The sequence below is a fragment of the Xiphias gladius genome, chromosome 15, assembly GCF_016859285.1.
Source record: "Xiphias gladius isolate SHS-SW01 ecotype Sanya breed wild chromosome 15, ASM1685928v1, whole genome shotgun sequence".
Lineage (NCBI taxonomy): Eukaryota > Metazoa > Chordata > Actinopteri > Istiophoriformes > Xiphiidae > Xiphias > Xiphias gladius.
In genome coordinates, this window is record NC_053414.1 from 10,986,351 (window position 1) to 11,130,529 (window position 144,179).

The 144,179-nt window shown below is 39.1% G+C and overlaps 6 protein-coding genes and 2 long non-coding RNA genes across 19 annotated transcripts in view; 5 read left to right on the forward strand and 3 right to left on the reverse strand.

Annotated features, from left to right (window-relative positions):
- The first annotated feature begins 972 nt into the window (after positions 1–972).
- On the forward strand, positions 973–35,461 carry LOC120800511 (LIM and calponin homology domains-containing protein 1-like). Its single transcript, XM_040146662.1, has 23 exons — positions 973–1,089; positions 12,440–12,510; positions 12,622–12,691; positions 12,794–12,900; positions 12,988–13,018; positions 13,127–13,237; positions 14,018–14,145; positions 14,354–14,424; positions 15,730–15,931; positions 24,310–24,348; positions 25,732–25,861; positions 26,011–26,168; positions 26,342–26,993; positions 27,852–28,181; positions 29,344–29,446; positions 29,611–29,636; positions 30,188–30,280; positions 30,386–30,587; positions 30,723–30,822; positions 31,455–31,529; positions 31,680–31,788; positions 32,122–32,224; positions 34,031–35,461. The coding sequence occupies exons 1-23, from the start codon at positions 973–975 to the stop codon at positions 34,054–34,056; spliced, it is 3,054 nt and encodes a 1,017-aa protein (XP_040002596.1). The 3' UTR covers positions 34,057–35,461.
- Positions 35,462–36,707: 1,246 nt separating this feature from the next.
- tmem192 (transmembrane protein 192) lies at positions 36,708–49,414 on the forward strand. Of its 3 annotated transcripts, none has more exons than XM_040145041.1 (6): positions 36,708–36,881; positions 38,510–38,665; positions 39,488–39,749; positions 39,852–39,974; positions 47,868–47,973; positions 48,648–49,414. In XM_040145041.1, exons 1-6 carry the CDS (start codon positions 36,852–36,854, stop codon positions 48,760–48,762), a joined length of 792 nt encoding a protein of 263 aa, XP_040000975.1. In that variant the 5' UTR covers positions 36,708–36,851; the 3' UTR covers positions 48,763–49,414. The 3 variants fall into 3 exon arrangements, with proteins under 3 accessions (XP_040000975.1, XP_040000976.1, XP_040000977.1); XM_040145042.1 differs by having other exon boundaries at positions 38,513–38,665; XM_040145043.1 differs by having other exon boundaries at positions 36,724–36,770; positions 38,513–38,665.
- Positions 49,415–60,501: 11,087 nt separating this feature from the next.
- On the reverse strand, positions 60,502–61,002 carry LOC120799955. Its single transcript, XR_005708917.1, has 2 exons — positions 60,898–61,002; positions 60,502–60,814 (listed from the first exon to the last, which is right to left on the reverse strand). It is a non-coding gene; the product is annotated as an uncharacterized LOC120799955 (long non-coding RNA).
- On the forward strand, positions 60,674–86,822 carry march1 (membrane-associated ring finger (C3HC4) 1). 8 transcript variants are annotated; one of them, XM_040145561.1, is made up of 10 exons: positions 60,674–60,753; positions 60,884–60,962; positions 70,491–70,919; positions 79,417–79,467; positions 80,298–80,371; positions 81,872–82,696; positions 82,853–83,033; positions 83,153–83,297; positions 85,523–85,567; positions 85,666–86,822. In XM_040145561.1, the coding sequence occupies exons 3-10, from the start codon at positions 70,833–70,835 to the stop codon at positions 85,986–85,988; spliced, it is 1,731 nt and encodes a 576-aa protein (XP_040001495.1). In that variant the 5' UTR covers positions 60,674–60,753; positions 60,884–60,962; positions 70,491–70,832; the 3' UTR covers positions 85,989–86,822. The 8 variants fall into 8 exon arrangements, with proteins under 8 accessions (XP_040001495.1, XP_040001494.1, XP_040001496.1 ...); XM_040145560.1 differs by having other exon boundaries at positions 60,679–60,773; XM_040145565.1 differs by lacking the exons at positions 60,674–60,753; positions 60,884–60,962 and adding an exon at positions 69,231–69,337 and having other exon boundaries at positions 70,491–70,620; positions 70,720–70,919.
- Positions 63,244–69,272, reverse strand: LOC120799954. 2 transcript variants are annotated; one of them, XR_005708916.1, is made up of 5 exons: positions 69,158–69,272; positions 67,774–67,859; positions 67,040–67,178; positions 63,567–63,618; positions 63,244–63,303 (listed from the first exon to the last, which is right to left on the reverse strand). It is a non-coding gene; the product is annotated as an uncharacterized LOC120799954 (long non-coding RNA). The 2 variants fall into 2 exon arrangements; XR_005708915.1 differs by lacking the exon at positions 63,244–63,303 and having other exon boundaries at positions 63,315–63,618.
- A 12-nt stretch (positions 86,823–86,834) lies between the features above and the next one.
- tma16 (translation machinery associated 16 homolog) lies at positions 86,835–91,168 on the reverse strand. Its single transcript, XM_040145567.1, has 7 exons — positions 91,058–91,168; positions 90,795–90,898; positions 90,018–90,055; positions 89,479–89,563; positions 88,750–88,898; positions 88,604–88,646; positions 86,835–88,235 (listed from the first exon to the last, which is right to left on the reverse strand). Exons 1-7 carry the CDS (start codon positions 91,058–91,060, stop codon positions 88,049–88,051), a joined length of 609 nt encoding a protein of 202 aa, XP_040001501.1. The 5' UTR covers positions 91,061–91,168; the 3' UTR covers positions 86,835–88,048.
- A 4,200-nt stretch (positions 91,169–95,368) lies between these two features.
- Positions 95,369–107,745, forward strand: tmem154 (transmembrane protein 154). Of its 2 annotated transcripts, none has more exons than XM_040147513.1 (8): positions 95,369–95,701; positions 96,545–96,610; positions 97,304–97,366; positions 98,723–98,785; positions 100,706–100,888; positions 101,467–101,521; positions 102,865–102,941; positions 106,477–107,745. In XM_040147513.1, exons 1-8 carry the CDS (start codon positions 95,611–95,613, stop codon positions 106,479–106,481), a joined length of 603 nt encoding a protein of 200 aa, XP_040003447.1. In that variant the 5' UTR covers positions 95,369–95,610; the 3' UTR covers positions 106,482–107,745. The 2 variants fall into 2 exon arrangements, with proteins under 2 accessions (XP_040003447.1, XP_040003448.1); XM_040147514.1 differs by having other exon boundaries at positions 97,343–97,366.
- An 8,527-nt stretch (positions 107,746–116,272) lies between these two features.
- Positions 116,273–144,179, forward strand: part of fbxw7 (F-box and WD repeat domain containing 7) — a 124,219-nt gene continuing 96,312 nt past the window's right edge. Inside the window, 3 exon segments of the mRNA XM_040145988.1 lie at positions 116,273–116,744; positions 130,092–130,241; positions 138,806–138,882. The gene's annotated coding sequence lies outside the window, so the exon portion shown is untranslated.

A 144,179-nucleotide genomic window follows, 5' to 3' on the forward strand; every position in this document is an offset into this window, starting at 1 on the left:
CAGGATAGTAAACTCAACGTCTTTGGACAAAGCAAGCAATTTGAAAATGTTAATATGTTGTTTTTCACTATTTTCTGACATTTTATACACTCAACAATCAGTTGATTCATAAAGGAAATATCTGTCAGGCATGTTTATAATAAAAATAATTGTTGGTCGACGGATTTGTACTACCTTTCCACAGTTTTCCCTGTGTGATAATTATCTGACACACAGGAAAAAAATGGGAAAAAAATGTATTAATATTTAGACTCAAATGATATTTAGTGAGCCTGGGATTTACGGGGACCCTGGCCGGTTGACTACGTTGCCCGGTTGGTAATCCAGTCCTGATCTCAATCTGTCTTTCATTGACTCCAACAGAGCAATGTCGCCCCCCCCCCCATATGCTTGTGCTTTGCTCTCCATTTTAAAGCCAGTAGACTTTCTATGGCTCAGGCAAGCATGAAGCACATCTCCACAAGCAGTCACTCACTTTACGCATGGGACCTGTAAAATAACTGGACATCTCTTGACCCCCCCCCCCCCTCTCTCTTTCTCTCTCTCCTATCTCTATCTATCTATCTCGACCTCCCCCGCATAGATTCCTGCCTGCGCGTTCACGTCTCCTGCCGAAATGCGCGGCGGCAGCGGTGGCTGGAGACAGCAGCAGCGTCAGCCTCACGCAGTTCGGTGGCGCACGAGAAAATCTTATATTTAGCGCCTGGTTCGCGTTGCAGCGCCGGGGGTGTCGCGGCGGGCTTTTTTTTTTTTTTTTTCCTCTTCTCCTCCATCTCCGTGCCACAGCTTGAGCAGGACCCGCGGGGAGTGCGAGAGGTCCGACTGAGCGTGAAGCTGCGGGGCAGTTGACGGCGAAAAGCCAGGAGGGGGGATAACGGACTGACAGAGCGGGGAGGGGAGCTTTATCACACAACACGTATCGCCGTATCACCACCGTCCGACTCTGGTCCACGTCCGGCGGCCCGCCCGGAGATGGCTAGCTCCGCAGCAGGTCGAGATGTCCCCAACGCTCCGGCGCGAGGCGAGCCGGAGCCGTTGGAGCCGACCCATCCCGAGCCGGCCTGTCGCGAGGCACAGAAATGGATAGAGGTGAGTGGAGTGACCGGACACGGAGGCTCCGGGGCCTGCTGCTACAGCACGGTGGGGACAGAAATGGGTCATATTGCCACATACTGTGACCAGGGATAAAAATACATAGTCCTACAGCACCACCGGTGTATCATCACCTGTTGGGGGGGCGATGCAGTGTCGTGTTACCGCTGTGGGACAACGGCTCCGCTGCACGCGTGAACAACCGTGTGTATTAAAAGTTTTCACACATGCCTGACTCTTCATGGAACTGGGCACCGAAGACCAGAACTGTGAGGACTTTCAACACCGTTAGAGACGGAGAATAAACGACGGAACATAACGTAAATCCCGCAAAGTATCCGTTTATTTTCCGTTTGTTGAGTAAAGATGAGGATCCCGTTTGTCTACTTGCTAGCAGAGGGAACGCCTCCCTTTTTTTTTTTTTTTTTTCGGGCGCGTGGGGGTTCCGGTTGCCATGGTTAGGAAACCGGGCCGGCATTCACGCACGAGACGGTGTACGGTACCAACAGTTGATGGGATGAGATTGTCATCCGTGGCCTCCCGCCGCATCGCCTCAGCCATCATCCGGCTAAAAACGCCCCTCGCCCTAAGCCTGAGTGGTGAATCATGATTTGCCCGTAGAGCTGCGTTATGACCTATTTTTTCTTTAATCGTGGCTCAGTCTGCCTCAGCGGAGCTACCTGCCAACCACAATCTCAGAGTGGCGAGCTAAACGTGTGGAAGTACGCCGAAAATGAATTTTAATGTAGAAGTTTTGGTTTTAACTCCACACCGTGGCTGCTTTTTTTTTCCCACACGGCTCCCACGATCTGTGCGACTTGCCCTGCACTCAAACCAGTTTACTGCTGGCTTCGGTAGATAGAGAGGAAGATGGATGGATAGATGTTATTTGACATATCACCGCCACCACCACCATAGATAGATTTACTTGACACATTACCATAAAGGCATTTTGATAGAATTGCCTATCAAGCCTATTGGGCCATCCACTGTAGTTTAACCCGAGCAGATGCAATGTAGATACATTATATATATCGATATATAAGGGATGCAGACCTCCAAATGTGTCTTATCTGATGTATTGTATCTGAGTCTTTTGAGTTTTCCAGTATTCTGTGTTGCACACACACAAAATATTAAGCTGCAGGATACATACAGCTGATAACTCATGAAATCGAGAAGTGTTTTTACTTAACTTACTGTGTTGATGCTACATGTGTATTTTTTACAGTGAATAAGCTAAACTATACCATTTCATATATATATATATATATATATATATATATGTTGTATCATAACAGTAGCAGAAATAAGGAATAACTTCGAGATGATAGAGGTACATTTACATTTACATTTACTCATTTGGCAGATGCATTTATCCAAAGGATTTACAAGTGAGGAACAACACTAAAGATTCAGTACAGTGGGAGACCTTGAAGCAAGTACCAAGTGCTAGATCTATTCAAAAGACATAGTGCAAAGAGTTCAGGTACAGACGTGCACTGATGGTGTGCAGTAAGTGCAAGTTAGGCATGTCGGGGTATTTAGTATTCAGCTCAATCGACGTGCAGAACAATTATTGGCACTAACAAGCATCAAAAGTTGTGTAAATTAACAAAACTGCAGCAGTGTGAGTCTCTCCAAAGTCAGCGGGAAAGAGGCATTAGGGGTAATATCCCAAGTCTAACAAGCCCCTCTGACTCTGGTACATGAATGAATCTGGCAAGTGCTGACGCTCCCAAGCAGTCTGATCGGCATTCTTAGTTAGTTCGGTAAAGTATACATGGCGAGTAGGCATCAGAAGGTCAACGCCTTTGTCAATGTGGGCAAACAGCTATTCCGTGGAGGCAGTACATACCAGTGCAAACTCAAAGTGTCAAATTCGCAACAATGCCAGCAGAAATGATGATTTTGTTCATTTTGGGCGGCACTAGTGAGGACAGGATTCAAGGACACTTTAAAGGTGCACTGGGTCAGGGAGAGGTTTGAAAAGTCACTGAGAACTAGCAACAATGTGTAATACTATTGGAGCTAGATAAGCTGGGATGATGGCTGGACCTCTAAATTTGCCATGGCATGAACCTTTTACCTGTGGGACGCTTTGGCCGTGGTAGCGATGCTTTGTTTGTTTTGGCCTGTACTGGACTCAATCTTCACTCAACCTTGACAAATTATATATTGTTCCAAAGCTTTAAGTCTCCTGATTCTATCTGCGAAAAGCATTTTAAGATCCCCATACCACTGAAACAGCTGTTGACACCGAATTGGTTCAGACTTGTGGCGATGGCTCCAGAGTGTTTTCCACAGAAAGGGTACTACTACAGGCCTCATATTCCCTTTTTAATTCCAAAACCCCCCAAACAATAGGTGGGGCAAAAAAACTTACATTTCTTACGTTTGTGCCTCTGTACCTTTGGTTTAGTATTTCTTACACTCATTCTGACTTTTTGCTTGTAAATTGAAATAGTTACCTTTCAGAGGAGGCCAGCCTAATGACTGTAATCAAGTTAAAGAACAGTAACATTTTTCTTTTGTGTACATTATTTTCAGGCTCATGCACAAAAAATGGGAGTGTCTAGTAACAGGTTAAGATGATACTGCCTATCAAGCCCATGGGGCCAGCCATGGCAGTGTAGTCTAAACAGACACAATGTAGATATAAGGGTGGCTAAAGCTGCCGAATTTCTGCTCTTTGCTTGGGTGAGTGTAGGAGTTAAAGGTAAGTCAGGCCAGGGCCAGTCTTGGGGCCCAGTGAATTTTAGCACATCCAGATATCCACTGTAAGGCCTAATGAAAGGTTAAAACATCATTTAATATGAATACTAGGCTTCCATTAGAATATTCTCTTAACTTTTGGCACGTTTTACTGTGCGTTGATACTAGAAACAAACACCAAGTCCTGACATACAATTAGAATTGTTGTGGATAAGTATCCAGTAAAGATAAAGGTTTATTTTCATTGCAGTCCTTGTTAGAGAAGGAGTAAGATGACAGGTTTAAGCAGACAAGACAGGTTAAAAACATACAAAACAGAATAAACAAACCTACAAAACAGACTTAAGACTGTTTAAATAACAACCATTTCTTTTCCAAGGATAAGTTGGCTTTCATAATGTTTTATAGCCAAGAACTCACCGAAATAATAAAAGTGCCCTGACTTGGTCCATTCTGATGAGACTGAAATCGAATCTGAGATTGAACATGCAATCCAAACAGTTTTGTAAATCCATTGTTTAACAGAGTGGTTCCTAACCTTTTGGTTAAGACCCCCACAAAGTTCACAAAATAAATCACAGGGGCTGCATAAGGATTAACAGGATAGGAAAGTAAAACAAAAATCACTTGTGGATTTTAATAATTTTACCTCTTCAGGCTTCTAAAAGTTTACTAAAATCATGTTTTGGTTGAACTTGTCCACACCAGTAGACATAGACAGCCACTGGTGAGGTGTCACGAATAAAGATTGCTTTATTTTAAGGGGTCTCAATTCAAAAAGGGTTGGAATCCACTGGTTTAACGTGAGCTGAGAAAGTTGCATTTTCAAAAGGGGAGAGATTGCCCCAAACTTGTCCAAAGACTTGTTAAATGGTAAAACTGCCAACAACATTAAAGCTAATTGGTTTTAATGTAACCTTGGTCCCTCTTCCATATACATTTTTAGCTTTTATTATTCAATCAATCATTCAGTTTATCTATCTAAGGTAAATGGTTCGCCTGGGGCCATATCTTTCCATCGTGATTGCTTTTAAAATTTCAGAGGCCACAGAAGTGGATCATTCATCTCCCATCCACCCAGTTCAGATCTGCCAGTGTCCAACATACAGTAGAAGAAAAACAAAGTAGTCAGTATCAGCACTTATAAAATACCTATTTCTGTTCAGAATAATGACCTTTTTATGTGGCTTTAAGAATATTAATATGAAAAGATCATTTTCCACCAAACTTGCACAGTTATCCCTTCAGTGAATGATGTTGAGGTTGGATGTCACTTATCCTCTCAAGTCATCCTTGTGCCCTACTCAAATCACAAAAAAGGATTACAAAAGATGACATATCTGCTTCTGGTTTGAGGAATTGAGTTATCAGCTAGGCTTTTAATAATTGTCACATCTCAAATAAATGTGATCATCTTCCTACGACCGATAAAGCTTAAAGCAGGAGTGTGAATTGTTTTATTGAGCGTACTTTTTCGCTCATTGATGGTTAACTGGATATCATTTGAAAATGGTATACAGGCACGCCAGTGACGATGTGATACTTAAGTTTAGTGTCAACACGAATATAATACTTTGTTCAATACTATGGGGTATACAGGGTTATAAACATATGCTCACAAAACCCTTTTAACAAGATATGTCAGAATTCTCAATATCTCACTGAATGTTTTAACACAAGCATCCATACAAGAAGTCTGAAATGAGCAAAGTCATGATTTAAATCTGGAATTATCTGATCATATCTGACCAAGCATTAATTGACATTTTTTGAGACTTGTCTTCAAAATTAAACACTTTGCACAACTCCTCTTCAACATACCATGCTTTCTTTCTCAAAAGTTTTTTTGGTTAACTCGCCTTCATCATGGCGGTCTCAGTGTTGGAGCCTGCTTCTGTTTTATTTATGTGCAAGCCATCAGTCATGTGACGTACACCATCACTACAAACACCAGATAAATAGCATTACACATTACAACCTTTTTCAAAATAGTTTTCATAGAATTCAGTTTTTCCTGCCAATTGATAAAAATATTTATAGCAGTATATTTGGCTGTAACTGAGAATTATTTTCATCATTGATTAATCTGCCAGTTATTTTTTTGATTAATCCAATATTTGTTTTGTCTATAAAATGTCAGAATATAGCGAAAAACACCTGTTAGAATTTCCCACAACTCAAGGTGACGTCTTCAGATGTCTTGTTTTGTCCGACCAACATTCCAAAACCCAAAGATATTCAGTTTACCATCTTGTATGACAAAGAAAAGCATAAATCTTGGCATTTACGAAGCTGGAACCAGTGAATATTTTTCGTTTTGCTTTAAAAATAACTAAAACGATTATTTGATTACCAAAAGTAGTTTTCTGTCAATTGATTAATTGACTTATCGTTAATAATATCACATACAATATTTCATCGGTGGACAAATAGGTTGACTCTTAATTTTTCAGTAAAAATACCACATGCTATTATTTCAACCTCATTTTTCAGAATAAAAATATACTCAAAGCTCTACTTTTACACTTGATTAACTCTAAGTAATTTTCTAAGTCAGTACAGCTGACCTCAATATATCCTTATTTAACTGAGGTTCATCTCGCTCTTAAAACATCCTGTTTTTTTGGGGGGAACTACCGTAATCCACTTAACTCTTAATTAATGGCTTCAAAACTTTAAATCATTGACAGATTTTGGATGCTTGATTGACACATTATGGTCAACACTTACAAAGCACCAATGGTAGCTCTGCTACATAAATAGTGAGCACAAACAGTCTAGTCTAGGTTAATGCTGGCCTCTAAATCTTAATCTCTCCTGCAATGTCTTTGCTCTGTGCTCCTCGTGCTTTGTCGTCTTCCTGCCTCCTAATTCTCCAGTTATTTTCAGAGTGGTCAGGCTGACTCTATTTCTAGTTGTGTGTTTATACGCTCTCACAGGTGGGGGTTAACCATGCCACCCTATGCTCCATGCAACATTTTCAGGCTGTGTGTGTGCGCGTGTGTGTGTGTGTCAGAGTATGCAAAGCGTATGCACACACACACATACCGATCAGCTATGCATGATACTGCTCACACACTCCCCAGACACGCCCTGGTTGGGTGACACTGGTCGCTATGGGAACATAACACGGGCAGGCTCTCAGGTGTCACTGTTTCCAGGGGGGCAGTAGAGCAGTAGGCCACATGACCCGAGCAGGAAATTAGATTGGCACAGACAAGGCCTTTCTGTCTGTTTATAGATGACACAAGGCTGGATTAGACTGTCTCAAAGGTGACACACAATGTCAAGGTGCGTTAAACCTGTTCGATGGGACACTGAGGAGGTTCAAGTTGTAAAGGCTCAGAGAAACACAAAATTAACTTTAGTGACAGCAGTTAACCTCTGCTGTCACTGACATACAATACATAGCAAGGGTTAGGGTCGGACGCAGAGGGAGTAAATAAAGGAGTGTGTGTGTGCGTGCGTGTGTCTTTGTGTGTGTGTGTGTGTTTGTTTGTGTGTGTGTGTGTCTTTGTGTGTGTGTGTGTGTGTGTGTGTGTGTGTGTGTGTGTGTGTGTGTGTGTGTGTGTGTGTGTGTGTGTGTGTGTGTGTGTGCGCCAGATGTCACAGCTGTCCTGGGCAGATTAACTCCAGTGGTCTCAGACATCCAGCTGTGTCTGCATGAGAGAGAGTGTTCGAGTTGGACTTTCGATGCATCAAATGCTTTTTGGAAGAGTGTGAAATACTGTTGACACAGTATTGCTTCTGGCCAAAATGTCTATCTCAGTGCACAGTCATTTATAACAGTGTATGATTTGAAATGTACATGCATTGAATTAATGCAATGAAATGTACATACAAACAGACTCTTAGTGAGTATACCTATTTTTTTAACTTATATATGAATTACACAAATGTTCACTGTTTGAACCTTAGTTAAGATACAACATCTTTTGTTTATACTCAAGAACTGTGGCTACATTTTAAAGTACAGTGTAGAGTGAAATGTAAATGTATATATTAAAAATGTCCTTTCAGACTACCATATTTTTCCATGTTTTGTTTGTTTTAATTGAAGTAAAAATATAAAACTATCATGCAGTGATTACGCTATTATGGTGCCTAATCATGCATAACTATAAACTCAATTTTAATGTACTACTAATGTATTTTACTGTGCTGAATAAGCATATTACCAATACATTTTCAATAAGTGTTCTGGAATTACACCAAGGAAGTGGTCCTGTTCCTTGTATTGAACTGATGTCAACTGTCAGCAGCTGAAGGGTCTGGTGCTGTCTGGTGTCGACTCACTATGGTTAATTACTCTGATCCAGATTAAGCTCATCCTCAAATCTGTAATGCATCTTGAGTATAACTTTATCTCTCTGTCTCTCTCTCTTCCAACCCTCTGTTTTTTCTCTTTGTCTTCCTTTCTTCTTCTTGTAGCACACGGAATTAGTGTGCAAAGTGCCTGCAGCACATTATAACATTAAAACAAGGCAAATGCTTAGGAAAAACCACAAATTAAAACACCAGACTCTCAGTGACCACTACGTCGCAGTGGGGCTCAAATACTCCTCATCTCCATCTCTTACTGCAGGATGATGCATTTAATTTCAGGACTGGCTTTACTGGAAGCATACAGGCATAAAGGTTTAGCATGGTTCAAGATAGCCCCAGTTTGAGCTTCTCATGTATTACTCTGCAACTGACTATCATTTTCATTATCGCTTATTCTGGAGATTGTTTTTTCAATAAGAAAGTTTGTGTTTAGTTGATAAAATGTCAAAAAGTGAAAAAATAAATTTGCTGTCCAAACAAATATCGAAATAGTTGTTGTTGATTAATTCTCTGTGAAACTAATCGTTTCAGCTCTGTATTGTAACATTACATTTGAGTCACAGAGCTAAGCATCTGGTTCCCAGAAAAATACTGGGAAATCTCTGAAAATGGCACAAGGTCATGTACTAACACTGCCCGCTGTTCTTAAGGTATTAGCAAAATCCTCAAAGACTGTTGGGATGAAAACAATTATCCACTGCACGGTAAAAAAAAAGATTTCTAACCCATTTTCCAATTTGCAACACCCAATAAAAACAAAAATGATAAACAGTAATGACTTATGCTCTTGCTCAATCAGCACTACATAAAAATCAAAAAGTTTTGTTTTCAATTGTATTTTTTCAAATTTGATGTTTTTCATTATGTTTTAATACAAATAATGTGCTGTGCCGAGAATCTGGTCAAAAATATTTTTATTCTGTAGTGGCAGAATGTTTTTTAATCCAGGTGGTTCGAGGAGTTCCAGGGGATTAAACATAAAATAAAAAGGGCCTAAAATGTTGGTAAATGAACCTCTGGGTTTTTACAACATTGATAGGATGTTACATGAACTGGGGCTCAATCCAGGAAACTGCCTGCCTGTCCCATGCTAAAAATAAAAAAAACTATTTGAGTAAATTGCAGCATCATGGCCCTAAACATACTCTTCATCACTTGGTTTGGGACTTCAAAATCCTGGCTATTGTCATTTCTGTGCATTACAGCACATGATGTGCTTACCAGAAATAACACCACTGTGTTAACGATGTACTATATCACTGTCTTTTCCTCTTCTCTCTCTGATTTTTCAAGACTCACATTCTTTACATCTTTTTAGAGTTGTTAAAATAAAAGCAAAGGGTACTTTGGCCTACTTCTGCCCCCCCCTGCACACACTCCCACCTCAGGGTTTAAATTGTAGCTGCTGCTGCCATTCACCCAGACTGAGCAGAGCAATCCACCATGAGGGATGAGAGGGAGCAAGAGAGGGTCGAATTACAGTTGCTGGGGCTGAAATACCCCCAAGGCCTTTGGCTTGGTTTTTTTTGCAGACATGAGTACTCACTTAACACACATGTGCACACTCTGTCTCTCTTTTTTTAACACATACAAATATCATGACAATTCCCTTTCCTCTGTTTAGCTTTTCATGTGTTTTGTATCCAAAATGTGTACGCTCACATCAGTCACTATGTCTAATTGCTGTACTACAGTTTCAGCAAATTTATGCACAGCCATTCGTTAGCCAGCCCACCCCCGCAACCCGCCGTCTGTGTCCTGCCACCTCCACACACACACTACCCACACAAAACACAAAAACAGAAGTCTTGCTCTCCCTCAATACAGTGCCTTCCTTGGTGAGTAAATTATGCATGACCATGGTGTAAATGTTTCAAAGGCCTGGAGCCGAACCTTAATAAACATGACCAGCGTGCCAGCGTGTTTGTGTGTGTGTGTGTGTGTGTGATAGAATAATGATGAAAGACAAGAAAAGAAGGGGATGCCAATGGGAAACATCTGGTCACCACTTATATAATGAAAAACAATAGACTTATTTTCATAGCTGTGTGTGTGTGTGTGTGTGTGTGTGTGTGTGTGTGTATTTCCTCCACCAGTAAGAGAGGACAGAAACAGAATAAGAAAGTCGAGGACTCAAATATTTTTCAAGTTTAAATGCCGTCGAAGTATTTAAACCCTCAGATGATTAGGTGTTTGTGATCAATTGCCCATAAAAACTGACACATTGGCTGAGACTAAGTGTGTTTGTTTGTAGAGGCATGTATAGGAGCATACATATGAGCAGCAGAGACGGAGAGAGTGTGTGCCTGCAGTTAACGGTTTGGGTGCTAACTGTAATCTGTGCTAATCTGGATTAGACATCAGAACAGCGTCCGTCAAACCCATCTTCTTTTCCATTCATCTTTGGCTACTGGTTAGACAGCAGCTCCAGAAAGCAGTTTATATGAGTGGGTTGGCGTTGTGGTAGTATGTCATTGTTGGCCTCCTGATTCCCTCCTCCTCTCCTGTCAGTCCAGGACAGACAGCAAATTGCAGGTCAAATTAGAGGACTGAGGTTACCGTTGCAGCCTTGTCAAGATACTACTGCATGCATCTAAATCAGGGATGGGCATGTGGGCGCGTTTTGGGAAAATGGAATGAGGACAGAGAGCAGTGTGTCATTGGCCTGGCGTCTGAAGGCCTACTGAAGCAAAATGTTGGGGGAAGGGTGAACCATGCAGCAGCAGGTTCCTCTGTCAGGGACATTGAGGTGCAATCCCGGGACTGAAATATAAAATATTTGTCTACAAATGACTGTGATCATATTGGGGCTATAAGTACTGTTTACAACTAACGTTGAAAAGCTAGTGACAAATGCCACAAGTAGTGACAAATGACATCAGAGGTTCCGGGAGCCCAAAGTGAAATCTTCACGTCGTTGAATCCATCTAATATTGCAAAAAGTAAAAGATATTAAATTTATAATGTTAATAAAGAGAGAAAAGCTCCAATTCTTCACATTTGAGGAGCTGGGACCAGAAAATGTTTGGCTTTTTTTTTATACGTAAATTACTTAAGTGATTAATTGATTTTCAGTGATTATTCATTTTTTCTTATACTTTATTCTCATCTGTTTCATGACACATATGAGAAGAGCAGCATGGCCAAATCAGAGGATATTGCTGTCATTTTTGAGTGAAGCACTTGCTTAGAGAACAGTGGACTTCAGGGTTAGTTAATGAGTTAGTTGGTTAAACTTTATTTATGGAGGAGTTTTCATTCAAGATCTTTTTTGCAAATGAGACCTGAAAAGAAATTCCATGTCTCCAAAATCACAGCAAGATCCTGCATTATTCCTGGGTAGACATCAGTGTATTTATACATAATGGAATATAAAATGTTGCCTGAATCCATCAGGATCAGTCTTTTCTACGCTCCATGTCTGTCTTTGTGCTTTATGCCATCTTTAATTCCCTCAACTTTGATTTTTCATCCACTCTGCCATATATTTCATTACGTTTTATGAAAATTTCAAGTGTTGAATCCGTCAATAACTAATGAAAGAAGTAGGGATTTACCGATCCACGTTTTCCTCTCTTGGCTCCAATGCCAATACCTCAACTCCGAGTACTGCTGAGTACAGATTGGATACCCCTTTTTTGATCCGTTTTTGCCCCCCAAATTTAAAATCTGTGTGGAAATCATTTTTATCTCAGGTTACACGAGGACAAAGATTCTTGTGAGTCGGTAGCCCAATTTGACTGATTGAATGCAGCAGATTAATTCCATTGCATTTTCAGAGACACTATACTGATACCTGTTCTGCTGAATAAGGCACCAATCAGGTATCAGGTATTGGATCGGTGCATCCTTAGAAAGAAGGATGTAAAAGAGTACTATTTGGGCTTATTAGTTAGTAAAGTTAGTTAATTCGTTAGTAAAAGTAAGTAAGTAAATAATCTAAGTAACGTTAGTTGCAGTTGCAGTTAGTCATCTGACAGAAAATGAATCACCAGCGATTACGATCATCAATTAATTGTCATTTATCAAAGGGAAATATCAAACATTTGCTGGTTCCACCTTCTCAAATGTGAGGATTTGCTGCTTTTCCCTGTTTTATTCTAAACTGAATATCTCTTTGTTCTGGACTATTGGACTGTCGGTTTGATAAAATGAGCAATTTGAAGACATCACCTTGGACATTTTTCAATATTATCTGATATTTTATAGACTTAACGGACGACGAACAAACAAAAAATAAGCAAGCTGCAGTCCGGGTTCCAGTCCACCTCCTTTACATCTGTCTCTTCCTGTCCCCCTTCCAAAGGCAGTAACAGGGAAGAGCTTTGGAGACAAGGACTTCCGCAGAGCACTGGAGAACGGCATCCTGTTATGCGAGTAAGCCTGTGACATTGCTCCACTTCAGGTTTTGATGTCTGAAGTAGCAACAACATACATAAACTCCCCCAAGACTCAATAAATCTCTGCTTCTCCCCCTTCTCCATACAGGCTGCTGAGTGCAATCAAACCAGGGCTGGTCAAGAAGATCAACAGACTGCCCACCCCCATTGCTGGGCTGGTAAGAGGACACTCTCCAGTGTGACATTCAGCCCTCTAAACCACCCTGTTCATCAAAGTGATAAACTCTCGACTGTCTGTGGTCCCCTGCTGTTTCCTTTAGGACAACCTGTCAGTCTTCCTGCGGGGCTGTGAGGAGTTGGGCCTGAAGGGCTCCCAGCTGTTTGACCCTGGGGACTTGCAGGACACTTCTATACGAGCTAACCTCAAGTAAATAGGCGTGTTGGTGGCTTCACTTCCTGTACATGTCCATTTTAATTTAGTACAAACGACAGTAACACACTTTTCTCTCATCAGGGACTCCGACTGCAACCGCAAACTAAAAAATGTGAGTTGTAATTACTACAGTCATTACTATTACTACATGCATTAACTTCAATGCTAGTGTGATTAGCATTTATGAAATACACCAACCCCCCGTATCCATGTCTCCCAGGTGCTGAACACAGTGTTCTGGCTGGGGAAGGCTGCCAGTGGCTGCGCCTCCTACAGCGGTCCTACTCTCAACCTCAAAGAGTTTGAAGGGCTTCTTGCTCAAATGAAGATGGTGAGTGAAGACAGTGATGAGGTCAGAGAAGGGAGGAGGAGGAGGGAGACAGACAGACTGATAAGAGCATGAAAGGTGGTGCGGGGGATGGATTTGTTAGTTTCCTGTCTTTGTTGGGGTGCAGGAGAAAGGAGAAAACACCTCCTTGTTTTTCTTACACCACAGCTACTCCTATTTTGGGGGCATATGAGTTAAGAAAGAAGCTTGTCTCTGTAAATTTGATCTTTTGGATCAATTAGGGTCGATGCAAATTAGTTGATCTTTGCAGTTTAAATTTCTTTTACAAGATACAATGAGCAAACCTGTATTTTCTTGTTTTCATTTTTCTTTCATTTGTCTGTAAGTTTCTCTTCCTTCACCTCTTATGTGTCTTCTCTCCAATCAATTTCTCTTTTCACTTCTGTCGTCTAAAGTTAGTTTCTTTATGCATATTTGCTACTTTATGCAGTTGTTCATATATTTTACTGATGTGGTAAATGGTATGCGGGACATTATATCGCCATGCTGGATTCAGTGACTGTTACAGTACTGAATCATTCATGTGAACCAGATAACTCAAGAATGATACATAACATAGTAGAAACTTCATACTTACACCACAGGTACTCCCTACTGAGTAGATAAATTTGCATATTAATAGGATAAAACAGATTTTTTTTTTTTTTTTTTAACTTACAAAATAATAGTACTGTTAGCATATATTTTCCTTTGTTGTGGAGATCATGGTGGGATATAAAGCCAGCTAAGTGCCTCTTTTTGTGCTCATGTGTGTTTTGGTAGGAGAGTGAGGAAGTAGGCGACAGTCCACAGAAGCGCAGTGTTAGAGACAGCGGCTACGACTGCTGGGACTCTGAGAGGAGTGAGTCTCTTTCTCCACCACGACACACTCGCGATAACTCCCTTGACAGGTGAGAGACATCTGTCAACACACACACATAACCCAAATATGTGAACGCACACACTAGGGGTTTTTCAGATCAATCATGAGAAGTTCAGCACAAGTGGCGACATAAAGACTACATTGCATTCAAATAAATGTCCCATGTTTGAATCGAGCTGCAATGTGAAACTGTTATATGTTTTCTTGTCTGTTTTTTTTTTTTTTTTTTTGGATAGTCTGGACTCTTTTGGCTCCCGCTCACAGCACAGTCCTTCTCCTGATGTGGTGAATCGAGGAAACATTGACGGTTGGTTCTGATAAATGTCTCTCAAGTAGGAAAAGTAAACATTTTTGGGTTTATAAGAGAGCCTGGCCAGCTTTTTTCCCTTTTCCCTCTCTTTATTTTTAATGCACAAACATGAGAGTGGTATCGATCTTTTCATATAATTCCCAAAAAGACAGCAAAGAAGCGTAGCTTCCAAAATGTTGTATTATTCATTTAAAGTAGCAATACAAAGCCCATCATCCATAAATAGTCTAACTGCTGTTCTTTGACATGTGTGACTGGCCATAACACTGGTATGTTATGGGCAGTCAAACCGGCTGTGGACAACAGCTGAACATCTCAGCCTGCATGTGCATGTGTGTGTGTGTGTGTGTGTGCCCCAGATGCAGCAGCTGTTGGTCTAAGTAGCAATCACTAGAGATTTGGACCTGGGAAACACAGACTGAGGTCAACATCCTGCCTGTCATATGTCAGTCTGTGTGTGTGTGTGTGTGTGTGTGTGTGTGTGTGTGTGTGTGTGTGTGTGTGTGTGTGTGTGTGTGTGTGTGTGTGTGAACATAAAACACAGGCATCCTGTCTTTTATGTTGACAGTATAACACGTGCAGCAGGGTGACAAGAAAAACACTATTCCAGAGCTGGGAATAGACAGAGATAGTGTGCTGCCCTACAAAGTAATATTTATAACCCAGCAAGAAAGATGGGCAGGGGGTATAGTTTTTACTACTCTGTCTGTATGTCTTTTTGGATAATACTTCGTAGATTTATGCATAAACAGGTGGTCAAAGGGTTGGCAAGAATAGAAGTGATCGATGTGTCTTTCTGACCACACTCACCAGGTCAGATGAACACACAGGATGCAAACAAGCACGGAAAATAAGACCGTGGTTGTAATAATGCAAACATGTCCTTTAGTTTCCAAAGGGATTCGCATAAGACCCTCAGATTTTGTTTGCATATTAGACATCTCTAAAAAAAGGGGCAATACTGCTGGTGTTGACCGGTGTTACACTGGTGTTGTGTGATGTTACAATAAATGGCTAAAATGCCTAAAAGTGTCTAGAATTTAAAAAAGCATGTATGCCTCATTTAAGGCAACATCATAACAGTATTTGCTTTTACAAACATAGAGTAAGCTGGTAATGGCATAGAAGAAATTATGAACTTTTGGTGACAAAAACATGGAGCCATATATCTTGACAACTGTATAGTGTTTGCAGAGGTTATTATGCAAGGACCAATTAATAGTAGTTCCCTAAAGTCCTGACATACTTTCTAACCTTACTCTCTCCTTTCTCTTTTATGCTTCATCTCTCTTTGTTGCCTAGGGCGAGGCAGCGACTCCGAGGCCGATGCCTCCAGCAGGAAGCCAGATGTGCGAAAGGATGACATGTTGGCCAGGCGGACTGCCAGCAGTGAATCAAGAAGCTCCATCCCCTTCAACCAGTTTCTTCCTAATCGAACCAATGCCAGCTCCTACATCCCCACTACGCGACGAAAACCACATGCAGAGGAGGGAGAGCAGCGGAGGTAACAGCCAACGCATTAATAAAATAGATAATTCTGATGCAAATGAAATGTATGGTATTAAGAGTTGCAAAAGAAAATGCAAAAAAACTGAGCAGATAGATGTAAATCACACACGGATCTAAAGACACACAAACTTTCATCATCCCTAATTTTCCCTTGCCAATACACACTGTTCCCCAGTCGTCCTCAAGCCACTTCAGAGCAGGGCAAAAGAACTGGACTGCACCAAAAAATTCCCAAGACCGTCACTTGGGCCCTAGAGAACAATGGGGGAAAACTAAAACAGGAAGAGGAGAAGGTGGCCCAGGAGGTGTTGGAGCAGAGGAGGCTGCAGAAGTTGGAGAAGGCAGGAATTAAGGTTCTGCCTGCTGCTGTTCGCTACAGCAGGTCAGAGAGGACCCGCTGCTGTTGCTGTGGTTCAAAAATTTTGGTCAGGGTCACTAACGAAAAGTTGTGATGGTAATTTTGCCTGTGGTTTGCTCTGACACCAGTGCTGTGTCTATCTGGTTTCAGCAGTCTATCTACTTTATGATGAGTTTTGTGTGATAGCATACTGGTTTGTGGAGTGACTGATAACTAACTGCTTGCTTATTATTGGTTTTATGGAAGAGAGATGCATGGGAGAGGTTGATTTAAACCATGTCACTTGCTTAAAATGGAATAAAGGTTTCAGCGGATGGGATTTGCTACCTGATTGAGCGACTGCTTTTGGGTTGACGTGTCAAAAATCCTTATTCTATGAAGCACCTTTTTTTATATTTGACTGCAAACCTGAACTAATCAACAGCAGCTGCTAACTGTATTTGTGGGAACACACTGAGTCCGAATGTTGCATGTCACTACCTTTGCTCACAATGTGGCAGGATGGATTTTTAATCATCTCTGAAATGACCATGCTACGTCCCCCCCGTCTCCAACTCCAGCCCTCCCACAATTGAGGAACAGGAAGTGAGGTCACCGCCCCCGAACATCATCCTTCGTCGTGATAACGACTTTTTGAACTCTCAGAAATCTGTCTGGGATTCCTCCTCTGATGGGGAGGAGGAAGCAGAGGTGCGGAAAGTTCCAGATGTCCGTAGAGACGATCTGGCATCCAGACGAGCTCATCGTGGCCCCGTTGCTCCTAAGGTGCACCAGTTTGTCCCACCACCTGTATGTAGCAACACAGACCGAAAGCGCTGGGAGGGCATTAGACGGGCCTCACAGCAAGCACTACAGGAGAAGCAGATCAGGTTAGCTGTGTGTGTTTGCGTGTCTGAATTTACCCCTTTTTCTTCCATTTCCTCTAACTCGATTCTAAATATTCTTTCCCGTTTTCCTGCTCTTTCTTTCTTTGGGTGTTGTGGTCACTTGTGGTTTGATGTGTGGGCTCCACTTTAATGTGTAACACGTGCTGTATGATGCCACTCTACTGGCCTTGTGATTGGACAGTGAGAAGGAAGCATTCCCTGACATCATTACACGCAGACACAACCCCTTCCTAAACTCTACCCCTCGCCACAAGGAAGAGGAGGATGAGGAGGAAGAGGGAGAAGAGGGAAGGGTTATGGCGATGCCTAACAAGCAGAAGGATGACCTGGCTCGTAGGCGGGCTCAGAGTAGGCCCCTCCCTCACAGGGAAGGACCAATGAGCTTTGTTTCTGCCTCCATGAGCCAGGCAGATATGAAGAAGTGGGAGAAACTCAAGATGACTGAACCCAGGTGCCCAACACACACTCTCTGTTTCAGCACAATGTGCAGTACAAAGCAATTAAATGCTGCTGTATGTCAAGTGTGTTACTGCTGAATGACTGTGTGTATCAAAGCTGATGAGAGAATGTACAGTATGTGTGTGTGTGTGTGTGTGTGCATTGGCTTCGAGTTGCTGTTCCAGTCTTGGGCAGATCATTGCAGGCAGAAGAGTGCCATAATTCTGCAGATATGTAATCAAGCAAACTAAATATTTCTGAAACTTTAACAAAGAGCAGCTTGAATATGAGCGAGGGGTTTAATACCTTAATTTGGATGGCATCCGACTGAATCCTCACTAAACCGCACGAAATACACATTGTTTGAAAGCTGAAAGTCTAGTGACTATCTCTGTCAACCATTTTAAAATTCAAACATCTTTGCAACATTTCCTGTTTTTCTTAGTGGTTCAAGATAGAACAGTAAAAGAAAAAAACAGGTGTAGGAAAGAACAGTGAAATATTTTTAAAAAGATATGTTTTACTGTTCACTTATGGTTGAATTACGCTTCTCTGACCTATGCAGACAAAGGCATTATGGGTAACCGTAAGTCGTTGTAACTCATTGAGGAGCCGGCGTCCACACATCCCAAATCTTGACAACACGTCGTGCGGACCAGCGAATCAAGCAAACTGATTGGTTGATTCAAATCCTGACAGGACACAGGTACCAAATGGAAATGAAAACAAACGTAAAGCTACTACGTCCAAGTATAAAAGAAACCTGCATGTAAACGTATCGGAAGTACCCCTGTGCATACTCGCCTATGTGCAGCCCGGAGAAGTATAATTCCGGTTTAAGACTAATTCTGACAATTTGACAGTTAAACTCAGAAGAGTCACATTTCAGGAAGGGATCATGACTGTAGTCAAAAGGGTTCAAGAATTCTAAATATTTTATTTTCAAGCTGGAGAACAAAAAGGGGGATGCTGTTAGGGAGTTATAAGGAAACAGGTGAATACTCAAATAATTTGATTAATCTGAATTTTCCGAAATCACAAATGAATATAGCTGAAATGCTAAATATATCTGAAATAATTAATGTAAAAACAAAGGACGTTTCTGGGCCTAGTCACGAAATAGTCTGGCACGTTTTACCCTGTAAAACAGCAAATTTTTGTTTATAAATTTGGGATTAAGGAAACAAGATTTAATTATTAATTAGTTAAAGTTTTAATTTTTGGGCTTAGAGGTGCTGGTCAGCAGATTTTGTCCCCCATGGACAGAGTCTAAAAAGCTGTCTCCCCTAGTTGCAGTCTTTCTGCTAAGCTAAGCTAACCATCTGCTTGCTGTAACTTCATTTTTTCTGTAGAGACATGACAATGGTATCGATCCTCTCATCTAACTGTCACCAAGGGAGCAAATTGGCGTATATCTCAATTGCAAAACAGTGACTTTGAGTTATTTATAAAGCAAAAATGCCAAACATTCATCTGTTACAGCTTCCCAAATGTGAGACTTTGAATTTAAAAAAAAAAAAACTCCAAAAAGTAGTAGATATTTCCATCCATAGATATTTTCCATCTACTACACTTTCATCTTTCTTAAGTCTCTTGTATCCTGTTGTAAGCAGCTTTATATCTGCCTAGACTTAGTTTCCCTTCTCTCCTTGTCTCTGTTCTTCCCCATGTTCTAATCTGCCTTTTTATTTGCCTCATTATTGTGCACTTCAGTCCTCTTCAGTCTTCTTTGACAGGCATTGAGCAGAGTAGGGAACTGGCCAGTGTGTATGAGACTCTTGTGTGTTGGACCAAAAGAGGAGAGAGGCGAATGTTGGCTGTGAGCACTGCTTCGGCTTTGTTTTTCTCTCTCTGTGCTGATGTCATTAGATAGGATAAAGATTTTTTTGTGTTCTCAGAGGAGCAGCAGTGAGCGGGAAAATGTGGCTACCTAGAGCAGAAAAAAAGCTTGGCATGTACTGTATATGCGAATGTACATGTGTGTTGAATTGATTTAAGTACACATCCCCATGTTTTTGTCCTCTTCTATCCGTCCACACTTCCTGTCTGATTCATCATTTCCACCTCATCCTTCCTTTGTCTTCACAGTCTGATCCTTTGTCTCCAGATGCTCATGATTTCCTTTCCACTCTTCTTCTTCTCCCCCTGCTCTTTTGCTGGCTGTTGTTGTGTGTGCGTGGGTGTATTTGTGTGTGGCTACATTTGTGAGGTTGTTACATCTACAGTGAGGCTAGCCCGGCACCTGTGTGTCAGGCTTGTCTGGAGAAAAATTATGGAAGTCCTCTCAGCGGATCAGCAAAGGCTGGACGAGGTCACAGCAAAGTTGTGACCTTTGGGGGCGTGACTGAGATCGAGCAGCCAATAGACACAGTCACATCAAATGAAGGGGAGGAGACGGAGTTGCTAAGACGACTCCTTTCCAAGGCAACTGTAGCCATGCCTACCATTGGCCTGGGCTCCCAGCTTTCAGAGCGGGAACGCAGGTATGGACAAGGCCAAATACAAGACAACTTAGGCTACAGTGGCTCAAATCTCAAAGTCACTTGCATTATTATGGACTGCTTTGAGGAATAAATAGCTAATTTTTTTGTTGCATTACTTATTAATTGGTTTAATTTAATTGCTTGCCAGTGACATTTTGGGAAATATCATACATTTCAAGTCTGTTTGGATTAGTAAATTAGTTAGTTTGGATCCACCGCTCAGCGTTGTGCTGATTTGCTTGTAGTTTTAATGAGAAACAAAGGCACACACAGACACAGAGACATGCTTGTGTACCTTGCTGTGATTAGCTATATAGGCCGATACTGGATTTTTTTAGGCAAATATATTGATGTTTAAGAGTTTAAAAAAAAATCAAATGACAGTATATCAGGATCTCTGGAATTAGTTTTTTTGTTTTTGTTTTTTTGAAAAAGAAGCTTGTCAGTGCTCTCTGGTTGACAAATATTGTTATAGAGACACTGTAGAAACTACCTCAGACATCTCTGTGGCATTTCTGTACTGCAATTTCTTGTTACTTATCGACCAACAAATATGCTGATACTAATATATATGTGATAAGCTAATATTGGCCAGTCAGTCAGTGGTTGGTCAGTCAATTTATGAGTCTAGCTCTGATAAGTAAATGCAAAAATCGTGCATCTCTGTAGTGTATTTACTAAATGTTTTTCTGGTAAAACAATACACATTCTGTTTACTTCTTAGATTTGCACTTGAGCGTGTACAAACTTTGCCTTAAAATTGTGGCATATGCGCATTTTAAATTTCTACATATATTTACATTTTTTAAATCTTGAATTTTTATCCTTTACATTTATTTTTTTCTATTGCTTTTTTCACACCAGTCTTCTAGCACAGCATGCCACATTGCATTTCACTACACATATTGCTTGTGGATGTGTGAAATAAACCAGTGACTCCTTCAACCCCTCTAATGTATGTTTTTGATATTTTTTAAGTGAATTACTGGTCAGAGCAAAAGCGCTCCACTTTATAGATGGAGGTTGTTACAAGACTCTGATGGTCAAAGTGTCTGATGTGGCTCAAAATCTTATCGTAGATTTTTCTGTTTTTTGTTTTTTAGTAGATTTGCAATGCTTTTGCATGTTCTCTTTTCTAACATCTCTAAAGAGATTCTCTCTTTAAACGGAATTTTTTGTTTTTCTGATCTCACTGAAAATACAATCTGGACTCTGAACTCAAAGTGAACGCACCTGGCCTGCTTTTCTGCATGTACATGCGTGGATTTTAAGGCTATAGTAGCAAGTTTGGGTATAAATTATCCATCTTTGTTGCTGCAGTTAGAGCTTTATGCATTGCTCTCACAGCCAGGTTGGCGGAGCTGACCTCAGTCAAACTACCCCTACTTCTGCTGACCTCCCAACCTGGACCCCCGAGGTTGCTCTGACTCCTGCCGAGCTGGATGCTCGTTTGGCTCAGTATGAAAGGAGAACAGAGGAGGAGGATGAGGAGGAACCAGAGAGGATCCCAGATCTTCAGAAAGACGATATGATGGCAAGGAGGACAGGAGTTTTTCATAAACAAAGCACCGCTACAGTGACTTACAACCGTTTCCTGCCCCTGCCCAGCTCCAAACGCTGCACACAAGGGGAGGACACTGCTGATGCTGCTCCGCGGAACAAAAAGGAAGTGCAGACAGACAGAAGCAAGAAACTGAACGCCAGGTGGGCTGAGATTTGTGCTGGACTTGGTCTAACAGTGTGTGGAGGGCACTAACAAGCTTGGTGTGATTTGAATCCTCAAAGAGATTCTCCAACTTGATGTTAAGTTATTACAATTATAGGAGTTTCTCTAATAGGGTGGAGCCGCAGCAACCCAGAGTTCACGTGGAAACCGCACCTCAACCGCACCCTGACATGATGACGATCCAATCAACGTCTCACAGTGAACGTGAATATGAGGATGATGAGGATGGGTATGATGAAAATGAGCCTGTGCCTGACCTGGAGAAGGATGATATGATGGCACGGAGGACTGGATCTTTCCAAAAACCGGTTGCAGCCAGAACAAATCAGTCCTTTAACCAGTTCCTGCCTATACCTGGATCAGTCAAATATAACATCAGCCCAGTGTCTATAATGAAGAAACTGCAGAGCAGACCTAAGCTAGCAGAGAAGATGGCAAGTGAAAGGTATTTACTGTGTCGGAATGATGAAGAGATTGGGGTGTTTGTCAACTACTGCAGCTAACAAAGCATAATTCCCTGGCAAAGACTAAGGTTTAATCATGTTTGCAAGTTTTATGGCATGCAGTACTTAACATTAATAAGCCCTGTGGATGATTTAGAGTTGATCCTGACTTGGTGGTGTTGTATGGTTCCAGCATGTTTGAGTGCCTGCAGCTGCATGTCTGACGTGGTTTCATTTGTGTTATCTGTATATCAAAGGACTGGTGGATTTGATTTGTTGTTGTGGTCGAATTCTTGCAGCTCTGTTTTTCACATGGCTTGGCTCGGTTTGTGCTTGGTTTGGACTCATCTGGCTTTTTCTTTTGTTGGTGAGGTCTAATGTTGGCTTTGTTTGGCATCACTTTGATTTTTCAGTTTCCGCTGAGTGTGGAAAAATCGTCTGTTATCTTTGTATTGCAAGTGTAAATCACTGCTGAATCACATAGGGACGAAAACTGTCGCTGCAGTAGTGTTTGAAACTCTTAAAGGGTTGGTTCACACAAATTACAGAAAAAAACAACCCTTAAACAGGTCTGTAATTACGTCATAATTGCCTCATAATTTTTGTGGAAAGAACCACATCATTTGATTCAATTTACAGAGACAGTAAACATTTATTTGATAGAACTGCTCTGCTTATTATTCATTCATTACTGGACTCTTTATTCTCCACATATGTTAACTTGCCTGAAGACATATTTCACATTGTGCATGTTCAGCTGACCTGCTGTGTACTGAACAAAAGTGTAACAGTGTAACAATTGAACACTGTCTCTTTTCTTCCTATTATTATTACCAAATAGTACTTTCCAGGAAACCTCCTAGGAAATTATGGACCTGTAAAATTACCTGAAAAAACGTATTTTTTTTAGCTCACATCTAACGTTATCTAGCCACACAGATAGTTTTAGTTTTATTTTCCCAGATTTTGAGATACAAATCTTTTAAAGTTTGCGAGAGACCGGGAATCACGTAGATAGCAGGTCAATCGGTCAATTAATCAATGTATCACTCAGCAGAAAACAGTCCATGCAACTTGCTGTTTTCATAGGGACCATTTCTTCAATAAAAAGCAATTCCAACGCAAATTGATTACAGTGAGTTCAGTGGTTTATTTTTCAATGGTATGAGCACCATAAACAACCTTTATTGTGGTGGAGGCAGAAATCTTAGATGTGAGCGAGAAACCTTTTTTTGTAATTTGGGTGAAATGACTGAAGCCTTTTCCGGCCACTCCTCACTCAGTTATCTGACAGCAGGTTTCAATCAGCTACTGGCTTCTGTTGTCTGTGATGCCATCTTGATTTACCCGATAAGATGTGTTGTTTTTTTTTTTGGTAATTTCGGCCTTGTCACTGGATTTTAGCAGCATCGTTACCGTAGCAGCAGAACCTCAGGCCCCGCCCCCCGCACTCCCAACCAGCCCAAAGTGTGCAGTGCTGAGGGAAAGGCAGGAGGAGGAGGACGGAAAGAAAGAGGGAGACATGACAGCCCCTAACACCTCTGTCACAGATGTGCTTGAACCCCTCCCTTCTCCATCACTAACCCCTCCACCCAGTCCTGCTGCTGCCCAGGTCTGTAAAGTGGAGGCAGAGTTGGAAGAGCAGATTGTGGAGGAGAAAGTTGAGGAAAGAGAGGAAGAGACAAAAAGGGATGTGAATGAGCAACCAGGGAAGAAACCATTCTGGCTGGAGGACGATGATCTACCTCCCATGATGTGAGATGCCCGTTGAAGCTTTTTGCATATGTCTTCACTTCCATTTTCAGATTTGTTACCATCAGACCGGTCTGTTTTTATTTCACATATTTACTAGATCTGTGAATAGAAGTGAACGAGAGTTAAACTATTACTACCAACTAGTGTTATTTCTGCACTGCTGGCAAATGTTTAATTGAAGTCTTCCTTTGAGATGTGACTATAGCAGTCCTACATGACACCATGCTCCCCTTTCCCTCACCTGTTCTTTCCTCTCATTCATTTTATTCTTTTATTGTTTTAGGATGAGCCAGCGAGTTTCTTTTATGTCTGAGGACACAGAGTAAGTCTTAAAGCGTGAACCTGGTAGAGCTTCTGCATGGTAGCAACATGTACACGCTGTGCATGTTAGATTGCAAGATAATACGAATATACAAAACAGTAACACTGTAGTTATTACTTATCACTAACATTCAGATTTTATGGTCATATTTTTCTTTTAAGTTGTATTTTTAATTTAATTCTGTCAGTGGTGGAAGAAGTGCTCAGATCTTTACCTAATTAAAAGTAGCAATACCACAATGTAGAAATACTGTGTTACAAGTAGAAGACGTACATTCAAAATTTGACTTAAGAAAAAATACAGTAGTATTAGCATCAAATTATACTTAGTACCAAAAAGGACCATTACTCATCATGAAAAATAGACCATTTCAGGGTTGTAATTATTGATGCAATAATGTGTTCATCACTTTAATGTTGCATCTGGTAAAGGTGGAACTGATTTTAATTACTTTATATACTGCTAGGAAGTTTGTGAATTTCCCCAGAGGATCAATAAAGTCTGAACTTGATACATCATAGTTTATTTTTTTAATTGTATTTGGTTTTATTAACCTGAATCTACAAAGTAACGGAAGTTATCAAATAAATGTAGTGGAGAAGAAAGTAGAAGAAAAAAGTAGTATAAAATGGAAATACACAAGTACCTAAACGTTTTACATTTACTGTTGGTGCGCTACAGTGAATGCACGTAGTAGCTTTCCACCACTGAATTCTGTTATGTAGTTTTGTTTTTTTGCTTGTTTGTCTAAATTAGTTAAAGCTGCATACGCTAATACAAACTGCTCAACTAACACATTATTGTTCAGTTGAATGACTGCGTTTGGCTTGACAATTATAGTTTATTAATTTGCTCAGCTGCTTGTTTAATTGCCTTGTGATTAGTTTATCGACAAGTAAAACTTTTTTTTTTACTGTGCGGAGGTGTGGGTCAACACATATGCAACTAATATAAATCCACAATATACAGAAAAGAACATTAAGAATGATAATGCAATTTTTATGATTAGTGGACTGTTATTGGTTGTGTATGTCTTGTTGTGTAGTCATAGCTTGTAGAAGAAAGGTTGAAATTACCAGCAGACAATCTTTGACTGTGTCATTCATTTATTTTGACAAGCGGGCAGATTTTTTTTCTTTTCTTTTTTTTTTTCCCTCCCTGCTGGTTTTGATCTTTGAATGTGTGCTGTTTTTTTTAGGTTGCAGTGCATATATTTTGCGAAATTTTGTGTTTGAAATAGACACCGATGTTCACCAAAGTAAACAATGTCTGAAACAAATTTAAATATTTGTTGTTTTCCATAGCCAAGTTTGACAGAGTGAGCATGTTGGCTCAAGTGATTAAGTAATCTATACAAGATTATCCTGTCTCTGTCCCGTCTAGGAGTGTTAGTATGAGTGACATGCTTAATGAGGAAGAGATGGGACATTTACCCCCACTGAGCCAATCACGATATGAGCGCATGCAAGAGCAGTACAACAGCCTTCGGGAAGAGGAGGACCACTGGCAAGATGTAAGAAACTTATGACATTAAGATAGAGTAAGAACAGCTGTTTTCTTTGAAATAATAGAGGGGAAAATATTATGTTCTCAAGCATATTCAAATAAAAGCAATATCCTGGATTAACTCTACCGTTATTTGACTCTGTGAACCCGTGACAGGACTTGGCTCGCTGGAAGAATCGCCGTCGCAGTGCGTCACAGGAGCTGATCAAGAAAGAGGAAGAGAGGAAGAGGATGGAGAAGAGGATGAAGGAGGAGGGAGTTGATGGCAGCAAGAGGAAAAGCATTAAGACCTACAAAGAGATCCTGGAGGAGAAGTAAGTATGATATTGAGGCACTTTTTAGTGTTGCAAATGGCCCTTAACATGAGATAAACTCATTAAATTAGCCAAGTTTAAACCTCGATCCTTGAATAAATTAACATACAATATCAAAAACACTGCCTAGACACCAAATTTTTTGTGTCTCTCTGCTTACTCCTCCTTTCTAGGGAGCGCAGAGAGGCAGAGTTGTGTGAGGCCTACAGGAATGCAGCGACTCCAGAAGAGGCAGCCATGGTTTTGCAGCGTTACGCTCTCCGCTTCACCATCAGCGACGCAACATTGGACAGCCTAAAACTGCCCAGATCCACCTCGAAACCCAAAGTGCACCTAAGTCAGGTGGACAAAGAGCACAAGCCCTCATCACCTAATAATGACTCTGAAACATCAGAACCTCTGCGAAAACCAGAACCAGCTGTCGTAACAGAACCAAGGCACACAAAACCTGAAGAAATGGAGTCAGAAGCAACTGTTCAACACGAGACATCAGTTTCTGTCTCCACCAGCTCCCCAACACCTAACAGTCCCCTCGCCACAGACATAAACTTACAAAATATACCACCTCAGTCATTAGAACTTAATGAACCTCAATCCAAACCGACAGAGTCTCCAACCATACAGCAGAAACATCCGACTACAGGAGATGAACAGCCTCAGACCGAGCACACACCGCCTCAGATCGCACAAGTGCAGCCTCACACCACACAGCCGGTACACACACTCCCCTCCCCACCATCTGTGCCCTCCAGACCTGTCCCCCTCCTGGCAGCCAAACCCTACTGCCAGCCCGGAAACATGCCGTCTGGACATAAACCTGTCAAGGTGAGAGCGTGATATCAGTCAGTCATACCAGTAAGCATCATCTGATACTTCATCACTGAGACTTTAGCATTTCACCCAAGTGCCTGCCCTCACGCTTAGATTAAAGGAGTTGTTTGTAGCTTTTAGGAAGTTTTGCCATTTTGACTTCTTACCCAGTGACATGGATGCAGTCTTTATTTCTGTGCATGCAGTTTGAAGGTGCGTTGAATAATAAGTCTGTTTAGCTCTGTCAGTAGCAACAAGTATCAGCTTCTCAAAAAGCAGAAATGCTTCTTTGAGCTTCTCCAAGGAGGAGTGCTCACCTTTCTGAACAACATGTTGTGATTCGGATATTTATGATAATCATTTCTCTATGGATGGGAAATAATTTAAGGTCAGTCCTCTGATCCGCAACCTTTTTACATATTGGATGAATACAAATATGTATACTTATATACTTGCATAGATCTTCTGGTTGCTGCTCAGGTCGCAGAACACGCTCGCTCATTTATTCATGGTTTTATTTAATTTTATTTACATATATTCTGTAATTAGCATTGCTTTGCAATGTAATTTCCATAATAGTTTGTGATTTTTTTTTTTTTTTAAAGACGTTTGTTGAGAAAACTTTAACAATAGGCAAAAAAGTAAAATAATGAATCTAAGGGGTTTGGAGAAGATGTGTTTCAACAGGAGCTGCCTGATCCCAAAACACCCACTGAGCTAAGCAAGTTTACCATATCTTCAAACTGCTCACATACACCTAAAAATGGAATCCATGAGTTTGTGTGACTCTCACTAAGTAAGAAAATCGAGCAGTGAACTTTCCACGATCAAACTATCCTCACCATCCCGATCTTTTGTGTGTGTCCCACTCAGATGGACGGGTTGGTCCGCGTGAATGGCGAGGCAACGGAGGATTTATCTGTGTCCACCCGACCTGCCTCCCCTCAGCACTCGCTACAGGAGATTAAAGACGATGCCTCCAACCAGACAGAGAAAGATGTTCCCCCTGAGGAGACTGTGAAAAGTCGGGAGACAGCAGAGCAGCTGCCACCTCCGGAGACAGAGAAGTCAACCACCTCTACAGGCTCTGCCATCAGCTCTTTGGTTGGAGGCCGAAACCGTATCATCACAACAACTATTGTTACAGAGCTCACGCAGACTCTCGTGGAGCCTCATCACCTGGATATCCAAATCAATGGACAGGTAATACCTCAGGTGACGTGTTAAATACCTGTGTTTCTTGTGGTTTAACCCATTTACTATGAATCTTGCATACTTTACGTTCCTACTGACCATTTTCAAAAGGATACCATTGGATTTTAGACTGTTGAATATGTTTTTAAGGCGGACTATTGTTTCAGTTCTGACCTTTGCACTATAAACTCCACTTGCAGAAACTTCTGTCTAGCTTGAGAGAGATGATTCATCACAGTGAAAATTCTGTTGTGTTTACTGTCTGCATGGAAATACAGATGAAAGTGGAACCTTCCCTCCTGGAGCATTCAAGTGTTTACGGAAATCTTTGACACCAGAGACATGAGAATCAGCTGTTGATTCATTCTATTCATTAGCTGTGTTGGAGGAAAATTAAACCCTGGAGGCATGCCTGTGCACCAATCTGGACATTATTAAGGGAAATGAATTGAATTTGTGAATTTACAATACCACAAGCCAATAATTCAAATTGAATGTCGAGAGAATAAAATATACTTCATGCCCCTATTGGGAAATTTGCCTTGTGTGCATGGTACTTCTAAAAATAACAAATGCAATAGGGAATTCACAGACATAATACATTACACAATTAAAAAATAGTCACACAAGTACAGTCAGTACTAAACTCAACCATACCACGTGACGATTGCACAAATCCTGAGCAGAATTTTTTATCTCCCCTTACATTAAAATACCAAATAAGTACAACTGAATGTTTTGTTAAAGTTCAATTTACATCCGGGAAATTTATATCGTCTCAAAGCGGGTAAAAGTTATAATTCGCAGTGGAGAGAGCCTGAACTGAAACACTTTTGAGTTGTTGGCTGTGATGGATGGCCTATGTAAAGCGCGCTTTGAGTCTCTCCAGGTTAATTTTAACCTGATTTTATTGCATTTACATTAATGGAGGGTAAGGGAAAAACACTTTAAAACATCAAAAATCTTATACTGTGTTTTGAGAGAATGTTGAGTAGATATTTCATTATTATGTAATGTTCACTAAGTTGGGTAGAATACATCCAAAAACCACAGCATGGTCCATTAAATAATTTAGAAAATATATGAGTAGGCACAGGACAAGCAGACCAATTTTAAGTTAGCTGGCTTCCAGGAAATGTTGTATTCATTTAGTTGAATATTCAACTCTCAGGTCAATGGAACCACAGGAGTGAGTGGGATACCAGCACAGGAAGAAAAGGCTCAGTCAGCTACATCAACCAACAGCATGCAAGAATATTCTCCCACTGTCACAGGTAAAAGTGCTTTATTCCAGCTGGCTTCTCTTTTCAATCACTTATTATTTGCAGAACTATAATTTATACTTGTGTAAATGTAAGGTAATTTTCCCTGCAGACATCTGTACGATTTCTTTTAGCAGTTGTAAATTTTATTTTGTCTTTCTCTTCTTATTCCACAGAAGGACTTGAGGAGAGCAGTATGACTGTGAGTATCTCAGGGCAGTTCCAACTTTTTTTTCTTTCTGTTTCTCCTTCATTCCTACATTTGACCCTGTCCTGACCCTTCGTCTTCAGAAGTCGCTGTAGTCAGACTTGTCCTCTCACCTTTCCTCTCTTTCTGTCCTTTTGGTCCGTATATGTGTGTGTGTGTGTGTGTGTGTGTGTGTGTGTGTGTGTGTGTGTGTTTGGGGGTGTGTGTGTGTGTGTGTGTGTGTGTGTGTTTGTGTGTGTTTCCTTTTTGATCGGGTCTGGGTAGATTGAGACCCCCATGTTGAACTTGGCTAAACGTGTTAATCACTGGGTCTGGGACCCCAATGAGGAGCGTAAACGCCTGGAAAGGTGGCAACAAGAGCAGGAGCGCCTCCTACAGGTACACCTGTGGAATTGTGTGTATGTGCATGGCTCCGTGAATGTTTAGCAGAACACCGACGACACAGGCTCTTCTGGATGTTTGTATATGGTAGATGTGTTTATTTGTTTGTCATATTTGTGTTTTTGTGCATAACTGTAATTAACATGCACAGTGTCCCTCTGCAGGAGCAATACCAGAGAGAACAGGAGAAGCTGAAGAAGGAGTGGGAAAAAGCACAGCTAGAGGTGGAGGAGGAGGAGCGAAAACACAATGAGGAGGTACAAACACAGACTGACACACTTAAAATAAGGCACACTGTTTCCTGGTTTTGTGTGTCCTATATCTTCCTCTTTGTGTGTTTATTTTGTCTCCGCTTCTTCCAGGAAAGACGGATTCTGGAGGAGACTGTAACACCCCTCAATCCCACTGGCATGTTGAACAAGCGGTTTGGCCAGACAGAGAGGACTTCATCAGCTTCAGATAACAACGAGATGGAGAAGAGAAGTGTTCTCCTGCAGCAAAACGGCCAAAGAATCTCCGCAGGGAACGAGGATCAGCATAGATCGAAGCTGCTTTTTTTCCAGGGTGAGATTCACGCAGAATTACACACTGATATGCAGGAGGTGTCCACATGTGTTCGTGCACAGCTCAGGCTCTGTACAACCATGTGTTCCTCAGAGTGTCTGTGATACAGTTTTATTTCATGGTTTGTTTTTGTAGATTCTGCATGTGATGGTGAACCTCCAAAGAAACAGGAACTGTGGAAGACGGCGTCTTTAGACCGCAACCCACAGCTAAACCAGTCCCATGGTGTTAAAAGGTATGCCAGGATGCTTTGTGCGTATTTATGTTTGCATGAAACAGAATGTATGTGAAGTTTTTTTTTGTTGTTGCTGCCTTTCTGTTATTTTTCTCATTTCACATATTAGTAACACTTGGCTGATCAAATGAATGGATCTGAAATGCCCCTTTCAATGTAACGGGGTTTCAGCTAATTTGTTCGCATATAAATTAATGTATGAAGTAACCATGAGTTAATATTCATTAGCTGATGATCCATTAACCTTTAACTAATGACATAAAATCACAGTGGCTTGGTCACTTCTCAGTGGTGAGCAACAGGAATTCATGATATATATATGTATCAATTCATGCATTCAGTCGTCATGTGGCATGAATTGGCTATGCATTACCTAAGCATGTGTTTTTGTACCCATATTATAAGATTCTAATGGAGAACAAATGACTGGAAGCCCTACATGAATGTATATTATGTCCACATGGCAACCATTTGAACAGTGAACTTGAAATATACATAATTTATTCTTTCTTCTCTGTTCCTACGTATATACAGTTGTCATCTGAATTCACTGAAACATTTTACAAACATGTTACAGATGTTTTGGATACGCATGCAAGGTCTCCATTGTGTTTCTTGTTTTTTGACCACAGGTCTGGATCACATGATGTTGTAACAGGCAAACAGCAGTCCTCCTCCTCATCACCACAGCCTCCCTCACCCAGCAGGTAATGACACATGCACACATACAGAATAACACGTCGAAAAGAAAAGAAGGCGGCACTGTTTGAGTGATTGACTGAGAGGCTTAAATGTGGTGAATTAGGACTGGTAGCCGGATTATTGCCCATTTTTTACACGGCTGTGTCTCTGTGTAGGTGTGTTAGTGGGAAGAGACTATGTTCTGGTTGTTCTCAACCTCTGGGAAAAGGAGCTGCCATGATCATCGATACACTGGGACTGTTTTTCCACATACAGTGTTTCAAGGTACTGTATTATCCTAGTACAAACATGCACACTAACTATAAAACTTTATTCTTTATTTAACTTCATACAGGAGCTGCATTTGGCCTCTGTGTAAAGGTTTTGAAGATGTACAGAGTTTACTAAAGCATGTGTACTAAATCACAATTATCTCCAAGGTAGTGAACATACATAAAAAAGATGGTGGATATAATGCAGGAGTAAATAGCAGAAATAAATATCTTTGATAGTGCCCATCTTCTATGTTTGTATGACATATTCATCCATTTGAAGAGGTTGTCTAAAACAATCCTTCCTATGATTAATGTTAGTCGTTAACTGTATTTCTCTGCTCAGTGTGGAGTATGTGATGGGCAGCTGGGTGATGCCACTGCCGGGACTGACGTAAGGATTCGTAATGGGCTGCTCAGCTGTCATGAGTGCTATATTGCATCTCGGGGTGAGAACACACACACACGCACACACGCACACACACACATAAAGACACAGAAAGACGCACACAGACTGACACACAATGGTACACTCATATCTCGTCTTATATTAGTCATTTTATGTTAGTCCTGAGAATCATCAACCAGCTCTTTACCCCACATTCAAGAAGCTGGCAAGAGGCTGGCTCTGGTAGAGAGGGAGGATTACAAAGCGGAGGTTTTCTTAATTTCAAAAAATGTGGAATTGACTTTTACATATTCATTAGCAATGCTAAAATCACTAGCCATAACTGAGAACTTGATCCTGATGCGCGTCACACTCTTCACATCTCTTTTCCAAATGCACATGAAACCCTGATACCTGATAAAAGAGGGGACAGGTGCTCATATTCACACTTTGGCCAGTGTGACTGAGAAACGGGTATTAACTTTCTTTCTATGTGGTATTTAAAATGTCCTTAAAAGTCTTAAATTTGGCTAATTGCTGCAGAAAGTCGAGTTCAGAAAAATACGAAACCTGTGTGACACAGTCCACCTTGTCTGGATTACTGAAAGCAACTTTTTACTGCTTTCACACTTTCCTAACGAGTCTTCTGTTGAAATTTATATTAGCCTTAGTCCTCACTGTTACATGCCTAACCTTAACCCCTTCTCTAATCTGAACCTAACTCTAAACTTTACCCATTAATATAAACGGGCTTAACCTTAAAAAAAAGTAAGGTTAATAGAGTAAGCCAAACTGACAACATTAACTCACCAATGTCCTTATTTGAGAGGTCTAACAAACTGGCTCCTACAAGAATAAGATCAGACAACCACTGACAGCTCAGACATTTACAGCATAGCCTTATTATTGACCTTATGCGGCCTGCCCATTTTTTTCAGTTGTCTCATTTCTGGTTTTGTCTTTTAAATTCAGGCTTCTGTTGCTGGCTGGAGTAAATACAAGTAAAAAGTCTCTGTCCTGATTGGTCCGCACAGCCTTATATAAATTTCTCCGTGCTGGGAACACACAGATTAAAAAGACGATCTTTGGCGCAAACTTACATTTGGCATTCATTAGCTAGCTAACTAGCTCAAATCGCTCGCTGCATGATGCAGTAGCTGTTACTTTGGTGAAAATGGATGCTTATTGGTTATTAAGTTATTCATATTATTTCCAATAAACAATCACTAAACCAGCTGATTTTTACTTTGTTGGTCTGAAATCCGATTTATGAATCAAAACATCTTTTCACCCATTTATGTAATATGTATTTTATTGATAATATCATTTGAAATGATAAACTTGTTATACAATAAGAAGCCCATGTCATGGGAACTCAGACTGTGTCTAATAGTATGATTAACCAAAATGAGGCATCACTGTGACTCTGTGGGTGAAGAAATATTATAGTCGCAGATGTTTAAATGCAAACAATCAAACAAACTTTTTCTGTTAGGACCTCATATTGTCATAAACACATAATAATACACAAAAGCCAACACCCAACCAACACACTGACCAGTCACCCCTCTGATCTGCTCTAAGGGAAAGTCTGTCATTTTCTTCCAGCTCTGTCAGTCGTTCACGCTCTACGTTATATTATAAAACTGGTCTGACATTTGACAAAAAAGTAGGCGCGAGGTGGTCACATTGCATTGTGTCGATCTACACAATGCCACACATTTCCACTTCTGGTGTAGAAAGGACATGAAAAGACAAAAATAAGTGTTGGAGCATGTCCTTGTTGCTGAAACACGGGTAAGTTCAATAGGTTACGAGAGCAGACAGTTGTACAGAGGTTAATGCATTGTCATGTGTGTGCGCGCAGGCAGAGGACAGCCCACCACACTATGATGACCTGCATTAGAACTGGAACCCCACCATCACCGTCGTAGTCTGCGATTGGGCGGAGAACGATTCTAGAACCTTGAATCACATTCTGGAACACTCTCGGAATCTCTTCGGAACTTTGGAATCATCATCATTTTTCTTTCCTGAAATGCACAAGCAGCTTTATGGATGTTTCTGAGAGCAGAACACGTGGAACAAAAGACACAACATCACATGCACATACAGTATAGTATGTGCGTCTTAACTGTCCACATGTATACACTTCCTTTTACTATGTGTAGCATGGACATAATTAAGAAAACCAGTATGTTTAGGCCTAAGGACATCCATACGTAGCACCGTCAAGACACAAAAATAAGGATCTGTTCTGTAACAAGCTAAACATCTTACGCTACGAGCTAAACGCTACTGTCTTTAACACAACGCAGTCTCAAAATGTTGATTCATTAACCCCTGCTTCTGCACTGATCGCGTGACTCCACTCCGAGTGTGTCGTAAACTGGTTTGGGTTGGATAACTTGAAGTAGCTTGACCATTATAATGCCTTACCCATCATACTTTGTCATTCATTTTGGGTTTTGTGTTTACACTTCTGCATGAAACAAGAACATATATAAGTTATTGTGAGTATTGCTCAGATGGATAGTGTGAGTTTGACATAGGTTGTTATCTTGTCAACAGTTGAACTTTAGCTTTCCTCTTGTATGTTGTACATCACAACAATATTTTAGAATTTTTGGGAATCTTTCTAACTTACACAAGCTTTTCTTTCTTAATTCATTTTACGGGAATGAGAATGCATTGAATGAAGTAATAGTATTTGTTCCTTTGATTTTAAATATTTTCTCTTTAAGACGTTTTAGCCATTGTTTATTCTCATAGACTGACTGCATCTCAATCAGTGCCTTATGTAATGAATGCGAGGGCTAGTGTACTTTATGTGCAGGAGTATTTCTCACTCACAAAGACCTCTGGGTCTTGGCACATTGTGTGCGTTTGTGTGCATGTGTGTATGAAATAATGCATAGGTAGGTATGTGGGTATGTATACAATGTGTGATTTGACTTGAAGCACAGTTCCGTACCAGCAAAAAAAAAAAAAAGAGAAAGTCAAATGGATCAGCCACTCCTAACCACCTTCTGTTCTCTTCCATCCTTTCCCATGAGCTAAACCAATGACACAGTTATTTGTGGATTCCCTGTTAATTACACCCTGATAATATATCAGTTCACAATGTCCTAAAATCTCTCCTCATCTGCCTCTATCACAAGTGTTGCCTCCCCAGAGTCTGAGCTGAACTGCTCTCTGTGTGGTTGCCTCTATCTGGACACCTGACAGCGTCTTCATCACTCAGAGGAATAGAGCGCCTAGTTCATTGTCTTTTATAGCAAGTGTATGTTTATCAATAAAATATTTTAAATGGGATGCTGTCTGTTTTTTTTCTTTGAGTTTTGAGTTTTAATTAAGATGAGCCAAAAGTCTGTAGTTAAAGGGGTGAATACATTGTGACTTTACAGTAAATTGTCCGAGCATAGATCAACCTATAAACAGTGGAGTTAGAATTATTCAGATACTTCAGTAAAAGTATGAATACCACAATGTAAAAATAATCTGTTACAAGTAAAACCCATGCATTCAAAATCATTGTTTAGTAAAACAATAGTATAGTACAGAAGTTTTATTTACAAAATGTTTGCATCGCATTGAAGTGTTAAAAGTAAAAGTACTCATCATGCAGCAGAGTGGCCTTGTTAATGCTATATTATTATACTGTATATTACAGTATATTATCCAGATATTTTACTGATGCATTGCTGCGTAAACTGCATTGTAATGTTGTAGCTGGTGTAGCTAATTCAATTACTAAATATATACTGTATGTTTGTATGTGTTGGATAGCTTATTCTATAACATAATATTTTACAAGATCATCCCATGTGTTGTATGTCAAATATTAATCTGCAAAATAATTCACAACTATAGCTGTCAGATAATTGTAGTGGAGTATAAAGTACAACATTCCCCTCTAAAATGAAGTGAAGTAGAAGTACAAAGTAGCATAAAATGGATATAGTCAAGTAATGCACTTTCCATCACTGCCTACACGACACCAGACCTGAGATCAGAGATTATGTATCTATCTATTCAATCACAAAAACCTGTGTAAAACACATAATATGCTTTTTTTCTTTTTAAATTTTGTGTTTTAAATGCATATTGACAAAAATATAATATTTGCATCTGTGTGTGTGTTTGTGTGTTTTACAATAAAAGCAGACATCTGCACCATTCATATACACAGCTGAAATGATTAAGTGGATGAATCGATTAGGTGATTGACAGAAAAAGATTGAAAAGTCATTTTTGAAGCAAAAATGTGAAAAATTACTCAAATAACTCAGCCTTTAGCTTTGGGAAAACACCTCCACAAATTAACATACATATGCGTCAAAAAAACACCTGTGACAGTATCGCTAACTGTCTCATTATGTATTTATTGTAAGGCTGTTGCACCAGGTCGCATGACATTGTGGAGGTGTTTCTTTTGTTGTTGTTGTTGTTGTTGTTGTTGTTGTTGTTGTTGTTGTTGTTGTTGTGATGCAGCTCTGTCGAAACCATTGTGCTAGGAACCAACGTCCGAAAGGGAACGAGACCAGAAAATAGGGGAACCGGAAACTTACAAATCTTGGCCTGCCCGCCCCTTTTATAGATAGCATGTAAGCTAATGATTGTTTTTGTTGTTCTTTTTTCTTTTTTTTTTTTAAATCGTCTTCAGTCGTGTGGAAATATCAAACAAAATGGACTCAAAGGGACGCTCGCTTTATGCAGTATGTACAAGTAATTTAAGGTCAACCGGTTGCAAATGTCAACGGTTAGTTTGTGCGGTAGTTAGCCCGGGAGCTAGATAGAGCTGACAGCTAAAAAAAGAAAACCCCCCAAAAAACAAAACAAAACAGCAAAATGTAAATCTAAATCTGACTGTAATGTGTTTTAGTAGAACAGTAATCTTTCACAAATTATCGGATTAGCAGAACATTGGCCCTGAACAGCTCTAACACGTACTAAAACCTACATTTGTTGTCAGTTATCCCGTGGCTTCTCGGCTGTTTTCGTGTGTTGGTTATGGTTTATTTATCTATTTATTTATTTATTCATTTAATTTGAGATTGTTGCGGTGGCAGATAAAACACAGCAAACAGTTCTTTTCTCTTTCAGCCAGAGGTTAGACACACACACACACACACACACACACTAGTCAATTCATGGACTAAGAGGGAAAGGAAAGCCTGTCAGCTGAATCAGTTTACATAACATATGAGGAAAGAGCCTTTTAGACGTTACTGAAAAATGAAGAAACAATATGGTTTGGTCTTACATAAGCACTAGATTTTGATATGACTGCATTAAATACTGCACGCTAGAGCTGCAACATTTAGTCGATTAATCGATTAGTTCACCGACCAAGAAAAGGGCAACCATTTTTATAATTGGGGTCATTTCGCAAGCAAAAATGCCAAACATTTGCCGGTTCCAGCTTCTTATACGTGAGAATTTGAAGCTTTCGTTAGTCACGCATGATGGTAAACTAGATATTTTGCCGAGAATACATCTCCTTGGGCTGTGTGAACATGCATTTTTCTCACTATTTTCTTACACTTTATTGACAAAATAATGAACTGAAAAAGAAATAGGCCGATTAATCGATAATGAAACACTATATCAGATCAGAGAAAACTTTAATGTGCCCCTGGAGGGGAAATTTGGTATTACAGCAATACTACAAACAGACCAAACAAATAGGAACAGGATACAGTTAAATAGAAAAATATGCAAAAATCACAACTAAAACAAGTGGAAAGTTAGAAAGTTATATTTAGTATGATACCCTAGACTAGTGTGCACAGATAAAGTGAATGTGTAGAGACAGTGGTGGTGACATGGTAGACAAAGTATATTTGAAATATGCACTCAATTGCCACTTTATTAGGTACACATGTCCAATGCGAATAAAATCCAATATGACAGCTGTGTAATGACATGAAATGTGTAGATTAAGTTATATGTTGATCGATTAGGTCATATTCGGAGATGGTGTTGTACTGGACTACATCATATTGAAAGGTGTTTCTAATTTTTTTCCTCCTCTCTATTGAACCTTACATGGGGGGGGCGGGATGTATATAAGAAACACCTCAATATAATGCAACATCTGAACATTATAGGCATCATTAAAGTAGTCTTTATGGCAGAGCCGTTGTATTGGATTGTACCTAATAAAGTGGAGTGTATATTTATATATAGAAATACGTTATTTATAATTTCTGCAAGAGATAAATAGAATAATCTGAGAGGTTTTAGAAGCTAAATCAACTAATTAATTAATGGTGGAAGAACTGTGACTATCAGTTGAAGACAGCGTACTGTTAACCTTATAATAATATGGTGTTCATTTCAGCAGGCAGGCACCTCAGTAGATATGACACGGAGTATAGAGGAAGATTCTCTAGTGGATGGACCTCTGATCTCCGCTGACGCCCTCCACTCTGCCATCAGGAGAGAGTTTCAGACTGTACCCACATATTGCCATGCCTGCCTGCTGTCTCTGCTGCATGTATGCTATGCACGCACACACACACACACTGTAGTAATGAGATTATTTCCTAATATCAGCAGTAACCTGACATTGTAAACATTCGTACAAGGTGGGTTAACACAGAAAAAGCTCAAATTTTTCCTGCTGGGGAAACTGAATTACTTGTGAAATAAAAATTAAAAGAATGAGAAGAAGAATTATATTATTTTATTTTGATATCATGGTGCTATTGTTATTGTGATATTTTTGCCACAATAATGTAGAGCTGAAATGACTAGTCAACTCACCGATCAACAGAAAATTAATTGGCAACTATTTTGATCATCGATTATTCATCTGACTAATTTTTCAAGCAGAAATAGCAGACATGTTCTTGCTCCAGCTTCTCTAATGTGGGGATTTGCTGATTTGCTCCGTTTTATATCATGGGGAGCTGAATGTGTTGAGGTTTTTGACTTTTGGTTGGACAGAACAAGACATTTGAAGATGTCACTTCAGGCTCTGGGAAACTGTAATGGGCATTTTTGTAAAACAAATTTCTTAAATTTTACAGACATAACAACTAATTGAGTAATTAAGAACATGATTTTTCAGATTCGTCGATAATGAAAGTAATTGTAAGTTGCAGCCTTACAGTAATTGTATATTAAAACTTTAATTTAATTTCTTTTAGAGGATAATATGACTAATGCAGCACGTGTACTGGCATTTATCTAATCTGTCCTCTTAACCAGGTTACTCACAGTAGTTTTTCTGTTTTCTATGTATAGTAATAGTCATAGTATGTGCTGGTGTGATACATCTTTCTCACTTCCACTACTCTCTTCTTCTTCTTTTCAGGTTGTGTACGCAGTGTTGTCAGTGTGTGTGGCAGTGCTGTGCGTGTTGAACTTTGGCCAGGTGGAGGTGTGTAAGAGTGTTTTGGGTAACGTGCCAGGGGACAGTGTTATTGTATTCGGGAAGGTGGGTTTGTGGGTGCTGGTGCTGGTGTTCACTCAGTGTGTGCAGCACCACCACAGTCGAGCCAGAAGGAGAGGATACCTGCAATTCTACAGACAGATGCAAGGGCTGAATCACCTGCCACTCACCGTCCACTCTGCAGGTACAACTGCCCACATGTTGTCCATTTGCTGCTCATGTAGAGGTAAGTTCTCTCCACAAGGTGGCAGTAAGGCTAAAGGAAAAATGTGTGCTTGTTTTCCAGGGAATGTTTTGCTGTTGGTTGTTCTGGCCGCTAAATTATCACTCACTGTGCAAACCTACATCCTGCTCAGCATCCTGGGGTTGGAACTCTTGGTGGCAGTGCCATGCTTGCTCTATTACATAGGTAAGCTGATCTCAGTTATCATTTCTTTAGTGTTAACAGCATTATTTCTGCAAACTTTTATGTTTTTGAGTGAAGTTTTATTGCACAATTTTTTTCTTATCCGTGGACTCTCAATATAGACATGCGTCCTAGTCTTTACGGCCAACCGTAAACCGCTTGTTCCCTCCTCACCAAGCCACACAGCCACCTGCCCATATATACATGCATACACACACCCATCTGTTGTCCTAGTTAGACCCTACAACCCGTTAAACCAAGAGACCCGCTAAAACAGATATACACTGAAATTTGAGCAAAAAAGATACATACCTTGAAGTACATATATCGGTATACACTCATCTGATATTTATAGACATAGAAAAAAGTACTTAGAAAAAGCAAACAAATTCAAAATTCTTGTTAGTTATATTCTGGGTCACATCGTCCCTTCTAGAGCTGCAATGATCAGTCGATTAATCGGTTAGTCAATTTAGGTAATCAATTAAAAACACAGAATCTTTTTTTTTTTTTTTTTTAAAAGAAAATGTTTCAAAAATCTCGATTCATTTTCTCAGACCAGAAAATATTTAGGTTACTTTAGTCTTCTAAGATACTAAACTTGATATTTTTAGGCTTTGGACTGTTGAAGACGTCACCTTGGGCATTGGGAGTTGGGATGGACCTTTTGCACCGTTTTTTTTCTGGGACACAAAACGACAAAATCGGTTTAACGAGAAAATAAGCAACAAATTAATTTGTGATTAAAAATACAAGACTATTGAAAAAAGAACAGTAATAATACAATGACCTACAATATAAATGTAAAGAAACTGTGATACAGCAGTTATGTAGGCACCCAGACTAGAGAATGTAAAGGCAGCAGCAGTATAAAAGGTAGCATGTGAGCGATGTACACAATCCACTTCTTAACAGCTTTATTAAATAACCCTCATAATGTGTATTTTCCTGTCATTACTGTAAGTCTGTGAACTGACTCATTTCATGCCTTAGACCAATATTCTGTAGCCATGCCCCCCAATCCCATTTCCCTTATGCTGGGATAAGTGATAAGTGAGACCTTTGCCCAGTCAGTTCACATCTAATAATTTACAAGCAGAGTGAGTTTTTGTTTTAGTGTTGCATCATAATTCACGCTCGGTCAGTTTTCCCTGTGGATGTTAGTAGTAATATCAGTGGTGATATATGGAGAGACACACCCTGCAGATTACATTACAGACACACACACACACACACTACCCCCACTCTCAATCTGAGCACATTCGCATCACAATACCTGCCCTGCCCTTTTCAGACTTGACAGCATGACAATCAGCCATTCAGCTCTCTGTCCTCCCTCCCTCTTTCTCTCCCCCTCTCTCTGCTGATCTGCTGGGTTGTTTTTTTTTAGGTTTTTTTTTTAATTTTATTTGTTGTTGTTTTTTGTTTTTTTTACTGCTGATGCAAACACCATGCAAACTTTGTTGGATGATACCCATGCCTGCTGTCTTTTTTTTCCCTCTGCCCTAGAGCTTGATAACCAGTTATTAACTCCATATGGTGCAAAATTTTGGTAGCTTTGTTGAAATGGCCTAAAGTTGCAGTAACATACTGTAACCCTTCAATTAATTCACCGTGAAAAAGTCATTTGAGAGAATAAATAACCCAAAACACGTGGGAGAGCAGTGAAATCCATTTGCATTGACAATAAAGCCATGGGTTAATCAAATTTACCCCGAAAAGTTTTTGTATTAATTTCTTCTTTTTAGGCCTTTGTAGAAATACAGTTTGAATTTTGGATTAATTGAAAAAGTGTCAAAGTGTGATGAAATACTCCGGTGGAGACATTTGTAACTACCCCAGTATGCTCTCTGCACATGCCTCAGATAAAACAGGTGACACCTCACATGCTGAGAGGTTGGTCAGGCTCTGGTTGTCATGATATCATCCATTAGGATCGGCAAAATTAGAAGTCACTGCTGTGTTAAGATGGTTTTCACAGAACATTCCCTGATATGATTCAGCGCAATGTCTTTTATTACTTTGTATTATATTGTGTAAGTTTGAATTCTGCAGCAGGCCTTTAATAACTTAATAATGAAAAATTTTAGTTTAGTCTTGTTATTAAATGTCATCTCTACAGCATTTTCTTGTTGTAGTAAACAGCCCTTTATCAAATGCTTTACTCGTGTTGCTGGTGTAAAATTTGACTTTAACTCCCTAGTTAGCATTTATAAGCATTAAACATCTAACTAGAGGATAATAACACACTATAATGTAGCTGTATTCGATGTAAGAACATTTATATGTGTTTATTTATGTAGATTATTCATCAACAAGTATAACTTGTGGAGACATATTTTATATTACTACACCTGTGTTTTACTATAATGTCAGTAATTATCTGTGTGTACACCAGCCTCACTCACAGAGGAGTTATAGTTGTTGGCAGAAACATTAGTAAACACTTATATTTACGTACAACTACATTGTAGTAGTTTATAAATAATTTATTAGATGTTTATATACTGCTCGTAAAAGCTAAATAGTAAAGTGTCAATTTGTGGAAAACCTTCGAAAATGTTAGTACATACTTTGCAGCATCCCTGGATTCTTCCAAATTTAAGGGAGTGATGCACTTGCCTTACCAGAAACATTGTGAAATTAAAAAAACAGAAAGGCAACAGCTTGCTATTATGTTACTCTATAATAGGGCTGTAAAATATTTAAATAAAAATCATGACCTTTGTGTGAGACCAATATTTATCTATATACAAAATATGATGAGAAAATCACTTGAAAATTCCAGTTTTCTATTTGATGTCCATCACATCAGGCTGCATGTTAATAGGAAGTCAAACTTCAGATTAGGGGAATGGAACCTCAGTGTGCTTCGAGTACAGACCGAAATCAGCTGTAGCACTGAAAATCAAAAACAGACCCACACCAAAAGTAATTCATAATTTTGCAAATTTTAGACTATGTTTTACTGTGGAACCGTTCTTTTACACCTGCTTCGTTTTAAGAGAAAGTTAATCCAATATGCATTGGATGATTTTGTTAATGACTAAAATTTTGAAGAAAAACATTCTCAAATTTTTTTTTTTACAAACACTCAGGTATCATATTAGCAGAGGTGACACAATCCCCAGCCCATTGTCAGTATGGGTGTTTCAGAAATCCTTATGTGACAAATCTTTTGTTTTTGCTTAAAGTATTTTTGGGGCCTTTTATTATAGACAGTAGAGAGACGAGAGAAAATGAGTGAGAGAGATGCAACGCAGGTCGCTGGTCGGACTTGAACCGGCGACATAGTGGTTCATGGTCGGCAAACCGCCAAACTACCGGCGTTCCACATTGTGTGACAAATCTGACTTAGTAATTATTATGTTTTTTAGACAACATATGTTCATCGTAAAATTTTAAAAATGCCGTGACATGTTAACACATTGATATACATGCTAAACAAAGTGTAAGTATTGGTATATTGCCTAGAATGTTTGGGGAGGGCTAATACCGTGGTCTTCCTCTCAGCCTGTAAAGGAAAACTGCTGTTAAAGATGCTCTATCAGAGGATATTGATATTGAAGAATGTGTATTGAAAGGAAATCCATATTAAAGTTGTGTTTGGCAGCTGAAGGGCACAGATGGGAGATGGAGATACCGGAGAGGCAAGGAGAGAAGATAAGAGGCATTAGGATTTAACCTAGCCAAAGGGTAGCCCTGAGTCTGCTCCACCCAAACACAAAAGGACGGACACACACACACGCGCACGCACGCACACACTCACACAAATTGTCCCTGTGTTTACAGTGAGGGTGATCCAGTGGGTGAGGGGGGTATCTCTGTTCACCCATCGCATTCCAGCTCAGATCAGTGCAGTCAGGCACAACGCAAACTGAGCGACGCCTCGCAGCGCAAACCTTTTAAATCACAAACACAAACTCACACGCAAACTCTCCGACTGATGCAGAGTCAAGTTGACATCAGTGAAACCATGAAAAGGAAAGAAATGCTCTCGTTTTAGAGGAGACAGAGAGGGAGAAATATAAGGCCTGCAGCTATGAAGGCCATACAGGAAGGCCTCGTTCAACTTCTCTTTGAAGTGCATGCTGATTTTGTGTGTGTGTGTGTGTGTCTTTGAGGTATTCTGTATGTTTCTGCCTCTCTCATTTTAACATGAATACACTCTCCTCTCTAGACCTCCATGCACATCAAAGCCATGCCTTGGCCTTCAAAGGCTAAACCTAGAATACATCTCTCTTCTCTGCCCGGTCAGAACTTAGTGTAAGCACTGCAGGGCAAAGGGTCGACACACACACAGACACACACACACAGACACACACACACACACACACACACACACACACACACACACACACACACACACACACACACACACACACACACACACACACACACACAGATTCATTTCATTAAGTAATTTTTTTCCCAAGAACAAAACCTATAATTTAAACCTTTGGTAAAATGTAGCTTATTTAACACACGCCAGCTATAAATCACAATATCTCAAAATGAGAATTTTGTAGCAACATGATCACAGAGGCACCATAAATGATAATATGGGCCTTAGTCCATGCACATCACTACACCAGAACTACGAATCGGTTTTAATAGGGATGTCTTGGGTGTTTGCCAGCAGTAAAAGTGGTTCCTGCAGAGTTGCTCTTGAGCTGGAGAGCTGGGGAATACCTCCTTCAGCAGCAATCAGGTTTAACATTGTCAGATTTACTTATTTATTTTCTGTAATCAATTTAGGGTAAGTTACATTCTTAAGTTATTTTATGAAAAGCTCCACTCTTAGAAAGGCTCTGTGAGGAAAAAGACTCAACTGACTCACCTGTAATAAGTTAGCAGTAATATAGATTTACTGTTTTGAACCATTAGTTAGTAACCCTGCATTTGTCCCCTTGTAGTTATTATAGAAACCTCTTTATGAAAAAAATGAGCAATGCTAGACCTGTATAAAGCTCATGTCGGTGTAACGGTTGTGCCAGATATTAAGTGGTTCACACCAACAACCCAAACAGGTCGTCTAATGTCTTTTCCTGCAGTTGGAAATGAGTAACATGTGCCCCATTACTGCCAGTCCACCATTAAACTTATTTACAAGCTGTGTTCCTGTTCTGAAAGTACCACAACTGTAACTGTGGACAAATGAGTTATTAATGATTTTCTCAGCTTAGCATCCACACTCAAAATTTTGAAGTGAAAACTATAGGTTCATTACTTACACAAATATCTGGTCTTTTTTCATTTATAAGCTTTAGAATTTCTGAATGTGTGTTGCTTATTGTGGAACAAAGGTCTAGTAAGTCTGAGGAAAGCTTGAGCAACTCCTCAGGCTTTTACCTTGAACCAAGTTTTTGAATCTTGTCCTATGTGTAGAGCTCCTACACATGAAACAGTTACATGAGCAGGGTTTTTTTTTCCCCAGTAGACCCTACACTTGAATACTACTTTGAACTGAAAGCCGTTCACACTGCTCTATTCAATATCAATCTCTCTGGTGGTTGGGATCCATTTCCTTCCAGTTCTTTGAGTTTCAACACAGGCACTGCATAGTTGTTGAGCAATATGTGTGGTACCATTAGCTGTTGGCACCTCTGCAGCTTCACTGTTACCACCTGGAAATGTCCATCTCTTGATGGGTGATTGAAGCCTCTCAGATCTGAGTAGACCAGGTCTGAGCACCGTCTGTCCAGCCGTGAGAGTATCTAACAGGGACGTGTGAAATGTGTCACTTCCTTTACACTGCTCCATCCCTCCATTCATCCATCCATCCATCTATCTATCTATATCTATCTATCTATCCACCCTGGTGTCTCTTTTATTTTATCTTTTTTTTGCCCCGTGCTGTAATTAACTAAACTCCCCAGACATCAACCCGATTTAAGTAATTCCTGAACACCCATCATCCAAACACTTCACCCTTATCTATATTTGGGCTTCTTCATTAAATTTGTATTGTTGCATGTTACAAGTTATCTTGGTAAACCCATGGTTAGAACCACAGCAAACACAACCTGATTAACAGACATGCAATACTCAACATTACATGATGCAACAGTACAATGTTACATTAGTCAGTCTCACAAATTATTGTGGAATGCACACAATATTTATGATGAGAAACCACGGAGACTAATGATAATGACAGCAAAAATAAAGTTAAAAAACATACCAAAAACAGACCGATTCAGATTCAGATCAGCATAAATATGTGACATTTACTGCAGCATCAGGCCTAGCAAAAGTAGAAGTGAACAAGGTAAGGAAAAGGAAACATTAAATCTTAATCCACATGATACAAAATAAATTGCATTATTTTGAAATGTAAGCAGTATATAAGTAAATTTGTGTATTTTATAGGAAGTTTCACTATAAATAAATGCACTTCTCTTACAGACCTCAAATATAATAAACCTTCCATTTTTCCAAATGATTGGGTCAGTATTCCTGATTGCAACATATCCTTCCAAATAAAGTTCAGGACGTTTAAGGGAGGAAAAAAGTGTTGATATTCTTTAAATTCACTGTTGCAGCTTTAAAAATATGCATTATCCTCAAATAAAAATAATATTGATAAGATGTGTTTGTTTCTGTAATGTCAGTCAGTACCACAGAAGAAAATTGGTTGACACAGCTTCATTTCTGAGTTTATTGGTTCTTTTTTGCTTGTTTTTAATAATGCTCATAAGCTACAAAGTTAACGGCGTAAAATGCATGCAAGGCAATGGATGAACAGCACCATTGTCAGTGGTGTTAAAAATCAAAGTAACTCTATTAACATAAATTGTAAATATAATGTAATTGTAAATCCATCATTTTCTGTAGCTAAAAAGGTGCCTCCCACCGGCTGCAATACATACTTCCTAAACATTTATTAACCCATTTAATATATATAAATTTTAATAATATAAAGTCAAGTTATTGGGGAAAACGGGTCAGTGTGAAAATAACTGTTTTAATAAAAATATTACCTTAACCTGGATATTCTCAGAAACGTTTATACATGGAAACATTTGTCCATTTGTGTCCTTCTCTGAAAAGACTTTTAGCGTATGTAAATCTTGGGAAATGGTTGGATTTTACCACGACGGTATTCATTGTAAATATTTGCCTTTCTGCGTTGTCGTTTTCTGCGACACACACTCAGGAGACGCAGGCTCAGCATCACTTTCTGTCCCTTTACCTGCTTCTACTCTTCTCTCCACCACACTCCTTTCTCTGCCTCTCTGGAATGTCTTTAGCACATACTTGCTTACTATTTCTTTACTTACACAAACACACACACAAACACAGATTCAGGGCCTCATTATGCAGGAATGTGCAGTATTTCTATGGACTAAGTGTGAGTGTGGATGCTGAGATGCTGCAATGTAGCAAAGCAAAGATAGCGCTCTTTAGAACCTCCCTGACAATTTCCTCTGGCTAATGACACTCAGTCTTATCAGTACTCAGCCAGCTCCTCCCTCTGCTCTTCCTCACACCCTCGGCCTGCATCCACACACATATACACACCACAGCCTTATCTCCATTCAAACAGCACCAACATTCATCCCATATTTTGGCTCTGGCTCCTTTTATTGCTACTGTACCCTCCAAACTCACACCTTGCTGCTAACCCCAGCCCTTGTGCAAAGGTGTATGTTTAGGGTGTGAGAATTACAGGTTTGAGTGCAGGATATGGTGGCCCATAAGGACTAAGTGCAGGATACAACAGCCCGTGTGTGTTTAGGAGAGGGAAAGGGATGGAAAACAGTAAAAAAAACAAAAACAAATGTGTGCTGTTTCTCACCTGGGTTATTACCATTTGTAGGAAAGCCCTCACTGCTCGATAATGTCTGTATGTCCTCGTGCAACTGACTGAAGACGTTTTGTTTGCCTTTCTAGTCAAGGTGATGCGGTTCAACAGGGAGCGAGCTGCACCAGATGTGAGCCAAGAAGAGCATTCGCACACCAACTGTATCACTAATCTGCCGACTGAGACCGGCTTCAGGTACACGGATTTCATTCAGCAGCACGCACCTGTCTCTCCCTTTCAGACATGCACCATGTTACATAAAGCTGATGGTAATTTTACGTGTTCGTCTCATGAGAGAGAAAATCTCCCCCTTGACATTTTTCCTCAGGAAATTTTTTTTTTCCAATTTCCAATTTTTCCAATTTTTTTTCCTCAGGAAAAATGTCAGTTTTTCCATCACGTACGGTAACTATTCCTTACTATGTCCATCCATTGACTGGGAAGTTCTTCTTTTTACCAGCTTTGAGTTATCGCTTTTTTTGGAGGCAACCAGTACATTTTTACAGAGGTAGAAGTCATATTTCATTAGAACTTCTTCTGTTATCAATACAAGATACAATAACTTCCTGTCCATAGGAATCTCATAACCTATAGTGTCTCTAAGGCATATTCTCCCAAAACATGACAATCATTTCACATGACCATTGATGTGTTTTTTTTATAATTTTTGGAAAGCTATAGAGTTCTGTGGCACAGACAAATAAACTGTATCGGCCTTTGGACAGGCAATACTTAGTATACTTAGTGATACATATGATCATTTCATTGCTGGTTTTAGTCTTTGTATGGGATTTGTGGACAGTAAAGAAAAATATAGAATATCACCAGACTGTCTAAAAGTGCTTTTGTGCTATTTCTGTGTGTCACAGAGAGGGCTCCAGTCTGGAGGAGGTGGTCGAGAAGCAGGCCGACCTGATAGAGTACCTGAAGCAGCACAACACCTTACTGAGCAAGAGGCTGCTCAACCTCACTGCTCAGCACTGACCACAGTCTGGCCTCCAGCTCCTCCCTTTGAGCCAGCCGACACCGTATCTGGAGAAGAAAGTGCTCTGGAGAAAGAGCCTGATCATTTTAACACCCGAGAGAGGATCTGTGGGTTTAAAAGAAAGGACTAAATCCATGAGAAACACTGGATGAAAGACTAAAGAAAGACAAATGCACCTGTACACACAGACTGAGACGGGAGGGCATCTCACCTGAGATGGACAGATAAACGCAGGAGGAGGTGAGCCGAAAGTGGAGGACAGTTAAAGAGGAGAAGTTGGAGGAGGAGGAGAGGAGTCATGGGTCACAGATCAGAGGTGAGGGGTTTTTATCGCTCTTTTACGACCCCCAGCGACCCATGTATGCTGCTGCTTGTGTTAGTGTGTAGAGAGAAACAGAGGAAGCCAAATTGTTTTAGAGAACATATGCACTAAGGAGGGACTGAAAGCGCAGGAGATACAGGAGGGAGAGGTTATCACTTATCAGGGTCAAACAAGAGAAAGAGATCAAATAATGTTGTAAAATGTTTGCAAGTGGTATTTTTATCTGCTTGGATGTGTGTAAATGCATTAAATGTTGACATTTTTTTCTTATTTGTTCAATCAGTTAGTTTGTGTATTTGCGATCAGATTCTAATAAATCTTTAATATTCTCATGTTTTCTTTATTTCATTTAAGTTTAAAGCCTTTTCGGGATGAGAATTGACAGGATACTTCAGTTAAACCCAAGTGAGTGGCTACTGCTTTGTATTTTGACAAGTGTTTATCTTGTATAATGCACTGTAAGAGAAATAGCCCAAACAACAGGAACACTTCAGTGTCAACATTAGCTGGTGTGAATGCCTTTTCCCGCCTCACCTTTTCAGTGTTAAAATTCAAAAGTCACGGGAATCTACATTAACAAAATATGGAGGTCGTCATTTGAGCCCTTGGTGTTTGTTCCCCATTGTGATTCCTTTATGCTCTGGCGTCCGTAACTCCACGGGGAGTGCAGCATTTACGACTTCTTTCCCATGTGGCTTCTATTGTGAGTTATCCAGTGCATTACAGGTATCAGGATCAGTGTTTTGATCCGGGGCTTTTAGATTACACAAATACAGAGATTGTTTTACTCTGTTCTTACTAAAAGTATCCCAAATTTAAATCAAGTCTGGCTTAAAACCTGAGTCTTAACAATAACCATTAACTGTTATCCTCAAAGTTGCCACATTTATTTGGACCTATAGTCAGTTGTTACTTTAATGCACATACACACAAATAGAATCTCAAAAAGTACCTTTACACATTTTTTATTAAAAATTTTAAAATGTAATTCAATAAACATTTGAAGTGCATACATGCATTATAAACACTTTTTTAGGAATACCATCTGGGTGGTGTTCATCATAGCTGCAGTCACTAAGATGTTTCCAGCTCTTTGGTCCGTAGCTGTTCAGTGGAATGTCTAAATTACTTAAAGATAGATGATGATGTAGCTCCCTATCCCTTGTCCGTGAAAGTGAAAGTAGTATTGGCTTTTAAAGACGAGGAGGGAAGGTGCTTGCAACTGGACACACATAGATCTGTGGCCACCAAACTGCTATACAGTAACATGTCATGTTTTTTTTGTTTTCAGTCAGTCCTTCATGCACGAGCTGAAGTTGCTTGTTGCACTTCTGCTGGATGTGTGTATATAAACAGCTACATATATATATAGTACACACATAGTCTTTGGATGGCATTTTCGTGGTGTCCCGTAGTTTGTTTGTTTTTTCCTCCATGTCTTGGTACTGGGATCCATCCATGGTGTTTGTGCCACACTCCGCAGTTGCTTCATAGTGATATTTCTCTCCTTAGATCACTGTACTTCTGGTGCTTCTACCTGTATTGGAAAAAAAACATTTAGTCTCTTGCTAAAAGAAGTTCAGGGCAAGATAAAAACAACTTAAGTAACTGTGCAGGTACAGGAGTCAAAATTAAAGCTCCCCACAAACTCCTCTTCCTCTTCATCGTTAGTGAGATTTATGTCTGAGCCTTTTCCCCCTGCACTCCTGTTATGTGTGAATACACACCTCTGCCACTAATCACACACGCCTCCTTAACTACTACTTGCCAGCTCTGTAACCAGGTTTTGTTCCACGTATCACACAGCCCGGCTCATGACCTCTTTTTACACAGAAACACATGTATGACAGCAGGTCTTACCTTAGGGGAAGGGTACTCTGGAGTGGAGAGGCAGGCAGCGCCTGTGTGGGCAGTGGTGTCTGTGGTATTTTCTCCTTAGGTTCAGGAAATCTGAAAGAAAGAGATGCAGCATTAAGCCACTGTGTGCATTTATATATATATATATATATATATTTGAAGTAAAAAGGTTGGGCCCCTGGCAAGCAATTTAACTGCTTATCAAATGTTTAGGTGTAAAAGTCGTTTTAAGTAAGATTTATGTCCGCAGGTGGACCCCTACATATCACCCAGCAGGCCTAATTAATTCCCAAATGGAGGGTAGAAAGCTCAGCCTGGACTGGATCCAAAAAAAACCTAAAACTACATCTCCTACAGTCACCATTTTCCAAGTAAGGATAATTTTGAAGTTCACAATGCCTATTATGGCCCAACTTATCCTCTCTTGACCAGGGAAAAGCCTACTTTCATGGGTTTTCATTGTTTGGCTCCATTTACCAACAACGGGGCGACCCCTTCTAATAAACTGGCACACACAGACCTAACACGTGATTATTTTTAAACGTCCCCAATAAATCCACCTTGACTCCCGCGGTTCACAGGCTTCCAGCCAAGCCCAGGAAGAGATAAACTGCCAGATGACTTTATGACCCCCCCCCCTCCCTCCCTCTAGGTACCTCCGAAAGAAACCGCTCCCCACGCCTGAACGTAGGCTTCTCTACACTTGGCACTACTACTCCATGTCATGTTAATAAAGCTCGGGTATTTGAATGGCGTTTTAACACCGTGATTAACAAAAGCGCGCCGGAGTTCCTTCCAGCCGGGGACAAAGGGACTCGCTGGGGCCGCTGTGCGATCCCCGGCGGTGCTCCGCTCCTGGCCCCCTCCCCTCTTCCTCTCCATCATCACATGAACCTAATCGCGGCCTCACGCTCAAAGCATCAACCTTTTTAACAACAGCTGTTTTGTCTCCGCCGCAAGGCCGAGGAGCCCATAACGGCAAACCAGCTTGGATTTGCGCAAAAAGCGCAAATTAAATTTAATATTTTAAAACCCTAAACACACAGGTCAATGTTAGTTATCCTAGTGCAGCATTCAAACCATATCGGCACAACGGGAAGAAAGGGAAAACCTCCCGTTGAACTCATTAGTCCACTGCAATGACCCGATTGCTAGCCATGTTGTTTTAGCAGATAAATATATAGAAAATAATTATCATTAATTAGTAATGTAATCGTGTTAAATATTTGTCTGGTTATTACGTTACAGAAAACGTATCCATTGCAGTCCCTTTTTTTTTGTTTGATGGCTTATTTTATTGGCATGCGGCTGCCGGCGTAGGTGGCTTTGTAGCTGCTTTACCAGTGCTTTGTTGACACTTTAGTAGTTCTTTTTTTTTTATAGGAGGCTAACGATAACAATGTTCCTTATCGTCCTTTCGATTTGTACGACAAGACGTGAACGCAGCGTATGTGGAAGGGGGTCCGTCAAGCCTGGATGATGATTGACGGGCCGTTACTTTACGTCGCAGTGTACTATTACCAATTCCACAGTCAAAAGCAGGTGCCGTAATAAACTTGCCTTAACTTTTTTTCTCAAGTTTAACGTAAATGTCACCCATTTGTTTAACCCGGGTCTGTTTCACTGGTGAGTCAAGCTAGGTAACGTAGCAAGAAGCAGGAATACTGTTGCTATGGTTACCTGCAGTTTAACGTACATCGCGAAGTGATTTAGAAACGCTGTTAAAACCGCTGAGCGGCCAGGACTATTTGTTTGAACTCTCCTGGTCCAGCATAACGGAGTCCTGCCAGTCATTCAGGAGAGCTGGACGGCATTGCTTTTACCAATATCCCACGCAAAGATAGGTGCAGTAATAAAATCGTCTTTAAATTCAGTTTATGCCATTAACCCATTTGTTTCAGCTGTTTACCAATGAGAGTTAACCACCGTTAGTTAACCTAGCAAGAGGTAACGTACATTGCACAGTGGTTTAGAACGCTGCTTAAACTGTTGAGAGGCCGGGACTATATCTGAACTTTTAAAGGACACCTGGCGGCCATTCAGACGGTAAAGTTTTGGGATGATTACCTGGTCTGGCAGAGGAGAATGGTGCTACAACAGCTGCAAGCAGCAGGAGCAGGTACAGCAAGTTGAAGATCCTCATGGCTTGGTTTTAGTTAGCTTCAGAAGAACTAATGATAATTTTCCAAAAGTCCTTCTGGCTATTTGCTGGACTGATGATGCTCAGTGCGGTTCAGTTCTGTTTTCCTTCTCCTCTCTTTCAGTCCAGAGGGCCCACCACGGGGAGAGTCCAGTACACAGAAGTACCTCTTTTCTCGGGACAATCAGTGTGTCCCTGAGGAATGTGAGTGTCCAAAGTGTTTGTGTGTCCAGTGAGAGTGTGATTGTCTCCGTGTCTGAGAGCAAAGTGACAAAGGTGCTTCTCCCCCCAACTCCTTTATACAGCCTCTTAGAGGGAGGGGGGAGTGTGTGTGTGTGTGTGTGTGTGTGTTTGGGGGGGGGGCAGCCCCCACCTCAACTCCTGACTCACACACACACACACACACACTCTCTCTCTCTCTCTCTCTCTCTCTCTCCCTTTCTAGCACACACACTTCAGCACTGCACATATTGACCCCACATGTAGAGGGTAATTCAAATGACAGGAAGCCCCCTCCTTAGCCTCCAACTGCTCCTTGATCACACACTCTCCTGCTGCACTTTGTGTATGCAGATATGTATGTGTGTCTGTGCAACTGCGAGTGATTTATATTCATCAGGAGAACAGAAGAATCGGGCACTTTTGATTTATCACTTATAACATTAGAGCTGAGACTTGAGAAGCTGTAGCAGGTCCTTCAAGAAACAGAGCACTCCTCCCTCAGTCGTCCCCTACCCCCGCAGTGAGGACACACACATTCGGGGCTTTTGGGTGGTGTTGGCGGTGGTGGTGGTGGTGTGTGTGTGTGTGTGTTTCGGGGGGGGGGTTACACTGAGCATTTTTGGGCAGGGGGCCTGACTGAATGAAATCAAGAGATGCACTGGACTAACGATAGCGTGACTGTCTGTCTGGGCCTCCATCGACTGTCTCTGTCTGACTGCATGACTGTATATTTGTTTTGTGGTTGTTTGGTTGCTAACTTTTCTCACCAGTTGAATGGGTAAAACTTTCAGTTTCTGTATTTTTCTATGGAGAATTCCGCAACGCAACTGTTTTTTGAGAATGCTGTTTTTTAGGGCATTACCGTGCTTAGATAGTTTGGATCACTCTTTTAGCACCTTCTCTTTACACATGGTATCTAACTTCAGTACTTTCTTGGTACAGACAAAAATGTTTCTGTAGTATTGAGTATTGAAAACTGTCAAGTACTAAAAGCTCGAATCAAATCCTTGAACATTTTTGTTGTCTTGATTATTTATTTTTCAATCACCAATCAAATTTGATGTGGGATAATTAGGGTTGAGTATAGAGCCTATTTATTGTTTGATCAGAATGTTCCTGATTGAAATCAAATTTTTGCCAATTTTTCACCATTTTGTTTAGGCAAAGTTGTTGAAAGGATACATGTTTTTAGACATTTTTTTTAACATTTTAGAAATTGCCTTCTTTTGTTTAAAAGAGTGTTTTTGAGAAAACATGTTTATATTTCTTGAAGTAAGAAATCAAAAATGTTATCATACAGAAATGCTGCAATTGTATCCGCCCTAGTATCAAAACATTTAAAAAACACCCAGCCCTACTTCTCATGCAGTTTGTGAGTTGGTTGTATAACAGGGGATTTTCTTGCAGCAGGTAACCCACATCACTTGGCATTAGCTCTGCGGTTGCCGGTGGCTTTGCAAAGTTCGGGGACTCATTAGCGTGTCTGCTTACGGCCGTCTCTGTGGACTGAGACTCTCCATTCAGCACCCAGCTAATGAATTAACACATTAAGATGAAATGTCAGCCATTACATGTGAATGAGGATTAGAGAAGCAGCAGGATACTAATGGACCACAGGGCTCAAAATAGTCACTGAGACTTTGAACAAGCATCTGGACCGCCAGCTCTCTTTAGCCCTAAAAAATAGACAAAAGAGAACAGAGTCTCTATTTGTGGGTTTTCTAGTGGTGTGTGTGTGTGTGTGTGTGTGTGTGTGTTGTGTGTGTGTGTATGTGTCAGTGTCATCATGTCTTTAGAAATGTTGTCTTTATTGCTTTACGGTGTTTGCAAAAATGTTGCTTGAAATGACAGAGATTCCACATGGATTTGGGTAACGTACAAACACACACACTCACATACACACATTCATCCTGCTGCAAACACTCAGCCAAGGTATGTAGTTCGTTTCTGTAGCAAGCTGCACTTTGCATATCAGCTGCCATTGTCTTTTAAAAAACTTTTATTTTCCCTATTGAATATGCTAATTTGGTCTCAATTGTCATTCAGAGCCACCTGGTATCCACTGCCCACTAACCCCTGCCAAATCTCAGTTTCTCTGTCTGTCTCTGTTTCTTTCTATTTGCTCCTAAAAACAGAAACAAGTGACTCTCACCAAATTCTCCCCACCAGGTTTTCTGTGTTACTGATTCGAGCGTGTTGTAATATTTGCTCCTCCTGGGGATTATACGTCTTTACAGGGATTACCCAGCCTGCTCAATCACTCCCTTACAAGAGAGGTGCACACACACAGGGCACCCTCTTGTTAAACTGCGTCAGTACCTTGGCGAGGCTGCGCTCAATTCTCACTCCCTTAAAGGTGAATATTTTGTATGTGATGAATAGTTGGGTATTGAACCTCAGTACTTTATTGATATCAACCAAAATGTGTCTGTCGCACTGAGTATCGAAAATTGTGAAGTAATGTTGGGGTGCAGCAAATGATTATTTTCTATTATTCATTAATTTTTTTTTTTGTTGTTGTTGGTTTTTTGTTGTTGGGTTTTGTTTTGTTTTTTGGGTTTTTTTTTTGGCCTAACTAGTCTATGAATGTGAGAAAACAGTAAAATATATTCTTCAGTTGCCCAGAGTCCAAGGGGATGTCTTCAGATGTTACAATGATATAAAACATACAAAAGCAGCAAATACTCACATTGGGGATTGTTTCATAAATGAGTTACATTTTTAATCAACAAGTAAAATAATTCTCTGTCCAGTAACTAATCTCTTAATCAACTAATTGTTACCAACTGAAATGTATCAGCACAGCTTTCATTATATAAAGTATTGATAACTGGCTTTGAACATCTGTTCAGATTTATATTAAAGTTACCTTATTCTTTGCTTACATAGTCAATGATTTGAATTAAAATAGGCAAATTTTGGTTTATTTAACATAGACCAAGTTCTTGGTCTAGGCACTCATGGCTACCTGAGTCCAGGCAACTTTTAACATTTGACAACTTTCGATTGTGTTGTTGGATGAGAAAAGGGTTTGAAGAAGAGCATTTTTATATTTTTCGTCTTGGTATCGGTACTATAAATACAAAATCGGTTGGTGGTTCTAACTTGTCAAATATGAACTTTCGCTATCATCTCTGTTTTATATAATTGTAAGTTGAATGTCTTTGTATTTTGGACTGGTGGTCGGACAAAAGAAGCAAATTTAAAGAGGTCACCTTTGGTTGTGGAAACCTGTGATGGGCTTTTTTCACTATTTTAGACTGATTTATAGAATGATTAATCGAGACAATAATCAGTAGATTAATAGGCATTTCAAATATTTGTTATTTGCAGTCCTGTTCACTACCAAATCTAATGACTCATGTTGGCATTGGTATCACAAAATTTCACACTATACCCAACCTTAGTATTGATCTGACCACTCATAGTGAGCATTTAGCCCGTCTTGATGTATCCACGTTAATGTGTATTTGAACTTATCAACTTGTGCACACAGAATTATTGGCAGGTGAAAATCTGTGATAACAATATTAGACATGAAAGTAGCTGTCTGCTGTGTGTAAAGAAACTCAAATTGTACTTTGATGGTCATAAAGTTACATGTCAGCCTACGAGTGGAATAGTACGCTTTACCTGATTTCCTTTTGCCAGTAGGGTAAGTTTGAAATAATTTTCGATGAGTGTGTAACTCAGGAAAGAGTTGGACAGGGTTTGATTGCAGGACTGGTGTTGTTGCTGCATTGATTGAGATCATGGTCTTCCTAGCAGCTGTGATTTTTACGACTACAGAGGAAGCTTCAGCTTCTCCTCCCCTCCTGAATTTTCACTCTTCTTCCTCTCCTATCTTCTCTTGACCAGGATCCACTGATAAAGAACTTCCTCTCTGATAAAACTTGTTAATACAAACAGTGGGTCATAAAGTGACTCTTTTTCCACCATGCACCATTCCACCGAACATTATTGCATGTATACATGTATGCCTGAAGTGCAAATAGTTGTATACAGTACATACAGATAGGTGACCAACATCAAGTTTTTTAGTAAGGTGTTCAGCAAACACAAGCCTCCAAAACAGCCTCAGTACTCCTTGGAATAGATTTTCTGTTGGAGTGATGGAACACCATTCTTCCAAAACATAGTCCATCGTTTGGTGTTTTTGGTGTTTATTGAGGAGAGTGCTGTCAAACATGTTGGTTCAAAATCTCCCCTAGATGTTCAATTGGGTTCAAATCTGGTGATTGCAAAGGCCGTAGCATTTAATTCACATCAGGGCTGGGTGATATGACGATGTATTCCTTGCGACAATATTGATTTGTCTACCATCATAGATGTTGCATTAACATTTATACCATCAGCAGTTATCCCTTTAAGATTTCTAGTTTTATTAGACCTTTGTGGGCAGTAGGACTGCTGTATCGAATATGGGAATTTGTGTGATTTTGCATCAATATAATGAAGTACCTCGTAGTACCTAAACATAGAGTGACAGACAAGAAAATTTGACTTCTACATTGTACTTTGTTAGCATGCAGGTCTCACTAAAATCGGTGACGGCTAAGCCATTACTTACAGTTTTCGGGTGATTTGCCAAACTGGCTGTAGATTTGTCATGCCTGGGGGCCATCTTCACAAAATTTGTAAATTGTCCCAGATGCTTGACTTTTTTGACATCTTGCTAGCGTAGTTGTAACTTGTAAGTCTGTCACATGCTCACGTGTCACTGTCCCAGTGTCAGTGCTGGCACGTTAGCTGAGAGCTGTGACGCACAAAACTGTCACTAAGATTAAATGTCTTTGTCTGAAATAACTAATAATAATAATTATGCATAGTGAATAATGTTGGATTACTATTTCTTACTTCATGGGCTATTTGGGATTTTTGTGGTAATGCATAAATAGTAATAATTTTTTAAAAAGGCAGCATTTGCGTACTGATTTTGATGTCGACTACCATGGCAATGGCCGAAGCTTCGAGGCATTCGGGTCAGCCCTGAGTATAGTTAATGTATATTTGTACTTGTAAGAGTGAAAATGGATGTATTGGTAGAGCATTTTATCCATGTCACCCACCTGAATTTCTCAGCAATTGCTTTTTGTGAGTACGTTTTTGTCACCTATTGCCAAAGTTGCGAAAATAAAACCCAAGTTGTATTGACTGTATACACTAGAGCACAGATGTTATGTGCCGTGTTGTCTGAAATTTTTAGGGTGTAGTCCAGTGTCTGTATGTGTGTGTGTGTGTGTGTGTGTGTGTGTGTGTGTGTGTGTGTGTGTTTGTACTAGTGTTGATTGTGATCTGATGGGACAGTTAGATGTCCATCGTTAGAGTGATAGTTGGTCTCTTGTCATGCCAAAGGTCTTCACTGTTAATGAGGGCTGCAGCCAGCCAGAGCTTAATTACTCTTGAGACCCTTTATCTCCAATTGCCCAATATAGATCTCAATGGATGCATATACACATTGACAGTGAACACCTAATACACACACAGATGGTATAGATCATCAGGACACATCACACAACCTGAATCACAATACAAGTGAGCCGGGTGTTTTGTTTTGTTTTTTTCTCCTGCAGTTCTGTGAAGAAAAAGATCTCACGACAGTTGATTAACTCCGTCTTTTTTCTGGAGATCCTCCTCCCCTCTGTGTTGGCAACTAGACGGCTGACTGTAGAGGAGTGACGGAGGGCTCAGGGGTCAAGGGGCAAACTCAACAGGCAGCAGCCTCCAACCCCCCAGGATGTCACCCCACAAGGGCTTCAGGGGCCAAAAGTCACTTGGTTTGTTAAATCCTAACCCAGACACAGCGGCTTCTATAGACACACAAAGCCAGTGTCCAGGCTGTGGTTTGATTTTTGCACTGCGGCATGGCTCTGTATGGTTATATGTCCATACAAATTAATAGATACAACTACTAAAATTACACAAACAAATTCATCAAGCTCTGCAGAAGTTTGCGTTTTGTTTCATTTAGCCTGGTTTCCATCTGTCCAGGTCATTTTCAGTGGAATTAGAGTAGTGATTCTTTATGAAAACTGCAGATGGGCTAAAGGGCAAGCACTTCACATAGAAAGAGCAAGAGCATAGATTTGGTTTCAGAAAGTTTAGGTGGCACAGTGACATATGTTAAAGTCAGGGCATGTAGACAAAATTGAATAGTCAGCAAATATCAGTATATTGGCAATTTTTTAAATAGCTCAGAGCGTTTTGTTTGTTTGTCTGTAGACTATACAGTGGATATAAATGTATGTACTTTTTTTTTTACCACTACAGTTCTTCTCTATAGAGCACCTTATCTTGATCCAGGAGAATAAATCCTACAAGGAAGTGTGGTCGGAGCAGTATAATTCACTGGAACAAATCTTATTGAGCCCAATGCTTCATGTTTGAGCACAAAGTAACAGTCGAAAGTTAGAAAACATCAGATGAGTGCTGTTAGATTTTAATCACAGAATCTAAGCTTGTTAATGATAACTGATCAGTAAGGATAACTTTACAGATTCCTGCAGACCTTTAAAAGTTAGGGGAACAAAACTGGCTTTTAAAAACAGTCACTCACATTTCCAACACTACAAATTCTAAATGACATGGCAGTGAAAGAAGTATTCAGAGTATTCAGTAAAAGTACGTCAAGTATTTGATTCAGGAAAAGGATTCCTGTGAGTGTTATATTTATATAAATTATAAATTAATATTACTGATGCATTCATGTGTAAGTAGCATTTACTGTTATTGTTGTTGTTGTTGGTCAAGGTGGAGCTAATTTAAATATTTAATTTGTAGCTCATTTAAAATCTTAATTTGTAAAGTAATTCATGACTGCAACTGTCATATAAATGTAGTAGAGAAAAAGTACAATATTTCCCTGTGAAATGTAGTTGAGTAAAGGTATAAAGCAGCAAAACTGGAATACCATAGTAAAGTACAGGTACCATAAATTTATACTGAAGTACAGAATTTGAGTAAGTACCCTTAATTACATTCCACTGCTGGATATGGTATTTGGTGTACATATCTAGTTTCTCTTGCTCTGCAAATCAATATCTAAAGCGATAATTGCACACTAAACTGATTGTCAGATATTTATTATTTTCCTATGTAAGACTTTTTCATTTATTCACTGATTGCCCATCTTATATACCAGATTCAGTTGACACAACACAAATACTAAAAAGATCAGACAGTTAGAAAATTCAAATTCTGCCACTCAAATTTAATTATGGTAATATGTAACAGTTATTAAATGTGACCTTTTCCATATTTGTATCATCATACATGGGGGACAAGTTTATTGCTGCTTTATTATTGTTTGAACTTAATGTTGTGGACTATGATCAGTTTTCAGTTAATTTTGTGTTGTCTCTCTCTTTTGTTCTTGTGAGAACTTCACAGTACAATGAAAACCCTGCAGATAAAGGATTCAGACTTTACGTCTTCTGTCCAGCTTGCTTGGTGATCACTCTTTGCTTTGTGTTAAGTAGTCTTGACTTTTTAGCTTCATAGACATCTTTTTCTGAAAGTGAACACACATACAGTTCACAGCATTAGAAAAGCTGACATTTGTCTGTGTATCTGATAACAGAGGAGGTTTGGTACCTGGCTGGATGCAGACTGAAGCCAGGCTGAAGAGGGAGAAGATGATGAAGGCAACAATGATGAAGGTCAGTTCAAATCCAGTGAATGGCAGTTCCATCTAAACAACTATAGAAAAAAAAGCACGTCATCACATTATGTAACATCTTCACATACAGACAGAATGTAATGCATGACACAGAAACTGAAAAATAAGGAAATCACCTTCTGTGATCTTACTGTGTTATTTGCAAAAATAGACTGAAAGGTATGACTCTTTGAGGTCCATACAATATATTTTACATTTTTTAATGTTTAAAAGTGGTAGTTCATACCTACACCCAACGGTGTCATATGATCATTTACATACTGTGCATATTTAAATGTGTATATACAGTTAACATGAGTTAATCCATTTTTGAATGTACAGATATAGATTTTTAATGATTACCTGTACTTTCCACCCCATTATTGTGCGTTTTGTCCTTTATTTTTGGCTGCCATATTTATTGATTGAAAACAGTAAAAATTCCATCTTTAATGAACAATGAACACAGACAGGTATCTTTCAATCATTTGACAAGCATACTGCTAATGTGGGCATATGATGTTCCAATATGCATAAAGTGACATTCTTAATCTTTATACGTAGATTACTTAGATTTTGAAGTATTTAGATTATAATCCAGGCATGCTATTTTCAAATACAGCAACAGGGCTATAGGATATCAAGCTAAACAAATATTTAATAATAAAATTGCTTAGTGAATGAGCTGAACTACAACTCACAGATTAGTATAATATAATATTTGGACTTTCCAATGAGATGGTTAATTGACGGAAAACTGAACTTGTTCAGCATCTTTTTTACACACATGCTACCAAACTTGTTCATGCTTGCATATGTGGACATACTTGTGCTGCTATACATGTAGCCTGATAATCAGATGGAAATGACCTTTTCTTTTCACTTCATCAATTCCCTATTTTTTCAACTTAACAAATCTGAGATGTGGCCTGTGAATCAGAGGTCTGAAACCAGGCTACTACAAATTTGATGTGGATAAAACCAGGACTTAACTTTTCTCAAATTCATAGTGAAACTTTAAGTTATTGCTAGATTAAATGCACACTATCCATATACTAAAAATAATTTATTTGTCAGCCAAAAGCCACTGATTTGTATTACATTCATGAAAAGTTATATATTTATAGCAATACTTTAAACATACAGCTTGAGATGCAGCAGCTGGTCCCCTCCACCAGAGGGCCTTATAACCTTTTTATTTGAGGCCTTTAACTCTGTTGTTGGTTTTTAATGACTACTCAGTCTACCTACTCCGCCCTATGTAGTTCTGTGTTGTATCTGTTTACTTTATTAAAAGTCAAAAGCCATTTCTGTTCCCAAATGTGCTAAAGAAGAAATTTTTTTCCTCGTGTTTATGAGAGATCTTATTGCAGAATATTTTATTTATGATTAATTTCAGCCTGAAACATTTTAATAATCTATCTAGTTGACATGGCCTTAGCAGTATCTGACGATGTGGTTAAGTATCGCAAAGTTAAGAAATGCAGTGTAGTATCAGTGAATGACTGGGTGAAATTGGAAGCTCGCATGAATAAAACAGTCAGTGCTGAAATCAAAGAGCAAAGTAAAGACACAGAAGTTTTAGAAGCTCTCAGGGAACTTCAGTGCATAAATTTTTCATTTTCAGCAGTTTTCTGATCAAACCTCCTCTAAACTCTAAACCTAACTTCAGCCAAAATGCCTAAACTGCCTTACTTTAACCAAAGTTGTACTTTCTTAATGTTAACCATAAAATAATCAGAGTATGAATCCCAACAAACATTTCTTATGAACACATCCTATGAAAACATGTATAAAAATATGCTGAACTACAGTAAAGAAGGTGAGGAGATTCACTGAAATTATAAAAAGGCTGAATAAATACTGTATATGATCCTTCCGCTGGAATTTCACTTACTTGAAATAATACATCAACAGGTATCAGTTATGTTGTACCGTGCAGTTTTATATTATCGCTGAAAAGCTGAATGAATCATAATAGCCAAACATAGATGGCCTGTGATTCACACAATTTTCTTGCTGCTGTAGATCTGCACATTCACACTAGCTCCACCCTTTGATCCCTGACATGAATAATTCAGGCTTCTCGTTTCTGCAGAACAATTTGTGAGCTCACTCTAAGCCTGTCAACACACCTTTTGTTTCTGACCTAGATTTTGAAAACCCTCGACGGAGCTGTATATTTAAATCAGAGCTGACCCTCGTTTGATACAAATTTCTTGAGCAAATCAAACAGCGAAATACAACAAGAAAAATGGTAGTTACAAGGTTTTGTAACTTACCAGAAGAACACTGCTATTTTCAAATCGCAAGATATGTGTGTATCTTCATAAACACACTCTCTGAAAGAAGACAGAAAGCAGGTGCAAGATACTGTTTTGTCACAGTTTGTTTAAGTAGGCGTATATAAACGGACTTTTTTTTTTAAACATTGTTCCAACTAGGCCACTCCTTTTTGTATCATCCTGGAAACAAATAACACTCAATCGTATAACAAAGTACACTCATAAAGGGGTCACAATTTAGACTTTGTTCTAGAAACTGATAATACACCCATACACAAACACACACACAGAGCCCAAGGCTTTGAGTGGCATGTCTCAACCTCATCTGGAGTCAAACGATGTGCTCCTCACTTTGTGGCTGTCCGTTAGTCTCTGAAGAAGAGGAAATATTAAAAATGGTCATTTCCTTTGGTTTTCAATCTACAAGATTTTATCATAGTGAAAGACGAAGAAAATTTCTGTTCAACATGGTTAGCACTTTGTTTATTCACGTTTACTTCTAGTAATAATTTGTTAGAGAGAATTGTTTCTAGCAATAGAAAAACCAAAAAAAATCTAAACTTTGTGATTCATAATGTACAAAATAAATCATATATGAAATAAAATAATATATATGTATTTAAAGATATGTAATTTTAAAAACAATTTACTGAATATGTTTAAAACAAATAAATAAAAAAAGTATAAAGTAATCTCAACTAGGGGTCAACTGATATGGTTTCTTCAAGGGGGATACTGATACCAATTATTACTAATCAAGGAGACCAATAACCGATATTTGGAGCCGATATACATTTGCAGTAAAAATTCAAACTTTAGTGTCAAAATTTTAAGAAACTACAAACAGTAATTTACAGAAACTACAAACAGCAACTTCTAACTTTCTCTCTAAGTGATCATTTTACAGGTAAATATAGCCAAATTCACAGCCCAGCCAATGTCTTTGATTTATGTGTATGGGTGATTTTGTCAGACGATGTCGTGATTATAAAATGAGGATTTTAGCTGTCTTAAGTCTTAATAGTACACTTTTCAGTCACTATTTCATATTTTTTCCATTGTCAGACATCAGAAACAGAAAAAATATAAATGAGAACAGCTTTATTGGGAATTCAGGTGTATGAAATTACTGGTTACAGTAGCTTATTCCTCAGTGCCATAGACCTTCATTGTTGTCCAAAAGCTATTAAAACACACCGAGCCACATAATTGGACTGGGTGAGAACGATGCAAACATCCTTTAATACCATGAACAGCACCTTTGTAGTTTATTTTAGACTGTTTTGGTACAGGAGCATATGCATATTAATCCCTGGCGGGAAATGGTCCTTAACAAATATGCTGTTTACTCCTGTTGGTGTGCAGAGGCAAAATTAAGAAAACTGTGTCACTTTCCAAATACTTATGGACCTAACTGCGTGTGAACACAGAGAGTAGGAGAGAAGCAAACAGATAAAAGGCTGAAACTGTCTCACACCACGCAGAATGCAAATACAACGTGATGGCATCATGAATATGCTAATCAGTGCATCACATTAACTAGCGACATTTAGCAACTTTTTCAGGATGCTTTATCTACTTTCCATCGAAAGTAATTGTTTACGGCGGTTCCAAAACAGTTTTCAACTACTTCCTCAATTTCGCACATTGACCATATGTGGTCCAGCCATATACTAGGTTTTGACCTAGTTTTGTTTAGCCTTTCCTTTACTATGTCCGCATAGTCAGTACTCTCATGTGTTCTTATGTTTTCTGAGATGCTGAAGCCTATTTCTGAAGTGGGTAAAATCCACGATGGTATAACTGACCAATAAATTAGTGGGGCCACCCCTACATCTCCCAGTCCCAGCTTGTTCACCTCTCTACTCATTTTGAAAATGAAACACTCTTACTTCATTTGCCCTTCCCCACTTCCATGCATTTTCCAGAACCGGTTTTACTGGGTGCTCCAATTCATGTCAAATTAGCTTAATTATAAACTGCACTGCCAGTTTCACACAACAAACACAGGAACTGGGGTTGTACAGAGGGCCCCACAACATATTCTTAGTGCTTTTACCTTTACTACATCCAGTCTTTTAAGAGATGATTTGGCTGCTGTTCTGTAACATCAACTACCATAATGTAGTCCGGGCCTTATCATTGCTCTGTAAATCATTAACTGTGTATCCTGGACAGCATTTCATGTACTCCCTGGGAGGGAATGAATTACATTTATAACCTTTTCACCATTTCTACAGAAATCTTAAATCCCTGATTGTCTTTGCATTCAGCAAAAAGGAGAGACCAAAGCCGGCACCAATGTCTTGATAGATATAATTTATTATTATGTTAAATAATATTTGGGTGATTACAACTCCCAGGGGTGTTCCATTATCAATACCTCTGCTACCAGAAAAAGCATAAATCCAACCCTAACCTGTATTACTTGGTTCTTCAAAAATTCCTCAATCCACTTACAGCCTTGTATCCCACCTTTATACAGCTTTATAATAAGCCCCCCTTCCAAAACATGTCATATGCCTTCTCAATATCCAGAAATATAGCCGGCATGCTATCTAAAAGCCAACACTGGGGGGCATTATGCCAGCGATGTTTGGTTCAGTGTAAACAAGCAAAAATGACATAATGATGGCTCTTCCCAACAGTAATATAGCAGGATCTCTGTTTAAAAGGGGCTACAGCATCAAGGGAAAGCACGGAATCCATGGTATTCCTCCCTATGCGAAAACCACTTTGTACTGGAGTAAAGCAGTCCTACTCCCAGTGCCGTTCTTGACTGTGATGTGTTACATCAGAAATGTTTTTTTTTTTTTTTTTTAAGGGGTTTGAATCTCCCACATCCTCCATCCACTGACAAGACTCCTCCCTCAAGCCTCTGCATTTCTTTCTCCCATGTCTCCCACAAATACGGAGTACCATAATGCTGCAGGCGGGACATTGGGCCAAACAACACGCAGTAACCTTTCAGAGAGAGGCGGTTTCGTCAAAGCCAACGGAGCACATTTTTAATTTATTAATTTAATCGGCAGTCCGATCAGACAAAGTAATGATTCTGACTATGGAAAAATTATGAATATCGGATTGGATTATTGTCCAGTTCAACAGTACTGTTAACATTATTAGATATGGGATGTGTTTATTATTTTGGACAAAAAGATTTTCAGTGTATACTGTACACTCCATTGTCAGTTTAATGGTACACCTTGCTAAAAGTAATGCAGTTTAATGAAAGTGCCCTGCAGGCTCTTGAATTCTAATGCATTATAGAGAGAAGTGTCTCTAACATTTTTCTCCACCCCATTTACAGTCAAGACCGGACGTATTTGCACAGTTACGCATTTTTTGGTACTTCAGGCTCTAAGCTTCAACACATTCAGTTTTAAATAAAATAATGGATACTACATTAAAGTGCCAGGTCTCAGCTTTAATTTGAGAAGGTTTACATCAATATAGAAAGAACTGTGTGGAAGACAAAGCCTGTTCAACACATAGTCCGCGAATTTTGGGGGTTCAAAAGTAATTGGCCATTTGGGTACTAAATGTTTCTTGGGCCGCTGTGTGCTGTTTCAATGTTAGTTCATGCACAAAAAAATGCTTTTACATGGCTCAGACTTGACAGAATTAATCATGTCATACAAAATCCATTGATATTGTAAATGCAAAGTACACTAGGTAAACAACACATATGATTCTAATAGTTTTCTTTATGTGGTAAATAATAAGTATCTGTACAATGACTAAAAGGATAAAGTCGGACATTTGTGATATGCATGTGTGTTTGCATTCCTACCATTCGAGTGTGCATATTCTTCATTGAAGATCCCAATAAGTGTGAAGAAGGCGAAAGCCGTGAAAGAGAACATGATCGTCAGCACCTGCAGCTCAGTGAATGGAGACGCCATCTACGTACAGTATGCCCACTGCCAGAGCTGTGTGTTAACAGTAAATTTTTCATCTGTAAAATCACCTGCTTTACAACAAAGGTGACAGCCCCTCCTATCACACACTGAATCAAAATTAGGATTAAGCACTTACCCTGGGTTTGTTACAGGAGCACTGAGATGTTGACCATCACATATCAGCTTCATAACACCTTTCTCTCTCAGTGACTTGCACATCCTACGTACACAGTGCACTAACATTTGCATGTGGTTTTCTGACTTTTTTTTTTTTTTTTTCACGAAACCCTGTGATGTGGGGGTTTTCTGCTGCAATGGAAAAAAAGACTACTTTCTGAAACCCTATACTCATCTTCAGTGCATACATATAATCACAAATACTCATAGCTGCACCAGATGCATTTTAAAAAGAACTGAAGCGTTGCATACCTCCAGCGTTGATAGAATAGTTCTCTTTTTTTTTTTTTTTAAATAGAGACCACAAAGCAAGTATCATCGACTTCTCTATTTCCAATGCGATTAAATGGTACTGCAACAATATTCATGCATTCGTGCGTGTGTGTGTGTGTGTGTGTGAGAGAGAGAGAAAAGGATGTGAGTGGGCATTTATATCTGGGACACTTACTTGATCACTTTTCCTCTCAGCAGTGCTTTGTGAAAACAGGCCCTCTGCTGCTAACATGCTGTTGAATGTTCTCTATCATCACCATCCTGAAAAAGAATCAGGGAATAAAGGTTTGTTGAAGATATTAGAGGGGGTTCAGGGGGAAGTAGCCTTGGGAAATGATTAACAATCAGGCAGAGCAGAGACAAAAGCAAGTTTCAAACAAAGTTAAGGTGGATGAAACCTCCCTAACCCTAAACTTAAATAGTTTTGAACACAGTAAAGTGCAACTTTCTAATTTGGGCTTTTCAGTGTTAAAAGAAAAGGTGGAAATCCTGAAGCCTACAAACAGATAGCTCTGGATAATATAGTTAACCTCTATGATATATCTGGGTAATTTTTGCAGATGTGCATTTAAATGCTCTAACCCAAACCTTCGAGACAGAAATAATAAATGTTAGCGGATTTCAATAATATAGCTGCTGCCTAACAAACCAGTCAAGCAAAGGTTTAAACCTTAATGCAAAAAATGTAGAGAAAGTCTGTACATGATACAGTAACATATAGTGTGACTTAATTGCCCGCTGTGGTGGAAATTCTTCAGCTTTAAAAACACTTCATCTCATCTGTAGGAAAACAAAATCTTACATAGACGCATGAATAATAAAAGTTTTTTGTAAATTCAATATTATATCAGTTGTTGGAAGCACTTTGTTGCTAACCTGATAAAAAAGACTAAATTGCCATTTAATTTATACTTCATTATTCTGTTTAACTCTGTGTTCAGCTAGTTTCTGTTTGGGATGGGATTTTATTTTGCCATAATCAGTCAGTAGCGAGTGAGATATCTGTCCTATAATTCTCATTTTCATTTTGTCTGATTAGCAATCGGCAGAGCTATGATGGGAATTACATGAGGTCACGGGGATCTATTTACTAATAAGTATGATAAAGGTAATGATTTGTTCCGGCCAAAAAGGTGCAACAGAGGTAGCAGGAGAGTGAGAGAGATGTCCACGATAATTACATTATCAACTTATGTTACAATATATTGACATGATCTCAATCGTTTTAGCTAACCTCGATATTGCCCGCTGTGTAAACATACGTGTTTATCTTGCATAAGAATGTCACCAACATTTTAGCCAACATGGTGCCAGAATAACCAGCAGGGTTTTAACTACCATTATAAGACTTATATGGACTAAGCCTTTTTTCACTGAGCCTAAGCCGAATGCGCAGGGGAAAAAAACAAAACATGCTGAGACACGTTTTGCTGTCATTTCCGGTCATGCAGCGTCTGTCCTCTTGTCTACTCTGCCCTGTGTCGGCGGTTCAGACAGCTCCTCCAGACACACAGGGCGACAGCCACAGGGAACCAGGTCAAGTTTAGATAACGTGTTACCGGAGGCCAACAGGTGTTATTCCACGACGACTACATAATCCCAGCCAGAAAGTTCGGAAGAATAAATTCAAATGGACTTGGTTTCAAAGCCACACTGAACAGCTGCGGTCTAAGAACATTTTGGGTCTAAGCTTTGGCGTCTACAGATAGTCTTGCATGCGAGGTGTTCAGGGGACATCGGTAAATTTTAGCGTCAATCAATAGTCTGCATCTGAGGTGTTCAGGGGACACCTGTAAATTATAGTTATCGAAATTAGCCTGGGTTACACTCTCCCCCTCTAACTGCATGAGTCTCTGCATGCACATCGTCACACGCCGCTCTATCCATCACCACAAGTAAATTCTTAACCTGTGGGATACACAGAGACCATTAACGTAAAAACAAGTCGTTGTGTCAATTTTATTTTATTATTATTTATGTTTTATTTATTTAGGATATTTTAAATGTTTTTCACATTCCAATTGCAATGTCTGAATATTCTTAAGAATTTAAAGTTCATTGCTCTTCGAAAGGGTCCACTTGCTATGCTATTGTATTATTAAAAGTAAAAGGAAAAAAAAAATACAAAATATGGTTTAAGATTCCTATTGCAGTGGGCATAAATACATTTTTCTCATTAATCTAAATTATCTTGGAAGTGCATCTTAGAAGCAATTTGTGGCCCCATTAATTATTTTGAACAGTATTGTCAGAGTGCCCTGCGTGCGTCTTTGGAGAAACCTAATTTAATTGACCACTTCAGATGAGTCTTTGGCCTACCTCAGTCAGCTGCTGCTCTTTAGTGATCACTTTAAGTCACCCATTTTCCAGTTATATCAATCATAATCCTCATGACCTGAGACAATTTGAAATAGGATTACACCCTCACCACCCCCACACACACCTACACACACATTCTGTGAAGGCACTGATATGGTTGTAAACGATTTCTGTAGGTTTTTCACTTCATGGCCAGTCAGACAAGTAATGTGCCTTTATGCCTTCAACACGACAGCAAAAATTAGCTGGCTTAACATCTATCAACACATTGTTTCTCACCAGGGACTCCCTGAACAATCGGGTTGTGTGTGTGTGTGTGTGTGTGTGTGAGTGAGAGAGTGAGTGCTGTCCATGTGCACAAGTTGTGTAAGCTTATCAGTGGCACCACTGGTCAGAGGAGGAGATTGAGGTTAGTCTAAGCCCTAATCCTAGTGGACCGTATGCTTGTTCAAAATCCTGACTCTGCCCCTCCTAAACACACACACACAAGTCACTAGAACACATGCTTTCTCTGCCTCCTTGTTTACTGCTCAGCTCCTCTCAACTCTTCCTCTCGCCGTGTCTGTATCTCAGCAGGAGGGAAGAGGAAGAGTAGGAGAAGGAGGAGGAGGGGAAAGAGGTGGTGCGCACTGTTGAGTAGTTTCCCAGTCGTCATGACGACCTCACACCCCACCGTCTCCAGGGCTGTCTTCCTGTTGCCACGGTGACCTGATCCTTTTCCATCTCTGCTCCTCTTGATGATCAAGATTGGGCTGATAAAGGAGACTGACTCTTGAGCACCGTCTCCTTTCCCTGAAAACAGCTCTTGGATGGGACAGTGAATCACACGCAGGGACTAGGATCGGAGGACAGTAAGGCACGGCGTGCTGGGAATGCTGTGGGAGTAACACCGAAGTGTTGCCTGGAAACAGCAGCATGCCAGTACAACAGATAACTGTGGTGCCGGCCAGGGAGACAGCCAGCAACGGCAAGAGCGCTCCTCGGTCTAAAGACAAAAACGAGGTGAGTTTCTGACCTCTAAACTCTATTCTCAATCTGCTGAGGTGGGAGAAAAACCTCTACAGGTTCTTCTGTCTTTTCTTTGCGGTTAAGGCTTCAAACGAATGTAAAGTTGGTCAGAAAACAGAGATTTAAAATTTCAAGATAAGTTATTTATGTGGTCAGAAGGTAGAAGTCATTTGATTGGTCCTTGAGTGTTGATCTTAATGACTGTAGAGGAGGTTGCATATGTATATGTGTGAGGGTGTGTGTGTGTGTGTGTGTGTGTGTGTGTGTGTGTGTGTCAACCTCCAATATCAGTTGAAAGTCTTTTCAGCTCTCTTCCTCAATCACTCACACAGAAAGTATGGATGTACTCAGCAGTAATTTTATCACTGTTTGCTCACTTAGGGTTTGGAGCTTTCAACTACATTTTCTACAGAGCCTGGCATCACGTCACATCATAAAAAATCACATCATAAATCACATCATAGAACATCATAGAACGTCTCATCCCATCACCTCACATCACCACGTTACGTCACATGCATAAGGCTATAAAGTGTTTTTCTCTTTCACCAGGGAGGCTTTAATATAAGTGCAAGAGAGAGCAGGACATCGTGGCCATACGTGAACCAAAGGGTTGGGTTCTATAACCTCTGTTTACAAAGTCAAGTGGTCAAATGTCAGACAAACAAAAAGAAATTATGACATTCCTTATTTGTTGTTACTGCACTCATTCATAACTTCACTACGAATTTGCTTTTTATGATGGAATAGGAACTTTTTTGTAAATATAGTACTCTAAAATGGTTTCAATCCCTTAGTTCATTGCTCAGTTTTTGAACTACTTATCAATTGTTTTAAAACCCTAGAAATTAACCTTGTCCACCATTAACCATGCAAATAACACGAGTGCTTAAAATAACTGGTCCCCTCCTTTAACCATCACAGCAGTGTATAAAGTAGGGTTGTTTTTTTGTTTTTTTGTTTTTTGTTCAGTTATTTATCCAGGTAAAAGTGTCTCTGAGCTTAAAATCTTTTTTTCAAGAAAGACCTGGCAGATCTTCTTCAGACTACAAAAACAGGCTAAAGAAACTGTCACACACTTCAAAAAGCTATAAATAACATCCTGTTGGGTGAGGTTTGAGACTGTGACCATGTCAACACAGCTTCCCCAATTTGAGTCTAGCCGGGGACCTTTGTAACATGTCATCTCTCCTCTCTTTCCCCTTATTACCTGTCACCCCTCTATAGTACATGATTCATTTCTTTTTCTTAATCATTAGAAACACATTTAGGCATTGCTGTCTTTATTTGAGAGTTGAAAGTGAAAACAAACAGAAAATGTGAGGCATTAGTGGGGTTATAACACACCACAGAGGACCCCAGCCTGAGTCAAGTGGTGGCTGCATGATACGCATTTTAGATTATTAGTTCCACAGGCAATGAGGATTACCACTGACAGCATGTATAACATGCAGACCTCTTGTGTAGCAGGAATGTTTGATTACACCAAAGTCTGTGATTATCTAATGATGATAACCTGTGTTGACAAAAAATATAGATTTATTTAGATTTGTAGATTTTCTGGGTTAGGATACAGTAATGCACATACATAAAATCTAGATAGCACACACATGCCTGCTGGTGGTGCTCATAATCTTGTTTTAAAAATGCCACCAGATTTCTGTGCACCTTCTGCTCCTTCGCCAGTAAAAATCATCTCCATGGCAGACTGTAGTCAGTCCAACGTACACATAATAAATGAGTTTACTTTTTTTTCTAATCCAACTCTTAATCCATATCTAAAATGTAGCAAAGATAAAGTATAAAGTAGTAGTATTTTTACTTTTCAATTTTAAGATCTTCTTATTTATAAGAGTAAAAGCAATAGATAACAGAATAATAAACCCAGCAACACATGTTGAAAACAGAGAAAACAGCATACAGAGAACAGAAAGCATATTTTAGCCCATTTACTACTCATCAGTTATACTTTACATTATATTTTAGAAATTTTGAGGTATTTTATCTACTGTTCCATGCATCCATTGGTTACCATTTGTATCCATGATATATAAACATCAGGGTTAGCAGGGTTGTCTGGTAACTTAATGGTTAAGGTGCATACCAAATAACCGTCACATCCACAGTTCAATTCCCAGCCGGGGGACCCTTGTTGCATGTCATACCCCTCTCTCTCTCTGCCCTTGTTTCCTGTCTTTCCCTTTACTGTCAACTACCAAATAATGGCATCCCTTTTTTTTAAACATGCCAAAAAGGTCTGCATTATTTTTTCTTAAAGTGACATAATTACTTTGTGTGGTTTTTTATTTTCACACTGTATAGAAAGGAATGTAACAAGAGGAAAAAAAAATACATTTAAAAGTCAAACAATTGTACAGCCTACGTTTGAAACTGCAAAATTGTAACATTTACATGATTTACAGATAAAGAGCTAACTTGCAAACACATTTGTAGTCCTTAAACATACATGAGCCACATCTCAAAGCTGTAAAGGATTGAAAGTAAAGATTTTTATATATGTTTTCTCTACTGCAAGTGTAGATTTCCATATTTCAAAATGCCAAGGCTTGTGCTCTTAAAGGACCTGAAAACCTATTTATCCCCTACATATGTATCAGCCTCTTACCATGACAGAGCGGGGCTCTGTTGGAAAAAGGCGACATTACATATTTCCTTGGACCAGTCAGGACTGAATAAAAAGAGTCAGAATCTGATGACAGTTGTTGGTTTGTTTGGTTACGTTGCCATGGAGAAGCAACAATGAATCTGATCAAACCACAACAACACAACACTGATGAAGCAGATTAACTGATTTTTTGAATAAAAAATAACATTGTTCTTATTTGAACTTTGAGTGTACCTTACTTTATCACAAATATTTCACGTTACAAAGAAACATTAAAGATTTTAAGGTTCTTTAAAGCAAAAAGTCTGTAAAACATGTCGTGGCCAAATATAAACTGGGCAGCTGCAGCTAAATGGTTGGTTGGCTAAATGTGGCTTTAGGTGTTTTTGATCCTAAGCCAGAGTACAGCACCAAAATATAGCCCTCAGTCCACGCTACATCACTTAATCTCGTCTGCAGAAACATGCACATGTCCACACAGACTCACCAAAGTCTCTGCTGTGCATCAGAGTCAGAGTGTCAGCAGAGGAAGAGAGGCTCAGGTAAGTGAAAGTAGAAGACTGCTGAACTGTAAATTGAGGCGTATACATGGCCCCGGTAGAACAGAACTGTCACTTTCACTGTGGTCTTCAAGGGGTTCAGGCTGTGTGTAATTCTTCTTGCTAGTCATTCGTCTGGAAGTACTTTGTTGCATCTTAGACCTGTCAGGCTGTTAATCAGGGATACGTTGGATGTTATATTACAGCCTCTTTGCTTATCGTGAGGACTGAAGATATAGATTTAGATAAATGAAAACCTAAAGAGGAACTGAGAAGAAGCCAGTGTTCCCCTATAGATATGCTGTTTTCTCTAAGAATCCAAGACCAAGTCTGTTATTAAAAATTTGCCCATACATACATTTATTGAAAAAGAATGAGATTTTTTATTTATATAGTCTCTATTTATTATGTGTGAGTCAAAGAATTGAGAAACCAGAACAGTTACAGTATAGATACAGATGCAGCTACTGTGCAGATGCTACAGACCAGTGTACATAGAGGGAGAAGCATGTTGGATTTTTCACTGAAGGAGCAATTATAGTACTTGCATCTGTGGTATATTGTCAGTCTGCTGTGTATTAACCCTGTCCTCTTAATTCTGCTAAGATCTTCCTACAAAACATTGATTTTATTTTCTCTTCTTGTTCTTCTCTCAGTTTACCTAAGTTGTTACTGTCTATGTCAATGACAAATATTTGAAATAGATGTTGTCTTGTTGTCTATAGTTTAGCACATGTCTATTATTGATATAGGATATGCCTAGCTCAAAATACTTTACTCTTTCACGCAATGTGCAAAATTGTTTCTCTGGGAAGAGGCCTATAAACACACAAACTATGACTTTATCAAGGAACGTCAACTACTGTTTTGTGATCTAATGTATTCGTAGTTGACCTGACTGACACTACCATTATACAGCACAATATTTACATGCACGCATGGCTGACAAGTGTATTGCAAAAATATGGATGAATTTTTCTGAACAGCTATCGGCAGAATCTGTTATTAGCGACATCTCCTCTAAAGAGGAAATTGGAGAGTCTTTAAATCTCTTACATCTTCATTTAACTTGGTGGTTGTGTTGTGCAATGACTCTTTAACAAGCGCAATTTTTATCTCTCTCCGAATTGGCTTCTTTGCTTGCTTCGGATAGGTGCCTCTCCTTTTTTACGTCTGATGCAATTTGCATCGAAGCCACATCAAGCAAACGGCGTTGGCTTTGTCCCCCAGGGGTGGTATTAAGACTGAATAGCAAGTTCACCTGTTGTTGAAGTCAGCTCAAACACACCAGACTTAATGTAATACTCCAAAATCTGGTATTTTGTGCGAGTTGTCTTAGCAAGAGTTAGGTAAGAAGATTGATATCACTTTAATCTCTGCGTACAATGGACTGGTCCAAATGTGTTTAACCTAGTTTAGCACAAAGACCGGAAGCAGAGGCAAGCAGCTTGGCTTGCACGGTCAAAGGTGCCTTCAAGCAATAACTTCAGAATTTTCATATTAACACGTTGTTTGATAAGCCCTCATGTTTATGTATTGTTACACTTTCATAGCTCTGAAGTCTGAAGAAAATCCAGTGGATTCTCAGACGTATTGGTTATTAGCTTACTACAGCAGCTAACAAGGCTGCCTGTTTCACTTTCTTTCAGTCTTTGTGCTAAGAAATGCGTGTTTAACCTGTTAGACCAGTCTCTTTACTGAATGCAGAGAGGTTGCTTTAAAAAGTCCAATGCGTGCTACATGTAGCTGTCGTGGGGTGTGCTCAGACTTGACAGTTATGGGCAAGATATTAGTTAATTCATTAAAATCCTTTTAATGATGAGCATATCTGTTCATTGTTTCTTTTTGGGGGTTTTATTTATGCAATGGTGTTCAGCTTGTGCTCAGGTTTCTGGACCTATGCCTGATGTGACTATGATAGAATTCAGTAATGAATATTTTATGTAAATTTAAGAAGTGGGGGCTGAGTTCAAATGCCATTGTACTTTCTAAACACCTTGCACTTGAACTTTGCAAGCCACTGTCTATGAACATGTATGAACAGAGCTTTATAGACAGCGTTTATGAAAAGCCAACTTGACTGAAAATATTAAATATCTGAATAGGGAACAGAGGTACAGAGGTTCTGCATCTTCTCAGAAATGCAAATTTAACCTATTGCAAAATCTCCTGAACATTCCTGTATACCTGGAGAACACACATGCATTATAATTTAAAGTCATTTATTTATTCATGATATTCTAATCATCTTATGAAAGTTTTCAGTAGTGGAATGAAAAGTGACATCTCACTTTTGATGAGCAACTCATCTGCTGTTATAATATATTAATGTGATGTATTGTTATCTGATATTTTGTATTGACTTACTGATTTGTCCTGTGATGTAAGACTATCAAAACCTCACACACACGCACCTGAGGTCACAGATACATGTGTCCATCCCATCTAACACCCAGAGGAGGTTGCAGCGTGTTGGCTTGGATTCCGCGCAGGACTACTGATTTAACCTGGCCATCAGCAAATCCCTTGATCAGCTTAGGTGATGCAGTCTTCCACTTGTCAGTGTCTCGCTTATTTATTTCACCCATTTGCACAGAGCGTACCCACAACCGCTCACTGTGTGTGGGCTGATACGTGCAAGCTCTGTTCTGCCTTTTACACAGATCAGCCACAACATTAAAACCAGTGACTGGTTTTAATGTTGTGGCTGATCAGCGTATATGTCAAGTATAAAAAATATAAAGAAGCCATCAACATGAGAGATTCTAAATATCAACTTTAAACTCATAGAGTTTAAGATACATAATAACTAGTAACTTTCATCCCATGAAAGTGTCCACCTTCATACTGTCACACCTATAGGTGTTATACTGTACAGCATAAACCAAATACCAACATTTTAAAAACTGGAATGACAGACTTTTAACACATTAACTACATGTAAGCAGGCATGTACTGAAGACTATTTGTCTTCATTTTAATTTGATTTTTTTAAGTAAAAGATTTTTTTTAACACTGCTGTTTTTCCAAATGGCCGAGCCTGTGGATTGCCATCCAGGCCATCGGAGCTGTGGAGTATTTTTATTATAAATACTACTAGAGTCAACAAATCCCATGAAAAGATTAAAACTAACAATGAACTGATCGTGCTAACATTTACTTTCTGTGTAGCCAAAGTCTGATATAAATTATTCTCTGTGCCATACACCTATCCAAAAACCTTTAAAATCACTTCAGTGAGCCACACTGTTGCACTGTGTGACATGTTTTTTCCCTATGCTGAACATGGACGCTGTCTTTTATTTTTAATCAATCCCACATACACGCTGCTGTAAATACACATTAATTCACAGCTGGAAATAGGCCCAACTCTTGTTTGAGCAATGTTTGCTGAAAATCTAAAGTGTCCAGATGTTTTAGGAAAGTACTTAGCCTCTTTAAAAAATGAACGTACATATTTGTACTTCAGTAGGATCAAATGGGCTTGATGCTGAGTGCCACAGACAGAGAAGAAAGTCAGAAAGTATTGGGCTTTTCATTGGATTTGTTGACAGTAAGAAAAATAAAGAACATTGCTAGCATTATTGTCTAATTTTCCTTTAAATCCTCTTAGTATACTATTAAAACTTTTACTTTGACTTTATTTAATGCTTCAGCTCTTTTTCCACTGCCCACTCACTACAGCAGTTGAAAGGTTAGCTTGCTTGTCTCTGTGGAATGTCCAGTGTCGGACCATGGTGTGTGTGTGTGTGTATATGTGCTGGGGACTAATTTTCACATATAGCACATATCTACAGTAAAGGCATCAGAGGCTGGAGGCATGTGTCCAGTGTTTGGGACAATATCTATGTAAAAATTATACACCTGGTTCCCAGCAATAACAACTGTGTGGCTGGGGATGAAAGGCAAGTGAAAGTAGTGATAGTGGTATTTGTAGCATAGGAAAAGTTGATTTGAGAAGGACAAGAAAAGTTGTTTTTTTAAATATGATTGCCGCATCAGTGTGATGATGTAGTTTCATTTGTAAGGTATTTACTTTGCTCAATTACCCCAAAGCAGACATTTCTGTTGAGTTATTTTATCCATGAACAATTTCTCATTTGGTTTATCGGAAAATGTACTATGTTATGATTAAAATAGATATGGCAATATAGAATCAAATTTTTTTGATATAGGTTTCCTCAATATTGCCCACTTGTAAACTGACCTGGTTTAAGAGTGTGTTGGTATGTGAGAATAACTTGGAAAACATGATTCAAACACCCACGAAGATGCATGTTTTCATGTTGGTTTAACTGTGTTAGTACTTGGTAACTCCCACACATTAACGTCTGCTGAAAACTGAAACTTGTATAAGATGCTGCAGGAAGTGAATGAGGCCAAAGATGTCTGATGGTCTACCACTTGAGTTCCTACAATTAGCGCCCTTGGAAGTTCTAGAAAAAGTGCTTTAAGTTGACTTTAAATAGAGACACATTGCAGAGCAGCATCTTGTGCACTTAGCAGGACAACCAGGTAATAGGATTGGCTGGCTTTAGCTTGGGTCACAAGGAAATAACAAGGACACGTGACCACACATGACTCCTAACACTGGATTTTAACCAGTCAACATAGGACCAGCCAACACTGAATACTATGGAACATGTTGTTGATGTTAAAAGCTGCTTAGTTTAACATGTTTGTTTTTATTGCTGAGTTTAAGAATCAGCTTGTCCAATTATACATTTAGCTACTTTAACAACACAGAACTTATGAAATGTTCCAAGATTTCTCTCATTTCACTTAGTTTGAAGAACTTACAATTAAAACTCTTTTTTGCAGAATTAACAGTGGCTTCTTAAAATTTCTAACGTGGAATTCTTGGGCAAAATGTAACAGACAGCAGAATAGAGCTGAAACAATCAGTCAATTAAGTGTTTAGTTGATTAGCAGAAAAGTAATAGCCAAGAATGTTGATAATCGATGAATTGCGCAAAATGACAAATATTCTCTGGTTCTAGCTTCTCAAATGTAAGGATTTTCTGCATTTCTGTGTTTCTTATTATTTCAAATTAAATATATTACAAAACAAGACATGAAAAGATGTTACCTTTGGCTTCGAGAACCTTTGATGGGTATTTTAAACAATGTTTTTGACATTTTATGGACTAAACTATTCCATCAAATTGCAGAACGTGTTGCAGCACTACAGCAGATCACACTAAAATGTCCCAAAGAAATCACTTGGGATTAAACACCTCAGGCGTCATGGGTGCCACATGCCATTAAAGCATCACATACGTCTCCATGTTCTCTAATGATTTTCTGTCTCTCCTTTTCTCTGTAGGGAAGGAAGGCCCCTGGGCGCTCAGGGAGTCGATCCAGCAACATCTCCAAGGTAACCACTGAATATCAGACAGCTTAAACAGCCAAATTCAAGGTCACAGTTCATAGTGTATGGTAGCATTATTTATCCAAGCAGAATCTAATGTGCAAGAATGTGCTAATGCTAGAAATGTTACTAACCAATCAATATAAGGTTGCTTTAAGTATACACTGTTGTGTAACTCATGAGACCTGAAATTATGCTTTAAGCTCCATTAATTCATATTTTTTCATTATAACTATGAATCAAACTACTTAGTGTAATATTAAAGGATAACTCAAAGTAACACACCTACAGAGAATCCTCGCCTGTTGCTCAACAGGTCCCTTGAACTTGAGTCTCACCGATCTCAGTCCAGCAGCAGTATACAGCTGTTGTCAGCAAAAAAAAAACCCCCGATAAATGTCAAAAAAACCCAACAAAAAGTTAACGATAAATCAGGACAAAGTGAGCAACTAGCTCATGAAAAAAAATCCAACGGACAGCTAACAACCCTGATGCTTTTCTAAGGAGCTGGTGGAGTCAGAGTCAGATTTAAAAGGAGAGAGACTATTTGACTTATATCTGTGAAGTGAGCAGAAATACAGCTAAAAATAAATGCTAGTATGTCTCTGTGGCTCCTGGAGATGTACATAAGCAATTGTTTGCTAACATGATAGCCACAACAACCCTTATGTAATCACAAAAATCTATTTGTGTAGCCTTAACATAATACATGTTTAAATTGTATCATTAATTGCATTTATATTCTTACTTTGGTTTTGTTTTAATTTGAAACTGTGTAAAGATCTCAGTGATAACTGACTGGTATTGAGCTCATTTGAGTTTGTTGGTTGTTGAAGGCCAGCAACTCCACAACTGGACTAGCTACAGCCTCGAGGACATCAATCACACTGTCTTCTCAAGACATATGCAGGTAAGACAGCTGTCTCTTTAATCATTGTTCAGAAGGTACCTGGGCAGAAAGTAAAAGAACAAAAGGAAACCATGGTTCCTTTTCTGTTCGATGACTATCTGCAAGTACCGGCACCTTTCTTAAAGCCAGGCACCACAGCAGCCACAGTTTTCTCCATGAAATTAACATGCACAGTATAGAGCTTCTTCTCCACGGAGTGGGAGATAGAATTAGTATGGTCCGCCGCACCCCGAGGGCATAACAAAATTAAAATGGATGCCGAAATCCAATGGGGCTCCTATAGTGCAATCAATGAGAGGAAGATGGCTGATTGCACAAATGGGATCCTTAAGCTTATTATATCAACTGTTGGCGTTGTCGTCACGCTGACAGACTCAGTCCTGTGGCTTCTAGGCTGGGAGGACACTGTGTCCGTTTGCAAAATGGACACGAGATGTGCGTGAGTGCTTGGACCTTCATTTGTCACTTACCCTGTTCAGTCTTTCAAAAGTCACCATTTCCTATTCCTTTTCATTATCCTGATAATCAGATTAAACTGCCATTTTGTTTTCACCTCATTCCTCAGTTTGACATTATGTTCTTGTCAGCCGTTGTTAACTTAATGTTTTTCATGCAGAAGAAATATGCTGATTTAAGAGTTGTTATTTCTGTAAGTCAACTCACACCAACCGTACAGCTGCATCACTATCATGCACAGTTTTTGCTTTTTTTTCCCCGACTGCCACATAAATATGACGTTTTGTGACGTTTTTAATACCTATAAAGCTCTACGGGGCTCGGTTATGTTTCCAAACGGGAAACACCTGTCAAACAGACCTATTTGAATCACAGCAACAAATCTAAGATGTGAACTTGATCCAGAAGTCTGGAACAGGGGCTTGATATTATCTTAAACTCATGCAGTGCTGAAGTATACTGGCCAGTGGCAGCTAAAAAAAATGCCTACCTTAAGTGGTCAGCTATTTAGCAATGCAGATAGTTTTAGTTTTATTTGCCTTGGTTTGGAGATATTTCTACCCTCAATGTTTCTCAGGATAATTAAGAGATCTCACTATGAACATCTATAATTGGAACTACTGTCTTTTAAAGAAATTGCCCATATGGAAAGTGTCGGCAGTTAGGTCCGGATTTTCCAGTGTAACCACGACAGAAAGTCTGGAAAGAGATTTTTTTTGTTGAATTTTTTAAAGCGTATTTTTTTAATCCTGTTAGCTCTGCAGACAAAATTCAGTTCGCCTCCACTTTATTGGTGTGAAGGCACAAATTTCAGACAAAAATATTTCAAAACCTGGACAAATAAAAGACTAAACAATCTACATAGCTAGATAGTAAGTAACTTTTTTTCTTTTGAAAAACAGACCCTTTAAGTGCGTACAATCCGGTTTCAGGCCATTTGTTTAGTTAATGTCCTCACATTCATGTCTTTTCCATCGTGTTTCACCTTATTTTTACACATCTGCATCTGTGTGTGACTGTGTGTGTGTGTGTATGTGTATTCAGCTCCGGCCAGCTGACCCGTTTAGAGGAGGATGCATCTGAATCATACAAACACAACAAGCACACACACTCCCCTGCGATGACAGTCACCAGCACAACTCTGGGCTCGTCAGCTCAGGCCCAGAAGAAGCAAGCGAAGCGTCGGCACCGCCGCAAGAGGAGCAGCTGCACCGCCTTCGACTGCATGGAAACCAGTGGCAAACAGGAGCAGGTGGACCGCAACGACCGCAGCCTCAGCTCTGACCGCAGTGAGAGGGGGGAAAAGAGGGAGCGGTCTTTCAAGAACCGAAGGGAGCTACCACCTCGCTTCCGTTACTCAGGTGCCCCACAGTCTGACTCCTCGTCTGACCACGAGGCGTTGCGTGAGGCCCGCAGCTGGAGCAAAGAGAAAGCCCGAAGAGCGCGCCGCCGCAGCGGAAACAGCCGTGAGAGTGATCGGGTGAACATGGGTAAAGGAGGCGAAGACAAAGCAGATATCATGGAGCTGCAATCAGTGAGCTCAGACGAAGGGAAGGAGAACCAACCTCTGGTGGAGGACAGCGCAGGCCTTAAGAAGCGGCACAGCAGCAGGGGTTCAATGAAGAGAGACGGCCATGTTTCACAGAGGGAAGGCTCGCAGAGCAGAGATAAGGAGAAGAATTACAAGTCACGCAGCCCAGGAGGCAGCTCTTCACTGGCAGAGGACGGCGAGGAGCTCATTACCAAGAGATACCAAGAAAAGGGGTCAGGGGGTGGAGACATGTCAGTTCCCATGCCACAGAAACACTGCGGTGTAAATGGAGGCACACCACGACCTTGCTCTGATGACTCAGAGCTGGAAGTCTGCAGGTTAGTGGGTGTTTGTAAGCACACTAACCAGCACGTTATCCAAAAAATTACAGAGACTGAGAAGGAAAAACAGCAGCGTACAGTATAGTAGCTGCATGTCATGGTTTACTTTACCTAATGAGTGTGTGTATATCTTCTGTGTTTGTGTGTGTGTAGGATCTGCCACTGTGAGGGGGATGACGAGTGCCCGTTGATAATGCCTTGTCGCTGCACAGGGAGCCTGAGTTTTGTCCACCAGGCTTGTCTCAACCAGTGGATCAAATCCTCAGACACCCGCTGCTGTGAACTCTGCAAGTTTGACTTCATTATGGAGACGAAGCTCAAACCTTTATGCAAGGCATGCGCACACTCATAAATCTCTCATTTCTTTCCCTCCTTTCAACCCTCTTCACCTCTTGACATCTAATGTTATCTTGCTTCTCATCCCCTCTCCATTTCCAAACCTCTGTCTTCTAGTGGGAGAGACTACACATGTCGAAGAGTGAGAGGAGAAAGATCTTCTGTTCAGTGTTGTTTCACCTGATAGCAGTAGTGTGTATGTTGTGGTCAGTCTACATTCTGGTCAAGAGAACCGCTGAAGAGATCAGACTTGGGAAGAACGGTCAGTACTTTCCCCACTCTCCCTCTCACATACCAGAGACGTGCGGAGTGAAATTTGAAACTGTTAATCGTTTTTACCTTTGATGAAGCATTATAGTTTGTAGCAACTTAAAACGTATGATGTTGACTTCTTTAACCTTACTCACCTAAAGGCAATGTGAGTGTACTAAAGGCCTAACAAACGCGTTGGTACATTTTCTACCTTGATAAACATTTGCAAATCTTTAATCTCCTTTTCAAGTTTCAAAGGTTTTATTTGTCACATGCTGAAACGCATGAAATGTGCAGGAAATGCAAGGTTGCATACTCTTGAGGTTGTGCCAAAAAGGCTAGTGTGCAATAAAGAACAATAATAACTCTAAAAAAAAGATAAAAACTCAGATTTAAGGAAATGTAATTATTTGTAGTATACGTATTAAAATGCCGTAAGTTTATAAGCAGGTGGGCTGTGCAGTGTTCCCATTATAAAAAAACCCAAAAGTGTACATATGTTACAGTTGTAAGGCAAATGTACAGTAAAATTTCCAAATGTCAATATTCTGCCCTCTGCAGAAGTTTACATCACATCACGTCTGCACAAATGCATCCTCATGCTGGTAAAACACCTAATAAAAAACAATACAGGACCATTGACTCATTACTAAGCAGCACCCCATAGAGGTCAAATACTCCACAGGGCGCCTTAAACCTTTTCACCTGGTTGAACTCTACACCTGACTGACTCTGGTGATGTGATTTTGAAGATACATTTCCTGCTTCTACGTGGTTTCTACGTGGTTTTAGATAATTTTCTTGAAGAACTGCACATATATCCAAGTCAAATTAATTTGTTATTAATTAATTTCAAAGACTTAAATCACACCATGTTATCTCACAGTTAGCGAAAGCTCATTTTATGCTTTGACATAAATTAACTGCTGCATCTTTTACTTTAAACAGACCCATTTAACTGATATGTAGATATATTGTTTTATGATAACGTTTGGACATGTATCCCATACAAAATATTTAATTGAATATAGGGCACTTAGCTAAACTAGAAATTTTTCAGCTCATTAACTACAAATTGCGTACAGTCTACTTGACTTCCAAACTGTTTTTTAGATCAATTTCCTACTTTTCAGGCATTTAATAGTTGGACAATCTACTTGCTTGTAAGACTTGAAATTTGTTTGACATAAATCATCCATCAAAAAGAACATTTACCGATGTTTTTATGTTAACGTCATATTTTCATCACATGAAAATGCTGGTTAATTTGTGGAAACTCAAATATTCAACATAAGCAGTGAACAACTTTCAATTCAAGAGCAACAGGTACGATGTGGTATTGGAAAATGTAACCCAGAAAAAAAAACTGTAACTGCAAATACAAATGTCATGAAAAAGGTTCATGTCAAGTTTCAGATGTTAGAGTTCGAGTTAGAGTGACACTTTGACAGGTTGCACGATGGTTGTTTATGACAAAAATCGGGGATGTGCTGGTTACAGTCTGATGCACACATTGGCTTAAATTTCCGTCACATTATGCGTCATTACATCATTGGTAAAGTGAACCAGTGTCTTTGTATGTTCATTGTTGTGTTCAGTGATGGTGTGGTGTGTTGTGCTGTGATCCTCGTGTGTCTGTATTATCATTCTCATGTTGTGGGACCTAATGTTAGAGGCAGAAATAATACACTCAGTGGCCAATTTATTAGTTTTAACATGTAACACGATAGCTCTGCAATAAGTCCTGCCTTCATGAAGGTTATGATGTTCAGTTTTTGGCTGTTTAGAGGTGTTGATTCAACTTTACGGTCGTTTTCGAGGGTGTATGGTACTGTTGAACAATACCATGACATGTGTTTTGGTTATTTAGCCGGCCTTCACTGATATAAACGTGCTGGACAAAATAAAAGCAACACCTGCGAGTAGAACATGATACAGTTCAGCAGATGATTCTAAAAGTTGAATCCACACCTCTCTAAAACAGTTTTAACAAAAACTAAAGATGACCTTCGTGAAGGTAGGATTTATTGCCAGACTGTTTAATTAGACTGGATGAGTTTTAGCTAGGTGTTCCTAATAAACTGGCAACTCAGTGTAGATCTAGTATGTTCACTTCATATATATTAATAAACATTAATATATATATATATATATTTTTTGTATATAATAAAAAATAGCATAGAACACGTTTCTACTGAGATCATAAAGAGAAATTACACTCACTCTTGATTGCAGACGATTTATGGAGAATTTCTCTTCTGAAGTACTATTCGCCAGAGGGTAAGCACGGCTCTGCACACACCGGCCATCTTGATCCATCAAACGCCCTGCAGGTTGACTTACAGCAGCTCTGTGTGTTTGTGTATGCGCGTCCTCAGGTGTGCTGGAGTGGCCCTTCTGGACCAAACTGATCGTGGTGGCCATAGGCTTCACAGGTGGCCTCATCTTCATGTACATTCAGTGTAAAGTGTACCTGCAGCTGTGGCGCCGCCTCAAGGCCTTCAACCGCATCATCACTGTGCAGAACTGCCCCGAGAAAGATCTGCACAGCTCTCAGAGCCAGCCAAGGGCCCTCACCAACGGCAGGCATGAAACTGTGGAGGTCCCAGTCAGCCCAGCCCCCGTCCTGGCTCCAGAGTCACAGATGGACTCCGACATGTCAGTGGAGGCAGCGGTGGCACCGGCACAAAACCCTGTCTGACTGACTCTTCCCCAGCTCAGAAAAGTGTCCTGAATGACACCGTGCTCTAACATCATCAAACACAAGCTGGTGTGATCACGGTGTGATTTAGACTCATAGTGTTTCAGTGTTTTGTCCTTCTCAGCTCCTGTGATTACTGATCTTATGAGACACAGCTGGATGGATTTAAAGTGAAAGAAACTGATCTTGTCCCTCAGTGACCACAGAAAACTGAAAGACTGAAGGGCAGCAGTAAAGTGAATGTGCAATGGGGCAGGCCAGAAAATGGAGAAAAGAGGAGGTGAGGAGATGCAAAGGGAAATAAAGCCATTAGCAAGAAATGCATGTAAAGACTGTTGTTATGTGGTATACTGACACCATTTTATTCCTGTATGCACTTTTAAACTGAACTGAATTGGGTTAAAGGTGTAAACACCCTGTGGATGCTATTAACCAAAGGTCTCAGTACGCTTCAAACAAACTTCGGACGGCATGTCGTATGCCCACATTTGAAGGCAAACGTGTCAACTGCTGTCTTGAACGGCTGCGCTGGAAAGTCTGCCACCAGAGAGAAAGGTGAGACGCGATGAATCCTTGAATCCACAGACAGCAGTGCTCACTTCTGGACTGTCTTTCATTGTCATATTATACTCATTTGTACATACAAAAAATGACAGAAGCAGTTTTGTGAAAAATGAAAAAGAGCATTGGAGAGAACTTGAAACCCTGCCTACTCTCTCATCTCTGCACATCTGACCATTCTTTGTGTAAAGGGGCAGATATAGACCTTTTTGGGGGCATACAGGCTGCACAGTAACTGATTGACGCTCGGGTCGCATCGGCACAGAAACTACAAATTAGCCCCCTCCTGCCCAAAATATTTTATTATAATATAATATATATTCTGACACTGTTAGAAGCTTTTACAAGGTCTTAAAGGCCGCGGAAAGGTTACAAAAAGTAGTATGTACGACCACGTCTGAAGAAAAAAAAGTGTTCACAGTTTGTCCACGCGGCTACGCTCATCTAACAGCGACATGCAAGAGCTCTCTTCACAGTCATTCGTAGCGTTGCACTCAGTCAGTGAAGAAAAAAAAAAAGCTCGAAAGAAGTTCAAAGCCTGCACACACCTCCACACATCTGGACTATTGCTGTGTGACTTTAGATGCTGTGAGACAATCTAACAAGGTTTTTCGTTTGAAGCACACTGAGGCCTTTACTATCCCTTTGGACAATCAGGTCTTCAGACACCAAAGAGTTCGATATTATAAATAGAGAAACAAATATTTAAACTGTATCTTTAGCTCAGCCTGATATCTAAAAATGTGATGTTTTGAAAAGTCATTTACTGTCATTGGAAAGTTTTGAGTATTTCTTAAAATAGCAAATCTCAAGTAGCCCAGTTGTTTCTGATATTTTCTTCTGACAGTTTGCAGCTTTATGTGGTCCCGCTCTGCGAGGACCGTTACTGATACATTAGCGTAACTAGAGCTTTCACGGTTGCCATTTGTTCATGTTTTACATGAGATTTTTCTCAATTTGAAATGACACAGTGTGAGTGACTGACTGGTCAATCTGCTAAAGGCAACTGCTGTTTATACTTGTCCACTTTTCTACAGGTTTAATTTGTTTTTTTTTTTTTTTTTTTTTTACCAGCGTCACCGTCAAGTCATGGAAAACACAATATTCTATCTATCTTATTTTGACCACAACATTAGAGCACTCAACATCTTTGTCAAAACCTTTTTTCTATCTCTGATTGGATAAAATGGATTATTCAGGTTACATAAAATGCATATTTGTTTGTGTAATAAACAATGAATGTAGAACCCCTCACAGGCTGGTGTTAAGTTACTGAGCATCAGGAAGACTGAGAAGGAGGTCAGACTGATAAAAATTTTGCTTTCCGTCTCTGAGGTTGTGGCGCCATCTTCTGGATAGTAATGAAGTAGCAGAATTTTCTCACACAGGTACGCAAACAGTTTTTCTACAATGTCTCTGTTGAAGGCCGTCTGATGTTCAGTTGTCCTGAATGGACGACTGAAGCTTTAGCACTAAAACATGGTCGAATATGAAGGGCCTCAGTTTGAGTCCGACATCAGAACCGTCTCGTCCGCCTGCTCATCATCCAAATCATTGTCGTCATCCTCATCATCGTCTTCGTCTGCCTCACGTTTCTCCTGTCCTTCATTCTTCGTGTCCAGACCTTTGTTAGACACCTTTCGCAGTTTGATATTCGGAAGTTTCTTCAGATCGCCAGTCCACTCCCTGCCAAAACGGAGAATCAACGAGCGACATCAAAGGTTTTCAGAAAGGACGTTCACAAATTCTCACGCGCTGATCCGACGGTTAAAAACACACAATCATTTTCTTTACACAAGGTGAAGGTGAAGTATGTTATCCAATCTATACCATTTAGTTATATGAAAAGGAAATTGTATTCTTATTCTCAGGCTGCAGAGGCACTGCAATGAAGCAGTGATCGTTTTCGCAGGAACATGATAACAGAAAAAGACTCATTTCATCTTCTACACAATCACATTCTGTCAAAAGTCATAGAAGTTGAATAATTTTGAATACACGGGACACTGACAACAAAACATTAAAGCCAGATGATCTTAGTCCAATACACTCACCTGAAGGTTTTCAGATGCTTTGCATTGATAATGTCTGGGATCTCTGTGAAGGAGACGACACACTACACTGTCATGTATTCTCACACAACGACTGTGTGTGTGTGTGTGTGTGTGTGTATTTATTTATTTATATAGTTAGGACTCACCAAATCCAATGCCCTCATACTGCGCTCGCTCCCGCTCAATGGTGGTTTTGATGACAGCCTCTCTGGCCCCGTGGAGACGACCCTGACGACCTTTGATCCCGTTCATCAACTCAATCTGCTCCAGTTCAGAGTCAAACCTCTGCAGGTACCTAAACATACACACACAGAAAAAAACAAACAAGCAAGCTCATTAAACATTAAAATGTTATGCGTAAAACTGATGTGTCACTGGTTTTGTTTACATACATGCTCAGCTGACTCGTGTATGTGTATCCTTAATTTCATTACAATGACAACTGTGTTTAACAAAATACGAGATACTGAAGGGTTCCTTGAAAAAAATAAATGTCTGTAACACTGTAAACAGAGAAAGACGTGATTATTTGAGGGTTGATTTTTACTGTTTTATGACGAACAATAAAGGTACAGTACCAGGAAATATTGAACAAAGAAAAAATACCAGGGGGTCTGAGAAAATATCTGTAACTATCGTTTACAAAAACATGGGAGTGATCTGCTTCCGTCATATGATAATGACAAAAAGTCTCTTGATTGAGGCCAAAATAAGGAATCAAACCCATACAATGACTGACTGCTCAAAAATACGCACAATTTAAAATGTGCACATTGTAAGTGCTTACATGAACAAATATAACAATATTCTGGTGAAAATAATCTGATTCAATTGAAACTTAAAATAAATAGTTGCAATCACAAAATTCTTATGACCTCTCGATAATGTCACAGGCATCTTTTCTGGTGTAGGTTGTCTTTACTGGATCCAACTGTCCCTGAAACCACAGCAGCTTCTCTCCTGTGGGTAAGGATAAGATGATTTGTTTTTTAGTATTTTTAACATCATCATCATCATCATCATCATACAGAAGTTGTGAGGCAACACATGCAGAATATATAGGTTGCACAAGTTCAGCCATTATAAGCATCAGAACATATTTTAAACAGACAAAATCAAACAAATTAAGGAAAGAAAATGATTGGACAGCTATATTTAACCAAACTGTAAATGGGACGTTCAACAAACAGGAGGCCTCAATAGAAAACATATGGATATGTCTTAAATACCAGTTCAGCTGGTATCGTTACACCTAACTCCTCTTCCCAAGCTTTCCGTGTATGGTCTGTTGGGGGGTATGGGACTGTTTGACCTCATGCCTGACCCAAGACACCGTCCTATCCTTTCAACAAGCTAACGTGTGAGATACAAAGCAAGTGCTCAAAATAACAGGATAAATGAAGAACCCACTCACCTATGCTGCTCAGACGCGTGGCTTTGTCATTTTTCTGCCTGCAGAGAAAGTTCATGAAACTGCACATTAACATTTTAAGAAAAGGTTCCTTTTTAATGTCTGTTTGCTGCACGACGCTGAAGTTAGTTTCTGATTCGGCACTAAAAGGAAAAGTTAAAATACTCAGCAACAAAGTCTCCGTTTTTTCACCTCAATTTTTTTGCATTTTCATGAAAAAAAAAAAAGTATTTGAAACCGTGTCTTTCGCTTCACTGGGATAAATCTAGTCCAGATTTGATAAGTTTAAGTAGCGGTATTTGAACTGGATCTGGTCTGATGTGGTCTATATATGAGAAGGGGAAAAAAAAGTCAAATCTCCCTTTCTCGCTTTCACAAAGCAAATAAAGGGTTTTCGCAAATTTGACAGAAGGTTTCAAACAGCGTTGCGGCTTTAACTACGGTGTCTGATCCCCTCTAACAACAGCGTGAGATGCAAAACAACGAGAATGTGCCTGAGGTGGCCAAACTTTTGCACACAACTGTATGGGAGAATAACATAATAATAACACTTACCATTATTATTATAATAAGCAAATAAGTATTAGCTTTACATTAGTATTCTTGTATTTTCTCTTGTTTCATTAGCAAACATAAAGCAAATCCACAGAACACATTAAAGGTTAAACTGTTAAAAGAAATAATGGCATCGTGGAACTATCAGCTCACTGCAGAGCCACAGACTTCTGCTAATATGAATACTGCACGTTATCCGTTGTGTTTTATTTCTCCTCCTCACACCTTTCTTTCCTTCTTAGTCTGATGTCTTCTCGGGCGAGGTAAGCAGCTTTCCTGCTGAACGGGTGAACGACTTTCTCCGACGCTTTCCCTTTCTGAACCTTCGGCTGGAAAAACACACAAATTCACAGTCACAGTCGTCATTTGGCGTTTTGAACCACTGAGCTATTATTTAGAATCGCTTCAAGCGCTTTAATCAGCAACATTAGATGTTTCAAAGGGCAGGAATGACTTTACAGTGACGATACACACGAGTTTTTTTTTACCATTTTAACGGTTCGGAAACACGCGTCGTGCTGCTCTGTTGACAACTGCACCGGAAGCGGTTTGGTCCGTCATCAAACTATGTCCGGGTGTGTTGCGGGGCGAACAACACCGTTCCTGTTTTCAATGCTTTACAAATTCAAGATCCTTAAACGTGTCACCTAAAAATATTCTTCAGGTTACAACTAACACATGCATCTGTAATAGTCATTAGTGTGATTAGTAATGAACTATTAATGCCACTTTTAATATTAAAGAATCCGTGATGCTATTTTATCTGAGAACTTGAAGTGATCTGCAAGGAAGAGCGGGCGAAAGCTCCTAAATCAGGAATAGAGAGGCTCTTGGCTGCTAGAAAAAGTGTTTGCAAGCTGTGATATCTCTCGAAGAAGGGATACTAAGTGCTGTGAAATGCCACAAATAGTGTTTATTTATTTTTTAACTTCATAAAATAAAAAGTAACATTGCATATACATTTAAAGAAACAGTAGTTATTACTGTCTAATTCTGAATGGGCTGTATTTACTTCTTTTCACTTCAAAAATCAACAAAATATGTAATTTGGCCAAACTTTGCGTATTTTTGCTTTAGTAGCTTTACTGTGTGAGACTTTAACTATGAGATTTGGCTTGCCGAGGTGTTCTTAATGCCCTGGACATAGGATAAAGCTAAGAAAAAAGTCACTTTACTTTTCTGGTCTTTACACCGAGAACTGACGGTGTGTTTGAACAACTGAATTACACTGCTGCAGGTTACTGCTTGATAGCTTGATATATTTTAGACACAAAAAGTAGTGTGTAAATTAATTCCACTATTCTCCCTGTTGCGTAGAAGTCTGTTTCCATGCCGATATGTTTCCCCCCTACCCAAATGTGAACCAAGCCTAATCCCTAACTCCAAGCAGTTATCTTTTCTACACTGGGATTTTCGTGGGTCCCCTCCAGCTGATGACCCCTAGGGGGTGTTTTTATGAATGGCAAGTAAAAATACTAGTGTGTTTTTAAATAAATGGAGCAGTAAACAATTGATACCAAAATTAAAACCTCTAGTAAAAATTCTAATTAGGTGTACCGTACATGATGCATGATTGTGTGAACAAATCTTGTTAAAAATGACACTAAGCTGTGACTTGAAGAGATTTATTAGAAAATGAGATGGCTACAATTTGACCAAAAGTGACACCACAAACAAATAAAGCACATAATTTAAATAAAGCACGTGATTTATTTTAATGTCAGTTACGTTTGCATTGTTTGCAAAAAACTCGAGTCTTTCATTGACAAAACACACCAACTGAGTTCACTTTAGATATACTGAAGAGACCTAAAGAGAGCTTCCATTCCCTTTTTCTGAAAATAAATATATAGTGTGTTATAATGTTATTGATTCACTTCATACTAAAGAGTAATATTTGCACAGCAACACACTGTTTCGGAGAAGCATTGTAGAAGCATTTTTTGCATGTGATACCACTTATAAAAATATGCAAATTTAATTTATACATCAATTTTCCATCATTAGACAGTGTTTTACGAAACAGAAATGATGAAGGTGATGTGGTAAAAGGTAAGATGGAAAAATGATAATTAAACAGACAAAACTGAAAGAGGATAAAACAGAACAAAAGATGAATGTGTCCACGTGTGCACTGAGATGACGGTAATGGTCAGCCTAGTTCGTAATGCTTCAGTGAGACCAGTTGAGACCAGTCATGCTCCTCCAGCACTTCATGCTCCAAACGGTCACAAGATGAACCTTAGGGGCCATAAATGTTATTAATCGGAGAGAAGCAAAAAAAAAAGTTCTGATAAACAACCAGATTTTTTTTTTTAATGAAATATTGGATTGTATTTCTTCAGTCCTCAAACCATCTGAGACCTTTTGAGGGAAAATCTGTCTTTGTTGGAACTACTAACAATTAATAGACATCTGAAACATCGGATTTTTTTTTTTTGTAAAGATTGAGATCCCCTGGTGTAGTCTTTAACAATGCATTGTATATTATCATATTATCATATGTTTCCTAATGTCAAATATTAATCTGTAAAGCAACTAGTAATTGCTCTGAAATAAATGTAAAAAGTGCAATATTTCCCTCTGAAATGTAAATGGAAAATACTCAAGTAAAGTACAAATACCTCAGTACTGTACCTTTAAAGGACAGTACTTGAGTAAATGTATTTAGTTATTTTTCCACCACTGGTGAAAAGAACGTCATTATCACGATCACATCGTGAGACTAAAACTAAGTTAAAAAACAAAACAAAGGCGATATTGTAAAATGTGCACACATAATATAATGTCGTCAGTCATGCTCACAGTAATAAATGGAGTGTGTGTAAACTTCAACAGACTGACTCAGATCGTATGACTCAGTCGGATAAATAGTCACAGAATGAGATGGCTGCACTGTCGCACAAAAGGATTGTTCAACAGAGATTCTTCAGATTCTTCTTAATTTTGCTTTTTTTTTTTTAGGAGCCAAAACTCTTTAAGGCTACTCTCCCTAAAGTCGTCTTTTTAATTTGCTATGAGGTGATGAGATCTGAGGTTTTAAATTCATATAATCCTTTTGATTCCAAATGGCTCAGCGTGTTTAGAAAGTGTATGTAACTGGGGTGTTTTTTCTGTGTGAGGAGGTGAATCCTATGAGAAAAAGGTCTGTGATTTGACCATAAATGTATTAAAACCCTCTATTAACAAATTATTGACATTCATGACTGCGGGATTGATGGCTTATTAGAAAGAGAGAACTCAGTGAGCATTTCTTATTGGATTAACAACAGTTACAACTGCACTATTATCAAACAGAAGTGATAAACACACGCCAGTGGTATTTTTCAACCTGGCAACCCAAAATTTGTTCTTAATAATGGCTCATAGCTCATTCATAAAGCATTAATAAATGATTTGTTAACTATTAAAAAAACTATTTACTACAACTTAGAATCCTTTTTATAAAGGCTGATTTACTAGAAAGTGTTATTTTTATACAAGCCAGCAACATGGCTCCATAGTCCCCAGATGATGTACCCTACGGGTTATGCTGGTCCCCAGATTATTCCTCTAGCGCCACCATGAGGCTGACATTAGCAGTTTTGTTTGAAATGTAAATCTGGGGATTTCCCGACCAGTGAGACACTGGACAGACTGGCCTGCTGCGTGGACGCCTCCTCCTATTCCATAGAAAGCCACAAGACATCATAGTTACTGTACACACACAGATACACACATACTCTAGCACACATGCTCAATACAGACATGTCAGAATCTGAACATACGTGCACTCTTACCCCTCCAGACGCTGATCTATACACCTGTATCCGTTAATATTCAGTTGTAAGACTCTAACATTGAATCTTCCAGATCCATCATTCTCCTCTATGACATATGTTGTAAGTGTTGTTTTCATTTGTTTTCATTTGTTTTTCTTTCAGTCTTTTGCACTTTCTCGTGTTTTTGTATTTATTCTGTGCTTGTAAAAATGTCTCTACATGTGTTGGATTGATTGTCACAAAATCTGATACACACATTCATGTCCCTCCCACCAGGATGACTGGTAATTACTTTGGAGATCCCTGAATTTTTCACCTAGGACAAAAATGACATGACTTGGTTTATGACCAAATACCTGCAAAACGGATGACACTCCAACCAGCCTCAGCTGCTCTCTGTGTTTGGTGAAAATCAGAAAATGTATCGGCATGTTAGCGCTGTCGTTGTGATGACGTTAGCACGCTGTTGTTGTAGACTCTCCAGTTTTAGATCTGTAGTGTCCCGGGTTACTTTACACTTTAGCCTGATTACTTGTCATGTAATAATCCCCACATGTTGCCCAGCTCTGTCTCTTCTGAGGAGTGGCCAACAGCTGTATTCAAAGGAAGAAGTGTATTATTAATTGTTCACTGATACCATTTTTCCCGCATGAATAACAATCACAGTAAATAGGAATCACAAAGCCCAGCCATCCTGTTGAAACCTGTTAACAGCATGTCTCTGCTATCAGATGAAGAAAGGACTGTGCAGTCTTTTAAAGTAGGCCAACAGACTTCGCTCATAGATAATCATAAGAGCATGACCCTCAAATTCATGACCAGTATTTCCCCACAGAGAGTGACTTATGATCCTGCCTGAGCTGAGCATCAACACAGAGATTAACAAACAAATTTGCAGCCTTGGATTTATTTTAAGCAGCGGCTAACGGACATGTTGACAGTTTTCCCAACAGATACCGGAACAGCTGGCACGAACTGAGCTCCTACAAATTGTTTTTCCTTCCTCAGAGTTTGTTCAGCTTCCCCCACGCACTGTAGGGCTGCATACCTAACTGGCAGGAATGTGATTGTACTGCAGCGGAGGAGCCGTCAGACTTGTGGCTACAAGCACACAGTCGATTGCATCACATCCGAGTGAGTTATCTGTGTGAGTCTGAGGGTGTGTGCGGTTTTTTTTTTTCTTTTCTTTTCTTTTCTTTTCCTTCCATTTAACATGTTAAGTCAAATCAGGAAGTGTGATGCTGTGACAGTGAAGAGGGAAGCAGGCGCACAATGGCACTATGTCTGCCTCTCCGCCTGGTAACATGAGAGGCCCCCGGGTGAAGACCCCTCTCCTGCTGCTGCTGCTGTTGACCTCTCTGGCTGGGACAGGTAGGACTGGTAACATCGTTTTTTGGGGTTTTTTTTTTTTTGTTCTTTTGTTTTTTTTCACTCTCTGAATTACAATGTGACCCAGCAGCACTCTCGACTTTCCTGTCTCCTCACTGCTTTCTCTTTTGTCCTTTAGTCAGTTTTTCTGACTTTGTTACTGCGAGTTTAACTTTTTGACTGAAAGTAACGAGTGTTCCTTTGTTGATACTGTGGAATTTTTCTTACTTTTATAATGCAATGAGAAGCGTCAGACTGAGCAGATAGATTCAACAGAACCGAAGTGCCAACCTTCCATTTTGGTTGTCAAAACTATGCCATGTTTGGAACCTGAATCCCTTTTAAGTTTCAAATTAAATTAATTTTATAAAGCTAAGCAACCTTTTAAATTGTTACAGTTTACACTTTAATATATTACTACTTTACATTTAAAACAGGTCGTGGACTTTTCTCTTTTGCTTAAAAATCTACTATCTTCGTAACAAAGAGAAACATGACAAAGCTCTGTGGAGAAAAAATTACTCAACATGATGAATATCTCCACCTACTCCACTCTTTCCAAAACAAGAATTTCACAACGGTTTTGATTTTTGTAGCAGCCACTTGAAATCATGTATACGGAAGTCTTAAGTTCCTGTATGATCTGACTTACTGACGGTTACTCTCCTCCGCGGTACATGTTGTTTCAAAACCTGTCAAATGAAACCCCTTACAAAACCGCTGTCTTCTCCCACTTGTGTGTTTCACTTTTGCTGTAAATGTTTTTCTCTAAGTTTCACTATCCTTCACAACGATGTGACAGTGACCTTGTATAAATTAATGAGAGGTGTCGGTTTGCACATCCAGAGACCGAGGCACAAGAGGACGTCACCGGTGACCCAGACCCAGTTGATGATGATACAGAAATCCCAGGTGAGACGTGAATAATAAAATATATTCTAGAAATAATAATAATAATAATAATAATAATGATAATAATACTACACTATGTGGCCAACAGTATGCAGACAGAGGTGTCTAAATGTGGGTCTGTTCATGTGTTGTGTTTTGAGTTAGACCTCTTAGTTCCAGTAGAAAAAAAAAAAAGTAATAATTTTCCCTTTTTTTCACCAGGTAAAAATCTCACTGAGGCTAAACATGTGTTTTAGGAGAGACGTGGTCAAGAGGGCACAGAGCAGCATAAAAAGCATAATAAATACAACACAGACAACAACCCAAGACAACTGTCACATGCTATGAGAGTATTTAAACTACATCCAGTTATGATGCCTTTTATGAGACTAAGCTTGATTAACTTTAGATGTTTGTACCTCTGTTCTCTGAAGGACACTACTTGTTCCTCATTCTGGTTAAAGTTGCTGTATAGGTGTATTTCTTTTATGCCTTTGAATCTACCGGGTCTTTACAACAACATCCCGTTCAAAGACTCGCCAGAGGAGTAGCAGCATATTACTGTGATGAGATGTTTAAATAGTCTGTTCTGGGTGTAATGTGTTTGGTAGTCCCGCGACTTTTGGCCATTTGGTGTATATTAAATGACACTCAGGAATATAACTTATTGTAAATATTGTCATCATGATGATGTGCTACTCTCTCCGTTTGTAGAGTTGCTCTCAACAATTTCTGATGCTACATTATCCCCAGATCCTCTGGCCACAGAAGATCCAGGTAAATCCACAACAGTTTATATTCTATAATGGTCCATCTGCCCTTAGGAAGAGTATCTCACAAACAGTTTACAGTCCAGTTGTTTGCTTTTCTTTTTCTTTTCATTAATATTTTTATTAAACTGCTTTTTATAGCATGACAAAGGTAAAGAAGAGAATAAATGATAAAAAAAAAAAATGATGATAACAAATAAAAAATTCAATTCCATTAGAGACAGAGAGGAGGGTAATAATAACAGTAATACCAATAATAGTTTTTCAAGAGGGATCAGACATGTAGTCATGAATGATCTGGTGTTTGATGTATTATGGTACTTTTTTGTATTGCTGTTTGTAAATTGTTTGTGTTTTGTGCTGTGCTGTATGTATTTTATAGTTGAGTTTTATATATACTAAAGGCCCATCTAGGAACGGACACTACAGCTAAGCATATGTTAGCTTTGGCTAACGTATGCTTGTCCCTATTGTTGAACTGTATCACGTTATATGGACAGGTGTTTCTTTTATTTTGTCCACCCCATCTATATCAACAAGGGTAGGCTAAATAACAGAAAACACCTCCCTGTATAAGGCAATACAGTTTCAACAGCACCACAAACTACGCCCTCCAAAATGAACGTCCGGATGAATCAACACTTCTGAAACATTTCGATAAAAACTGAACATTATAATCTTCACGAAGAGAGGATTTATTCCAGGACTGTTATATCAGACTGCACCAGTTTTAGTTATGTGAGCCTAATAAACTGCCAGCTGAGCGTATGAGGTCAGTCCCACAAACAATGAGCAAGAGAAAAAGTGCAATATGAAATTTATTTTAGATTTGGGTTCATTCTATTCTATGCCTGGCCTCTGGGGTGATACAAAGCCAATTTCTGATATTGTGAACTGCCTTTCCACAAGTGGGTTGTTCACATGTATATTTCCAGTCGGCTGAATCAGTTGTAGAACCCAAAATCGGCTTCCCACTTTCTTAAAATTTAATCTGCATTGTCTAGCTTAGTAATTCATAAGTTGTCATAGAAAACATTTCTGTAATAAATCTGATCCGTTTTGTGGACCTCAAAAGCAGCTCTGTAGGTGAAATAGCAAAGCCGCCTGCGAACAACTTTAACTTTGTACGTACGAAGCTCTGAATATCCAAAAAACTTGCTTCTAATGTGCAGGAAAGAGAGGATATTTTTGCCCTGTGCTGTATCTCCACTACACAGTTGTTAAGCATTTGATATCCTGATACCATTGGATGTCACTTCTTGGCACTGTGGGGAGACAGGGAAACAAAGCTCGCACATTAGTCAGTACTCACTAAAACCTTTCGCTAAAATAATTTACTTATTTCCTCCCTTGTCGTTTCCAGGTGAACAGAACACACAAGAAGACCATAGCTCCGGACTGAGCTACTTAACCTCCAGTCCTTGGGGTATGTCAGACCAACTGTGGCATAACTTACCAGTACAGTACCGATTTGTGTCTAGCTTTCCTACAAATATACAAGTCATTTTTAATAACTTTAATAATAATAATAATAATAACTTTCTTTATATAGCACCTTTCATACATAAAATGCAACACGAAGTGCTTTTACATTTGAATTATGAAAACAAGAGCAAACAAATCCAGCAAGAACAAATAGATACAACAGCAAAATTAAAATACATTAGAACAAACAATTACAAATAACAGTTAAAAAAGGGGCAGGGGCAGGGCGTTCCACAGTTTTGGTGCATAATTCATAAAGGCAGCGTCTCCGCTTTGTTTCGTTGCGTACTTTGGGTACCCTCAGAAGGCCACCTTTGGAGGATCTCAGGGCTTTTTCTGGTTGATAGGATGTTAAAAAAAATCAGAGATGTATGAAGGTGCCATCCCATTAGGAGCTTTGTAGGTAATTAAAAGGACCTTAAAATAAATTCTGAAAGAAACAGGGAGCCGGAGCAGTTCAGATAAAACAGGAGTGACGTGCTCTCTCTGATTGGTCTTAGTTAAATGTCTAGCTGCAGAGCTTCTGTATAAGTTGCAATGTCTTTATAGACTTTTTTGGGAGACCAGTAAAAAGTGCATTGCAGTAATCTAACCTACGAGTAATAAAAGGTTTGAAACCAGTTGAATTAAAATGTTATGATAAGTGTAAAATGCTGCATTCAACCAGTCAGGTTTGAGCCAGTATTGAGGTCTAAGATCATTTACTACTTTGACTAAGGCTGTTTCTGTGCTGTGATTGGAATTAAAACCAGATTTGAATTTCACTAGGATACTGTTTTCATTGAGGAAGGTATTAAGCTAAAAACTTTGTTCAAGAAGGGTAGGTTGGATATAGCCCTGTAATTACTGAGAGTAGTGTTATCTAGATTAGATTATGTTTAAGTAGAGGTTTCACTACATCAGTCTTAAAGGCAGTAGGAAATATACCTGTTTTTAGTGACCAACTATCAAATACTTTCTTGAAGAATTTACTAGGTCCTGGGTCGAGAGCACATGTTGAGGAGCTGTACAGAGGTACCATTTTTCTGTGTTCTGATCGTGTAATATTACTAAAACATCTCAATTTCAGGGGGCTATTTTTGGGTGTAACAGGAAAGTTTTTTGCTGTATTATCAAAGCCCTTACAGAGGGGACTTTGTCTTTAAAAAAAAAAAAAGCCTGCAAATTACTCACATTTCACAGCAGACGCCTGACTGAGTGTACTCAAGGGGTTTGGATTTAGGAGTTTCTCGATGGTTGAAGACAGAACACGAGAGATTCCGTTACTCTCCTGAATACTTTTAGAGAAGTGGGTCCTTCTCTCACTTCGAACTGTTTTATGGTGGATTTTGTAGCTTAGTTGTGTCCTGAGATGATACCATTGGATTGGGGGGGGGGGTGGGTCCAAAGTCGGTGTGTGCTGTGCCAACACTCGTACACGTGGAGATGACTGGACCGCCTGCTGAATATTAGCCGACAGCATTTTGGTCACCCCACTTACTGGGATGAATATCTTCTCTTTTAAAGACAGAAACACGATCCCGGAACAAGTTAAACTCGTTGATCAGATCCATGTTGTGAGATCTGCATGTGGACTGGAGCCAGGTGTATACATACACTATTATTATACAGTATTAATCATTAGACAAAATGACAGGAGAATAAGAACGGTACCCTTGGCTGTAAAGATTGCCGTGTGATTTGAAGAGATATGGTTTTGCATTTTGATTCTGTAGAAATTTTGCAGAAATTCAGCAAGGTACATTTAGTAGGACAATCAGGACAATAGTTATAATTATTCAAGTGACAAATCACAAGCATATGAGTTAAGCCAAGCTGGGCCGATGATGACTGACCGATCATTTCTACTTTGCTTCTGCAGAGGTTTCACCATATACAGAGGACCCCAACACTATGGGTTCCACCATCACACCACTGGAGGTTGACCAGAATGTGGGTCTCATCATCATCCCGATCCTGGTGGTGCTGGTGGTCGTAATCATCGGCATGATAGTGTGCGGTATTTTCATCAACTGCAGGTGGAACAAAACAGTGAGAAATCAAGGTATGTCCATCACAAGAGGAAACACTTTAAAGGTTGAGTTCAACCAAGTCACAAAGAAACTCTAAACAAACCAAAAAAAAGAAAAAAGAAAACCCCAAACAAACAACAACAGAAACGAAAAAAACATTTTTGCACTTAACCCTGGTTCCAGTGAGCAATTTTTCAGCGGGGGTGAATGTTATTTTGATTTTGGATGCTCAAAGCACTCAAAACTCAGCAACAGCAAATATAATGGCACCTGTCCACAGCAAGATCTGTGGATTGTACTATCAAATGTCAAATTTTCTGTTATTGCCATAAAAATGTGGAATGACTATGTATCTCAGATCTTGACAAACAATTCTCTGTGTGGCTAGATACTACTAGGGTTAAATGGAAAAATATCTTTTTGTGTAATGTTGGGCAACTGATGATAAGTCACACTTCCTTCTTATAACATATTTAATTATATTAGAAAAAAACTCAGCTATTGACTCTTTGCCACTATCCATATTAAGTTACAGATGGACTGTATTCAGTTACTGTAATGCAATTTGCCATTTTAATAACGATGATTGAAGCATGTTCTCTTCTCATAGAGCTAAGAAAAGAAGATCCATATTTGGATGAATCCAGCACAGAGAAGGTGCCAATGTAAGTATTGAGAATTCAATTTAATAAAGTTTCTACAGACGCTGATTTGAAAGACTGTTGCAAATCATTTAAAATATTTCATCTTCATTATATTTACAGCATCTTAACGCCCAATTCTTAGTAAAGGTTTACCCTCAATGTGTAATTTTCTGTTTAAAAAAACGTAAGCTATGCATGAAAGAGGTTTGTTTTTCATACGAGTGCATGAGAAACAGGAAGAAACCAAAGTGTAACCAGTAAAATAATAACACTAAGTAACCATATAAAGCACAACAGAGCCGTTAATCTGGTAAATGTACACATGGAGTCCACAAGAGTAAAGGTAAAAAGAGTGAAATAGTTAGCGTTAGTCTGCCAGTAAATTAATAGTCACATAACGTTGACAGAATGGGAAGAATGGGCAAAACATCCCTTATTCTGACTTGTTCATGCATTATTCTAAGGTGGTTAGCCCCAAGGTTAGAGCGGGTTGTCCAACAACCGGAAGGTCGGTGGTTCGATCCCCAGCTCCTCCAGTCTGCAGGTTGATGTATCACTGAGCAAGATACTGAACCCCAAAACATTTCCCCCGACTTATCATCTGTGTGTGTGTGTAGAAAGCACTGTTTGTATAGAAAACCGCTGCATGAATATGTATGTGAATGGGTGAATGCGGCATGTAGTGTAAAGCGCTTTGAGTGGTCGCAAAGACTAGAAAAGTGCTATATAAATGCAGATTACCATTTAAAATCAGATACAAACAAACAGTGTATAGCTCCTGTAAAATTAGCTGAATGGACTGTAATAGCGATCATAATAGCGTTAATACAGTTTGTTGACATGACTGTAGTTTTTTTTGGGAGCTATCATCGCTGTAAGACATTCCCGACATCTCCGCTTCGGAATTACAAGTCGGAGGCTGACGTGAACAGTTTTTCCCACTCGGCTGCCTAATTACGGTTTAAATGATATGACGTGTACTTAGCACTAGCAACACATTAGCTGACGGCTAGCTTAGTTAGCAGTAAACTGATTGCAGTTTAACTAAATTAACGAAAAATAAATCAACAATCACAAAACAGCTATAACCTAACTTAAAGACAACTTAAAATTTAAAATAATGCGCCAAAAATGGAAATTGCGGAGTGGAATAAAGATGTTTGTAAGTATTTGCTTGGTCACAGATCTGACAAAATGATGGCTGAAACAATGTCAGTTAAACTGATATGGACCTGTTAACGGTCGCTACTAGCAACAGACTGTTAACGACTGAAACCAGCTGCCGGTGTCAGAAAAATTTAAACAAGCTTATTAACTTTGATTTAGTGTCTCATGTGATTCCTTAAACATTTTGTGCCGTTTAGGCCCATGTTTGAAGAAGACGTGCCCTCTGTACTGGAGTTAGAAATGGAGGAGCTGGACCAGTGGATGAAAAAAGACAGTAAGTTTCTGTAAACAAACAAAACCCAACAATATTAAAAAAAAAAAAAAAAAAAGAAGCTATTTAAAAACACATAGCATGAAAGGAAACAAGGAGATGTGCCTTAAAAAATCAGACAAAAATACACTCACTTGCCATTTCATTAGGTACACCTAGCTAAAACTGATGCAGTCTAATACAACAGCTGTCTATAAATTGTACTTTTATGAAGGTTATAATATTAAACATTTGTGTGGACCCCTTTCAAGTCGGTGTTGATTCAACTTTATGCTCATTTTGGAGACTGTAGTTTGTGGTGCTGTTGAATTATGTTGCATCATACTAAGAGCTGTTTCTAATATTTTGTCCGCCCATTTATATCACTGACATTCGAGTAAATAATAGAAACACCTGTCAGTATAATGCAATACAGTTCAACAGCACCACAACCAGCACCACCACTGCATTAGTTTTAGCTAGATGCCTGATAAACTGGAAAGTGAGAGTAAGTTTTATGGGAAACCTCTCCAGCTGAAACATGAGCTGGTAGATTTTATCCAGCAGAGGTCACCGTAGCTTTATAAGAGGTTAACATACAGGCCTAATGTCTCTATCTTGTATGATGCCAGTTTATCGCAGTCATTTTTGTAAATTCTGTATATTTATTAAGACGTGTTGCTTGTACAAATTGGCCTGCAACATTTCTGTGACATGCATTATCACAGTTTAGTGAATATACATTTATAGGTTTGTGTGTTGGTTTGCTTGTTCCAGGTGAAACTGCAGAGGACTTTAAACATGCACAATTATAATTATGGTGATAATATTTCACACTTGTTGACTAAGCATCCAGACTTTTCTTGTTATTTATTCCTTTTAGTGAGAGTTTTTCTTATAAAACATGGGATCGCTTTGCATTTTTAACATATTTCAGTGGTCTGGAAATTTGTGATTTCTTTAATTCGTGAATATAAAGGTGTAAAAGACATGATTTGTATTGGGTGTCCTTTGTTGTAATTTTCTCTCCTCTTCTGTGAGCCTTGTTTGGCAACGTTGACGTCTAAATCAGAACAGCTGCAGTGTCAACGCGTGAGGAGTTTTTAAAAAATTTTTAAGCAATGTTCCTGCAGGTGTGAATACAACCTCCTTTGAATGAACTATCTCATTATGAATACTCTCAAAACAAAAATGTAAATATTTACGGCCCACACGTTGAGCATTACAACTAACTTATTACATACAGCTTGCTACACAACAGCGCCAACACAACACAGATCAACAGTAGGCTCAGGTAAAAAGAAGTCTTTCCAGACGGTTTCCTATTTTCTGCCATCCTGTTTGTTGTGATGCACCAGCTGGCTTCACTATAGCTGTGAGTGATGAATTGTAACCTTTTCTTCATTACACATGCTATTGTTTGGAAGCACAAGCACACTAACATCTGTTAGTGATTACAACAGGCATGCATGGAAGTGTGACGCAACTTAACCCTGGGATAGTCTCCTTACTGGAAGGGCTGGAAAGGCGAGGTCAAGGTCCACTGCACTAACTGTTGACCAACATCATTTACACACTGCTTTTTCTCAGGATTTTTTTTCCAAATCTGTGCAAGGGTTAGCGTTTCATTCAACAGTGGGGCACTCTGTACACAGTAGGTTACACAAGAGATCGCAAAACAGAAGCAAATGTAATGTTACTGCTGCCGTGGTTGCAAAATGTGATGCTTCCACTGCAGCAGCTGTGCCTTGTTTGTCAGACCTGTTAAATTCCACAGCAACTTAGGCACAATAGTGAATCGAATTAAAGAGAGAGCGCATAAACACTGTATTTGAAGCTGCTTAAAAAGCAAGTTTTAAAAATCTACCAGTTACTTTGCACTGGAAGAAGTTGAACCATAGCAGAGCTACTCCATTCATACATTAGTTATACTGTTTATCCCTTGAGGGTCACGGTGTGGGCGGGTGGGAGTAAGCCCAGCTGACATTGGGCGAGAGGTCGCCAGTCTCTCACAGGGCCAACATATAGAGACAAACAACCAGTCACGCTCACATTCACACCTACGGGCAATTTAGCGACGCCAATTCACCCGCATGTCTTTGGACTGCGGGAGGAAGCGGAGGAAAACCCAAACGGGCACGGGGAGAACATGCAAACTCCACGCAGAAAGGCCCCGGTCGAACCGGCGCTCAAACCCGGCGGAACCTTCTCACTGTGCGGCGACTAACCACTGTACCGCCATGCCACCCTAGCAGAGCAACTCTCAAAAGAAAAATGGTCTAATTAATGGTTTAATTAATTTGTTCAAACCAAATTTAACAAAATGAACAAAATGGCCAAAAAGCCAGCAAAAAAACCCCACTCTCAATTGAGTTAATTGAAAAAAGTGAGCAACTGTTTATTTCATGCTGAACTAATTGGTTTTTTTTTTGGTTTTTTTTGGCCACTTGGGAGCAACACATCTAGCTATACATACAACAAGTCTTATCGCCTTATAAAATCGCTGTGGTGAACATGTTAGCAAACAATTGTCCCACAGACACAGAGCGAAATTAGCATCCATTTGGAGTTGTGTTTGCAACTCCTCTTGGAGCTGTTCTGGTCTCTAACAAATATCTGGCTCTTTAGCTGCTAAATGCTCCACTGTGTTCATCCGCTAGTTGCTAATGTTACCTATCGGCTTTTTGGTGCTGGGCAGGTAGTGTCCAGTGGATTTATCCACTGGAAGACTGCAGAGTTGGGTTATAATTACCTGTGGGTCTGTCACCATGAGCAAACATTTTTACATTACTTATAATCATTTGACCTGTGGCTCTTTTTTAAACACTATCGATTAGGGTAGCTTTAAGCATTTAGCCTACCAGTAACACAAAACAGTAGCTAAATATCCACAGGAGGAAAATCTGCCTGCATTTCAGAGAGCAGAGTGGAAATCGCACTAAGCAAGATTAAAAATATCCGATTTAAAAAATAATAAATAACAGCTACCAACACTTATAACTAATTGACATAACAAATATTGAAGTTTTGTGTAAAATTTTGGAAACATTTCACAGCGACAGCCAAATATTTTTGTGTTGTCTTTGATTTGTGTTTGTGTGCACAGTGTATTTCAGCTCAGCTTACGTCGACCAGAAGTGAAAGTGCAGGTTGTGCTGTGGTCAGTTCTGTTGCTGGAGCTTCCCAGTGTCCTGAGTTTGTCATGTCCTCCCTGATGCTGTGTGAACGACCCCCTTTTGTGTGCGCAGGGGCTGATCTCAACATTAGTAGTATGGCTTGTTGGACTGTCGTGTACAGTCAGTAAGTAGGTTGGCGGCACTGACTGAGCGTGTCTTCACCGCAGTCAGTTCAGTTCCTCTTTGCCTTTATGGAATATTTTTGTGTAGTTTTTTTTTTGTTAACAATACCAGAAAATGACCCCCAAAAAAGTAATTTACAGCTTTGCAACTGCGAACTCCATCACCAGAGTTCAGGGATTGTAGAGGACTGACCCCTCTCTCTGTCTGTCCCTCTCACTCTGACATTGTCACCTCTCTTACCCATGATTCCTTTACTGCAGGTTAACAAAGGACGCTCTCCCAGTATGCAAGGACACACAGTCAACAATGAATCGTTGCCAACTTGGTCGTTCTGACCTTTCTGCAGTAATCCAGCTACATTTGTGACCACAGGAGGTAATTTGACTGCCAGGAAACAACGTCACAACACTTAAGGGACATCTACAAACGTTTTTTTTGTTTTTACAGTAAAAAAAATTCAGCACGAAAAATTGAATTTCAAAACTCTTGGCTGTTATTCCTCCTGACAGAATTCAATGGAGAGCAACATGCAGCAACTGGAATTCTACATATTAAACAGTGGCTTTTTTTTTTTTTTTCTGTCAGTGATCAGCGTTTTGCCTTTCATGCTTTGTCTGTTTTTATTGTTTTTCTAACTGTCTGTTTTGCCAGGGACATTGTACAGTATTTTCTGTATCATAGAATCAGCCTGAGAGAAAAGTGTTCAGTATAAACCTAAAAAAAGACTGTGCTGTAGCCACCAATTGTTACCTGTTTGCTGATTCATATTATTAAAGAGTGTGTGGTCATCTTCAAGTGCATTAGGCACATACTCTTCTCCACCCCTCACAGATACGACTGCTCATAGTTTCTGCTGATGGCTTATCGTCGACTCAAAGCCTCTTTGTTGTATTACACTGTTTGACTCCCTCCGGCTGCAGGTTTTAATGGGGAAATATCCTGTTGAAGACTGTAGGCATGCATGACAGAGGAGGCCACTCCTTTTTCATGCCTGTGCAGAGCTGGTTAGGACTTCTGGATAAAGAGTCTTTATTCAGAAACTGATTGAAATCTCAGAGTGTGAAATCAAGAGCTTTTGATAAATTACTGCCTGTTGCTGAAACAGCTTTCTAAAAGCTGCTACCGATAAGATTTTCATATCACCCTAGATAATAACTCTCTGACTGAATACATTATATCTAGAGATGCTGTTTCAATGTTTTGTTACAAGTATAGGCTTAAAAGTGTAGAATCAAAGCAGTCATCACACTGATCTAAATGTGAGCGCTACTTTCTCTGAGTGTCAGTTAGTATTTTGCAGAATCTTGCACTGTAAATATGGGAATACGGAATACCAAAAAAAATATTATTTTCATTGAATGTTTTTTGTAAATATTTCATACAAGGATGTAGTATTTTTATTTTGCTGATGAAGCTATGAATAAAATTTCAATAAAGAGAAATATCTTGATATGTGAAAATTTTTAGCCATGCTAGTGACATGGCTCTTGGGATGACAATGTCAGTTAGTCTGTTTGTCCACCAATTTTGTCCAGACTGAAATATCTCAACAAATACTTGACGGATTGACATGTAATTTTGTACAGACATTCATGGCCCCTTAAAGATGTATCCTAATGACTGGTTATCCTTTGACTTTTCCTTTTAGTGCCACCATGAGGTTGAAATTTTTAAATCTGAGTGAAATGTCTAGACCACAATTTGAATTTGGTTCAGATATTTAAGGTCCTTGGAGGCTGAATCCTCCCGGCTTTGGTGATCCTCTGACTTTCCCTCTAGCACCACCAGCAGCTTAAAGTTTTTGCTTATATTCCATGAAATATCTCAACATTTACACACCGGATTGGCAGGAAAATTGGTACAGACGTTTATGGTCCCCAAACAATGAATTTTAAAGACTTTGGTGATCCCCTGGCTTTTCCTCTGGTGACACCAACAGGTTGATGTTTGTGTTTCAGAGTGAAATGTTTCAACAATTATTGGATGGATTGCCATGAAATGATGGTACCGACATTCAAGTTCCCCTCCGGATGAACTGTAATCACTTTGGTGATCTCCTGCCATTTCATGTACTGCCATCACGGGTATCAAAACACTAGCATGACCGTAGCATTTTGTGTCACGTACTGTACTTGCAGTCATATAAATCTTTACAGCTACTTTTATTCATTTTGCTGACACTTTGGAAAACAAGGAGAAGCCTCAGGAATAAATTTTATCGGTGCATTAATTGTTAAAATTATAGTTGGGTCATGTTTTCAGCTTGGTGTAAGTGTAACTCAAAACCTTTGAGGGGACATTTAAATCGGTTTAGAAAAATAGTACCATAAATACAAAACCGTAGATTTAATGTGTGATACATCTGTCCCTGTCACTGTGCACTCTCTCTCTCAGCTCTTACGTCTCTAGCTGTAAATCCACTGATGAGTCTGCTTCGCTTTCCCTCTTTGAGCTCTGTGGGTCTGATAGTCACTTGTGAAAAGCTAATGGAATTAAAGAAGGTCTGAGGGAGCGAAGGTAGAGAATCCATGCAAACCAATGAATACAAATTACAAATAAGTCTCTTAATCCATTTCTCCTCCTTTTCACTTTCTTCCTTATTAGATTTCCAGACAGCTGTTCTGTCTGCCACCGCACAATGTCGTCGTCGTCACTCCTGTGAGGCTGGTCGGACACTGCTGACTAAACGTGTTCGTAATCAGCAACTAAGGAAATACTAAATTACTGTTTATACACGTATATAAAGCCTGTTGCAAAAATGCTGCGCCTTTTGTTTGGCAGTAATTTATGTTCGGAGCATCATACCAAAAATCTTGTCCAGTCATGTTTAGAGTTTGAAAGATGTGAGAGTTTACCAGTCAAGGAGGCTCTAATAAAAGACACATTTCAGTTTAATCATGGGAGGTTTTGGATCCAATGCTTTTGGAGCTTTACCCACCAAAGTCTAAAAGTCTACATATAATTCAAACTCCGCTCTATCAATTTTGACCATTCTTTTTTAAGTGTCTAAAAAATCCCCCAACTTTATGGAAGTGCAACATTACTAATACTAATAGGAGGCTCTTCGTGGCCTGCCTCCTCGCCTTATTTCTGACCTTTCGGTCCCGTATGAACGAGACTGTCACCCCATAGGTTGTCTGTGTGAACAACTTATTGCGTAACCCATAGTTACGTTTGATCGTTGACGTCTAGCGGTTGTATCAGACAGTATCAGTCTTTTCAGCAAATGGCCCAAAACGATGTTTGCAAAACAAAGCTCTCTAGTGGCCGTAGCGATTATGACAGGAGCAAAGGAGGAAGTAAGGGGACGTTGTTATAGAGCGACGAAGTCCGCGTAAAGAGGGGGTTGGTGTTGGTGTTGGGGTTGGGGTTGAGGTGGGTGGATGGCTCGACAAACATTGGACTTTAACAAGGGAGACCGCTGTTTGTTTCCTGTTCCAAACGACAGTTAATGTTGTTCCTTTTAACCATGACCACGATCATTGTATAACCTTAACCACGTGATTACTATTGTAACCGTGATGACGAAGGTCCTCTAACCTTAACAAAATACTTATTTTAACCCAAACCATGCTCTTCCCCTAAACCTGACAAAATTGTTTTTGTGCTAAAAACTAACCAAGTATTTACCATAGCATTGTCACATCATAAAAGGGTTAGTTATTTATTTTTCAACAGTTATTTTTAACAGTTTATCTGTGGCGTATCTCCTGCAGCCGTAGGGGCGCTAATTCAGGAAACGCTCCTATGGGTCGTATCAGGGGGTCAGGACGGATGACCTACAGTATATGGTCATTTAGGTTGGAGAACTTGTTCATATGAAGTCTGTGCATAACTTGATATCCTCAAGTAGTGGTCTTTAGCTTGTTCCAGGGTCAAAGAGGGGATAGAAAACTTTTTTGCAGTTTTACGGCCTTGAGGCTGACCGACGAAATAAATCTGGCTGAATCTGAATCTGTTTTACTTAAAGCACATTTTATCAGAGTTTATCGTGGTTCTTACTTGATTTTACCTGGTTTTTGACATGATTTCACCTGAGTTGTCTTAACTTCTTTAATGTTATTTTACCGGAGTCTATTTTACCTACAGTGTTTTATTCAGAGCCAGTTAAATGTCTTTTATTGTCCTATGTCCTATTTTCCAAGCTTTTCTATTTGATTTTATTACTGTTAGTTTTTAATAGCGCTGAAATGATTTGTCAAATAATTAATTAGTCAATCGACAGGAAATGAATAGTTTTAATGAGGATTTACTGCTTTTTTCGTCTTATGTGATCATAAACTAAATATTTTGGGATTTTGGACTGTTTCCCCGACAAAACAAGTAACCTGATCATATCATCTTGAACTTGAATTGTGATGGGCTTTTTTCACTGTTCTCTGACATTTCATAGACCAAATTAATGGATTAATCGAGAAAATAATCTACACATTAATCGATAAAGAAGAAATCGATAGCTTCAGCACTACTTTTTATTTCATTACATTGTGTGAAGCACTTTCTAACTTCATGCGCTCATGCTGTACAAATAAAGATTATTATTATGCCTATATCAATACACTGTAAGCCCATAAATACAGACACAAAATTACTTTACTGAGAAAATGCAGATACACTTCTACCCTTGGTTTGAATAATACTTCCAGATAGATGTGCTATGATAGCGGGTGTAGGGTTTTACTGACTGTGTGTGAAGGCAGCATCACCCCACATTATTCCAAATACTAGCTAAACTGGTATTCATGTGAATAAAACAGTACTGCTTCTCGCCAACCACAACTCTGGCACACACTATGTAATGGGTAACGCATTGACTGATAAATCTGTGCCCAAAACATGAGACACTTGTTGTTTCCAATTTCGATTATAGGCATGTCTGCCGTAGTGAATGGGAATGATGTGATGTTATCCCCTGGTGCACACATTCATAATATCATATCTCCAGTGACCCGTCTCTCTGAATTTGCTAGGCTTTGTTGACTGAATCCCTGTCTGCCCAGCAGGCAATGATGCTGCCTGCCTATAAGCTGCATTTCACAGGCGCACCAGCAGCCGTGCTTGTTTGCCTTCAAGAGCTGCGATGTTACAGAGCATCGTCCGTCTGTCGCAATCATCACATTCAGGCATTCTTGGGCAATCTTTGAGTGGAAAACACATAATACACCAGGGAATCTGTGTGTGTGTGTGTGTGTGTGTGTGAGTGTGTGTGTGTGTGTGTGTGTGTGTGTGTGTGAATGTGTGCTCGTACCATTATGGGAGACTTCACAATGGTTTTGAGTTTGGTCCTTTATAGATTTGTGATGAGCAATTTGAACCGTGTGAGACTTTCCCCTCTCTCTTATGAAAGTTTGCCTTTTGCACCAATTGGACAACGTTTATTAGAGGGTGATAGGGCTGTAGCTATCACTGAGAACACAGAGGTCATGTCCTTTGTATTTTTCTATGGGAATTTAAGGACCCTAATTGTAGTTTACATTTTATAATTTAATGCTAAACACAAGGGGATTTCCTAAAGGCACACTGTCAATAATTTTAAGCTGATTCAAATTACAAACACCCGGTGCCTTAAAAATGTGAGTTAACTGAAGTTTGGTTGAATAATTATTTAAAAGTTGTTTTATGAGTTTTGAAAATGTAAAACAAACTGAGTTAAGGTAACTGAGTGTTGTGGCTGGTGCCGATGCCACTTTGCACCGGAGCCAGTGCGAAGACAACATGCAGGGCTGCTCCCAGTGACAATGTCTAATTGTGTGTATGAGAGTATTGTCTGGATTCGATACCAATCTTTGTCACGATTCACATTGTTTTCATTATTATGAAAAGAAACATCCAGGATAAAATCTAACTCGTATTAAGGACAAAAAGAAAGTTTCCATCATGAATATTTTTTTTCCAAACTAAAAAAAGGTGTTTCTGGAGTTTCCACTCTTGAAGAATACATGCTGGGAAGTCTGCTGATAAACTGATGATGTTTCTTCAGAAACTTAATTTATTGAGTTGAGTGAACTCTCAGCACCTCATTCATTCAACGCATCCTTTCAAGTAAGAAAAAGTTTTGTTTGTAAGTTCAGGTTTTATCTAACAATAAAAATTATAACTTTTAAGTTATAATTATATTCTAATTTTTTCTGCCAAGGGTAATCACACATTCTTAAATACATGAATATAACAATTTTCCATATGACAACATTTACTTTCCCAACTGGGGGGGTGATAACTGATAGAAAACAGCTTTTAGCATAGTGATTGCCATCCTGGAGGTTGAGACCCCTTAAAAGGTCCTGAAAAAGATTTAGGGCTCAACAGACCTCTTCTGTTACACAAAATAATTTTCTATGGATTTATTTTTTTTTAATGAAATATTGGATACTTTCTTCTTCGGGCTTCTTAAAATACTTCAAATGAAAAAGTCTGAGGAGGAAGATCTTTTGTTGAGCGTCTCGCAACTCATGTACACACTGAGACTGTAACCTGTAAGGAGGGGTCTCAAATAGACAGGACTTTTATTCAAGAGGCCCCAAGTCAAACAGACTGTTTTACACCATCATGTAGGGAAACTCTGGGACATAAAAGTGTTTTTACATGAACAAAAACAAACAAAAAATTATAAAACTGTTGAATGAGTGAAATATGAAAAAATATCCAAGTTCATAGAATATTTTACAGATGTTTTTTGGGTCCATTCAAAATAATCTGCTGGGGTGTGAGGTTGTGTAAATATAAAGATATGATCTCAGCATTTCTATGATCCTAGCCTCAGCCGTGACATCACCACATAAAACATTCAGATTTATCAAGTATATTTGTCTAGTTTTACTGACAACAAGACTCAAACAGCAGGCGGAGAAATCAAAGAAAATTCCACACATTTTTGTGAGGAGTCACTAACAGGAGCAACAGCTTCTTTCAAACCCCTATTTGAGTGCATTTAATAACAGAGTGAGGATATTTACAGTCGTCCTTTGTTTCCAGGGTCTGTTTTTCGGCTTTCATTGACCGAATGCCAGCTTCAATTCCACACTTCTCAAGATCACATGTTTGGTGCTTAGTGATATCTCTGGGTTTCAGACTTTTCCCTGGAGGATCCAGATACAGGGCGTGAAAATGACCATGAGCCAAAACTAACCATAGCTGGCACTGTAGGGCTAACTTCAGCAGCAGCAGCAGCAGCAGCAGCAGCACCACCACCACCACCACCACCACCACTGTAATCCACCATAGCTTGCTGTTTTTTTTGTTTGTTTCTGTCTTTTTTTACCACCTATAAATACACAAGGCTCAATATAGTGGGAAGAATTATGTTTAGGTTTTGGCATGGTTTGTGACACACACCACGCCAATCTCTCCCCTCCGGTGTGTGTGTTTTTTCTCAAAACTTTATTGATTAAAATATATTTTCAGTTTCCATTTGTCCTCATAAAAATGTTTTAAAAAATGCAGGTGGAAGGCAAAGTCAAAGCTCCTACAACAAAGTAACATAACAAAAATAGTAATAATAATAATAATAACAATAATAGGGCAGGAATAGTAAAGAAAAAAAACACCTAATGGCAGGTTAATTTCTCATTCTTTTCAAAAATGAAAAAAGATAAATTAAACTTTTTGTTTTATGCAATCTTAATAGCAAAACTGTAATCTCTTGAAGGAAAATAGCAAATGTGGCTATTATTTTGTAAATATTTTGCAACTGTTTATAGAGGTAATCTAGATGGTTTTACTCATTTAATAAAAATCCATGTTGGGTAAACAAACAATTTATTATAAGTACTTCTTATAAGTACTATAAGTACTTCCTTATCTACTTTTTAAAATGTTAAATGTTTTCTGCATGACTTTAGTACTCATAAAACTATTCTCTCAGGTCAACTCTTTAGATATCGGTATCAATTTACTTATCTTAATTGTTTAATGATAACCAATCCTGATGACTTATAACCTCCTTGTCTACTACTAGAGAATTTGCATCTGTTCCAGATATTGGGTATAAAGATATTAAAAATTTAAACTACTTCTAGATGGTCTATATATCCCTGATTCATAATGCAATAATAATCATATCAGTGGTGAAAGACGTATCCAGATCCTCTACTTGTATTTGGAAAAATGCTCCATTAAAAGTTAATGTCCTGTATTTAAATCTTACTTAAGAGAAAGTACAGAAACATTAACTGCTAAATGAACTTAAAGTATAAAAATTTAACGTACTAATTTGTAGAAAATCAACCCTTGTGACTGACATATTACAATATATTATACCATTGTTACTGATGTATCAATGTGTAAGCAGCATTTCACTGTTGTAGCTGCTCAAGGTGAAGCTTGGTGAACTACTTACAGTTGACTAGTTCAGTCCAGTGGTCTGCAACCTAGGGATCAGACCCCTCCAGAGGGTCACCAGTTCTGACACACATTTCATTTTATGGACTTTTTTGTAAAATATCGGATAATTTGACCTCCTTGGGCTACGGATAAGTTATTGAAATAAAACCAAGTTCGAACTGCAAACATTTGTTTTCGTCTCATCTTTAAAATTTTGTTGTATTTTATAAACTCATCCTGTGTTTTTTAATGCAAAATCTTATCTTAAATGTATCTAATAACTAAGATTGCCTAAGCTAGTAGAGTAAAAAGTACAGTACGTCACTCAGAAATGTAGCGGAGTAGAAGTACACTCACTGTGCACTTTATTAGGAACACCATACTAATACTGGGTAAGGCCTCCCTTTGCTCTCAGAACAGTCTCAGTTCTTCGTGGCATTGATTGCACAAGATGTTGGACACATTCCTTTGAGATTCTGGTCCATGTTGACATGATTGCATCACATCATTTCTGAAGATTTGCAGCTGCACATTCATGCTGGGAATTTCCTGTTCCACCACATCTCAAAGGTGTTGTATTGGACTCAGATCTGGTTGACTGGGGAGGCCACTGAAGTTCACTGAACTCACTGAAACTCGGTGAGACAACTTTTTGCCCCATGACATGGTGCACTATCATGCTGGAAGTAGCCATTAGAAGATGGTAAACTGTGGCCATAAAGGGCTGCACATGGTCAACAACAATAGCCAGACGCGCTGTGGCATTCAAACCATGATGGATTGGTATTAAGAGGCCCAAAGTGTGTCGAGAAAACATTCCCCACACCATAACATCACCACCAGCAGCCTAGACTGTTGACACAAGGCTGGTTGGATCCAGGGATTCAAGCTGTTGAAACCAAGTTCTGACCTTACCATCTACGTACCTCAGCAGCCCCAGTTTTGGTGAGCCTGTGCCCACTGCAGCCTCAGATTTCTGTTCTTGGATGACAGGGGTGGAACCCAACATGGTCTTCTGCTGTTGTAGTCCATCAACCTCAAAGTTTGACGTGTTGTTCATTCTGAGATTCTTCTCTGCTCACCACAGTTATAAAGAGCGGTTATCTGAGTTACTGCAGCATTTCTGTCTGCTCCAATCAGTCTGGCCATGCTCCTCTGACCTCTCTCATCAAAAAGGTGTTTCAGCCCCACAGAACTGCTGTTGCTGTCGTGTGTGAAAACCAAAGGAAATCAGCTGTTTTTCAGAAATACTCAAACCAGCCCGTCTGGCACCAACAATCGTGCCACCGTCAAAGTCACTGACGTCACATTTTCCCCAATTCTGATGTTTGATGTGATATTAACCGAAGCTCCTGACCTGTATCTGCATGATCTGCTGCCTCACGATTGGCTTTATTGCAAAGACAAAGAAAGAGGTACATTCTCTTGGAATCAATAAGTGAAGTCAGTAATTGTGATAAAACACTTTCCTTACCTTATGAATACTGTATACCCAATAAGGCTAGAAAAACACTTCTTAAAATTCTGCACAACATAGACCCCACTAATGTTTTAACTCAATACTTTGTTGATATTGATCATTCACTCATTTATCTTACAGTTGACATTCTACTGCAAAATTTGGGGCTTACGTTTCTTACGTGACTTTTAGCTTTATTATCCAAACACACCTGGGAGCATGTTATTACATCACATGCGAGCGCCCACTTGCAAACAAAAACGTGTCATCATCATGTGGCGACACCAGTCGGTGGAGAGTCAGGAGACGAGCGAAGCTGGCGGTTGTCGAGGAGGCTGTGAACGGCAAAAATTTGGTCTTCGTGGATGTGTTTTCGCTCTTGTAATGGTTGGAGGCCATCATACGGCGCCCAGCGAAGGAACAGACTCAAAGGGTGGACGGACACGGGCGTCATTTTGGCAGAGCGGCTCACGTTAGCGGTGTTTTAAGCTCCTAGCCAGTTAGCATTACCCGAGCTCGGCTTGTAGAGGCTAGTTAGCTGATGTTGCTAACGCGGTAGCTCCTGGTAGCTGGGTGCAAACACTCACTGCTGCAGGTGGGAAACCAAGAGACGACGCAGGAGCGTATTATACCTCACCGGAGGCTCCAGCGTTAGCCTCATCAAGCTCCATAGGATATCGGTTTGCAGACACGACCCGAAGGAGCAACCGGCGGAGGCCTGCCGCCTTTGTCCAGCCTAACATTTCTGAGGTAAACACAGTGTAAAACCAAAAAGTGCAACTGTGTAACAACTGTGAAATATTGCAGTACAGTGATGTACCGGTGGAAAAGGGGCCTAGCATTAGCAGGCTAACACGTAGCTCGTTGGTTAGCCGAGTTAGCATTGCTAGCGCTGATGTGGAGCTTTTTATCGATCTGAAAGAAGTTAAAGTCGGCTCATTTAACTCGCTGTAGCTGAACACACCGTGTGGTAATGTTAGCTGCACAAATGAACGCTGGCAGAGTTTGTTTAACCGTGCTGGATCAATCGGGTTGCTAACACTGAGCCTTTTAAACAAACTGCACAAACTGAGCTATGTGCTGCAAAGTGCGAGGAGTTTAATGCCCATGCAACACCTTAATAAAAAACAAAATATGCTTGGATTTGTGTAATTTGGCCATAGTATGCAAAAGAATCGTGTAGGCGTGATTTAGCAAGTGAATTATCTGCAATTTCCTCAGCTGTTCAGGGGATAATGTCTCATATGCAGGCTGTCCCCTTGCGAAGTTAATTTATGTCTCAGTTATGTGGCTTACTTACATAAATCCAATTTCCAGGATAATATCAATCAGCACTGTTTATGGGTTGTTCAGAGATTTGAGATTTAGGAAGACAGTGGGATTACACAAACTGCTCTGATTTTGCAAATTACAGGCGTAACATTGTTCTTTCAAAGAAGAGCTAGTTCTGTTTTAGTTTAAGCAACATTACATTGACCGGTTTATTAGGTACACATAGTTCAAATTAATGCAGTCTAGTAACCAGCCCTGCAAACAATCCCCACCTTTTGCAAATGTTTTATTGATACATTTTGGAGGCTGTTGTCTGTGGTGGTGTTAATTTATATTGTGTTGTAATAAGGGGTGTTTCTCATGTTTAATCTGCTTGCTTTGATGTTAAGAGGGTGGAAAAAATACTGGAGAAGCCCGTGTCCCTTATAGACTGGCAACTGACTGTATATTTAGTCAGGAATTATCTATACCCACTGAACACACTGAGGTAATGTTCGTCTGGTTCTGCTATGACAGGCATATGATGTTTACAGAACTATTTTGATAATCAGTTATTCACTTCAGTCATTTTTTTTTTTTTTTGAGCTAAAATAGTGAAAAAGCCAAATATTGGAAGATTTCAGACTCCTAAAGAAACATTTGCTGCTTTTCTTTGTCATATAATTGTAATAAACAATTTGTTTTTGTTTTTTTTAACTTCTGGTTGAACAAAACATGTTATTTGAAGACGTCACCTTCAGCTCAGTGAAATCTTTGACAACTTTTTGATGTTTCATCAATCGAAAAAATAATTGGCAAATGAATCATTTATAAACATAATTGTTAGTTACAGCCCTAGAACACAGAGAAACATGGTTATTTAGCTGTCAGTATAGATGATTGCATTTATTTGACTCCTTGAGTACTCCAGGTAGTATATTCAGGTCTTTGAAAACTTTCTGAAAAGGGTTCCAAAAGGTTTCAGACTCCAGGATATGATGTTTACATGTGCTGCACACAACCAGGACAAAACTACTGGGGCGCACTCACTTTCAACCTGAGTGTTTCCCCGTCCCTTCATGTTTGATTAGCCAAATTCGTGGGCATATATTTACAGACTCAAGTCTTGGAACTGATCATTACACATTACTGCTAAACAAAAGGGTTACATAGAAGTACATAACATAAGTAACAAAGTTTCAGTTTCACTTCTCTCTACGCCCTAATTCTCTCAGTTGACCATATGGTCTCTTTGTCTTGTGCTGTTTTTCTAGTCTGGAAGTCAGTTTAATTGAACTTAAACGTCACTAACATTGAAATAAAAGGTTAGGATAAGGGTTGACACCTTTTCACGAAAGTGTTGTTAAACCCAGGTCAGCTTGAGAGCTGTGAGGGCAGGTCAGATGACATACTTTGACTGATGAAAATGCACAGCCAACACAGGTTGTCCTATCCATTTTTTTTTCTGTACAGATGAAAATGTAACAGAATAATAGTTATTTTTCCTCTGCCTAACAGCAGGAGAGCTGTTAGCGCTCTGGACAGGACTAACTTCCCTGCCATCAGCAGCAAAGCTGCTAGCATCCTTGCCACTGTTGCCAGATTGCGTGCGTTTAAAAATGCTGATATTCTGGCCTAACTTTCGGACATTTGGGGTCGACCTCTGTCCATCTTTGATTGCAGAGGGACTTGTAACACTTGTTGGAAAGCTTTTATTGCACTTAACATAATGAGTTGTCAACCTGTCTTCCTCTGGTCAGCTCTGTATGTGCGTGGGAAGGGACTAAGACACAAAAAACTGAAAGCAGAGGAGAGAAATGGGACCATAAATGACAGCAAAACGCAGAGACTCTTACACTGAGCTGAAATGAAATGAGTGCACATAAATTAGGTAAATAACACTGACCTATATCACTGTTGGTTTGAAAGGGGTTATAAACTAGAGGCACTTATTTCCTCTCAAGGAGAATACAACTGCTTCTCCACCCTACCTGTGTGTTAACTGCATTCACTTGACCTGTTGAGTCTGTCCTTGATGAGATAGTGAGGATAAACAACTATCTCCAGGTCCAGAAGCCAAGACGGAAAACCTGTATCTTTGATCAAGGACTGAATTTTCTTTTGGCCAGATAACATGACATGAAGCCATCTGTGTATTTGATGTCATAGGCTGTGATCCCACGATGACAGAGAACATACAGGTAACACCTCCAATAACCCCAACATACCTCAAGAACTTGTAAAAGTCCTCACTAGATGAGAAGTTAGCCTGTGAATTGTCTTTGAAAAATCTCTTGAAAATCTGTAGCATGAATGTTTTTATTAATTTGCAGGGACTGGAACTGTTAACTGTGGGTGTCTTCATGTTCAGTATGAAGGTTGTAATAAGCAGGAAAGGAAACAGTATTTAAGTAGTAAGTAACAGATCATGCTTTCTGTCAGTTGTCTTTTGTATTTTGGCCAGTGTCTTTAAGAATAATGTTGTCAGATAAGAGTTTTGCCTTGTATACAACATCTTCAGGTCAAGAAATTGTGAAAATGTTTTTATTCACCGGTATTATAAAAGCGCAACTATGGAGGAGGTTTTCTTTTATGCACAAGATCAATGTAATGCAGAGAGCCTAACCACAGAATCCAACTGTTTACACACTGTAAATAGATAGTTGCTTTATTATTTACTTATCAAATTACAAATGCATCTATTTTAACAAAGTTTTTCCTACATAGATTATTTAAAAAAAACACTTTCTGCATAAAGAGTTAAAAACACATAGCATTAAGTCAACATCTCTCTGACACTGTGTAAACAAAAGCTTAACACAAGAAGATTAAAGGTAGGATGTATTTCAGTGCTCTTGTATTGGGTTGTGTAGGTGTTGTTAGTTTTCTGGTATTTTAGTTTAAATATTAAGCACCTTGCTGTTTTAAAAATTGCACTGGGTGGCTTTTGTGTAATAGATGAAATGGTCTGGACAGCCCGCAACATTTGCTTTTGTTGAATTTTGATATTGTGGTTTTTATCAGCTCTGACAACCTACCTTGCTTATGTTACAAAGAAAACTGTACTGACTCTTCAACAAAATGTGGGAAAAAAAGTTTAGTTCTTATGCATCATAATTGGTACGGCTGGATATCAGATGAGTCTATATATGAATGTAAAGTCTTAACATTGTGTCTCCAGTAAGGTGCCGTATATGTATGGATTTCCTTAAAATACATTATAGAAGAGATCCATTGAGGACACCATGTTAGTCAGTCTTTGGAAATTAGTCTGTTGAATTTGATTTAAGCCCAACAGAAAAGAACCACTTTGTTTTCTGTGAAGCTCATTTGAAAATCACTGTGAACATGCACAGTAAGACTATGTGCATTAGTAGGACTGTTAATTGACCACAACTTTGGGATTTTTTTGTGGAAAATCTGGAAATTTTGAATTAAACCGAAGTTTACTGTAAGTGTGGGGATATTTGCCATTGATTTGAAGTCAAATATCGGTGCTGCATGGCATTACACGGTCATTACTCAGCACTGTTGGTATGGTCATGGTCCAGTAATTGACTACTTTGCATCCTGTCATAAAGGCTTTACATCGAGAATTTTCCAAGATAAGGGACTGATGATTACACAGTGTATGGTTTAAAAATGCAGGAATGTTTCTGGTATGATGGATATTTTACAACAAACATCTCCAAGATAAAGGAGTCATGCTTACAGATTGTATGGCTAATGCTACGACCCATGGAGCCACGGTCATTAAAAAGCCAGGCTGCAGAATAGATGAACTACACAAATAATAAGCAGATATGGACATTTTGTAAATGAGGATATTAATTTAGTTTTTCGTTGGGTGTAGGATTTACCAAAACCAAAAGAGGCATTTTACCGTGTTCAAACTAAGCACCTACAGTTAATGCTACGATTTAATGTATGTAATTGCGTGGGACGTGTGTGTTCCTCCATCTCTATGGTTGAGGCATTATAAATAGGCGAGGACTAGAGAACGCAAGTATAAAGATATCTCAGCAATACTGAGACAAGAATGGCATAGTTTCAGTTCACATGGATCAGTGTGATGAAATACCATTTTTCTGGCTGTGATTATTGCTGCAAGGCCTTGGAGACTGAGAGATGAGGGGTATCCTAGACTTTGTTTGCAGAAAGCTTCACATTCCACAGTCCTGACTGGTGCTGTGTTACTGACTCCAGGGCCTTCCTAAAACCATTCTCATATGGATAGTGAGATTTCCTGGCTTTGAAGCGCGCATTGACAAAACATGAAGGGGGGTACAGTAAGATTAGTAATTAAGCATGTAAATAGTGGGGCAGTGTACATTCTTAGAGACAAGACTGGTCTTCGTAACTGTACTCTGAACTTCATATAATTAAAAACAATTAGAAGCACATTTGTAACCTATATGCTTTAGTAAGACTAATAATTACTGAGGACCACTTTTTCACAAAGTTATTTTGTGGAGCTGTGCTAATAAGATATTTCCTGCGGGCAACCACATTAACCCTCTGAATGTTAACCCAGTTATGAAACATCATGTAATCTTGGGTTATTGAGGAAGTGGGGAAACTGCAACCATGTCAAATGTTTTTTGGATTGCTCCTCTGTTTTCTTCCAATTTAAGATACTGGTTTTCTTAGTACTGTGGTCCCCGTTATTGGTAACTCAACTTGGGCTTGGGGGGTGTTGGGGAAAAAAAAAAAAAAAACAACTTAAAAAAAGTTTAAAAGCCAGACAGCAAATTGTGGAAATTTGCAAGTGGGTCAAACAAATGTCAAAAATTGGAATCATGGCCCACAAGTTTACTTTTTTTTTTTTTTGGCTGGCTACCATCTTTTAAAACCCTTGTCTTTTCCAAAATGACCTAACTTCAAAATTAACTGTAATGGAAATAAAGTAAGATTGATGGAAATAGAGAGCGCCACGACTCACTTCTGTTTGCTGCTCCGATGCTAAATTCATCTAAATGCTGACGCTGGTAGGCTACGGCCTCTTCTATTGCTGTTCATCTCTTTGGCTAACAGATGCAACTGGTGCACCAGGATTTTATATCTGCAATGGGACTAGGATGCTCAATTTTTATTTCTTTGACTGTGTGGGATGAGTTGACTTGGAAAGTTGTGATTCGGCTGCAGTTCTACTTGAAACAATGGTCTGCATATTCTGCATTATATTGAACCAGGGATGTTGGGATTATCTGATCGTATGCACTAGTCTGCCAGGACACCCCCACACTTGTAGATTTTATACCTTGGTGACACATGGAGTTTTCAAGTTAGGTTCATACAATTCCCCCCAAATTGGTCTCCATTTGTGTAGGTGCTTCACATTTGAGTAATTTGTTATTTCATGTGGTCCAGGGCAAGAATTATACCTTCTTTCCAACTAGTGTGCCCCCATGTTAATGCTTTAATGTAATTACTGCTGTAATTTTGCGCTGTAGTGTAGTTTTCATGTGAATGGACGGTGTAGTAATTCTTCAGCGCCATCCAGTTGTGGGAGGCAAACCATGTCAGTACATTTGGAATAAATGTACTGAATGCCTACTAAAGACAAAGGCATATCTGCATCTTAGCTAACTAAGAGCTTAAACCAGTGCCTCAACAGACAGGACAACTGAGGCAGGATCTGGAATGATGAGACCTGTAGCACATGGTTAGTAGGAGTTTTTTTTAACAAGGGGCTGCAACTAACGTTTCAACATTAAGCATTTCTTCATCAGAGTAAGAAGAGGCAGTGGCAATGTAGACGTTTAAGTTTCCTGCCATACACTGGGAGTATATCCAGTCAACAAAGATGGCAGGAACCATCTGGGTGATGGTGTTGGAGGCAGTGGAAAGGACTAGAAGGATGAGTGCTGAAGAGAGAAGCTTCTGTGCTGAAGTGGAGTTCTTTAGTAATGCAGCGAGTGCAGTCTGACCAGAATGGGCAGTCTTCCAGGCCTTTTGGGAACCAAAACGCTGTTTAACGAGAGATACTGGTACATTTGGTCAGAGAACAAGAAGATAATGAGTGATTCGTGACATCGGTTTGATTGAGGGAATTTAGGAATTGATGATTGGTAGTTTGAAGAGTCCAAAGAGGAGAAATGGAAGGGATTGAGGGCACAAGTTGGGTCTAGTGGTCAAGATGTTTGAGGATTTCTTCCAGGTAGAGAGGCTCTCTAGAGAGAGAGAGAGAGAGTACAAGCCAGTGTTACTGTGTGGGCTTAGATTGCCAAGTGGTGAAGAGATGATTTAGCTACAGAATTTGAATTTAGACGAGAGACTCAAAGTGGGAAGTGTTATTTGATCCGTCTTGTTAAATAAGTGCCGCTTTTTGTCATCTTTTTTTTTCCATCCAGTTTAACAAATTCAGACAATCATGGGGTTGTTAAAGACAGATGAGCAAGAGGATGAGAGAAGAGAGGATTCAATCCGGAAAGCAGGAAGAAGAGAGAGCAGGAGTGATCAAGGGAATGAAGAATCAAGTGTAGAGACTTGTGATTAAAAAATGGGGAAATGGAGAGATAAATGAAACAATGTATGAAGAGGAGAAACAAATATTACATGAGCAGGCTTTACAAAAGTCAAGCTTGCTGTAGGTGTTGCGTGTGGGCAGAGGCACTTAAGAGAAAGTGAGATCAAGGAATGAGGAAATTAAAGGGCTTTTCTGTGGGGAGGTCCAAGTCACCTTGAAGAGAGGGATTCTCTCCCTCTCTCTCTCTCTCTCGAAAGTCATTAAGTAGGACTGTGGGGCAAGCAAGGACAACAACAGGACAGAAAAAAAAGGTTAGCTGTAAGCAGATCAAACATTTGGATATTACATCACAGGGCTTTTCTGATCACACCCTTCTCAGAAGAAACACTCAAGCTCTCTCAAAATCTCCTTGTTTGTGTATTTTACTCCTCTTATCCAGCTAGTTGCAATAGCAAAAATAACACAGCCCACACAGGTTAAGTAGCTGAGCAGGTAATGACGGACTGATTACCTTGCATACTGAAAGCTTACTTTACTTCAAAATCAGCAACTTGTTGTTGGGGATGTTACAGGTCATAATAAGGAAATAAGCATCACAAAAAGACTGATCCAAGTTTAAAGGTAACTACTGAAAAATAGCCTGTAAGAGCCAAAAAAAATTACAAACCTATTATTATGCCTTTTTTAAATTTTATTTTGTAGAATCATATATTGTGTGTGCCCGACGGTCCCTGATGTAGCTGTTGCTTGCCACATAGCCACATGAATGTAAGGAATGCTAACATTAGGTTTTACACTCAGTATGAGTATGATGGTTTCATCTCACCTGAGTCAATTTGAAGGTGTGGGAGGTGTGAATACTTGCTAGTTTAAAACTGGAAAAATACAGTAAACATTGTTATGATGTAGCCTCTGGTCTTATCTCTGACGTACCGTGTCATTTAGACAAACCTAGCATTTAATGGCTACTGTCACCATTGAAGCATCAGGAAAGAAATCTTAGGTTTGGAGTTGAATACTGAAGGAAAGCTGTGGTGTTGGAAACTTTTTTTTGGAGGAAAATGTTTTCAGAAATTAGTCAGATAATGTTCTGCAGCATGGAACCTGTGCATATATATATTCATAGAAATAATACTTTACACAGAGTTTTGGTCTTAATTAGGTTTTATGTAAAGTTTTTAGTGTTATAGTAAAAGTTGTCAGTGTTTTAACATAGTCAAATTTCAATTTGAGACCTCTTCCGGTGTAACTTCAAATCTGTCTGTCTTCACACCTTCACAAGACATTTAATATCTGTGTGATAATTTACCTGAAAATTTTCATTTATTCACTTTTCATTCCACTTGGTTATCAACGATACAATACGCTCATACTGTATGTTCCTCTTTCTCTTACAGACTTATTCACTCATGCTCAAGAAGAACTTGGATTTCTTTTCTTTTTTTTTTTTTTAATTGCATGCTTTCATCGTCTAATTTCTCCATCTGTTATGCTATCATCAATCATGTGATGGTATATTCTATTCTTAGCTTCATTAAAATACTTTCTTAATAAGTTCGAATTCACTCCCCGAGTTTTACTGGAAATATACAAGCAACTAAACTAGAGCGTGGGTGTGTTATGCAGTTGTGAATGGCCCTCTGCTCTGTATCTTTGAGGCACAAGGAACATGTTAATAATTCAGTGCTGTGCCATGTAGCTCTGAGTTGGTTAATTAACACAGAAAGAGGAATCTGTCAGGGTTATCACCCTGATGTAGACTATAGTGTGAACACTGGGTGACATAGTTCAGGGAAAAGAGGAAGTTGCAGTTTAGGACAAAGAAAAGTTGTATATTATTTTCCAAAATTACTCCAAAAGTAGAATACGGATAAGAGTATGGATGTAATTCTTTCTTTTTCCTATGTTAGGAGAGAGACTTTTTTTCCTGATGCTGTCGTGCTGTACAAGCACAGTTTCAACAGTTCCAGTATCCTTTCACTCATTATGTTTACATGAACATGTAATGGGACAGTGTTCTTACAAAGAGCAGACCTTGCCTGGTCAGCCAGGCTCTTTCTACCCTTGCAGATGAAATCTCTGTCCTGGTCACTTTCCTGCGATTAAACTAGAGGTGTAGGTTGTACATAAACACAAACACACATTAACATTATAGGCACAGGAGCACAGAGACTAGTTGCTTTATTTTTCAGCAGCAACAGAAAATCCAAATTTTTGTTGAATTTCTCACTGAGTATAGTTCAAATTTGTCATTCTGAACTGATGTAGCAATATGTCTAACTCTTGTTTTAATTTTTCAAAATGTGTTAATCTGTTTGAAATTTCGGGAAATACACTTAATCATGTTGTCTTTTAAAGGAAAAGTTTTACTTTCTTACCACCGAGAGACAGGTAAAAAGATCGATAAAACTCATGTCTGTATACTTAATATGAAGCTACAGCCAACAGTTGGACATTTTAGTTTAGTTTAGTGTAGCATAAACACTAGAAACAGAGGGAAACAGCTAGCCTGGCTCTGTCCAATGATAACACAATTTGCCTACCAGCACCTCTTGAGCTCACTAACACATATCTTGTTTGTTTGAATTGTTATAAAAATAGCAAAAATTATCATTTTATCTTTTGGTTTATGTATAGATTCATATTTACCGTACAGACATGAGAGTTTTATCGATCTTTTTACCTGTCTCTCGGTGGTACGAAAGGGAAACTTTTCCTTTCAAAGACAACATTTAGTTATTAAAACAAATGCTGGGACTTGCAGTATACCAGTGCTGCAAATAATATTTATTACTGATTAATCTGCTGATTATTTTTTCGATAATCGTCTTTAAAATGTCAAAAAATTGTTCGAAGCTGCCATTGCAACTTCACAGAGCCGAACGTGACTTCTTCAGATGTTTTGTTTTGTTTTTTTTAACCAGAAGTCTAAAACCCCCCAAATATTCAGTTTGTTATGATGTATCTGACAAAGAAAAGCAGTAAAGATTCTCATTTGTGAGGCTGCGAATATTTGGCATTATTTCTCTTATGGTTTTTCTTGAGAAATGACTAAAATGGTTAATCGTTTATCAGAATACTTACCAATCGACAGAAATATTATCGGTAAGTCTTTCGATCTATCGATTTGTCGATGAGTCTTTTTTCTGGATAAAACAACCAGATGAGCGTGTCTGTCTGTTTTGGGCTAAACCTCTGAATTTAATTTCTGCCAAGCCAAGGTGCTGCATCACATTGATATAAAAATCCTTGTAAATCCAACGTTGCCATAAAGCAGTCTTGGTCATTCATTTGCAATAGTTATTCAGTGGTCTAATACAGCCAGAAATCTTAAAGTGATGACCTACATGGTATAGCAAAATCTCTTGTGGCTGAGACTTTCTGTTGTCTCATTGTATATTTTGCCATATTGCCCAGTCCTAATAATAAATAGATTAATAAGTAATCAAAATAATTTACTTGCTGTCCTAATGCATTTAGACTGAAGTACGGGTCTCAAAGGGGTAAAAGTAGCTCCCCAGCACACAGATTCATCTCCAGCCTTGGTGTGATTTCCAATCACAGACTGCATGTAGGCTCTGGGGCTTTCAGCTCAGAACCTTTTCCATCTTGCCTTAACACAATTGCATCTCTTCACTGCCACCCACAACTCATTCCCTCTCAAATGCCCACCAGTCCTTCTCTGACACTGCAGCAGAGGTGCGGGATGAAAACAGTTTGAAAGGAGGCCTCTCCCAACAGAGGTCCTGTTGGCATGGAAACGGCTGTCCTTGTGAATGGAGGCTTCTCTTCCAGGCCTGGTCAGGGGTCTGCGACTGTCTCATGGTCCAAGAGGACATTGTTAGAAATCTCACAAGCGAACCTTGTAGACTGTTAACTAAACCTGGATTTATATGCTACTTTCTGGTAATGCACTTTGTGGGTTTCTACAAGTCTTTGTCTAATGATAACTGAAATAAGACTGTGAGATTGTGTTACTGCAGTACTTAAATTTAGTTTCCACATTTTCTGATTGCTAGAGTGCTCACATTCATCCGCTCCTTCACTTTAAATATAGAGGCAATTTTGGTCCGATGGTATGATGGGATTTATTTAAAAAAATCTGACTAAACTCTTATGCCTAGTGGCTATCTTCCCACCAAATACTGTGTTGCAGTTGCAAAAAAGTTCTGTGCACAGAATCAGAAACTCTTGGGAAGAAAACAAAGCTTCAATACAAATGATGGACAAACGGCACCATACATATATAGCCCGCCAATCAGAATCGGAGGACACCGGGAATCCTTTTCTCTGACTGGCAAATTTTTCCCCGAATGAGGGCCCATAGCCTGTATTTGACACAGACCAAATGCTGTGTGAAAAAAATAAAATGAATAAAAAAATAAAATTAATTCAGCTTCCTGATCAGGGACTGTTGAGCTCATTACGATCAATGCTGTGCCTTTTTTGTTGATCAGTCAACCAATCTGGTTTTCCGGCTAAATTATTTTTTTTACCATTGCTGAAAACGATAGTCACATCTCTGTGATCAGTTGTTTTCACAGTTATGAATTTGTCCTTAATAAACATTAGCTTTTAAGAGGTTCCTTTGTATAAGTACAATGATTTGTTTACGGACAATCAAAGGTTGACACATTTCTCTGTTGGTAGCAACCGACTGGATGAAGACACAGAGATGATGACCAGATCAGGATTACATTTGCATTATCATCATTCTGCATGAATTATTTACTGTTTATCAGTATTATAGTAGGTAGTGTGTCTGTCTATTGGCACTATTCTAGCTCTGGTCTCATTTAATGTAACTCTATAAACTCTGTAAATCCTGTAAATGGGTCTTGTGGGATGTGATCAAAAGTTGACAACTTTAAATTGGCTATAATCTGTGTATTTGTGTTAATACATTGAATGACAATCTGAAAACAATTTTGACCAATGTGAAAGTTGTCGCTTGTAGTGATGAACCCGCAGAGAATTATCACCTGAATCTGAAGCTCCCCTTGACTTTACTGACATTTGTAGCAAAATTTCAGCTCAGTGTTTGGCTCCCTCAGGATTTGATGGAGACCAAAAACAGCTAAATAGAGTCAGCATTGGATTGACACTTACCACATGGACACAAACATGACTTCAAATGAATGGCTAACAAGTTCGACATAATAACTTATAACGTATTGATATGTTATTTTATTAACAAAATGCTTCCACTGGCCCAAGTGGCCATAAAATATTGCCTGATTAAGGAGGGGTGTTAATTATTGGTGTTTTGTTTTTTTTTTATTTATTTTTTTATTATCAATTAATCTGCCATTTATTTTCTTGATTAATCTGTTAATCATTTGGAATATAAAATCTGAAAAAGTACTCCAAGGTTTGAATTTTTTGTTTTGTTCAACCAACAGTCCAAAACACAAAGCTATTAAATTTACAGCAAATCCTCTCAATGAAGAAAGTGGAACCAGGAAAACTTGAAAACTGACGTGAACAATTAGTTGATTATCACAATAGTTTTTGTTATTTTCTGACGATAAACTAGTTGATTCATCGTTTGCTTGAGGTCTAGTGTATTCACCTATTGTAAGCACCTAAAATGCATTGAGTATGGATTTGGATCTTATTTGTCATTACCAGTATGAAGGTCATTTTTATACCTGATATCTACATGAACGTAAAGGTATTTATTTTCTGTTTTTTATTCCATATTTTACATTTTGCACTGTCCACCTTTAGATTAAAATTAGTAGTAAGTAGGACTGATGAAAATTTGGAAATAGATCATTTTAGTGTGATAAAGAATTGGAGGCGCTGTGGGAATGCATTGCAATGTCATGATAGGATATCCTCCCTCAGACTTGACCTGGGTGGTTTTCAGCTGGGGACACAGGCAGCTGGCAGCTCAGTTCAAGTGCCTTTAAGTCTATTAGAGAGGATAATCCTTGAGGGAGAGTTGCAGTGAACAGAGGGAGCAGGCAAAACATTCGGTCAGTTCACTTTCCTCACTTTTGCCATCTGAATGTGTTCCTCGTACAACTGCTCCCCATGCAGCTGATTGTTCTCCAACACATGGCCGCCATATGCTTTCTTCATTACTCTATAAAAGGAAAACTGGCCTCCATTTATAAAAAAAAAAAAAAGACAATGATGCGTGTGCTTTGTGACTCTGAAGTTTTAGCTCCGCTTCAAACAAAATTGTAGTCGATGGTCTCTGGTGTATTTAATTAATTAATCAATCAATCATCAATCAATTAATTCATTAATTCAACTTGAAAAGATGAGAGTTAACAGGCATGTTTTGTTTATTTTAATGCTGCTGTTGTATCTTTTGTACTTCACAGTTGTTTTCTCACCTTTTGTTGCTTTCTCTAATTTTTCTCTAGCCTTCCACCTTCCACCTTTCACTGCCCCTGGCTAACTCGGTGGCTCAGCAGCACTTCAAAGGGGAAAGTCTGTGGCACTGCAGATAACACGCTGCACCCCGAAGCACTGGCAAGCTTTCCAGATCCCCTACGAAGTCCCTCAACTGACAGGTTTGGCCCCTTCTATGTCTTGTAGGAAACAATTTATTTGCTTGTGCTTCTAATGGTGTAGTGTATTTATTTTTTTCTTCTTAAGGATCTCTCTAGCTCCAATTTCCAGTGTTCTGTAGAGCCCCAGGCTTGAATGCACACTTGAACTGCATCATAGCCTTGCAGCATTTAAATGCAAGTTGTATAACTTGAAAAGATGAACGGAATGAGTAACTTGTTGGTAATTTCCTAGCTCGAGTTTTATGGCCTATTGCATAGGAGTTAGGAGGGGTCTTAAATTATTTCTGTGAAAACTAACAGTTGTGTGGTACCATCGGTACCTGCTCGTTTTTTAGTTTTTAAGAATAAAGTAGGAAAAAGTGCTGTACATTATAGATCAACTTGTTAATCAGTAAATATTCATTTGATTGATGTTCATGCATTCTTACCCGTAGTTATCAGCTACACTAGAAATTCCAAAGTTTTGTGTTTTTAAACTGATGATGATCATCAAATAAAACATACTCCGTAGCTCTATGGCACCTCGCAGACTCAGCAGTACTTAACATAATTCTACCTAATTTCCACAGACCAAACCTGTAAAATAAAGTGACTCAGTGTAGCACATTTTCAATCTAATTAAGAATTTTTGTTAGGAATTTCAGCTGCAGCTGAAAACTACAGGTAAGCATGCAGCTTCAGCATGCTAGGGGTCGACGGATTACCGGTGTGGTTGTTTATCGGATCGGATAATACGATTAGCGGAATCGTTACTTTTTTTTTTTTTTATCCGATTGCCGATAAAATAGATGAATTTAAAAAAATTCGCTCTGATGCAGCCTCTTGTCTCTGTGTAGTCACCACTCTGTGGTTTTAAGAATTGTCCCAACCACAGCACTATCTGACTGGTTACATGTCACGAGTAGCCTATCAAAACTGAAGGATATGGGCACAGCTGGGCAAAGATGAACGATGTGTGTGTGTGTGTGTGTGTGTGTGAAGGTATTTCCGAGCCTTAAGGTAGCAGTTGTTAAAAAATCACAATCCTCTACGCTAAAGTTTAAAAAAACACCAATCCTATTAACAAGTTTGTTGATTCAAGACACACTGAGCAAGAGAGAGCAGGAGAGTGAGAGGGAGAGAGAAGCCATCGCTAAACTGCTAAACTAGGGTAATTAGAAGATCTCAATAGCGCTTGAGCGACGGTGGGATAAGAGAGAGAGTCGCTAAAGGAAGGAGAGACCAATGAGTGCTTGAGCAGAACTGGTGTAAGTTTAAATGTACAGTGTGTAATTAGCCGCTCTATGAAGAAAATGGCAAAATTAGCTGGGCTGAGATAGAGCAGCAAAAAAAATGCTACAAGTATGGTAAGGTACAGAAACTCTGGCAACTGGAGATGAGCCAATACGCTTAGTGCAGCACGTCAGCAAGTGAATGGCCACTCATTACTGTTATTTAAAAGAAATTTTTACTCAAGTAGAAGTCAAAAATGTAAATAAACAACAAACAAAACTCTAACTGTAAACTGTACTCATCTCAACCTCTGTATGCCTCTCTGAATAATCGCATTGCAATTATAGAGATCAAATATGTCGGATGGATAATGTGTGAGTTGTTGGCTACAGAGTAATTCAGTTCCGTTTATTTCAAGATCAGTTGCTTTTTCCTATGTGATTTTTAAAAAATTTTTTTTTTAAATTTTTTTTTTTAAAAATCAAAATTTGACTCAGTACTGGGTCAAGCTGTATAAACACTAAATAAATGTAATACGTGTGTGCACCAGTACTCTTTTTACAAGTTGAAAAATAGAAGTACACTTGAAACTTACAGAAATTATGTTTCAATCATTTTAGTTACATCAGTGCTGTGACAAAAATTTTAAAATTCCCATTTTGGTCAATTTTGAAGTTTGGTGGATTTGAGCATCCCTTAAAAAAATTATCTTATATACTTAACCCCCTCCACTGTAATACCCAAGCACTGGGTGACTGATCTATGTTAGAGTACCGAAGTGTTTTGCAAATACTCAAAGTCATGGCATCTGTTGGCTTATCAGTGTTTCCATGGAAGCATCACGTTGGTGCTCGGGTTCCTGGTGATTTCTTCTGGTATGAAACACCTCTTACTCTGCTCTCTAAGAACATCTTTGTCCTGAGGACAGTCGGTAATCATTTGACAGCCATGAAATTTGGAATAGGTTTTTTAGACTCTGCTATTTATCTTGCCGAATGTGATATTAAATGCGAATTACTTGTCATTAAGACTCATTATCTGCAGCTATTAGAAACCAATTTACAGTTAAATGTTTACAATAAACTACCTTCCACTGCATTAGTATTAGCTGCATTTGAAATAATTATAACTCTGCTACAGTTAGATGTGCTGTGAAATTTTCCATGGGCCACGCATAAATTGTTGTGGAGAAAGCCAGCCTTTTACTTGGATCCTTTTTTTTTTCCTTCCTTCAATGTGTTGGAACTCTTAAGTAACATCATAACTGCAGGCAGAATGTTGATGAGATGCAAATTAGGCCTGAGACCAAATATCAGATCAGATTTTGTGATACTAAACAGTGAGAGAAAAAATAGACACGTGCCTACCCTATTTTATGTATTGCAATATCAAATAAATGTATTTAGGGGCCATATCAAACTGGTCTGGCCTGTTAATGTGTGTGTGTGTGTGTGTGTGTGTGTGTGTGTGTGTGTGTGTGTGTGTGTGTGTGTGTTACATTTACTGTATATTGGAGGTTTTCAGTTCAGTCAGTCCGCAGGAAGCACCTCTTAGCCTAACCAGTTAACTGCGTAACACCAATCATACCAAGTGGTGAAAATGTGTTGTAAACTTCAAACTAAAAGTCAGTTTACTTTCAGTGCAACGTCATTGCAAAGACGGCAGCGCAATCAGCCTTCATAAGCCAGGTCTCCATCCAAACGTAGTGAAAATTTCAACTGAATTTCCAGAAAATTGGCAAAAGGCAATGTGAACTAATGTGCAAATATTAGGGCTTGGTTCAGGGAGATAAACAGTAGGTGGCGCTAATTCTTCAGGTGAGTGCTTTAAACCATTTATAGAATAAGAGGATGCAACGAGATTACCTAATAAGAAGAGTGAAACCTTAAATTTAGGAAAACAATGTAGAAAACATGATGGAAATATGATATTTCTATTTGTTTCATGGATTATTTTGAGGATGGGTACAGTCTCCTCATTGCTCCACACAGATTTAATGTTTCATCTACTACAATTTTTGTCTCTTAGAGTAGAGCCGATAATTGAGTCGACGTTCATGTATGTCACGATTAATTCGCTATATCCGTTTCCATTGCACTTTGTTGCATCTCGGTTTTATTGATACAACAACTTTTTCACCTAAGCTAAGTGTAAAAACGTTTTTGGTTATATTTCAATTTTGAATTTTTTCTTTTAAATTTCCACTCAGGTTTTTTTAGTGCAAAGTTGAAAAAGGTCCATTTTAAAAACAGGTGGATGGAAAGGTACCTACTTCGATCACTATGCATCTATCATATTGTGAAATTTTGCAGTAAAACAGTACGGAGAGGAAAATGGGCTTTAAGATTTAATAATCTCAACTGAGCCTGCCTCTCGCACTTAAAAGGATGGGAACAATGTCTGTAAAAGCATGAATTGATTTTCAATTGTTGTAATAACATTAATCTGCGCTGAATCCACTGTGTGCCCAAAACATGTACTGTCATTAATTCTGCCTCCTCTCATTAGTTTCTGTTTTGATGTGCAGTGCCTGCTTTGCATGACTGAAATGTGAGCTAGTTTGCTGCAGGGAAATAATTTTTTCAACTGCTGAGACTCACAGCTGCATATTGTGTCATGATTGTGACGTTCAGGTCTCAGTTGCTTGGTGTAGAAAGGTCCTGGACTTGGAGGAAGAAGCTATTGAGAAGGTGGAGTTGGAGAGGAAATGAGGCTACATTCCAGCAGTGATTTATGAAGTGTCTTTCACACTTTGTACTGTGTGCTAGTTTGCAGCTGCTCCAGACAGTTTGCTGGCTTTAGTAGAGCTAGACTCATCTCACCATACATATTGTGAGGAAGTCTTAAGTTGCCATAAGAGAGATTTTTGATACTGTGTGGTAAGCTAAGTGAATTGCTTTTCGCCAGTACACCATCCCTGCATAGTTTTATGCAGAGGCTGACTTTCCCCCAATGGCATCCCCAGATTTCAGACTGTGGTTTTCATTCATCAAATAAATATCCGGAATGATGCTCTCATGTGGTACTTGGAACTAAAACTAAATGCTGACAAACTACAGAATGAGTCATGTCTTAAGACTGGGTCCAGTGTAACGAGACGAGGCCTGTTTTATTATTAATCCGAAAGACTCAAGCACTGCTATGTGAGAACATGTCAACCAGACTGGGCTGGAAGTTCACACCTGTAACAGCCCCCGGGGTTGGAATAACAGTATATAGCCTAGAATATACAATATGTTTGGTATATTAGGATTACAGTGGAAACTATTGCATCTCTTATGTGACCCACGTGGATTACCCACCCAAGGCTGTTTCACCTGGAGCAATGATTCCCAGATTACGTTTAATCGTACACCCTCCAAAATATTTCAGAATGAAGTCAAAACAGTTCAGACTAAAATATCTACAGGCCCTTAATGTCATTGAAGTCCTGTTGGAAAAGGCTCAAGCTGTACCCTCTTTTCCACATTATTCGTGTTTCAGATTCATGTTGCATAAGATTTAGCCAAAAATTTCCAAAAGAAAGGGACAACTCTTCTGAAGAGGGCCCTAATGCCATCAGGTTATCAATAGGGCTATTATGCTTGTGTTAAGTATTGCACGGTATTTTGTTACAGCTTGGAGTTATTTTTGTTATGTAACTTTTGTTTCTCATTCTTTGATTTGTTATATAAGAACAGTATATGCACTTAAAGAAAAGAGGAAAGGATGTCGATTAGGTTTAATACTGACTTTTAATTAAATTTGATTCATGACATCAGAAACCTGTAAGTGTGGCAAAGCTTTGTCCTTTAAATTAATCCACATACGAGTGCATATAGAAGTTGAGACACTCACACAAACTTACATTATCATCCATTTTTTTCTTTCCTGTCCAAAGAGGACAATTTCTTAATGAGGATAATGATTTCGATCACTGAAAATGTGCTTCTCTCTCATATTTTGACCAGAGTTACTCAAACTGAACTGAGGCCAGGAAACACGGCCGTTGCATTCCTACATGTGGACTCATTTTATTTGGCACATCCAGACACAGCTGACCCAGACTGAAGTTGCAGGCATCCATAACCTCTGTGTTTGCTTCACTCAAAGGCCTCTGGAAAACATTCTGAACTTTTCCTCGAAAACTGGGTTATCCCCCCTGATATAGAAGTTAAAAGGTGGCTTATTTTGGTTCTGAATACAGGAGTTGGTTAACATGCAGCTTGCAGACTGGGCAAAACAGAAGTGGCTGACCTTCGTGTCATATTAAGAAGAGGATCTTTGAAAGAAAACTCAGTAGTATAGCTCCTTATATCACAAGTAAGTGTATAAAGTACATAGTACTCTTAAATCAAAGTGACTTTGGTCACTCTGGTTTGGTGATAATTCTCCTGTTCATCTTTGAAGCACTTTTTTTTTCTAGACATGCCTTTTTAGCAATGTACTTTCATTAGAAAGCAACTGCATAGAAACAGATAGGAAACAGGAGGAGAAAGAGAGAGAGGTCTGACGTGCATCAAAAATTCCTTCCCGGGATGGGGATGGGGATTGGGATGCTGTGGCCACATGGCATATGTCACTAAACGACTAAGCAGCAGATTTTGCACTTTTCTTTTGATAAGCACAGAAATCTTATGATTTTTTTTTTTTTTAATTAATTAATTTTATTTTTTTTTGCTGCCCTGATCCTTTTTTTCCCTGTTTTTATATACCCATGAGCTAGTGCTGGGTAATGTATCAAATTAATTTGAATTTTTGTTTTTGAACGATGTGAAAAATGCCCAAATCGCAAAATCGAGATTAGTGCTTGCTCTGCTGTCACTGAAACGCCAGCGGCAGCAGTTCTCACTAGTTACAACAGTAACGTAGGCTGTCGCCATTTCCTTGGAGACGCCTGCACATCTGAGCTTTGCTGATCAACACAAACTTGAGTAATGGCAGCCACAGCCTCTGAACACGACAAAATAATACCACACTTGATTTTTTTGCCACACATCTGTCTGAGTTGTGTGCACTGCAGTAACTTGGTAGGGACTAAGAGGCTTCTCTGTGCCCAACTAGTGTCTATCCATAGCCTGCATGTGAAACATTTAGGAGACATCTGTAAATTGTAGCTACAGAAAACAATCTGGGATATAGTCTTCCCCTCTAAACTGCGTGAGTCTCTGTATTCACATTGCTCACACGCCATGCCACCCGCCACGTATATATGTTGTTTAGTTTTAATAAAGAAAGCAATTTTTGAATCATGTTTTGTCTCGGTTTCATACAGGAAAAAATATCGATGAAAACTGAGAATCGTTTTTCCTCAAAAACATTGAGGAAAATCGAGATCAAATTTTTTTGCCATATCAGCCAGCTCTACCATGGGCTATTAACTCCTTGATATATCTTTTTGTTTGTTCGTCACCTAAGCTTTTTTTTTTTTTTTTTTTTTTTGAATTAGTTTACACTCATTTTAAAAAGCCCTATACCTTAACTGTACCTTCGTTTTAAAAATAATCTTTGTCATTGGCCGTCTGTAACCTCTCACCACATCTGGAAATCTCCACCAGTAGCTTAATGCAACATCATTACACAAATAATGAAATTGCTTTTTGCAACTTACATCGTATATAGAAATATATATTATATATATCGCAGAATGCTGAATTCGAAGGTTTTCCGTCTGTAAACCATCTTTCTGTCTCATGGTTATCAAATGTCAAACAGCTGGATAGCTGTCTGGGCATCTGTTCATTTCCCAGAACTCAATGTCCATATCCAGTTTTGTTTACATCAACTTAGAAATTCTATTCTCTCTACACAAGCCAGTTCCTTGGCGCTGCTGGGAAATCTAGTGGGCCTAATTATGTTTGTAGGCAGCTGCTCAAAACCAACAGCTCTGTTACTCCTATTAAAACACCTTTGTCTATGTTATATTAAGCAAATTATACCTTAGGGTAGAGAAATAAGATAAACACTTTTGGATGATTTGTGCAGTGCTAATTTAAGTCTGTGTTTAACTGTTGAAATTCTTATGGATTCGGTTAGATGGATCACAGGGTCTCTGCTTGTAGCTCCACTGTTATAGACCAACTTGTTCATGTTCAGAAACAGATCTTATCCAGAGCTGACTGGTGTTTTGTAGCTTAAAGCCAAACAGAATTCAGTTTTTGTGTGTCTGTGTGTGTTGATTTGTGTACATATCAACAGAAAATCGTAATAACCAAAAAGAAGAAACGTGAGTGCTTTTCATTTTTTTTTTTTTTTTTTTAAATTGCTTTTATATTGATGATTATTGATTTTAAGCAGAGACAGTCTCCCGCACACTATTGTTCTGGGGTGGATGTGAATTGACAACGTTGGTAATGCAATTTGCGTGTTTCTTTCTTCGTGAAAGGGCACTAAATATAGTTAATTATATCACTTCGGTTTCTCCAGGCAGATAACAAGCTGGGGGGGCCATTGCTGTTCGCCAAAGTTTAGTCCCATATGTGTTTTGAGTGCATTACTGTGTTGTCTTACGAATTAAGGTGTAGCATACAGAGTCAAGGGGGCTACCTGATGCTGTGAGTTTTGACGGTCTGGCCATTTTCTGTCACTACAGGTGGACAGTGTGCAGGAGCTTTACAGTGGCACTCAGCAGGTTCTAAAATAACACAACTGAAAAGTACTATGGTTCCTCCCAAATGTTGAATGTATATCAGCCTTAAATTACCAGTGGATGAGAACTAATAGTATGTGGGCTTGTTGAAAAAGGGGAAAAACATCTTGTACCAATGTTTGTGGGCTATACAGAGCTTTGACATCCTCCACTCAGTAGAGCATCAGAGGTTGACAAAGAAGAACAGAAAAATTTCCACAAATACATTTATGTCCAAAAATGTTTTTTTGTTTTTGTTTTTTTTGAAGAGGCAGCTATACATAATAGCTGCCATATCACAATAGTTTTTTATTTCCTTACAAAAAAGGTAAAACCTTCAAATTTAAGTTGGACTTTAGAGTTTCAAATATGCAGCATCATGTTAATGCTGTTAGCTGTGCATTGGGTTGTCAGCAGCTGGCCCCTGTTCTCTTCACATCAGAGAAGACAGGAAGAAGTGACGCATCTATGGTGGTGACTCATTGTTACATGCTGATGCAGGTGTTGTACGTTGTGCCATGTTGTTGAATAGTTCTGTTCTATTTTCTTTGGCAAACCTGTTTAAGAATTGGCTTGTTCCATCTGGGTTTTGGAAGATAAACTGTGAAATCCCAGCATTCTTATCTGACTATTCTGGCCCTCCTGCTTTCTCCTCTCGTATTCCAGACAGCTCCATGGCTTGTTGACTCTTTGATGACCTCTGAGATCACTATACTGACAGTTGGTTCTCGCTCTTTGTCCACAGAAGGAATCAACCCTTAGAGTAGGACCTGGAGTGGAGAAGACCACTTTTGGTCTCAACAAAGGCAGACAGAAAGAACTGTGAGTAAACACTGCAGTTGTATGACCTTCTCAGGGGTCAGGATGTTTGTGTGTGTGTAGTTTGTAGTGTGTGTGTGTGTGTGTGTGTGTGTGTGTGTGTGTGTGTGTGTAGTTTGTGCTCTGTGGAATGCTTATCACATAGGTTTACAGACAAGGCTACTGAGATTTGTGGTTGTTTGGAATGAGTGAGAGTATATTTGCATCGTTTGCAGATGACAGAGGGACCTTCCAAATTGCTTCTTGTCTTATCTTGGTGAATCCTTATTATATATCTGCAGCCATCTGCTGTATATTTTGATCCCAGAATGCAAACAGCCATTTATCAGGCTCTTTTCTCAGTTCTCCTTTGCTGCAATCATGTATATTGGTCAAAGTGCAGGCCATGTGGTATCTCTTCCACCTGTGAACAGCACTGTGTTGACGAGCTGTGTTGTCAGAAAATAAAACCTGGAAGACAAACAGTGAACAAAGCAAACAAGGATACCGTTGGAAAGATTATGTCAATATGGGCAATTCCATTGGAAAGGCAAAGAAAAGTAGCCTGGCTAACTTCCAAGCAGGGCAGTACCTTTGTTAATGTATAGGCCCTTTTTACAGTTTCACACATTCACAAATGCTGTTGCGCACATTGACAGACATTATAAAAAAGCTCAAGCTTATGTCATGTTAGTGTTGGTTGTTAGGTGTTGTCAGCAGCCGATAGGATGTAAGCTTGAACCCAGTTGTTTCCTAGCAACACATTTCCCATGTAAGGGTCTGTTATCAAGTGAATTCATTCCCACTCAACCATGACATCAGCCACCATAAATAAGTTCTTAACCTATGGGAGACACATAGGGGACACACAGGAATGACTTTATCAGTTATCTAACTACAGAATTAGTAATTTAAGTTCTTTACAGGAAGGGGTCAGACCTAAAGTAAATTATTTGAAGAGAAGAAAATTGGAAGCACATTTAAGATGAGACGAAAAAAAGAAATGTGTTCAGTTAAAATTAGGACAGCACAAAATTACAGATGGGCAAAGTCAAAAAGGTTTATACTGTTTTACACTTTTCTAAATATCTTATGAAGGGTGTTGTATAGTGTAGATTTTCATGTCTTAAACAATAGTGGACTGTAGGTGTGTGCTTAACTGGTTTCTTTGGCTCCTTGTATTTTTGTGATGACTTATTTTCCCCCATGACCCTGACGTAGTAAAACAGTTTATATTTGTAAGTGATCCACAATGCAGAACTACATGACAGTGTAGATTAAAAGCACTTTGTTTCAGTTTTCTGTTTTTTTTTTTTTTTTTTTTATTCATTGCTTTAACTCTGGACCCAATGTTCTTATATCGTAGCGCATAGGGCTGACCCGATTGCCTCGAAGCCTCAGTGCTTCTACCGTTGACATGGTAATCGACGTCCAAATCAGTATATGAATGCTGCGTTTTATTTGATTTATTTTTACTATTATTATATATGCACTACCATAAAAAATCCCAAATAGCCCATGAAGTAAGAAATCATAATCTATAATAATTATTATTAGTTATTCTCAGACAAGGACATTTAATCTTGGTGATCATTTTGTGTGTCACAGCTCTCATCTAACGTTACCAGCACTGATACTCGGACAGTGACAAGTGAGCATGTGACAGACTTACATGTTACAACAATGCTAGTGGGATGTCGAAAAAGCATCTGGAATAACTTCCAAATTTGTGAGGATGACCCCCAAAAAGTGGCATATCACAAATCTGCGAGTTTTGCAAATCAATGAGAAAAGTGCATGTATTTTCTTTTTTCTGTTTGGGCTCATGTTAGCACGCCCTGCATACTAACAAAGTTAAACGCTGAAGTCCAATTTTTGTCCCCATTTTTTCCTTTACTGTGTGGTCCTTAATATTTTGTCCTTGTTTTAAATACTGGTGCTTTAATTTTCTTTTGAAAAATTGAAACGCACAAAGCCATAAGTGACAGCGAGAAAAGATATACTGTAACAAAACCCATAATTGTATGATGTGTTTCACATTAGAGTGCTTGATCTACTTCAGCTTCCTTTTTAGGATGTGCAAACCATGTGTCATCTAATGGAATGGCATAGAGATCAAGGAGGACAAGAAAAGTACTGCACTGGAGGATGTACGGAAGGCCCCACCCAGTGTTTCATTGTCAGCATCTCAGGCAGGATGCAGACCTTTCACACTTCCGCATGAGACACAGTGGAAGTTGTTCAGGTTGTTATGAACAAACAGGAGGTGAATTCATTCAGAGACATTCTAGGTGTGTGTTGGTCATTTGCGGGAGATTATGTGGAAGCAGGGAAGTAAAAAGGCTTGTGAATAGCTGCTTGATTTATAGCTTTATGGTAGTAGTGTAGACATTTGCAAGGATTATTTTAATTTAGCAAACTTGTCCATTTCTTTTTTTATTATAAAATATCGACCTCATGTTTTTTTTAAGTGTAGTAAACCACATTTTCATGACGTAAGGGTGCAAATATTGATCGTTGTGTACAATATGGTGATGTGTGTTTCAAAGGAATTGTACTCAATTTTTCGTCCTGTAAGGTGGATTCTTTCTCAAAGCCAAGAGTGTGGTGCAAATCCTGAATAATTCATCCTAGGCACATGCCGGTGAATTAAAGGTAAAGTGATAGCGCATAGCAGCGCCTTGCTTGGCTCACTGCTGCATTTTTAAAGCGTGTACTGGCACTCAAACGTCAAAATGTTAAAACTGTCTTCCCACTAAAACTGTTACTCTGGTCTCAGGGACTGGATAAAGGAAATTTGATATGGAGTTTGAATAATTCAGGATGATGGTTCTAGGATTGAATTTTCACCCAAGTGCAACTTTCCTATTTGTATCTCAGCTGATATCTCCGTACGCTCAAGACTTGAATGCTTGATATGGCGACCTCTCGGCAAAACTGTCCATACATAAAGACAATTGTGAACGGTGATCAGTTATATGTGTTTGTTGTGCATCTCTAGCATCCTGCTTCTCAATTGCATTTCAGAGGACACAGAGCAGCAGCAAAGGTCATTAAACGTGGTTATTGCCTCAGTGATAGACTGTATGACTTCTCTGTGTAATCATCTGTGTTTAGCACTTACAATCTGGCAAGACACGCTCTCTGTCTATAAAGGATGAATTTATTTATAAAATGGAAAACTGTCCTGTTGCAAACATGAGCATGAAATGATATATATAATAAGACTCCCATATTTAATCCTGAAATCAATTCACTTTGATATAAATGCCCAGTTCATTGAACTGTGTGAGCTCCTGCTTGTTACCCTCTGTGGAAGAGATTTTGCTCCTTAGGCCGAACATATTGAGGAAAAGGGATGAAAAGGTAATGGAGTGCTGCTGAATTCCTGTAGGAAGAAGTGCACTGCCGTCATTTCCTGAAAAGGTCTTTTAAAATTTGAACTTGAAACTGCTTCCTAAGCAGACTGTTGAAAAGGGACTGAGATTTAACTATCCTCTGTGTCACTCCCTAATCAGTCCCTCACCTCTCACCCACTCATTCTCTGTAAGTAATTCAGAACAGGCGTTTGCCTGTTCCAGAGAAGAGCATACACACAATTGATAATGGAGGAGGCTGGGGGCAGTAGAAAAATCGCTGCTGATGCACATTTCAGAAGTCCGGAAAGTTTGAACAGCTTTGACTACAGTCATACTGTAATTTCAAATTTGGACATATTTTGCAAGCCATCTACATTCATTCATCTATGTAAATTCTCAATTCCAGCTCTACATACTTTAGGTGCTGGAAATGTGGCTAACCAGCCCTGTATGGTTATGGTAATGAGGAAGAATGTCAGCGTTGTAATGTGATGATCGATATGGAAGATGAGTCAAAGTAACATATAATCTGGTTAGCAGCTTAATTCCTTTTTTATTATGATTTTTGTGGTTGAAAATTGTAGCTCACCATATTAGCTCGCTGTATCAGGGATATTGGGTGGCGTTCAATATTTAAGTCAACTGCTGTTTTTTCATCACTATGTGCTGAGGTTGTTTTGTAAAATTGTTAGTGGTCACAGCAACAGATTGGTGTTGATGTGATATGTCATCTTTTGAGGGGTCCGGTTAACAATCGTGCTGTCACTCATTCATGCTTTAGAGACCCTGGTGAAAACAGGAAATCTAACTTTGTCACTGTGTTGCAGAGACAGGAAGTTGTGACTCTGCTGTGACTCTTTTTGCTTTGGTCTGATAACTGTCAATTCTTTTTTGTTTTTTTTTTGTTTAAATTTTATGGTTATGATTGTAGTATATATTTATTATTTAATTGTCTTAACACAGTGTAGGATACCACTTAATCACACCCCAAATATACCCTATAAGAGACTACCCTCCTGACAAAATAAGCAGGCTAGTAAGTACATGCTGCTGCTTTTGATGATTTAATAAAGTAATGAGAAATTTCAGATCTTAGTTGCAGTCCTGCCTGAGGTTTCAGTCTTTGCCCACTAGAGTGCAGCCTACTCAGAGGAGAAATGGTCTTGCATCAAGATGAGTCATATGATGTGGGCATGTTGAGGATTTTTAAAAATTTAAATGACACGTAAATTTGTGTCGGTATTCTTAATCTTTTCTTTAGCAGAAACTGAATAGATGGCCTTTATATGACAGGATGCAATCTTTAAGTCAGACATTTGCTACACTACTACTTTGACACACTATTCGACTTTGTGAGTGTTTTTCCTTTCAGTGTGTCAGTTTTGAGAGCTTTAGGATAATTGAGGGTATAATTTGCAAGCCCACTTCAATGTGTCAACCGCTAATTGGTTTGATTAATGGCACCATGTTAATTAGCACACATTTGCCACTTGATTAACTACTGATATAATTTGTTGACAAGTCCAAATCTTAATGCTTTTTCAAAGACTGTTGCTTTCCACTTGGAAATTTAAACAATACAGATTAGGCCAGTGTGAAGTGAATCATTTCTCTTAGGTTTCTGATAACATAAATTATTTTGTGGCTTTGTTTGGGGAGTTTATAGACTCTAAGCTTTGTCCATTAGACACTGGTTACAACAGTCGACCTTAATGTCTCATTAGTGGCAGCATCAGTCTCATTGAAGCACCTGCTATGGATGTACTGGACCCACATCATTCGTAGCGCAATTGGCTTTATACGTCAAAGTGGACCATGATTTTAAATAGTTAAATAAAGGATATAGAGGCAGACACCTCTTTCTTTTTGCAGAAAAAGGGAAGTAATTTGCCTATAAATCAGTACTTTACATAGACTTCAAGACATGGAATAATGTAAAGACACTATGATTTTGTGACAAAA

Coding starts and splice junctions, on each gene's coding strand:
- march1 (XM_040145561.1), top strand. CDS start 70,833: ATGCCAGTACAACAGATAACTGTGGTGCCGGCCAGGGAGACAGCCAGC. Junction 70,920..79,416: donor GGTCTAAAGACAAAAACGAG/GTGAGTTTCTGA, acceptor TTTTCTCTGTAG/GGAAGGAAGGCCCCTGGGCG. Junction 83,034..83,152: donor AGCTCAAACCTTTATGCAAG/GCATGCGCACAC, acceptor TCTGTCTTCTAG/TGGGAGAGACTACACATGTC.
- tmem154 (XM_040147513.1), top strand. CDS start 95,611: ATGTCTGCCTCTCCGCCTGGTAACATGAGAGGCCCCCGGGTGAAGACC. Junction 96,611..97,303: donor TGATGATACAGAAATCCCAG/GTGAGACGTGAA, acceptor CTCCGTTTGTAG/AGTTGCTCTCAACAATTTCT. Junction 98,786..100,705: donor CTTAACCTCCAGTCCTTGGG/GTATGTCAGACC, acceptor TTGCTTCTGCAG/AGGTTTCACCATATACAGAG.
- tma16 (XM_040145567.1), bottom strand. Junction 88,647..88,749: donor GTATGAGGGCATTGGATTTG/GTGAGTCCTAAC, acceptor TCTCCTTCACAG/AGATCCCAGACATTATCAAT. Junction 88,236..88,603: donor AAGCATCTGAAAACCTTCAG/GTGAGTGTATTG, acceptor CCGTTTTGGCAG/GGAGTGGACTGGCGATCTGA.
- LOC120800511 (XM_040146662.1), top strand. CDS start 973: ATGGCTAGCTCCGCAGCAGGTCGAGATGTCCCCAACGCTCCGGCGCGA. Junction 15,932..24,309: donor GAGGAGGGAGAGCAGCGGAG/GTAACAGCCAAC, acceptor TTATTGTTTTAG/GATGAGCCAGCGAGTTTCTT. Junction 29,447..29,610: donor ATATTCTCCCACTGTCACAG/GTAAAAGTGCTT, acceptor CTTATTCCACAG/AAGGACTTGAGGAGAGCAGT.
- tmem192 (XM_040145041.1), top strand. CDS start 36,852: ATGGACTCAAAGGGACGCTCGCTTTATGCA. Junction 38,666..39,487: donor GCCTGCTGTCTCTGCTGCAT/GTATGCTATGCA, acceptor TCTTCTTTTCAG/GTTGTGTACGCAGTGTTGTC. Junction 39,750..39,851: donor ACTCACCGTCCACTCTGCAG/GTACAACTGCCC, acceptor CTTGTTTTCCAG/GGAATGTTTTGCTGTTGGTT.